A 110,622-nucleotide genomic window follows, 5' to 3' on the forward strand; every position below is an offset into this window, starting at 1 on the left:
AGCTAAAAAAATTTTGAAGCAAAATCCGAAATCTTAGTCTGATTTTTCTGATTTTCCCATATCGGAAATCTGAAAATTTTCTCCTAAAATCTGAAAATGAGGGAAACTTTTTCTGAAAATCGAAAACTCGGGGAAATTTTTTTATGAAAATCAGAAAATCTGAGTAACTATTTTCAAAAAAATTGGAAAAACAACGAAATTTTTTTCAAATATAAAAAATGCCTGAAAAATCAAGCTTTAAAAAAAAGATTTTCAATAAAAATTGGATATTGCGGAACTTATTTCTGCAGTAGATGGTAGATCCCCCCAAAAGCGCCAAAATTAGTTCTTGCAAAAATTAGTTTCACAAAAAATAGTTCCCATCCCGCGATAATTAGCTCCCTAAATGTATCATAAAGCTGGTTGGTTTGGCATTTCATCAATAATTGGTCAAAGTTTGTATGCATGTAAAAAGAAAGATACATAGAAAGACAGAATTCAATAGGTTTTAAACAACAGTAAACAACAAAAGTTGAGCATGATGAATAAAAAAGAAATAAAGGTTTAAAACTAAACTTACCTTCCAAGCATCGTAAACTTTCTTAATCCTTTTGAAAAATAATTCCTTATCCACAGAGACTTTCGCCATTGAGTCGTTTAATTTCTATTCTTAGCTACTGAAAGATTAACTGATTGTTGAGTATCAAATTAAAAGTAATGGCAGTGTAATGGTAACTTCGGTCAAAAGATGGCGGGAAAATGACTGACGGCCATGATGTGAAGTTAAATCGTAGCGCTTTTATCAAAAGCTACTTTTTTTGGTGGCTCATAAGAGGATAATATGGATTGGGTGTGATGTAATGATTTAAGCAGCCAAGTACGATTTAACTCTCTTTTTCCCAATGCTCACAGCAAGCGTATTCATTGAGTCGCCAAGTTGTAGTATTTATGTTCGTCGCTCGACGAAGGCTTATGAACGAGTAATCATCAGGTAACAAAGGAAAACAAAAATTTATTTTACTTTCGTTTTTCGACATGAATATTTTTTGGGAAAGAACTTTTGACTGTTCAGTGCTGAAAGAAGAGACAAAATGACACACCAACAGTATCAAGTTGACCGAAATTATTTATGGAACATTTTTCAAAGGTATATAAGCTCAAAGAACTTCATCCAAGTTTTTTATTCTGTGTGTTTCAATGGACCATTTCATTCAGCCTGGCAAAATCCTTGTAGTACTGTAATCAAGGACGACCCACGGCATGGCCCGAACATATTCGGGCCTGTTCGGACCATGCTCGGGCCACAAAAAAGTATTATTGAATCGGCCCCCGAATATTTTTTTCGGACCATGTTCGGGCCATGTATTTACAATTGATATGGATTTGCTCGGGCCATGTTACCGTGAGTGGTCCTAAATCCGACAGCCCTGCCTAAATCCGACCCCCCAAATGACTGCTATGAAAAAAAATTCTATGTTTACAAACATTCCCTCTCCAAGTTGAACAATAAACTACTGCAAGAACTCTTGAAAAAACATCTAACAATATGACTATAATGTCAAGATCTGAAGATGTCAATTAATGAGATCAAAAACGTGTGAGTTGTAAAAATAATTACCTCTATTATTCTGAATCCGTTGCGCTCCTGTTTAACGTTAACAATTCGGACAATTTTGTATAAAAGCAATTATTGTTATTTGGTTCAAAATCAGTGTATCAAATTTCTCAGTTTAGTTGACACTTTGGTGGTATCTTCGTTGCGTCACAGTTTTTATTTTAGTTTGTATCTTCGATCTTTGAAAGACCCCATCGGATTTAGGCAGGGCTGTCGGATTTAGGACCACTCACGGTACCTTTCCTGGTTTATCATCACCCATTGTTAAATATTTTCATTAGACAAATTCAAAGTTCCAAATTTATACCAGTTTGATTCACAAAGTTGTATAACAGTACAAAAAACGATCCAGAAAAATTCTGCTTCGAATAGGAGAAGACCACGAGAGAAAAGGGAACGGGATAAAGAATAAAAAGAAGACCATATTATGTAAGATTTGAATCATTATTTTTAGTAATTTTCCTAACTTAATTGGAAAATAGATGATTAACTTTTATATTTGAACAATATATATTTAAATAAAGATGAAGATTTTTAAATTTGTTTGCTAAAATAAGGAATTTAAAATATTGGGTCCTGAAATTACACGCGCGATCGTAGCAAGTTTTCGAAAATCTGGCCCGAACATGGTCTGAAACTGCGCGGGCCCGCGCGGGCCATGCGCGGGCCATTTTTAAAAAGTATTAATCAAGAGGCCCAAACATGTTTGGGCCATGCCGTGGGTCGTAATCCAGGCGGTGTCAACCGAACCCTATCGAACCGATTTTCGTTATCGAACCATCGAACTTTTTTGAATAAAATCGAACGATAGCTGTTCGATTACCGAACCCGATCGAACAGCTATCAAACTTTACGAAAATTTCTTGATAAGTTCGATTTAGTTCGATGAGTTTTCTTTGTTCAATGAAGTTCGATTGATGTTCGATGAGTTCAATTTAAGTTCGTTGTGGTTCGATGGTTGTGTCGGATAGATTCTACTTTTCTTTACCTTTCAGAAAATTACGAGGTTGTTTAATCAAAACACAGGCACGGAATGCTTCTTTCTGTAAAGAAAGTAATAAAGATTAAAATCTTTTTTTTTACAAATTAAACGACCAATACACCGCCTGGTGTAATGTGTGTGTTTATTTTTGATCCAGAGTAGGCGGAGAAGTGTAAAAAGAAATACCACCGTCACCTGCTCTAATTTGGGACGATTGGTCAAATCTTGGGATTGTTGATTTCTGGACTGTATTTTCACTTTATACTGTCAACTGCTCAAATCTTTTTGACATCAAGTTTGATTTGATACTTCATTCCAACCATAAAGTTGATCAATCAAACTTTCAACGCCCCACAATCACAACCAAATGTATTTTTAAAGCATTTTAAAAGTATATAATTTGAAGATGTAATTAACAATTTAATCACACGCTATTCACATCTTAATGCCATTTTTTGTGTTGTTTTTTCTCTAGAGACTTTTTTCCAGCGTGTGCGCGCGATATTGATTGACATGTCAAAGTTACAGAGTGTCGATAACAACAGATCACAACACAATTTTCCGCGGAGGAACAGACTTTTTTATATCTGTTTTGGACGCTTGCGTAAATGCGTGCGGGATTGCATTTACGCTTTTCTTGTTGCAAAGATTTGTTTTTTTTGCAGGTTTGAAAGTCTACCTGGTGAGAAGTAGCATATTCACATTATTATATTTGGTATCTATGATTTGTGATTATGTTAATTTTTAATGATTTTGGAGGTTCGGTGAAATGGTGACGGAATGGCTGTCACATGTTTTATTAGATAGTCCCAATTTAGAGTTTGACAGTAGACAGCTTGGGAAATACCGTGCGTACCGAGCTGCGTAGTTGATTTGTTTTGAAATTTTGCTGCTATGATTGGTCAGTCATTTGATGGCTATGCAAGTTTCCCTCTACTGATGCAAGTTACCCGACTTCACTGTACATAGTTGACACGTAATATACATTGACAGAAGTATTACCTATGTAATGTTTATATTTAAATCTGCTATAAAAATGAAAGTGGTCTCTTCTTCTCAGTGGCTTCTGCAAGTCTTTTTAAATTCCAACCAATGAGATTGTCGCGTATGATGAAGGTTGAAGCATTTTTTCTTACCCTTAGTTCTCAAATGAAAGCAGGAATTTGATGCAAGCGTTATTCTTTCAAAGAATACTTTCATTTGATTGAATACTTCTTTTTAAACAATTTTCACACAGCAATTTTTTGATTGGACAAAATAAAGATCTAATATTTTCCAGGGGTGAATTTTTAGCTTTTCTTCATGTTAGCCAATCTGGGGAGTCTTCATATATATACCATTGGAAAGCTATCTTAATCTTGAGTTTGGAATATCCCCAAGATTGGTGAACAATCATTTTTTGTCACTTACTACTTTTTTCTTTGATCTTTTACTGTTTTCTTTTGTTGCATCATCTATTTATCCTATATACTTTTTGATTTGATATTTATTTCATTTAATGAATGCTGTTTTGCTGTTGCAACTGGTTACAATCATAGTTTGATTTTCTTGATCTGACTTGATGAATTATGTTCTGTCTTTATAGAATTGACCGCAATGGGGATCAGAGCATTGACTGCAACGAATTACAAACAGCTCTCAAAAATGGTTTGTTTTTTACACCCCTCAAATTTCTTTTTCTTTGTACATTTTTAATTTTCAAAGGGTCCTGTATTTACTGAATGAAGAATCTAGTTATATTTTGTATCACTTTTTGAAGGCTGCAATTAGTTCTTTACAATTAGAATTAGTGGTGAGGTGGATGTAGAAAGATTGAAAGAGCAAAACATTGGTTAACAGAAGCTGCTTTTTGCTTATTTTGGACGTTTTGGCCTCAACAGAGTACCATCATCATCACTATCATCAGTAAAGAACATTTTCATTTTCATTCGAAACGTCTAAACAAAATTTCAAAATGAACCAAAAGCAGCTTCTGTTATTCAACCTATTGCTTAAGATGTATGGAAGGATTCATTTATTTAAAACATTGGTTACAAATACTGCACAAATTCAAATGATGATATTTTTTTATCTAGGCTCATGGGCGCCATTCAATTTAGAAACAACAAGACTTATGATAGGTAACATGATCATTTTTCAACTGTGTAATCATTTTTTAGTTCATTTTCAAAAGTACCTAGATTGGTCCTTACAATGGGAACCCAATTGTACAAAAGAGTGGTGAAAAATATATATAAAAAGAAGTCACTGAGGTATTACCGACTTTAACTTTCATTTCTTAGGTATGTTTGACTTTAACAACAATGGAACGATCGATTTCAATGAGTTTTGTTCTCTGTGGCAATACGTTACAGATTGGACGCGAACTTTCAAAGGGTATGACCTGGATGGGAACGGAACAATCGACCACAAAGAACTTTCACAAGGTTTCACTTATTAATACCGAAGCGCGATTTATTTCAGAAAGAAAAAGTAAATTTGATTAACTAAGGAGCAAATAACTTCGTGATTATTTCTTGAATAATTCAAGAACTTCTTTGAAGTCTTTTTCAACTTTCTCTGTGTAATCGAAAAATACCATTTTTCATAAGAGAGGTTATATGAGAATTTAACGTTAATGGTAGATTATTATACATCTCGTTTTTCTTTTTCAGCTATGCATGGATTTGGTAAGTGAATCTTTCATCACAATTTCAATGCAGCCATAAGTTCTTTAGATGTCCAGACTAAATTCCCTTTCGATGCGATCCTCAAAAAAATATGAAAATAATACAATGCTTTTGAAAATAATTTGGTAATTATCTATAAGTTTGACTAGGAAAAACCTAGTCTGAATTTTGAACCTCTTTTGGACCTTTTGAAATATTTATCTAATTGACTTGAAATTTTGTGCACCAAACATGAATTGGAAACATTGAAGAAAATTTCAGCATCATTGACGTCGTGATTTTTTGAAAATACCGAAAATAGGACCCCCTATCTAACTTTTTTTCACTTTAATTTGTTTGCTCAAAATTTTGTGAGGCAACTCCACGCGACATTCATTTTTGGGGCATAGGATCAATTTTTAGCCACATGTTGGTATTGTGTATTTTACAGACACCGGCCTAAAATTGCCCTTTTTGCCTAAATCAACCCTAGGTTACAATGTAAAAATACAAACTTGCAGACAAAATTTCAGCAAAATCGGACGAGCAGTTATGCTGAAAGTGAGCATTTTCACTTACGTTATTAATTTTGCGCACTGACTTAAATGGTCAATATCTATCACTGGTGAAAATTTCAAGTCAAAAGCTCCAGTAGTTCCTGAGTTCCGACAGGTTGTCAATGTGTATTTAAAAAAACGGTCTTCAAAGTACTAAATATTCATGGGAAGAAAATCTTTCTGTTACTAGCTTCTTTAATTTGACAAATCAGCCTTCAGGAAGAAATTTCAGTCAAATCGAACGAGTCGATCAGTAAATACATTCTGGTCTGTAAAATACCAACCAGACAGGTGGCCGAACCAAATTTTTGTCAATCATCTTTGATTAACCATATTTACCACTGGTCAAACGTTTAAGGTCATAGCACTTGTCAATCCTGAGATTTTAAGGGGGCCTCGAGTCCCTCCCCCAAAGATGCTTCCCCTAGTAAAGAAAATAGAAAGATGCTCGAAGTGTTGTGATAATTGAATATTTTTTCTTAGGTTTTCGCGTTTCTGAAAGAATTATCAGCATATTGATTCGTAGATTTGATCGGACGGGTCAGGGACAAGTTCGTTTTGATGATTTCATTCAATTGTGCATTATCGTGAGGGTGAGTTATTTCTTTTTCTATTTCTTTGTTTATCGATTCAGTTCCAACAAAACTAGTGTCTTGTTGATACGAATTTTAATATACGTACGTACGTTCGTTAAAAATTCAATACATTTCAATCTACTAATCTAATTTGCTTTTGCTACATGTTTTTTATAAGCAAGTGTATGCCCCTTGGTCAGGCTCGTGTATGCTTAAGTTCTCAAAGCATCCAGGCGTAGCTTATGCTTATTATATGCTTATGAATCATGCTTATGATTCACCTCGAGCCAAGTTTTTAGTGAAATTTCAGAAATTTTTGTAAAAATTTGTTCAGATTTTGGGAGCAGTGAAATGTAGGAAACCGTGGAAAGTCCTTTTTTTACTTGACTCTCCTACCAAACCTTTTTAAACAGATAAACAGTGTTCAAAGTTTTTCCGTCTCTGACGGATTTCCGTCTCAGCGAGGTACAAAAAGAGGTTTTCCCGTCTCCAGATTCAACAAAATTTCCGTAAAACATGAAGAAACTGGCCAGATTTGTTGTTTGAAGTCTATTTCCGTCTGTGATGAAAACTTTGCTTTGACCACTGGATAAAAATGACAACTGGAAAAATATTGCAGACTGACGTATATGCTTATGTTCTGTTTAGGAATTCTGCAAATCTGAGCCTTCATATGCTTAAAAGCGTTATGCTTATAAAATCCATTAAAACTGAGAGAGGATTAGTTAGCGTTTTCAAGTTAAAATAAATTTCTTTGCGAGGAGGTTACATCATGACAAATAGGCTCGTGGGTCAAACTTGATTGTCAGGATGTTTTTTCATCTAGAGGTTAATATTTTTCGCCCGGGGAGTCAAAGTTCCTTGTCTGAGGAGTCTAAATTCTTTTCTTGAGAAGTCTTAACTACTGGAAAATGTCGCACCCCCTATGTAGTTTTTTTTCTATTTTCAGATGCTGACGAATTCGTTCCAACGTTTCGACTATCAACGTAACGGAAATATTCAAGTTTCTTACGAACAGTTCTTAACAATGGTCTTCCAAACTAAAGCCGCTACTTCTAAGTAAACATTTCATGTCAAATTTTTTTAGGGATTTCAACTTGTAAAAGGGATAAGAAAGATAGTTTCTAATTCGAAGCTCTATTATTCGAATCTTTCTGTAATTCGAATTAAAATACCTCTACGTCCTCTACTGAAAGGTGGTTTAAATACTCTCTGTAACTCGAATCCTTCTCTAATTCGAAGAAAAATTTTGGCCCCTTGAAGATCGAATTCGGGAGGGAAGTGATTTCATAGATGTAAGCGATGATATAAGGGGTGGTGATATTTTAGATTCTGAAAAAGAATAGAAAATCGAATTTTCAATTTAGATTTTGTGAAATAAGCTCAGAGCGTAATTGTAATAAGGGTGTCTATTGCGGAAAATACCTTAGGATTAAAAGTTAGATTTTCATTATTTATCCCAAAGTTGTCAGACAGTACTTTAGGCGTACAAACTTTCGCGAAATTTACGGTATTTACTTTCGCGAAATCTTTTTCGCGAGTATCAACACGAATCAAGACAGGAAATGAAAGAGCTGAACATTTCACATGAAAAAAATGCTTAGAGGGAAAAATACTTCTTGAATTGGATTGAAACTTTTTTAACTACTTTTGAGGTTTTAACAGGCTAAAGTGTCATAAATCTTACATTTAACCTTAAGTTAGAAGTTTTACAGATTTTCTATTTTGTCAAGAATTTTTCGCGAGCATAAACTTTCATGAATGGCCCCTTCAAGAATCTCTAAAGACATTTACTTTCGCGAGAAGGGCTAAAATTCGTGAAAATCGCAAAGGTTTTTGCTCGCAAAAGTTTGTACGCCTAAAGTAGTCGAAAAAATATTTTAGAACTCGATAACTCCCATAACTGGAATGCCTTCACACCTTGTAGAAGTTTTCTGGTCCATTCGGGTATCAAAACCTTATAAACAAATCTCTATAACTCGAATGTTCCAAATTCTTGTTCGAGTTATGGAGACTTCACCGTACTTTTAACGATAGTAACCGAGTTTCATTTATTTCATGGGAGTTTCAGATTTTTTTACATCTTATTTTTGTATACAATTTTTTGTAAATATCTTTAAATCTTTACTGCATTATACAATATTAAAATAGAATACATTACATTACATTTAGCAGTCAAAATGCCTCGCCCATTATATTTTAAACCATAAAACTACCAAGTTTTTATCGCAAAAAGTTTTCAGGAACTCCTTCTATACATCTATTGGTCACTCTCAGTGAAAGGTGATGTTGTGTGCAGGGTTGCCATGGCGATCGGCGCATTTTGACAAACAATAATCGTGATCCTTTCTATCAAAATGGCCGTCAGCGAACCAATGAACGCCTTCATAATAAACTTTCGCAGCAGTGTGGCATTGTCCTTGTTGACTTGCAATCTCCCGCCACCAGTCAGTCATTACCTGAAGAAGGGAGCGCTTGATACGCCCTCTTTGTAACACGTGGTCGCATGTCAAAACCATGTTTTTATAGAAGGCTTCATCACATTGTTGACGTGTCCAGTTGTAATGATATCCCTATTAGATTAGATAAGTTTCAAATTTACAAAGTTGATTCTGTTATTATTGAGATGGCAAGATTCATTTACTTCTTTGAGCATAGGGGAGCACTTTAATAATTTGTGTGTTTCAAAATTTTCAGGAAAATACTCTTTTTACCAAATATTATGTCTTTGATTGTACTCTTTTCTGCTTTATTGTAGTAAGTAGGGGATTCTACTTTTGGGTGCAAGTTTTTCGAGAAAATGAAATATAATATTTTATAATCAGCCCGTCTATTTTATGAAAATTTCGTTAAAAAGTGAACAATTTCAATTTCCTAGGGGTTTACTATCTCATCAAGAACCAGTGCCTTTTTTTAGAAAAAGTAACAAAATTGTTTTATTACTGGTTAACGACCAACCAAATCAAATAAGAGCTTGTAAAAACTCCAGCTTGTCGTCCCTAAAAAGTGTAAACAATTTCAATTTTCTAGGGGTTTACTATCTCATCAAGAACAAGGGCTTTTTTTTCGAAAGTAATTCTAAGAAAACAAACTCAACTTACACATCCGTAACAGATGTCATGCCGGTTGCAAGCCGAAGTGAATTCTCTTTTAAAAGGTGCCGGGATCATGGACGGAACCGAACAACCGTCCGCATACTTGTCCGCCGCGCATGAAAGCGGCCGTCCGTGGATGCAACGAAGTGAGACGATGAGTTGAAAGAAAAGTATTTCTGTACGCATGTAATAATGTCCAAAACATTTGACTCAATGGTGATTTAAATTTCCAAACATATTTTTTTAATTATATTCTGTAAAAAAGAAACAAAGAAAAATCTCGAGAATTTTGACGAGAGGGAAAGATCGTAAAAAATATTAAATCTGGTGAGGACTTATTTTAACGAAATAAAATACGTAAATATCTTAATTTGAGTCTTGACAAGAACTAATTTTGGCGAATTGCAGGTTAAATCGGTTCCTTTTTATCTAAAAATGAATTTTCTCGCAAAATATAATAGTTAAGAAAGGAAAAAAAGTAAAAAAGAATTTCAAAATTCTTCAACAAAATTTACTCAAATTTGACCAAATTTTCTCAGCATTGTAAGGGTCCATATTTGAGACCTTAATTTTTGTCCGCACATACAGTAGATTGCAAATTTTCCAAAGTTAGAAGTAAATAGCCCTAAAATGTATCAATTCATTAATATATCTGAAAATCATCGTTATACCATTTTCAAAATATTATTCAATATGTCCGATAAAAATTCCAACAGGCCCCTAAAATATCTCACAGAATCTATACAGCATGCCCAGCTGACACACAACGTTGTTTCGACGTTCATCTAACGTTATATGGACGTTATGAACATCAGATAAACGTGGAAACAACGTTGTGTGCCAGCTGGATGGTTTCCATCTTTTCAAGCTCGCGAACAAATTGATCCCAACCCAACATTTATCAGGGAGAGCTTCCGAAAGAAAAAGATCAGAATGAGTAGTTTATTGTTTCGATAAATCGAACAAAGCAAACGTTTGTTCGTGAAATACTCACATTCAGTACAATAGGGCCTATTTTATATTTCAGAAAGAAACAAGTTCTTGAATTCCCAAGTCAATTGAATGATTACAAAAAAAGCTTTTCAACGTCTCTCATAGCCTAAGAACCTCCTGGCTATGACTATTTTTGTTCTACTGTTTGTTGGTGTGAGAGCCACACCTTTGCGTAGAAACCTTTGGATGGGAAATAAAGCTACTTAATTTCCCATCTAGAACGCCCGCGCGTGGTTTTCACACAAACGCCGGATTGAAATTTAAATCTATCGTTAGATTTCAAAAAATGCAGTTTTCAAAAATTAAGAAACCACTAGATATAATCCGTCGTCATGATTACGGTGCTTTTTCTTACCAGGGAAAGGTTAGAGATTCTACTCTAGCCTTTTGAGCTTTAAACTCAATGACCTACACCCCTTATTCTTATAAGCATTGAGTTTAAATCGCCGAATGGGCTTAGATAGTTGAAATTTTATGATGTGAAATGAAGCCACTTATATCCTAATTAAAACGCGTGACCCACGTGGTTTTTACACAAACACCAGATATTCAAAGTAAGTATTATCCATCGCTAGATTTAGGAAAAATATGCCGCATGAAAACAAAGAAAGTGTTAGATTCAATCCGGCATTATAAAAGTGGCACAAAGCTTAAGTTTTCAGGCTGAATATTCCTCTCTAGCCCTTCGGGCTTACTGGATGCCCATAACGTTTATAGGGTGCGACACAATTGTATTTTTTTTGTAGAAAAATAGGTTCGTCTTTTCATAACTGAAACCCCCTTTGTCTTTTGACGTGATATAGAGAATTCCCAAAAGTAAACAATTGCTTTGTCGAGATTTCTAAACCAATCAAAATACGAATACAGAAAATTGTGCTTGGTCTACCCTACCCTTGCGATCGAGCCCGTTATCTAGCACCAGATGTGGAAATACACCTTTTTCCGGTTAGCCGTTTCGTATAAAAAAGTCACCAACCCCAAACAAATAAACCCTGTTCTTCAGGGTATATTCAAGGGGCTTGAGCAAAAAAATGCTAAACCAGTGTTATTTTCAATTCATCATGAATATTCTCAACTTTTTGAGGAAAATCATCCTGAAACATTCTTACGGCATTCTTAGGTTTTGAATCCAAAACCAGCCGAAATTTAGCATGTAATACTCATACCTCAAGAAAAAAGTTGAAATTTTTGCTGAACCTTTTCAAGCATTGCTTGATATAGACTTGTAAACAAGTCGGTTATTTATAATTCCCGGGTACTGGCTAATGGTAAAATCAGGAAAACGTTCACACGGGAAATTGCGTGTAGAGAGTGAGGAAAATAACCGACTTGACGCTTGTTCCGAAGCAATTTTTGAAATTTGGAAACTCCCATCACAAAACAGTTTCCCCGATTTTACCTTCAATCGATATTTTTCCGCGATATAGATAATGTTTATGCTATATCTTTTCAACGACATAGTTCACTAGTCTATGCTTGATAATAATTGGCAATATAACGGTAAAATGCTCTAAAAATGGCATTCTTAGGGTTCAATTGCCAATTTCCATGATGGTGGTATTCTTACCAAATTCTTAATTTTGTGGTTAATTTCATCATGAATATTCTTACAAAGTATATCCTTATTCATAAAAACCTTACACCAGGCGTAAACGTCACAATTTCTATTCATTTAATGAAAATATTAATTGACGTCAAATAAAAAAAACGTCAAAAATCATTAACGAAGGACGGTTGCATTTCAACACAATTTCAATTTGTTGGAAATATTTCACTAAAGCAGAAGCGCACGTAATTCATGATGTGGGAGGATCCGAAAAAGTTCCTGAAAAAGAAGAACCCGCAACAAGGTGTTCGTCGTTATCGACGAGCGAGTGAAAATCCAATGGAAGCACTTCAGATTGTGCTCAAACAATACCGAAACAGTCCTCCACAGTCAGAAGCAGATGGACATAACCTATCCAATAATGAGCAGTCACCAGAATCATCACCCCAACGCCAAGCAAGTAACAATGGCTCAAATCTTGATCAAAGCGATGCACCACAGCAAAATATGCCGAATCCTAACCAGCTAGCCAAGTGTCTCCAAGATTTGACCAACGAGTCTGCAGGTATTCACTCCAATGATGAATGCCAAATGATTGAAGTGTTGCCGTCAGGTCAGCCCAGATTAACCATCTTAGAGGACGTCTCTTCAATTAGGACACGACACAACATGGGGCTGGGTCCGCTTATGCTTATTGAGCAGATGAGAAACACTTGTAAGGCATCTACCGATATTGTACGACCAAGCCTGCGACGTTCACGATTAAAGGCGACAGATAAGTCGTTTTTAAGGCCATTAGAGGAGGGAGCAGAAAAGGGGAAACCACTCCGTCACAAGAAGGGAGATGTCCCATGGGGCGTCCGAATGAGGCGTTGGCGCCCTTGCGATGATGGCGTCAGCCAAGATGAACGATCGATGGAATTACTTGAACACGTTGAGGAAGACAAATTTTATAAGATGACAGGATCATCTAAAAGTGTTGAAAACACTAACTCTCATACCCATTCAGTCTTTCAAACAGATGAAGACACTTTTTCAATGCCACCTAAAGACCAAAAAATAGAAGATTCTCCATCTCCACCACGGGGAGAGCAAACACCATCTATGGTGCTGGACACTGAAGGTGTTCATCAAACAGTTAGCGAACAAGAACTATGTATTGGAGATTCCCTGCTTGGGGCTGTAGGTTACGATCGACCAAAGCTCGATACTTCGTCACAGGCAATTGAGGGAAGAAGTGAGCTCTTTAAAGGTGATTCACCATCAGCTAACATCAAAGTTGCTTCTTTTGGCGATATAAACACATCACCAGAAGTACACACACAAAGATTCTCAGCTCCGGTTCTAAACACCGTTCGTTATGACGATATCTTGAGTCCTGAAGTATTTGAAAAGCACAACAAAGATGTTAAATTAAAACGAAAACAGAGCAAGACCAAAGCTACGAGAGCCAATATGTCAGCAAGCAAAGAATCGTTCAAGAAAAAGTTACCATCAGATATGTTTATTGCTCACAAAGATGAAACAGAATCTGCAGTATCATTGACGTGGCATTCCGGTAGAAGTTCATCCGGCAACTTGACTTTGTCCAATAAGTCATTAAAGATTTCCGCAATTGAAGCCGAAAAACAATCCATCTTTGAAGGAATAAAATCAAGAGGTTTATACGCCGCTTACCAAGCATGCATGTCAGAATTCGAATTTGAGATGGATAAAGAAGTTGATCAAGGACAAGCGAACGGCACCGAGGAGCCTGAAACCGAGAGAGAAAGAGGTCCAGTGATTACATATGACCTCGAAAACGAAGTAGAAGAAGAAGAAGGAGAGTATGTTGTGTCTCGTTGGGTTAGGAGCGAAGACGCCGTGACCGAACAATTGATTATCCCAGACACTCATTGGGTTAGGAACGAAGATTGCACCGAGACCCAAACATCTGAGGTTCCAGTTGTTAATGAAGTGGAAGATATCCAAATCGTCAATCAAGAACAAGAAAGAAGCATCGATGAATCAAAACGTGAAAGTTGTTCTATTGCACTATACAATGAGCGGTTGACAAAGGTATCATAAATTCTTCATCAAAAACGTAAAATAACATTCACGTACAATTATAATGACAAGTTTCTTTTTGTACAGAAGTCTAGTTTTGTATTTTAATATTAAGGAATTTCAGGATGTTTTGTCATCGATGACGATTTATCTCTAGTGATTTTCGAGAAAAGGCTTACCCAGAAATTTTACGGTATCCTCGGTCAATCTAGGGTATTTCATTTTCAAATTTTAGATCATGAAGGCCATTACGAAAGTTCATCAAGAGCAGTGCGGTCATTTCACTGAATTAGATTGCGAACATCGTGTTGGCATGTCTCCCATCAATGACGTCATCAACGAAAATAGAAGGAGCACAGTTATGAGTAGAGGTAGGATATTTTAATTCAATTCTTGGACTATCCAACAAGATTACTAATGTTCAGAATTAAAAAAAAGGCAATAAAGTATGTTATAAATATCTTTGGTAAAAATGGGATATTGGAAGTACTAAAAGACATGAAAATATTTCCTGGAAAGCTTCTTGGAACAAAAATTCCTGGAAAAAAGTTTCAAGCACTGGTACTATAGGCTTGATAGATAACATGACTGTTAATTTTCAAATCGATTTTTCTTACAGTTTCAGCTTTTATTCAACGACGAACAAAGCTTCGAAGAATGCGAAACAGAGTAAAGAGAGTGTGGAAAGCAATAAAGAAACCTGCTGTATGGTGCATTGGTGGTAGAAAAACCAATACCAACCACAATGTTGCAGCCCAAGTATTCCAAGTTGAATTTGTTGATGATGACCAAATGTAAAAAATGTTTGTTTGATAATTATTTTGAGTGCCAAAATCCTACTTCCATTATAATCAAATATAAACCATCCTCTCATCTAATCTGAGAAAGGCAGCTTTGGAAATTGTTGGTAGAAAAAAAAAAGTATTGAGAAGTTCGGTAAAAGTGTGGTGATTGACTTTACGATCGGGTACCTTTCGCTGGTTGGTTGGATTATTATTTTTGACACTCCAGTGTTTTTTATTATTTTATAAATCTTTATATTATTTTCTAATAATTTTTATCTAAATTTTCCATATATTTTACATAGTTTTTAATATTTTTATGAAAGAAATGAACATAATTTAAAAAATCAAAGCAAACTGTTTGTTTATTTTACCCGGGGCACGTTTTTCAAAAGAGGATCGGCCGAAGCTTACACGTGGAGCGAAAAAAGTGCTCATTTACATTTTGATAGCCAATGTCGGTTAGCGCTCATTATTGCAAATCAAGAAAAACAAAATTCTTACTGAACTAAAATACAAGCTCTAAGTAAACTTAATGTTAGGAAAATTTCATGTTACTAACGCGTTTGCTCCACTCAGGCACGGATTTTTCACTTATATCCTTAGGATCCTTAGGGTCCTCAGGCTTTTAGAGGATATCCTCAGGATCCTCTCTTTTGCCTTGGATACGGCTTGATAAAACATCAGTATTTTAATTTCCCAAGGATCCTTAGCTAACTCAGGAGTTTTTTATCTCTTCTTCTCAAAATATGAACCTTAGGATCCTTAGGGTCCTCAGGATATTGCGAGGATATCCTCAGGATCCTCAAAAATTTATTTTACGTCAATTATTTTTCAGTAAAGAAAGTGGTCCTTAGGATCCTTAGGCTTTCCCAAGGATATCCTCAGGATCCTCAAAAAAGTTTTTGACGTCAATTATTTCCCAACTCAATATTTGGAAGTCGTGCTAATGTAACAAAACTTTCTATAGAATCATTTTTTCATTATAAAAAGATATTATAAAAATGAGGATCAATCTAGATCTTTTTATCATAATTTGTGACATCTTCAAAAGCGTCCCGTATAATACTCCGAAGAGACTTGAAATCATCAAAGGTTTGGTTGCTGAGTCATAAAAATGTAACGCGCGCTCAAAATAAAAGTTGAACACATTTCAACTTTTTTCAACCGTTACGTCAGATAGCGCAAATGGAATTGCTTCATTTTTCTTTTGACCAATAGCGTGGAAGCTTTACTCGAAAAAGTGCGATCAAAGCGCGCGCAAGTGGAGATCGGCCTTAAGGATCCTAATGTTCATATTTTGAGAAAAAAATAAAAAAAGTGAGGATCCTCAGGATATCCTCGCAAAAGCCTGAGGACCCTAAGGATCCTAAGGTTCATATTGTAAGAAAAAAAGAAATAAAACGAGGATCCTCAGGATATCCTCGCAAATGCCTGAGGACCCTAAGGATCCTAAGGTTCATATTGTAAGAAAAAAAGAAATAAAAACGAGGATCCTCAGGATATCCTCGCAAATGCCTGAGGACCCTAAGGATCCTAAGGTTCATATTTTGAGAAAAAAAGAAATAAAAACGAGGATCCTCAGGATATCCTCGCAAATGCCTAAGGACCCTAAGGATCCTATAAGGTTCATATTTTGAGAAAAAAAGAAAAAAAAGTGAGGATCCTCAGGATATCCTCGCAAATGCCTGAGGACCCTAAGGATCCTGAGGTTCATATTGTAAGAAAAAAAGAAATAAAAACGAGGATCCTCAGGATATCCTCGCAAATGCCTGAGGACCCTAAGGATCCTAAGGTTCATATTTTGAGAAAAAAAGAAATAAAAACGAGGATCCTCAGGATATCCTCGCAAATGCCTGAGGACCCTAAGGATCCTAAGGTTCATATTTTGAGAAAAAAAGAAATAAAAACGAGGATCCTCAGGATATCCTCACAAAAGCCTGAGGACCCTAAGGATCCTAAGGTTCATATTTTGAGAAAAAAAGAAATAAAAACGAGGATCCTCAGGATATCCTCGCAAATTTTTTTCTGGCTGGTTGTGCTCGTCGAAATGCATCAAAATGGCGAAAACTAAAGAAATACCAAAAAACATCGAAATTCAACAAAATAATGGATTCTGCACCCCTGACAACTGCTTCATGAACGAGATTGTGAAGGACAATGATGTGCTACAATGTAGAAGATGCGAAAGGTTTGTCCATTATGCATGCACGGAGCTACCTGCCTACCAGATACAGCTGTGTCTCCAATACAAAAGCCGGCGCTTCGAATGTGCCAAATGTGTTATAGTCACGCCAATTCTTCTGGAAAAGATCAAAACAAGTACAGAAAGGGTGCGTAAGGACAAGGCAACAAATACTGATAAGGTTAATAATGGAGAGCAACAAGGAGATAAATCTACAAACGCTCGATTGGACAGGCTGGAGAAGAAAATCGAGAAACTTTTAGATAAGGAAGATGTCGCTAAAGATAAAAAACAAAGGACATACGCAGAAACTACCAAAGAAGAACTGAAGAAGCAAGAGGTAACAATGAAACAACAGACATATGCTAGCATTACAGAGTTAAAGAAACAAGAGGTAACGATCAAGAACTTCATCAAAGAAGAGAAAGAAGAAGTACGATGGCTGAACCTGACAAAGTGCAATATCATTGTTCACAACATTGGTGAACTCAAACATGAAACCCTTGAAGAACAGCGAACAAGTGATAAAGATTACGTCGAAGAATTTGTGAGCAACCAAATGGGACTAAAGGTAAACATCGTCAGCGCAGAAAGAATAGGAGCTCGAAAGAACGAGATGTTCAGGACGAAACGTTGGCGACCCTTAAAAGTTGTGTTAAGGAATGAAGAAGGAAAACGTCAAATTCTAGCATCAGTCCACAAGCTAAAGAAAATTATAACTGATTTACGAGTAACCGATGATTTTTCTAAAAAAGAACGCGAAACCATCAAAGAATGGCATAGGAACGCAAAAGAGAAGACAAAGTTACAAAAGGATGGCAGTCAAATAAAGGTTAGAGGAAGTCCTCGGACTAGACTCTATTTCAAGAAGATCTGCTGTGACTTACGCGTTACTGAAAATGAAATATTGTAAAGACGACTGATTTAGAGGCCAACTGTGCGCCTACAAAATGTTAAATAAATATGATTATTTCATAGAGGTCGATAGACCTGCGAAATATATTACTATAAATAAAAAAAAAATGCCTGAGGACCCTAAGGATCCTAAGGTTCATATTTTGAGAAAAAAAGAAATAAAAACGAGGATCCTCAGGATATCCTCACAAAAGCCTGAGGACCCTAAGGATCCTAAGGTTCATATTGTCATAGCTCGTTTGCTTGAGTTCATTTAAGGAAATATAAAATACAAGAGCAACCAATTCAATCTCAATACAAGAGTCGAGAAAAATTCACTGATCTACAAACCTATCAGCATAGGCGGTTTTAGACCATGTCGAACTTATCAGAGGAAGAGATTCGTAATCGTGATTACCGACGTACTTGTTCTATTGTCTTGAATCCGCCAGTGATCAGGCCACAATAATTTTTCTCCTCGTTTAAATAGTAAACTGTTCATGAGCTGAAGGTTTTCTTGTCCAATCATGGAAGACCTTGAAGAAAAGCTCTCTTTGTTTCTCGTAACCAATTGAAGAATGTTTGAAATGGTGGTATGTTCTTCCCAAACCTCCATCAACGCTGAGAAAATGAAGAAATGAAAAACATTTATTTTTGGACCATGCTTAGGAGAAAATATACTTAAAATAGAACTATTCATAAATTATTTTGAGTGCAACGACTGCCTTGATTTAAAACCTTCATCAAGGTGATTAAAACCCTTCAGTTTTACTTTTTGAAAAGTGCAAACTCCCCTGGGAATCAATTACCATATCAATATTTTGAAAACGAGGTAAGCGATTCTCGTTGGTTTTACCGTTTGGTCCGAGGATTGTGGATTCATTAGTAACGATCTGTAATTGACTTAGCTTCATGATTAAAGACGTTACTGGGCGACAGTAGGAATAGTTTTATAAGAAACAGGGACGTGACTTAAAGGGCCTCAAGTTTCAAATCTCAAGAAATAAAGCTAACAGGGTTAACTTCGATCAATTTTAGCATTTTTTTCACCTGACAGAATTCAAAAATAAAGTCAATATTGTAGATACCGGGTGTGTCAAAAAAACGCGCCTATTTTTCGATTTTTGGCGTACAAATTTCTATTGAACAAAGACAAATGATGGTAGATATTCGCGGTGTACGGACTTAAAGATTTTAATAAAGTATTTTCCGATGTCTCAAAATTTCAGATGACTCACCTTTTCTCAAGTAACGGAGAATGGTTTAAAGTTTCATGGAAATCATTGAAGAGTTTCAATTTGCAAATCGGCGTGCTGAAAAAATAAGAATATGAATTTATAATCTCCCAGCAGATTCTGATTACACTACGCATGACGCGTATTCACTTTAAAAGCTCCGTAAGAGGATCTGTATAGTTGGTGGACCGTTTTGATTTTTTTTCATCCGGTTTTTTGGATTGATATCAAATATATTTTTGAACAAAGTGATTGGCTGAAGCAAAACAATCGCACCAAAGCAAACGTCAACCGTAAAAATAAACATTAGAACCCAGTCGCTTTTGGTTTCGGTTTTTTGGCACTTACCAAAGAATAGAACACATATTAAAAACCAAAAGTCCACAAATAGGGACAAATAAATCAAATTGGCGCGATACCGCTGTACATCCGATGAAATTCTAAAACCACCGGGGAGGCTGTCAAAATTTAAAATTTCACCTGGTTTGAATTTGACATCTCAAAAACTCAACGGGGGATTTTTAACGCAATTTTCACCGGGGTAGAAAAAATTCGATTTCAAGCATTCCCGTGTCTGGTTTTCTAAGAATGTGTTGGAATGTAATTTTTTCCGATTTTGACCGGGTTGACCTAATCCACACTTCTAGAGAAGCATTGTCGGCCTCGTTTTCAAATCAAATAGTTACTTCAAAAAAAGACTGTTTTCAATTTTTATACAAAACCGCAAACAATCACAACTTTCATTATGTCTGACGAAGTTGAAGTATCGTAGCACCAAGTCTTTGAGGAGTAATACAACAAACTTCCCAGTTTTAATAGGGGCAGAAAGTGTCAATTAATTTTAACTGGGTTTACTCGTTATCCTAACGGGGCTTAAAATTTGGCCATTTTTGGCAATTTTTTTTCATTGGGTTATCCACCAGGGCAAATCTGATTATGTCACTGACACAGGGCTGTCCCTTTTGTGTATACAAAACATTATTGGAATTACAATTTTGCTAAAGGAAGTTAGGGAAGTCTTAGAGTTTGCTATCACTACAGAAAGTTGGGATATTCGTGAGGTAGGGCAAACAAGAAAATACCTAGACTATGCTATAGTCTAAGACGAATCACTATCTAAGAAAAAAGCCCAAAGCCGAAGAAAATTCGCAAACGGATCTTTTTGCCGAAAAGAGTTGCTAGTCTTCGAAACTCTCTCGCCGATTTTTTTCCGTATACCGCCCGATTACGCCATACCGCCATTTTTCCCGCCTCTACTATCACTGTAACGGACGATAACATCGTCTAGAAAAAACCTGGAATTTCGAACGTTCGAATTACATAATTCAACAAAACTTGAACAACCTCTTTATCATGTAAAGAAAGAGTATTTACCATGCAATGTCGCTATTGAAATGTTTCTTGATGATGCCATGCTTACGACCATTGGATGAAAAACTATGGATGGCACATACACCACACCATAAGATCGCTACATATAAAGAAAATTTGATGTTTGTTAGAAAAGGATAAAACTTGCAGACATCATTATTGTATTATCTACATGTAATCATTAGGTTGCAAATGTCAAATAGCCTACTGGTAAATTTTGTTGGGTCTTTGGCACCCTTTGTAAGTGCGGGGTGTAAGTAATTGTGAGTAATGTAAGTAATTGATTGTAAGTGATTCAGACCTCACTTTTAATGCCGTCAATCTGCCTTTGAAAACAATCTAATTAAGAATCCAACTTTCAATAAACTTAAAAAAAAACAACGTGGAAACAAGAGTCAAATCTCTAATGCCGGCAAATGCCATCATTGACAAATAAATAGAAAGTGTCCATATCGGCAAATGCAGACAACAGCAGTCAAAGGCTTTCGTTTATCAATCTAATCTAATGGATAAGTATGAGAAAGGGACAAAATTTAGATTGAACTCGATATTCATATTAAACTAGCTGTCCATAGCTTCAGCCAGGTTTCTAGCTCCCCCCAACAAAGTAAGGTCCCCCCAAAAATTTAGCTCCCCCCAAAAAATTGCCTTGTGCTAGGTCCCCTAATACTTAGTCAGCAAGATAAGCTAAAACAAAAACATTGTTCTCCCACCCCCGTATAGAGAAATCAATAAAAAATATATGCAGGTACAGTACTGATAAATGAAAACTAAATTTTACTTGTATAAATATTTATGTTTACAAATCTTTTGCTTTTTATATTTGATCTAATAGTAAGATAAGAGATCTTTTGAAATTAGCTAAACAGCCCCCAGAGTCTCAGTCAGATCATCAACTCCCCCCCAATAATCTAGGTCCCCCCAAATATTTTGGTAATTTTAGCCCCCAGGCTCTTTTAAGGCCAAAATATTTCTTAGCCCCCCCCCCCAAAAGTAAGGGGGGGCTGAAGCTATGCTGTCCCGGCGTCGTCCGAGACGACTCTTTACCATGATAATTAAGATCGCTTCGCTCGCTGTCATTATTGAAAATTAAATGTATTTAATATGTTTCAAGAAAATTGTCTAAAGCAATTTTTTGCTACTTTCACCAAGCTAATTTTGCAAGAAAGGTAAAAAATGGAGTTATTTTGAAAGCTAATCGTTTAGCTAGTAGTAGTTTGGCTGGTAGTTTAGCCATCGTGGCTAGCCATCGGTAAACATTCGAGAGTGACTTTGAAAGACTTTCAATAGCTTAATAAAAAAGAAAAAGAAAAATAGAATGAGTAATCAGATTTCAAAGCGCTCTTAAAAATGTTCAAAAAATAAGATTATAAAAAGGAAGGGTTTGTTAGTGCCATGTACAAAACAGATATACCTTATTGGTATTATATTTCGCGTGTTACAAAATTTTCCAGGTTTTGCCTGGAAAGGCCTATGATGACGTCATCACAAAACTTTCAACCTTCATAACTTTTGATAGGAAGATTTTCAAGGCATGTTTTATACCTCGATTTTCATCAGCATTTCATTTTCTTTCCGCTGGAACAATCAGATTTTGAATATTTTCAAAAAAATAAATTTTTGCCCAGTCACCTGATGACGTCATCTGGCAGGTGGCCAGGTGGCAAAATTTGGTGTTACTGTTTAAAATTAAGTTTTAGACCCTCTAAGGATCATCTGTGCCAAATTTCATGCTTTTATCACCATCTGGAGTATTTTTGTGCTAACAGACCTCACTAGCTAACTCGACTCAGCTAGCGAAGCACTAACTCGACTTGACTTAGTGTACTAACTCGACTTACCGGGGAGACGACAAAATTGGACCCCGCCAAATTGGACCCCTAGAATAGACCATCAAATGGATCGAAAATACGGATGTTTCTGGCTGTAAAACTCTGTTGATGGGTGTTCTGGTGATTTTGATTGTGGTGATGATGTACCTGGTGATTCTGAAAGTGGAATCAATGGTGTTGATGAATCTGATGGTTAATCTGTTGATCACCCCTAATTTCTTCATCACATTCCAGCACGATTGCTCCCATCATCACATTCATATTTTTAAGCACCATTTATTCAATCGTCAGATTCACCAGCATCATTGATTCACCATCAAATTTATCAGCATTGATTCCAACATCAGATTCATCAACAAAACTGATTCAGTTTTCAGACCACCAGTTCCATCATCACCACCATCAGAATCACCAGAGCCATCATCATAGCCACCAGAAAAATCACCACCAGATCCATCATCACTATCATCAGATTTACCAGATCCATCACAACAATCATACCTCCACCAGAATCACCAAAGCCTTCGTCACCATCACCAGATCGATATTAGAGTTTTACAGCCAGAAACATGGTTGTTACTAATACAACAATGACCGGTTAGTGAGGGCTGTACTGAGAAATATTGCCCGAGGTCAAGTAACGACCGAGCTTGCGAGGTTGTTGCGTCGACCGAGGAAAAATAAAAGCGAAAAGAGATAAAAATTTGTTAAAATTTCTGACGTCAGAAATAAAAAATGAGGGCTGTTACTATAACGAGGAACAAGAATTAACAAGAAGTAACGAGAAGTAACGAGAAGTAACAAGAAGTAACGAGAAGTAACGAGAAGTAACGAGAAGTAACAAGAAGTAACAAGAAGTAACGAGAAGTAACGAGTAGGTAACGAGAGGTAACGAGAAGCAACGAGTAGTAACGAGAAGTAACGAGTAGGTAACGAGAAATAACGAAAAGTAACGAGTTCTCAAATGGAAGTAACGAGTACTTTAGTCAAGAAAATGACGCTCCATTGTCTTGCTTTTGTCACCGGTTAATTGTTTTAAGATTGATGACGTCATTTCTAGATTTTTTTTCAGGCACCTATATCTCGTGATTGGCTTGTCCGTTTCCTTTCAAATTTGGCATGTTACACCTTGACAATATTGCCTTGAAATTAACCTAATTAGATTTTGTCAATTCTGGTGATGACGTCATCATTTGGGCCCTTATTGGTACTGGAATCCGGACACCTATATCTCGTGATTGACTTGTCCGTTTCTTTTCAAATTTGGCATGTGACACCTTGACAATAATGCCCTGAAATTAAAATAGTTAGATTTTGTCAATTTTGGTGATGACGTCATCATTTGGGCCCTTTTTGGTACTGGAATCCGGACACCTTTATCTCGTGTTTGGCTTGTCCGTTCCCTTTCAAATTTGGAATGTTACACCTTAACAATAATGCCCTGAAATTAACCTAATCAGATTTTGTTGATTTTGGTGATGACATCATCATTTGGGCCCTTTTTGGTACTGGAATCACTCAGGCACGGATTTTTCACTTATATCCTTAGGATCCTGAGCATCCTCAGGCTTTTAGAGAATATCCTCAGGATCCTCTGTTTTGCCTTGGATACGGCTTGATAAAACATCAATATTTTAATTTCCCAAGGATCCTTAGCTAACTCAGGATCCTCATTTTTTATCTCTTCTTCTCAAAATATGAACCTTAGGATCCTTAGGGTCCTCAGGATATTGTGAGGATATCCTCAGGATCCTCAAAAATTTATTTTACGTCAATTATTTTTCATTAAAGAAAGTGAATCTTAGGATTCTTAGGATCCTCAGGCTTTCCCAAGAATATCCTCAGGATCCTCAAAAAAAATTTTGACGTCAATTATTTCCCAACTCAATATTTGGAAGTCGTGCTAATGTAACATAACTTTCTAACGATATTCTTAATGTAGAATCATTTTTTCATTGATTATTATAAAAATGAGGATCAATCTAGATCTTTTTATCATAATTTGTGACATCTTCAAAAGCGTCCCGTATAGGACTCCGAAGAGACTTGAAATCATCAAAGGTTTGGTTGCTGAGCTTATCGAAGAATTCAACGGAGAATGCCAGTATTCGACGGAAAGCATAATAGTTGACATTTACCAAGATGAAAAACAATTGAATAACTCATTTCACATCCACGACATTGGGAGCATGGCAGAACATATGCATCGTTTTACAAATAAGGATCCTAGGTTCATATTTTGAGAAAAATTGAGGATCCTCAGGTTATCCTCGCAAAATCCTGAGGACCCTAAGGATCCTAAGGTTCATATTTTAAGAAAAAAAGAAAAAATTGAGGATCCTCAGGTTATGCTCGCAAAAGCCTGAGGACCCTAAGGATCCTAAGGTTCATATTTTGAGAAAATACAAAAAAAGGTGAGGATATCCTCAGGATCCGGAGGATAAATGTGAAAAATCCGTGCTTAGCTCACTGGAATCTGGACACGTTTATTTCGCTTTTTAATTCTTTGTCAAATTTTTCTTAAAATCTCACGAGGGGATACTTTGACAAAACGTGTGACGGGTTTGTGTGGGCCATAAGACCAAAATCACGAAAATGAAAAATCTTTCTCTCAGCTTCGACCAAAATATGGGGAAAATCGACAGTTCCTGTAGAGTTTGTAAAATTCACAAAATATTTCCTATTTTTTCTCATTTTAATCCTTTTGCATACCGCTCCGTTGGACTCTTGTCCCCTTCTTAGCTTCATAAAGCGTCATTATCATCATGAAGAAGAGCCAATGTACTCAAGGTTTTTTACTGATCTATTTTTTTTAGCAACGAAATGTCTGTTGTGATATTCTTGTCAGAGAATATGCATAAATAGGTGTAAAATAACAATTACAATCTCTTGTGTCAATTTTACTTAGCTTTTATGTTAATCTAAATTTTGTTCGTTCTATTTCTCTTACAAAGTGCTTTTAGTCAAAACAGAACTCAAAACTAAGAGTTAATAGGAATATTTATGTAACATATATACTATTTCATCTAGTCAATTTCAAGCTGTTTTAACCAGAATAAGCAAATTCTTTGACCAAAAGAAAATTTTGAACCCTTTTAGAGAAAAACTTATGGCTATGTACCCCTTTAAAAGACTTAAGATACCCTTTACGATCTTAGTACCCTTATGGGTCACATATACCAATCACACGTTTTGTCACCGTGAGATTTAAGACGAATTTGACAAAGAATAAAAGAAACAAAATAAACGTGTGTAGATTTGGGTACCAAAAAAGGCCCAAATTAGGTTGATTTCAAGGCATTATTGTCAAGGTGTCACATGCCAAATTTGAAAGGAAACGGACAAGCTAATCACGAGATATAGGTGCCTGAAAAAAAATCTAGAAATTTCGTCATCAATTAACTGTTGACAAAAGCAAGACAATGGAGCGTCATTTTCTTGACTAAAGTACTCGTTACTTAGGTTTGGTACTCGTTACTTCCATTTAAGCACTTGTTACTTCTCGTTACTTCTTGTTACTTCTCGTTACCTACTCGTTACTTCTCGTTACTTCTTGTTCCTCGTTATAGCAACAACCCAGAAACATCCGTATTTTTCAATCCATTTGATGGTTCATTTTAGGGGTCCATTTTGGGGGTCCAATTTTTGTCGTCTCCCGGTAAGTCGAGTTAGCACGCTAATAATTAATTAATTGGGTTTTTGACCCAGTTAGTTAGCTAATACACCTTTTCGACCGTAGCCACCAATTGCCGCGCGGGCATTTTTTTGTCCGCTTTATGCTACTAAAACCATCCCAGTCTTTTTTTCAATAGAAAAATGCGTCAAAAAAGGATTGGGACGGTTTTAGTGGGATAAAGCGGACAAAAAAATGCCCGCGCGACTAAGGTCGAAAAGGTGTATTAAATCTGTTTTGTACATGGCCATAACAAACCAACGTAGGAATACATGTCTTCACGGTTTTCATTTTAAGGCTGAAAATTGACCAATTGAAAGATCAATACAGAAAAGGCGCTAAAAAGAATTGCCGTGTGCTTCAAAATTGCTAGCGAAAAAACCTCATGAAAGAAATAGAGAGTTCGGATTTAAGGGTATTATAATATAGATACTCAGAATTCCATGTATGATAAAAGATTCGAAAGTAGGAAGTGTAAACATTCCTTATAGGAAGGTACAAGATAACAATGTAAAAGCAATCAGAAAAGCGATTTACATCGAATAGTGCTTTATATTTAAATATGAAAACTGCTTATTAATTAACGAATTAAAAAAAAATCTACTATATTCGTCAGAAAGATCAAGAGCAGGTTATATTTTAACAAAATACAAGCGTATAAAGAGTAAAATTTTCGTTTTCAAGCGTAAAGATGTATACCATCTCAAAGTATTTTTCGGTCGTTTCCTGGTATACAATTTATATCTTTGCCTTTGGTCTAGGTGGCGTTATATATGGATTCATTTTGTATCCGTTACAAACTGGCATAGTTCATGCTGTTTATGTGGCTTTCCATTTGTGTGATGTCATGCTTGTTTATTTATTTCACAAAGTATTCGAAAAAACAATATATCGTTTAAGATTCTTAAGTGCTGGTAAGTCAATTTTGTGATTTTAAGACTTCTCCATCAACACTTAATCAGCATAAGTCGATATACGTAGAAAAACCGTATTATAATTTTTAGTATTCCCAGCTCTGATATCCAGGTTGTTTGTCGATAAGAGTTCGGTTAATTTTTCAATTTAAATCTTTCAAATTAAACGAGACTTTCTTATTTGTTTTAGAATTTTGTGTAAGTTTACTTGTTGCATCGTTACAAACATCTGTTGTTGCTACTACATGGTTCACAACATGGGCTGTCTTGTCATTCGTTCACTGTTTTATCTTTATTGTGATCTTGTTGTCCTCTGACGAAAATAATGTTTATTGGAGAACCTTAGTCAACCGTCAAATATCGACTAGACCGGAAATCATTACATATTGTGAGGTCATCGAGCCTAAAGCTTACTTTTGGTCATCAAAAGAAGTCATTTGGAGGGAAGAAAAAGTATTTGAATATGACTACTGGATAGATTTAACAGACAGTTCAAAGATTGGGAAATTCCAAGCTGCGTGGATGGTGAGGGTGGACTTTGATATACAGTTTGACGATGAAGAAACAGAGAATTTATACCAAGAGCATGTGAAAACAATGTTACACGAGTTACCAGAATATTGCAAAAATGCAACAAAGGTTACCAAGACTATAATGAAGATAGAAGGGAAAAGCGTAGATGAAATTCAACTTTATTATAACTGGCCAAAGATTTTACAAGTATTGATATTCCATATTGGTCGCCTCGTCAAATTATACAGCTGGATTTTCAAGAAACTCTGTGCAAATCTTTTTACAACGAGAATCGTCATCACAAAAGTCATCTCAAACAAGAACATTGAAGTCATATGTTGATTAAAATCACTTTCCCCAGAATAACATTTTCAGTTTAGATGTAAAGCCTATGTTACATTATTACTTAAAATCATTCATATACGCCAATTTATTATGATCATTATAATCATTATTCAGGATTTTTGATTTCTTTTTAATAGGCTGGCGAATAGAAAATTAATCCCGACGCATTCTAGATTCTGGGCAAGCAAACTCCTTGAAAGCCCGGTGTCATTAGCGTGAATATACTTGAGGTGGCAAACGGAAATATTAGACCAGCGAACTTTGCCCGCCATTTGCCGGGCCTAGATAAGACTCGTGATTATTCATCATTTTCAGAGCAAATACAAATTTTATAAGAGCAAACTATATAAGAACACAAGGCTTCGATGGCCAAAATATTAAGAGCAAGTTGAGAACATTTTGTGGGCTTTGTGGACTCACCCAATTTCTTAGGAAAATACACAAAAATACTCAAAATTGGTGAAAACAAGAACATTTTTAAGAACATTTTAAGTTAATATATACTCAAAATTAAGAACATCCTAAAGCTTCAAAAATTTAGGACGTAAAAAGGACGTATATTTATGTGGAACAAAGGAAATCTTTTTTGAGAGAGGACAATTTCTTTAAAATCTCCCTCTTAGTTTAAAATTTAAAAACAGTCAAGCAATATATTTATGTGGTATCACCATTCTCAAGCTTATGAAAATACAAATGTTCTATCAGATTACAAAAATTTCTATCTACATCTACATCTACATCAAAAAAATGAATCTAATTGGAAATTCATCAAAATTACTGCTTTTTAGAAATGGAGTCACGTAGATATCTTATGCAATTTTTGTTTTTTAGAATGTTTTTAATCAATTTTAATTACTCTCGAAAAAAATGAATTTTTTAGATGTAGATAGAAATTTGTGTAATCTGATAGAACACTTGTATTTTTATAAGCTTGAGAATGGTGATACCACCGAAATATATTGCTTGACCGTGTTTAAATTTCAAACTTTGAAAAATGGCTTCAAATTATAACATTTCCCTCTTACATTTCCGGGAGATGGAGATCGATGTTCAGGAGAATCATATAATACAATTATACTAATTACTTAAGATAATAATAAGGAGAGTAAGAGGAGTAATCTCCCCCTTGTCAAAGCTCATTAAAAAATATGATCTATTGAATTGATCTAAGATAAAAGCAACTAAACTGAACAATTGGTTTGACTCATCGGCCGTTCTTTAAAAATACTCTCCCATTGATGAAAAGTATTTAAGAACACTCTCCCATTGATGAAAAGTATTTAAAAAATGTCGAGGTAAAAACCTCGGAACTCATCAGTCGTAGTATGAGATGGTTCAAGTAGATAATGAGATATGAGGAAAGGAAAAAATTGACTTACCAACACCAGATGATGTAATCTTTTCATTGAGACATCTTTGTTGAACACGTTCTTTTCCATCAGCAAAAGGTCGTTCATCAACATGCAAAACATCCACTTTTCTCATCACTAACGATTCAAACGAGTCTCTTCCACGAAACGATAAAGCTCTTGAAAAAGCTGACTCATCAAAATTTGGTGACGTCAAAATAATAGATGACAAGAAAATACCATCGTGAATAAAATTCGATAACAACCCCCCTTGAATACCCAAAGTACACCATTTTAAAATTTTGTCCGAACACGACATTGACATTGTCCGAAAACCACGCCCTGGTTTGATACGTAACGCCCCTGTGGTGTGATATTGTCCACCTTCTCCTAAAGGGTCTTGCCGTCCGCTAGGTACACATTTAGCCCCTGTCCGGAAAATATCTGCATCTTGCAAAATTTTACTTTTGCTTTCCTCGTTTTTCGATGTTAGAGAAGAGTTTGTTGTGTTAGCGCAATTACTAACATTACAAGCTTTATACCCTGACCCTGCGTTTTCATGGTTTTGTTTTAAATCTAGTTGTCCAATGTCATTATCCGGATCGCATTGTTTTTGTTGATCAAAAGATTGTGTTGTTTTTGAATCTACCCAGAGTGGTTTCTGAAGATGAAGTTTCTCATCGTATATACATTTCTCCATTACTTGTTGGTTGTCCAATGTTCTTCCTTTTGGATCGATACGTTGACGTTTATTAGTATCGGGTTGCCGGCACAATTCATCGGTGTGTTCCCTCTTGCTATCGGTATTATTGGATGGTTTATGGGACACTACAACACTGGTCTTCGGGAATATTGATGCATCTCCACCTAAGGAAAAATATCAGTGTTTTTTTTTCAAATTCAGCGCTTTAGAGAATGTTATTGAGGATTTTGTATTTAAGTCCTGAAATTCACAATTTTTAAGTATTTCCAATCGACATTGGGTTTAGTTTCTTTTTGATACCCCCATTTCCCGCACCACTTTTTCCAAAAACTTTCACGTGACTTCTGCGACAAGGGGTGCTTTAATATTCTTTGAAGGTATTTTCAAAGATGCTCAACTTTAAGTTCTCTTTTAAATTTTTTTTTCCCGAAAGCGGAGCATGGGAAAGGGTCTCTTAACTTAATTTATTATTCTTGAAGAATTTTAGTTTAATTTTTTAATCTTCATAAAATACCAGTTTTTCAAACGATATTTGTAGGTTAAAATAAGGTTAGCTGTAGATTTTATACACTCGCTCACGATTGAAATTTTATTTATGTCAAGATAAAGTATATCCATACTAATTCATTGTTAAATCTTTTACCGCACTACTTTTTGTTTTTCATAAAAGTGTTCCGACTTATCACATTACGCATATCACATTACGTAGACATCATTGAAAATGAATTTCAGGAATCATAAATAAAGTAAGTAATAACAATAGAAATGTCCGAATCGTTCGTCCGAAATATACCAAATTTATAAAAGAAAGTATAAAAGTGAAGTTAAACTTACAGGGAATTTCTGTCGTCAATAAATGGAATTGTATGTCTTCTTTCAAACGAACTTTATTGCCATCAAGAACGAAGATACTGTTTGTGTTATGACAATCTAAAGCCATCCTAATTTCCTTGTAAAGATACCTAGTAAAAACAGAGAGATGAAAATTATTTGATTGGTTGTTTTAAAACCCTCCTATAACTCGGGAATAGAAAATGTAATAAATTTTGATCGTTCATTTATTTTCATTTTATATAACTGACTTTTGCAAAAAAAACAGACTTTTTTAATGATTCCTTATCATCAGTGATTCAATTTTCAAGCATAAAAGACAAACGAGATGTTGCGGGCTTGAAAATCACTAACGATTGTGGTTGAAGCAAGAATAGAATTAACCCGGGGTCCATCAAAACTTTTTGATAGACTAAATTGTGAGCTTTAGCACAGGTGGACAACATAACAGACCGTAAGGTTTTAGCTGTGTTTGCAGAATATTATAGGCAACGTTTTTATTTGAAAATAAGGCATCGCTAATCTGTTATTGATGTTTTTCTCATTCTTTTTTAAACTCCGGTTAAGGAGTTTCTTAAAATCAGTGTTTTTCATTTGTAATTGTGAGTAAATCCAATCAATCGCGATAGTCAGGTTCGATTTCCCGATCTTTCCGGTTTGATTTCCCGATTTGGTTTGCGTTTGCACTCGCACTTAAATTTTATGTTAGATATATTAACAAAGGCTGACCCATGACAATTATCAGAGTTTGCAGCCGTTATTACGGCTGTTTTATTATATTTTTAAACTCCAAGTACTTTCGTCAAATACTCTTAATCTAATTCACTGAACTCGGCTTCATCCAAAATTATCAGTAAAAGAAAAGTTCAGTCAGAAGTAGACTCTAGTCTAGAATAGAATTGGTGCTGCAGACTTAAAAATCGCTAATGATTGTGCTTGAAGCAAGAATTTGTTGGAGAGTAGATTTCGGAAACAGTCAATTATAATATACCTTATCATAATTCATGAAATGCACCACTGCAGTGTCTTCTAACATTACATCATAGACCCAATAGCTCGTTGGTCGTAAGTGACGTAAAATCAGACAATACGTCACTTTCAACCAATCAGCTGTTAGGCCCTTGGAAGACATTGCAATGGTGCATATCATGAATTGAGTGGAAGTGGAGTATAACCTTTACTTACTTCATGAATAATCTTCTGGCAAGAACTTCTGCATGGCTGTCGTTCAGTAGTCGTCCTGGATGGAAAGAAGGTCACGTGTCATTAACACTGGGTTAAATAGGGGTCAATGACACCATGTGCAGAAATTATTTTTACATAATAGCATTGTGTTTATTCTTTTTCATGATACGGAAAGGAGGTGCACCTTTTATGCTGACAAAGCAGAACAGAACAAAGAATTTCTCAAAATTTGCGTTCGCACGGCGAGAAAGTTTGTTTGAAAATGTGGTAAGAGATTCGTTAACAACTTCGTTAAATGGTGTCCTTTAAGTCACAACAGCTCTTTTATACCATTTGTATGCATTTTTTTTACCAGAAATCAAAATCAAACTCCGCCGTTTTAAAGATCTGTTTAGGTAAAAATACAAAGGGAACAAAGAAGATCTCTTTAATTTGGCTTTTAATTGTAATTTTGAATTCAATAAACACATTTCGAAAACCTGTTTGGACACGATGACATTCTCCAATACATTTGGTACCCGTTGCTAAAGATATAACTTCAATATCTAAAGAAAAAATACACGTTGAAAAGAGATATTTGACTTCTCAAACTTTACATCTCAATATAAAGGACACAATGAATTAGATAGAAGTTGCTGTCGTGAAATTCTTCGATCAAACTGTAATAATAGTGAAGTTAAGTAAATCGGTAAAATCACGACGACGAACGAAAATTTAACAGGCTAGTGAGTTTCAACCAATCAAATTTCGTATTTTCACTAGCCTATTACATTTTTCGTCCGTCGTCGTGATTATCCTGGTATGCTTAACCTCAGTAATGACCAACTTACAAGAGTAAATAGCTAAGGGTGTAAAATGAAAATAGGATGCTTAAGAAAATAAACAATACCTTGGCCAACTTGACCCATGGTTTTCACAACACAAGCCATATTTGTCCATTCGTTCTTCGAAAGCACCTTCTTTTTCTGCTTACAAACTTTTGAATACAATTCATAACACTCGTCAACAATTCGGTCAACAATTCGTTCATCAAGTTCACTCCTGTTTTTCATTTTGACTGTGTTTCTGACTTTTTTATATCTAAATAATAAGGTAACCAATTTTCATGAGCTTGTTTAGAAAAGAAGGAAAATAACTGAAGTTCCATGGAAATGATAAAATGTTTACTTCAACAAGTGATACTTTTTGGACCTACCTGGTTATGCATTTAACACATAATTAATATCTACGTGAGCGTGACCATTAAACAATCATTCAGAACACAAACAGTGACGATCTATTAAAATTAGTCGTTTGTTTCTTATAAAAAAATCAGTTTTATTGACAATCGAATCATGATTGATGGTGGGAATTGCTATCAATGATGTTTTTTTTTTAAGAAAAAACAAAGAAATGTTAGGAAAAAGCCCAATGAAAATCTGCAAAAACGGTGATTTCCGGCATTTTCGCCCGGAAAAAAATTTTTCTCAAAAAATCGAACTCGGTCGTGTTTTGAGCATTGCGAATACGCATCTTTCTGCAAAAAATCAGAAAAAACTAAAGATGAAAATTCGAGAAAATGTCAATAAACCGGTTTTTCCGGCATATTTCCGGCATTTTCGGCCGGAAAAAAATGTTTTTCGAAAATCGGGCTCCGTCACATTTTAGGTATTGTCATTTTGCATCAGTGTGCAAAATTTCATAAAAAAATATAAAGTACAGCTTGAGAAATTGAAGAAATACTGTCTTTCCGGCGAAAGTAGGTTGTTCCGGAGATTTTTTAATAGTTCCGGCTTCAAAAATCAATTTTATTGAAAATTGAAACATGCTTGATGGTGGGCATTGCTATTAATAATGTTTTTGAATGAAAAAACAACCAATTATAAGGAAAAAGCCTAAAGAAAATCCAGAAAAACGGCGATTTCCGGCATATTTCCGGCATTTTCGTCCGGAAAATTTTTTTTCGAAAATCAGGCTCCGTCACATTTTGGGCATTGCCATTTTGCATCTTTGTGCCAAAAATCAGAAAAAACTAATGAGCCAATCTCGAGAAAAGCTGGTAACAGACGGACGGACGGACGGACGGACGAACAAAGGTTAATTTATGGGACCTCCAGGTAGGTCCAAAAAGTTACCTTCTAATTAATAGACAAATAGTGTAATCTTTATAATATCCCAAAATTCAGACAGAGTTAGGTACTGAAAAAGTCCTGACAATGAAATTATGTTCTCTCTTATTTTACTGTTAAGTAGCTGTATCAGTAAAATAAGAGAGAACATAATTTCATTGTCAGGACTTTTTCTTTTTTCACCGAGCAAAAATTCTGGTAAATTAAAATCTGGTAGAAAATTCTTATTATATCCTTATATATCCTTGATAAACCGATAAAAAGTAATGATAAGGTCAATTCAATATTGCGGATTCGAGTTGACTTGTGTTGATTTTGTATTTAAGTATACATATATAACTTGTGATGTAAATGAACAAATCGATAATAAAAAGGAAAACATGTGACTTCTACAAAATAATTCCTATAAAAAAGATACTAAAAAACTGAAAATACTGTACACAATAACAAACATCCTATTGGCTCCTGTAACTCTATCATAATAGTACAATGAAATGATGGCAACAATCAAAGCACTTTTCAATCTACTTTCTTTAATTTGGAGACACGAGTGATGAGTTTCCAGCCTCTTTTTCATGATCTTTTACGCCTATTTCAAATCCATCAAGATCTTGTTTTGTTAATTGTACAGGTTTATCAAAGTCAATAGTGAACCCATCGATTTGTTTTCGAGGTATTGTTTGATCCAACTTCAAAATGTCTTGCAACCTCGATTCGAATTGCTCCCATAGATTATCCCAAAGTTTGCTGAAAATAAAGAAATCCAAGAGTTCAGGCTCAACAGAGAAATCATTATTCATGATATGCCCCATTGCAATAACTTCACCAGAACATTTGGGAACGTTTCTAACGACAATTTGAGTACCAAGGTTAATAATCAACTCAATTCAACATTCATAATTGCTCACAAACAAACACTAGATGTTCCTGGATGTTCTAAGATGCTCCTAAACTAGTAAATAAAGGATACTATCAAGAGCGTTCGATTTTCGATATCCTTTTATTTTTAATGAAAGTCGCTTTTATTTCCTATAAAAAATTGAACGAGATTAACTTACTGTCTATCATCGGTGAGAGAGACTTTATTGAAAAGTAGACTGTTGATATCGTACATGAACGTCTTATAATTGCAATGTTTCAATGATTCTTCAAAAAAGGTGTCCATTCCTTCGCAGAGAGTTTGAACATTCATATTGTATTGTTCTGGTTGCAGTTGTTCCGTTTTATCGTTAATCATCATCTTTGCACAAACTATTTCTAGGATTATGAAAGCAAGACTTGCAGAGAAGGTTGAATATGCAGGTTTAAAAAATATCTTGGTTATTCTTTCCGGATTATTAAGCCGTAAGAAATCTATTTCCGATCTTAGTAGTCAAAATATTCCAATTATTCAGTTTTTAACATTATTTCAAAACATAATTCTCACATTGATTGTAATTTCTTACTTGTCAAAACACGTTTTTGAGCAGAAGGGTTGCCAGTAAGTGTAGCAGGCAAGTCAACGCCAATTTCCTGTATGATGTTTCTAATCTTTGCAAGACGATCATTCTCTGCTTTCAAACCTATAAAACACGAAACAGTATGTATGTATGAACATGAAATCTTTGGGCTGTAAATTTATTTTAATGAAATGAGAAAAAAAAACCCAAATCCAAATCGTTTTACTAAAATCTCTTCGAAGTCCAGATATTCAAGTTACAAGTTATGCACTTTTGCAAGTATTAAAAAAAATCCTAACATATTGCAAGCACCGTTTTATATTGTATTTCAACCTTGGAAAACACTTGGACCAAAAAATTGGAGGTTTTACTCAGGACCATGAAATGACTTCACAAGCCAAGAATCTCAAACCATCTGATTACGAAATGACATATCAACTTCACAACCTGACTCTTTTCTATCTTCTTGCTGTAAAGAGAAAAAGTGGTGAAAACAGTTTAATTAAAAATCATAGAATTCCCACCAGATCTATTGTACCAGATACTTTCTTCATTAGACCATTCCCATGCTTGAGTGATCGGGTATCTCAACACTGCACCATTATCTGCAGAACCATTTGTTGATTTTGGGGGCGGTTCAACATGTTTACGAGGTATCCAAGGCTTCTTGATGACAGGTATCTTATCACGTTGGAATATCTTGCACTGTTCACACAGCGACACCTCGTTCATTATAGAGTCCTCTGGTATACCAAACTCATACTTTCCAACAGTAAATTTCGTCCTTAACTGAATGGAGAGAAACAGAAGACTAATAAAAACCCAATTATAAACTACCTATAAATTTATTATTTTGCATTTTCAATGGCCTTGGGCATTGAGCAAATTTCTCTCTCTCGTATCTATTACAACAGGCTATGTGCTGCTTTTTCATAGAAGCTCATAAACCCCATTTGCTACAAATAATGGCGTTGAGAAATTAAGTGATTTGTCCAGAGAAACTTAAAAAAATTAAAATCTCACCAGTTTCTTTGTAGTTTTAGCATCATTATGCCTATAATTACGATGTTTGTCACGGCTGTACATTCCTTTGAATGTCTTTATACCTCTGTGTGCTTCATAAATGTATTGTTTGTGACTTTCTAATGGTAAAATCTCTTTATCTGTCCTCTTGAATAAAAACTTGAAGTTGATTTTCTCAGGATCTGGATTGCCCGCCCATTGGTGCTTAAATTCTCTCAAATAGAGCAAATCTAACCATTTATATATAGGTTGAACTATACCATGTACTTTGTACAATTTCGGAAAGTCACTTTCATCCAATTTTTCACTCAATTTACGGTAAATTTCTATCAATGAACTCATATTTGTGTTTGCATTTTGGAAGAGTGATTTTAGAATCTTGAAGTGTTGTTCAGTGAGAGTTGATGGTGTGCAATAATATCTCTCATCTTCGTCATCAATTGATGTTGAAGCAGCTCTTTTCATTTTTCTTTTCTTCTATTATTCTCTTGATTGGTTTAAAAAAAAGTGCTTTGAATAGATAAATACAATAAAAAAATTCTGAGAAAGAAAACCAGAGATAAGAACTGAACTGTATTGTTTTTAATGTGGAATGCATGTTATACTGTAATAAACTTAAAGATTATAACCAAAAAAAATCCTATACTGTTTTCAACACTTGAACATAAATTCCAATAGCTCCATAAAGTTTTTCACGTTCTGCATAATTTGGAAATCCATGATAAATTTGAACTCCTTCTTCGTAAGAGGTTATACCAGGTAAACAGTTCGATAGTCCACATAATTTCAACATGTCTTCAATGGTATCAAAAAATTCAACTTTCAAAATCTTACACATCAAAATCTCTGATGTTTCTTCTTCACCAGATATTACAAATTTGATCTCATCATCTTGTTTATAAACAGATTGTGATTCTTTGTAATTCTCATTGATTCCTTTTGATGTGTCAACTTTACCAACACGACCTTCAACCTTTTTTGTCCCATCTTTTATTGTGTCAAAATATCTTTTTTGTACACTCAATGCATGAACTGCCATTTCAGAATTCGGTGCTAATAATATAATAACAGCAGAGAAAGCTGGCTATGTAGAAGGAACCTTTTGAATTAAACAACTTTCTGAATAGATCGATATTAACAAACATATATACGAAAGGTAACCATGTAAGTGATTTCATGTATTTCAAAAAGAAAATCAGGCCAAAAAAAGTAGTCTTGTTTCCGGAAATGCGGCCGACGAAAAAAAAACTCACCCAGGCGACTGCAAAATATTTTTTTTGCATTTTTAGATTTTTCTTACACTCTTTATTTTTTTCTCTTTCTTTTTCAATTGTATAAAAATGTCTGCGATCAAACGCACGTGGAATAAAGAAAAGCATTATTAGAACAAACAACAAATGAAAATAAAAGAGAAAGGGGAAATCATTTACGATTAACGTCCAAATATTATACAATACAAATATTTAAGAACGTTCGTTTGTCTTTGCTGTATATTTTTTACTCTGTTACAAAACTGGGAGTTTCTAAACATTGACCAGAAATGGCTACCACGACTGGCGACCATGACCGGCGACCACGACCGGCGACCACGACTGGCGACCACGACTGGCGACCACGACCAGATAAATTTGGGTTATTGAGTTTATCTGCTCTCTCCACCGTAGAGAATGTCTAAATCAAGTCCTCAGAATACTAAAAAGTGACCTTTGAAGTAACCAGTCATTTTCTTGACAAAGGGACACGGTTTGACAAAAATATTGACAGGGCCATTAAGTATGATGTCTCTAAGTTTTGTTACACCGAATATTTTATTCATGCTGAATGAATAGTATGAATAGATAGAACTTGTCAGTAGGAAAAAATTGGGAAGGCCTGTTTTAGAGATATCAGATATGAGATATGAGATATGAATCAATTATTCTATTGTCTTTATGCTGACAAAATGACTAATTTCGACAGAAATAACAATCTGATGATGAAATACAAAGCTTCTCAAACCAATTTCAAAAAAATTAATGCCACTAATTATTTTGATGCTGATAATACAAAAGGATAGAAATTGACACCATAATCAAGCTCCAAGAGCGTCGAAATGGCTGTTTTACGTATTTGGCACGTGGCTTTAAATAGATGAGACAGGGGTTAGCTTACTCTTCAATATGATATATTCAAATGATAAGGAGAACCACTCTACGTTGGTGAAAGAGAAAAAACTCGATAACCCAAATTTATCTGGTCGCTGGTCGTGGTCGCTGGTCGCTGGTCGTGGTCGCTGGTCGTGGTCGCTGGTCGTGGTCGCCGGTCGTGGTCGCCATTTCTGGTCGATGTTTAGAAACTCCCTACAAAACTTTTGTGTTTTCTTGAGAAAACGTTTTGCTTTTTGAGCTTAGATGTCTGAAATATTCAGTTTGAAAACAAAAATTTTTGCGGCCAGGTGACTTTCAAAAATAAGTTCACCCGGCCGATTTCCGGAAACAAAACATTTTTTTTTTTTGGCCTCACTAAAAATCAAAATAATGTGTCCTTGTATTTTAATAAAAACAAGTCATTAAATCTTTATTTTCTTGAGAGTTAGAAAAAATCAAGAGGCAAAGGGGAGTTTACTAACTTTGTTTACAATATGGATAAAAAGGATCTTGCTTTATGTGACCGCAGTCAAGTACGCCTTCACAACATCCTGCCACCGAAGTCCTGGTCTTTTTCTGCTTTAAAAGTGGCAAATGAATCTTAGTGGGGCAATGAGTATCTTATACAAAACACACACATTTTTAACCCTTTAAGTGCCACGGTTATTTTTTTCTAAGTTTTTTAAAAAACATCGCTAGTTCAAACTTTAAAGGCTTATATCTCCGAATCTAGAAGGAGTTAGAAGCTCGTTTCTTAAAATCTCGCTGAAAAGACTCACTTTTGATTGTTTTTTTGCTTGGCCATGAAGCCCAATCCGATTCGTACGAGTTAGACCAAAAATGACGATTTCTAACTCAAACTGGGCATTACAGGAGGGCTTCGCCCTCCTACATAGCCCATGCCTGATATATACGACATTGGCACTTAAAGGGTTAAGGTAGCAAAAGTTCTATGGAGAATATCGCAAGTTGGTCTAATGAACAATTAAAAAGAAACACCAATTACTCCAAATTTGAGTTGGAGAGCTGAAGCCATTGTTCTTTCAGGTAAAAATAGAAAAAATACCAGAAACAAAGAAGAAACAAAATAAAAATAATACAAAAACGGGTAAAGGCTACTATGCCCGGAAAGCTTTTTGCTTTAATGTAGCCCTACCCACTGAGTAATATTTATTTAGTGGCTGTAATTTTTGTTTGGTCAACTCTGGTGATATCAACATCTTCTCACTACTGGATGGCACAAATCAATCTCAGTTCTGGCTATTAAAGACTGAATACCACAACAAGCTTTTACACACCAGGTTAGCTCTGGACGATTGAGGTATAATATTATTTCATTACTTCCCTATCAAGCCAACGTTTCAGTCATTACCATATATCCCAAGGGTCCTGTGGCTGGTCACCCAGGCATTTTGCTAAATCCTGAGCAGCAGCTGCACATGACAGTGAATTTGGGTTCCCATGTGCAGCTGATCAGGTATCTATTATCCTGTTGTTTTCCTTGTGAACCACTTGAAACCAACTTTTAATACATTCGAGCGTCTCAAGTTAAGTTTTTTCAATCAGGGGGGGGTCTTGCAGTTACTCCTTGACACTATGTGGATTAACTGCAATTTTGGACATTTTCTACAGACACCACCACCCTTGCAGTTATTCCATAGTGTACTAACTGATTTTACCCTCAAAATTGGTGTATACCACCCCCAAAAATGCCAAATTTGGCAATTTTTTCACTGAATTCCTCATTTTTGATACCATTTTACTGGGTACGTCTTATTAACGAGCGTTCAAGAGTTAAATATCTCAATCATTTTCCAAGTTTGTTAAAATATCTTTCCTTGATTGACCTAAAATTTTAAGTAAAAAAATTGAAAAATGTGCTCACTTAGTACACCATATCCTACCAAAATCGACAATTTTTGGCTTAGGCACCACCCATGTTGCAGTTAGTCCACTGGTGGAGTAACTGTTTTCCCAAATTTTGGTTTGTATACCACCACGGTAGTAATTGTCATAGTGTTTATATAATAACTGCATGACCCCCCCCTGTTTCAATCTCTGATTTGTACATAATCATGTCACTGAATCAACATTCCGGCGCTGCACCAAGTAGTGATGTTTCAGAAAATGTGATTGAAACCTTGAAGAGAGCTCTTGCTGGTCTTGTGGAGAATGCTCCTACTGACGTTATCAAAAATTGCTTACGGATGTACAACACTGAACTTCCGACCAAAGACAACATCAAAGCACTTAAATCATGCCGCAAATCTCCAATCATTAAAACCCTTAACTATCTCACAACCTCTTCATCATCATTGCCATCTAACAACCTTAACAAGGATGATGCAATCCACCTATTATGTTTGAAGATCAAAAAAATTTTCCTAGATGTATGCCAGATTTGTCAAGAATCATATTCATGCAAACTCAATGACAAACCACTCATTAGCTGTGGTGCGTGTGGTCAAGAAGTGCACCGGCCATGCTATCTTAAACTTCTGATAAGCATGAATCTTTTGAATAAACATGAGAAATTATGTAATCTCATCTTTAAAATCCCTGGATTTTGCTATCTATGCCCGACATGTCAAGACGAAAACATAAATTTTACTCACAAAAATGAAACAGATGAAGTACATCAAGCTCAAATAACGAATTCACTTACGCAGATCACTGAAGCTGTTGAAGCCACTGAATCTTTCTTAAATGGAACCTAACCCACTCCAAGAAGGACACTCCTTCACATTCCAATCACCCCAGATATTATTATCGACAGACCCTCGAATAAGATTGTTGATGAAATATACCTGGGTAGGACTAATTTCCTAAAATCTAAATTTTAACGCAATTTACAAAACAACGCAACCTTATCTTCGGATAATACTACAACCAAGGACAAAGTCTCTGATGAAACTCCAGTTTGTAACTTTTACAAGAAAGGAAAATGTAAATATGGCATCACAGGCAAAGATTGCCGATTCAAGCATCCAAAAATCTGTACCAAGTTACTGAGACATGGTAATAAATCCCCAAAAGGCTGTAATGCTGGCACAAAATACAACACGTTTCATCCACGTATGTGTTCTTCATCGATCAGAAAAGGTGAATGTTTTAACACAAATTGCACTTTTACTCATGTCAAGGGGACTAAAAGGGACCCAGTACTAAAGAACCATACAAACACAGAACAATCATTGGATTTTCTGAAAATCTTAGACAATTTTCGGACAGAAATGATATCAATGATCACTACCAATCTGAATGTACGAAATATTCAGCAACCGTCCTGAACTTTACATCAGAAATACCCACACCAATTTCACCCCCGTCTTCAGGAATATTCACTCAACCAAAGCAATTTTCACCACAACAAACAAGGGATACCACATCAATGAATACTTTTTCTTTTATGAATATTCATGTCCCCAGACCACTCAATCATCAGTTCCTCTACTGGCATCAATTCTTCATTCTGAGAACCACATTTTTATAGGCCTAACTGAGACATGGCTATCATCTTTGCACAAGAAAGCAGAGCTTGAAATTGAGGGATATGAGCTTTTTCGTAAGGATAGAAATTGCATCAAATCCAAATATGGAAGACATAGCGCATTTTATCTTCGAAGCGACGTATCTCCAATGTTTGAGCCAATACTTGAATTTTCAAATGGTGTCAATGAAGCTCTACTACTTCATTCAAAAAACCTTAACTTTATTCTTGGTGTCATTTAGAGACAGCCAACAAATATTCTGCACAAATCAGCAGCTCCGGAATTCTTGGACCTTATCTCAGCAATGCAGGACATCATCGAAACAATCGAACGAAATACCCCAGATATTTATCTATGTGGTGATTCTAATATACCCCACACCATAAAAAATGACTCTTACATACCATCAATTAGTTGCAACAAACAACTTCTAGATGTTTTAAACAATTTTACTTCAATTTTAAACTTGAACCAGATGATCCATAAACCTACTCATTCTAATGGCAATATATTAGACTTCTTACTGACTAATAACTCTGATTTAATCTTCAACTACCTATGCACACCAACTGCTCTCTCAGATCACTTTATCATTGATGTTACAAGCCATCTGAACTTTTTTATGACTGAAAACAACTATAATAATAACAATAATAAAAATTTAATCAGTGCTTTTGATAGTTTTAACTTCTATTATGATCAAATTAATTGGGCTAGCATCAATGAAAATTTCAAAGTCACTGACTGGCACAAAATTTTGAATCCACTTGATTTAGACCCTGACGCCCAATATGATGCTTTTATCAAACAATGCATATTCATTATATCTTCAAATAATGTACCTCCAAAAATATTTTCATCCAAGAAGAAACGCAAGCCAAGAGACAGGCGGATTTTAATGCGAAAAAGAAAGAAACTGAGAAAAAGATTTCAAAATCTTAAAACTACAGAAAAACTTGTTGAAATTGAAGTGCTACTTCAAAAATCCTCAAGCAACCTCTAAAATCAAATCCAACCCAAAATTCTTTTACTCGTACGCTAATCGCTTCTCGAAATCTAAACCAAAAATTGGACCCTTAATCAATCCAAACACTAACAAATTGACTAATGATCCCCTTTTGATGGCCCATATCCTACAAAACTAATACAAGTCTTCTTTATCATCTACAAGATGATCTAGACACTGTCTATAAGTGGACAGAAGACAACAACATGCAACTGAATGGTCTTAAATTTGAGCCCCTTGCAGTTACATCAAAATGCCTCGAAAATGTCAATATGAAAATTGCGTAATCAGAGAACGTATGTCTCGCTCATTATAAAAAGGCCGAGACAAACTTTCAATAATTGGATTGTAACATCGAGTTAAGTCTCTTTTGTTAAGTCACCAGGGGGTAAATAAAACAGACCTTGATACATTTATCGTTCGTTTCAACTTGACCATTTGTTTAAAACTCAGCCTCCTAAATATTTGGGGTAGGTAAAATATGTACAAAGAAATTCATACTTTTCCAACCCGGCCAATCTTTAAAAAAGAACCGAACAATAAAATGTAATTACCCTTTCCAAATAAACCTCTTCGGTGGCGAGCGTAGTCTACTCTGACGTAATTGTAAAATTTATGTAATAGGAGTTTGACATAGTAATGTAATGTTGTTTGGGGAATTATGAAGTTCTCTGGGATTTCGATTGCATTTATTCAGGTTGATTTTTTATGACTTCTAATGGTACTTTTTCTAATGAGTTTGATTACTCTGTTCTCACACTTGTGTCTTTTTTTTTCGCGTCCTTTTCCGTGATTACTTTTATTTAAATTTTTAAAGACAGGTAAGAAGGCATATTGATGTAACTGCCTTGCCTACGGGAAAAACGACGTTCTGAAGCAAAGTTAAAGACCTTGGAGTCACCCTACACACTCAGTTGACTTATGAGAAGCATATCCAAGAACAAATCAAAAAAGTAAAAAATATAAGTGCATGGATATACCGCACATTCAAATCAAGGAAAATTGAAACCATGTTAACTTTATGGAAAGCACTAGCCATCCCTCATTTGGACTACTGTTCTCAACTCTGGTCTCCCTGGAAGCGTGGTCTTGTCCAGCAACTGGAAGAAGTTCAGAAATCATTCTTACATGGAATTCCATCCCTCAGACATCTTAATTATAGGGAAAAACTCAAATCAGTAAAACTGTATAGCCTTGAAAGACGGAGAGAGCGGTATCAAATAATTTATACCTGGAACGTCATTGAAGGCAACGTCCCAAATTTTGATTATGACGAAAGTAAAGGAGGCATTTCCTGCTATATAAATCAGAGATTGGGGAGAATTTGCAATCTAAAAGCTGTCAATATGAAACACAAAAATATCTGGAGGGGAAGTCTTTCCCAAGAAAGCCCTCGATTATTCAACAACCTTCTCAGACCAATAAGAGATTTGACAAACTGCCCCAAAGAAGTATTCAAAAAACACTTAGACACCTTCCTCACAACTGTTCCGGATGAACCTCTGCTTGCCCACTATTTTAACCTTAGGCAAGCTGACTCCAACAGCCTCAAGGAAATGTCGAAGCATTGGACTCAACGAGTTGAGCTGTTCAAGCAGAAGCCAAAAGGTAGGTATGTCTCTATTTCTATTTCTATTTGGTTGAGTTGCAGGAAGCTTAGACGCCCATTTTCGCAACTATAGACACTTTCAATTAGCACCCCGTCAGCACCTTGAACTGCCTCACATGGCATGGGTTGACCCGGGCGAAGGTTCATTCACTTGCCAAGCAAACCGATGCAAGTGGGAATTGAACCTCAGTCACCTGTGCAGCAACTAAGGTCAATGACCACTATACCACAGCGCCATGTCGACATCCCTCTTATATTCTGACACCCTTCTTTAGGGATAGGAATGATAGGAAGGTCGGAATCACTGATAAACAAAAGAAGTTTTCTTCTCTGATTGCCAAGCAAAGAAATATAGTTTCCATCAGATAATTCCGACCATCCTATAATTCCCAACAGAAGAAGAGAAGAAGAAATTAGATGAGGGATGTCGACATTAGACCAAAACTTAGGTATGGTAAGGCCACAATACAAATAACTAGTGTTCGCGTTGCCTAAACAGCTGATAATTTTTCTTAATTTTCTGATTATTTTGAGTCTGAAAGTCTCACAATTGTCAGAATTTTTTCGAATTCCATCCTTCGCTTCACCCGCCAGAGGATTTTTCATATGCGAGTTACGAGTTACAAGTTACGAGTTACGAGTTGCATTTAGAACCACGAGTTACGAGTTACTTTTTACGAGTTACGAGTTACGAGTTGCATTTTAACAAAATAAAATCGCGAGTTGCGAGTTACGAGTTGCATCTTAACACACAAAATTCGCGAGTTGCAAATTAAAAGTGCGAGTTGCAAATTGAAGGTGCGAGTTCCATATTAAGTGCGAGTTGCATATTAAAAGTGCGAGCTGCAAATTAAAAGTTCGAGTTGCAAATTAAAATCAAGTCTGAGATTGTTAAATAATAACAGCACAAAAAAAGCTAAACCCAAAGCAAAGCATGGAAAGTTCAGCCAAACTGTATACGTTTTGTGATTAAAGTTGTGAAACCACTCAAATCACACATTTTTTCGCTCATTTTTGTATAAAAACAAAACAGAGCATTCATAACTTTAAGTTTTGAAAGGAAATGCGCGTGTTTCTTCCTATCGAGAAACATCTTTAATGCTACTTTTAATAACGTGGACGTTACCTGTCATTTTCAAGACAAAGTGACACTTTTTGACAAAATTATTGACAGGCTACTTAAGTGTGATACCTGCAAGCTTTATTACACCAAATATTTTAATTGTACAGAATGGTGTATTTCCCTTTTTTCTCAAATATTATGACCTTGATTGTACCATTTTTGGATACTACTAATTCAGGGCTATCCAGCCGTGGGAATGATTTTTTCTGAAAATGCCTCTAGGAAAATGCTGACGTCATCGGAAAACGCCCAAAACGTCGATTTTTAGCCTTAAAAATGCCGTTTCTCGGCACCAGGTGGTCGAAACTTAAAAAATAACCCCATTTTCTTCATCTACTTTTCAAGCTGAATCAGTTGGTAGCATCAGATATTTGATTTTCAGACTTCGAAAAAACCGTTAGTAAAGGGGGGACCCTTGATAAGTTCTATCGATTAACTAAAAAACGATTCACTCGAAAACTGCAGGAGATTCGAAGGGCAAATTTTTTTTGTCAATTCTACACCCTATTAGGAGCATAATATCAAAAATTTGCCCTGATCTAAGAGGTGCCCTACGAAAACCATTTTTAAGGCCTTTTCTGAACCTTGGACGCTGGCCTACTATATTCTGAGCCGTACGCGTATTGGACCATTTTTGAACTTTTGGATCCTCAGATCCTAAAGTCTTAAATCTAGCGTTAAAACTCAGAGTTAAAACTCTATCCTTCCAACCTAACTTAGAGCACTTCCAAATTGTTTTTAGTTTTGAAAATTCGTGGGAATTTCCCTTTTTTCTAAAATATTACGACCATGATTGTACACGTTTTGCATGTGATCTTATAATTACTGTAGGTGAAACAACCCCTTAGAGCCATCATTCTCAGTCTGTTACCTTGTTACCCCCTATTACCCCGTGTTACCTCATGTTACCCTTTTTAGTAACAACGCATCCAAACCTATTACCCCCGCCCGGGAGCACTTTTCTCTACAGTTCTTTACACTCATGCAATGTAAATACTTTTTGTACATTTTTTTTCTTTCTCCACCAAATATTTGCTCTTCTTATGTATAATAGTGAGCAGCAATAATAATTTAATCATTTAAAAAATATCTTTCCTTTTATCAATAGAAATTTTCACTCTTACTGACTTTTCGATTTGTAACACACACTTTTAATTTGCAACTCGCACTTTTAATATGCAACTCGCACTTTTAATATGCAACTCGCACTTTTAATATGCAACTCGCACTTTTAATATGCAACTCGCACTTTTAATTTGCAACTCGCACTTTTAATATGCAACTCGCACTTTTAATTTGCAACTCGCACTTTTAATTTGCAAGTCGCACTTTTAATTTGCAACTCGCACTTTTAATTTGCAACTCGCACTTTTAATTTGCAACTCGCACTTTCAATTTGCAACTCGCGAATTTTGTGAGTTAAAATGCAACTCGTAACTCGTAACTCGCGATTTTATTTTGTTAAAATGCAACTCGTAACTCGTAACTCGTAAAAAGTAACTCGCAACTCGTGGTTCTAAATGCAACTCGTAACTCGTAACTCGTAACTCGCAACTCGTATATTATCATATCACACCCGCCATCTTAACTTCAATCACATGTTACATTCTTTTACGGAAGAATTCATTTTCAAAATATAATATACACAATTTTTCTTTCGCACCAAGTAGGCATTTAAATCGAAATATGAAAAAAAACCGTAGTGGAAAACACGCGAATGTCTGGAGACCAAATTAGTGGCAAAACGATGGAGCATTTGACGTCAAATTCGTCACTCGGTAAATTACACATTCGTTATTTGTTAATCCCCATTGGGCGTTCTCTAATTCTCAAATCGGCATCTGAATGATCATTTTGAATGAAAACAAAAAAGTTAAAAAGGGCGCGCTATCAGTTAAAGTTATCGGGACATGTAAAGGGCCATTCCAGAAAATTTTTGTTACCCACGTCAGACGACGTGCATTTTTTAATTTTTTCTAGCATCGGAAATATATTTTTTTCCAGTGCTGGTTGGAAATTCTGATGAAAATCCATGTACAGTATATTCGCAAAATGAGTCTGCTAAATGATGCGCCTTACGCGCCCATGCACCCTCATATTTTTAACGCGCCTTCGCGCCTTACGCGCCTTGAAAATGTGACGCGCCCTATGATTTCGACGCGCCTTCAAAATTTGACGCGCCCTATGATTTCGACGCGCCTTCAAAATTTGATGCGCCCTAGAATTTCGACGCGCCTTGAAAATTTGACGCGCCCTATGATTTCGACGCGCCCTAGAATTTCGACGCGCCTTGAAAATTTGACGCGCTCTAAGAACGTGTTGTGTATAGTGCGATTATATGGCAAATGGATTTATAACAGCCTCGCATGATTTTCTCTCTTTTTCATTTTCATCTATTTCTGTATACTTTCCTTTTGTTCGAAAGTTCACTTCGATGATTCGATGTAACGTGCTAGCAGGTGGCGATATTATCTCCAATATTCAACGAAAGTAAATTCAGAATTGAGTGTTTTTTATAAGAATTACATCATTTATATACACGAAAAATAAGATACACAGGATGGCTATATATCTCTCATGTTTCTATTTATGATATAATTATTGTTTTCTTAAAAACGCGTGTTTTAGAAAAGCAGCAAAGTCTGCTCTTTTGTCAATTTTAGTGTTGTTTTTTTCACCCTTAAGCTTCGGCGCCACGTGAATCATTTTTCATCAAATAGAATCATTTGAAAACTGAAACACGCAAAAAGTTTCACTTTGATGAAAGAAATGCTAGTGGCCCCGCCTCGCTCAAAAGATGAAAAGAAAAACAAATCAATTTCTGAAACAAAAAATGAATCAAAAATTCATAAACAGTTTCTGTCTAGACAGAATCAGTTGAAGAAAACTCTTGAATCATTTTATTGTAGTTACGTAACAACGATAAAAATTGTTTCTTTAATTTTGTTTCAAAGATGGGGTGGGCCACTTGAAACAAAGTTTATCAATTAAACTGCAACTTTTTTATGATTCTATTTGATGAAAAATGATTCACGTGGCCCCGAAGCTTTACCATTCTAAGCGTTTTTTATGCGTAAGCAAGACTCTCACCCGACGTTTGAATATGGAGGATAAATCAATAAAGTCGAAGTAATTGTTCTCATTACTGTCAGTTACTTAGGTCGTGTCAAATTATCAGGGCGCGTCGATTTTTTAGGGCGCGTCGATTTTTTAGGGCGCGTCGATATTTTAGGGCGTGTCAATTTTTTAGGGCGCGTCAAATTATCTGGGCGCGTCAAATTATCAGGGCGCGTCGATATTTTAAGGCGCGTCAAATTTTTAGGGCGCGTCAAATTATCAGGGCGCGTCAAATTTTTAGGGCGCTCCAAATTTTTAGGGCGCGTCAAATTACTACGGCGCGTAGGCGCGTGGGCGCGTAACATTTTAGGGCGCGTGGGCGCGTAAGGCGCGAAGGCGCGTTAAAAATATGAGGGCGCGTGGGCGCGTAAGGCGCGTCATTTAGCAGACTCTCGCAAAATGCATTGAAAATAGACCTTTTTTTAAAGAGGCAGCCATGTTGAATAATTATGTACTCCAGCATAAAAACAATGATACAGCCATGCATAATTTTTTTAAATATGCATGATACAGTAATTATGCATGGCTGTATCATTGTTTTTATGCTGGAGTACATAATTATTCAACATGGCTGCCTCTTTAAAAAAAGATCTATGCATCGAAATTGCCTTGGAAATTCATATATTTTCTTCTCTTGCCTTGGTTTGGAAATTTCAAATTCTGGTGAAAACTTTTGCCCTCGTTGAAAATCCTGTGTCGTCCGCCCCCCCCCCTGTTACAGACAAATTCTGGAATGGCCGATTGACAGAAAGTATGATTGATAAACTTGGTGGATTTATCAAAACAAATTTCTTGTCAAAGAGATTTAACAGTAAGTGAAAATAAAGCACAGGCCAGATATCAACAGTCACATGTTTCGACCAATCGTCCCGGTACCGTGATGCATATAGCCCTCAAATGAAGGACCAGTAGACCTTTTTTTAAAGAGGCAGCCATGTTGAATAATTATGTACTCCAGCTTAAAAACAATGATACAGCCCTGCATAATTTTTAGAATATGCATGATACAGTAATTATGCATGGCTGTATCATTGTTTTTATGCTGGAGTACATAATTATTCAACATGGCTGCCTCTTTAAAAAAAGGTCTATACAAAGTTAAATCAAAACAAAAATGGTAGAGTAGAGCTGCGACCGGAGCTGCGTAGTTCATTTGTTTTGAAATTTTGCTGGTTTGATTGGTCAGTAATTTGAGGGCTATGCATGTTAGCCTCCACTGACAGACTGGATGGAGATGGCATGGAAGTTACCGTAACTTGGTCTAATCCAGGGGATGTAAATCGAACGTTCGATTGCCAATCGAACCAATCGAATTAATTGAATTTACTCGAATCCAATCGAATGATTGATTTTCGATTAGCCGAATTGATCGAACGCCAATCGAATTCTAATCGAAACCGAAAAATATGTGAAATTCGATTGGTTTCGATGGAGTTCGACGAGCTTCGATTAACGTTCGATCAACTTCGATTAACTTCGATCAACTTCGATCAACTTCAATTTTACTTTAAAAAGTTTAAATTTTGCGGGGCTAAATTAGGAAGATTTTTTGTAACACCACCATGAAATTCCCTTCCCGCCAAAAGAAGTTAGCGGAAGAATGTTTGCTTAATTCCTCGGGGGGTATGTGATGGGTATGTGCGGACGGTACCGTAGGACGGGGTGAATCGGATACCCGGGGTGGATCGGATAATTTGTTTAATCGCCTCTCATACTTCACTGTAGACTGGAGTCGTTTATAATGCGTGTAATACAGTAGTATAGGCGTTATATGATAATACGATAATTGTTACGGGATAATATTAGTTTGTATAAACTAAAATTGTTCCCTCCATTACTTTTTGTTTTATTTCTACTATATCTGAATTAGTCGTCTAGCTTGCTAGACTAACTTCACTGACGATGTCTTTTTCCATTCTGTTTTCAGATCCCGTTCACTGATCGATGAAGCTATCAGAAAAATATGGCTTCGAAGATTTGGAACATGTTCTTCGGAAATTGAAGAAGAAAACCTTCTGATTTTCGGACCCTTTTTGAAATGCCGAATAAGAAATAATGAAGCGACCGTGATTGGAGATTCCTTTGGCATTGTGTTCTACGAAAGCCAGTTGTATACAATCTTTGGTTCACTAAACGAAAAACAATGTCTATTCTTCGTATTTTCATTCTAAAGTTAGGGCGGAAAAGTGTTCGCGTTAAAACGCGAATCGCCCATTTGCGCCCCAAGTTGAAGGCGTTGTTAAGTGATACGGTGTAGCGGATTATTTTAACTCCCTGTAAATGTTGACCCTTCCAGTTAAAATAAACTAGGAAATAATGACTCCCCTAGAGTAGAAATTTCCTAGGAAATATTGACTCACTTAGTAAATAATGACTCCCCGTAAAAAAGCTGAGCGGAGTCAAGATAAACTAGTTTATCATGACCCCTCCCCAAAGTAGTCAAGAACTGAAGTCATTGCAGTGCTGTTCGATCGAATGTTTGGAATGATTCGAACGGGAATCAAAACATGTTTTTGCTCACTTTTTTCAAAATGGCCGAACGAAATGTTCACTGTATTATATTTCTTCTAAAAGATCATTGTGACAAGCGCATTCTCTCGTTGATTTCTATTGTCCCCTGTTTTTCAGATTTTAAACCTCTCTCTTGCAATTGCTTTGAGATGCTAAAATTTGCTAATTCGTTACTTTTCTCGTTCAAGGCCGTTCAAGGCTATGAAGTAAGAATTTTTTGCAGAGCTGATTTTCGTCGTTGACACCCACCTTTTGCCGAAATTCTTTCATTTTTCAAGGGACTTTTAAGAATTTTAAAATGTATGGTATTCCGCTGAACAAATTTTCACGTAATTTTCGGTAGACACAGTTTAAACGTTTATTCCTCATCCGGCTTCTCGTCAGTATTTTCGATATTTTGTAACATGATCTTTTACAAAGAGGGATGTATACATATACAGCAGGTCTTAAGTATATAAATTTTAAGCTATATTAAAAATCTTTGAAGGAAATGTTGCCCTTAGATGGAGTATTTATATTACAGGGGTCTGTAGAGTTAGCCCTGGATAGACAAATGAATTTTCAAATAATTTTTTCATAGATAATAGAGGGGAGTCATTTTAAACCAAAGGGGGTCAAGATTTCCTAGGAAATAGCAACTCTAGGGAGTGTTCATTTACTAGTTTATTTTGAGGTGGGGAGTCACTATTTACTAGTTTATTATGACCGGGGAGTCATTATTTTGGAGAGTTAAATTTTTTTGTGACAACGGAAAGGAGTTAATTATTGAATAATTAAAAAATATCAAATGTCGTCATCTTGTCATTTTTAATTACTGCCACACTATCCCAAGAGGCTTGTTGGTGTTCAGAGTAGCTAGGAATAAATGTTCAAATGTTAATAGTCACAATGTTCAATGTTAATGTTCATGTGAATACAATGTCTTTGTATATTTTGTATAGTGATAATTTAGGAGTTTATTATATGTTATGTATTATTTTCCATAAGAAAATAGTGGGACGGGTAAGGCTACAAACACTTTACAACAAGATAAGAACATTTATTAAAGTAACGGACGCCGCGGTTTCTCGTCCTTCCTAAGAAATGTCTTTGACGAAAGGGATTATTTCTAAAGGCTTGATAATGAGACAGGGTACAGTATGAAGCAAGACTTAATTTCCCGTTCGCTCATATGCTGTTCCTTCTCTCGGAGGTCTCGCATCCCATGGCTTAAATCATCTCTGAGACAGGGGTGCAAATATTTCTGCAAGCGGAAATTGGAAAAAGGGGCAAGAAAGTATGACACGGTGGAGCCCCTTCCTAGTGGAACAATTGCCAAATAAGAGCTTAAAAAGTTTGCTGCCAACTACGAGTATACTATGCATCTGAGCATTGAATACCATATAGAATTAATACTGTCTCCTGTCTTTGTGTTCATGGCGAGTCCACGCTGGTTCTGAATTCTTTAAGTGCCACCATAATACCCATGTCTCAGTAACTCAGTAAAATTTGAAATCGACCATCGGAGAAGTTATGAAACAAGTTAAACTTCACACACACCGAGTCCGTATTTGTAATCTCTTAATTCTCGCCGGAGTACGGGAAAATTCACTTTTATTAAGCATTATTCCTAGAATTCATTAATTTTTTTCTTTCAATTTTGACTGGGTTGACCTAGTTGTAGTATAGGTGTCAAAATACCGACAGTACTCTAAAGGGCCATAACCTATAAAGCAAATACTTTTTTTGCTTCGTTTTTGCATTTTTGGAATCTTCCTCAAATTCTGCGTCGATCGGTAGTCAATTTGTAGGCACTTAAAGCAGAACGAAGGTCGCCGGAGCCTTTGAAAGTCAAACTTTCGATGAAATTCAATGAGGTCAAAATTCTTAAAGTGGCTTGGCAGTGAACGTGTCAGTGTTAGGTAATTTTTTGTATTTTTTCACCGGTTTTTATCGGGACGGATCCTTGACCGGGTCATTGAAACAGGGGTGTATCGTACGTTTTCTTATCATTTTGTCAACAAATCTTAGAGCCAACCAGAGCGTTATTGATAATCTTCTCCCGTCTCTGAAGTATCTGAGATTGTTAAGTACCTGAAATAAGGAGAAAACAAAAATATACGATGATCAGATTAATTTTTCTATTTTTTTTATCGACTCAGCTATCACACCCAGTATCACTGCGAAAGTAGAAAAAGTTAGCTTTTCAGGGGGCATTTGTAGCGGTCGAATGATACTTGAGACAGGGGTATTCAATGGACGCTAAACGTCAAACAGTGTTCATTTAAAATGTCCGTAAACAACGGGATATGAACACTGGTTTTTTTTTTCGAGCGCAATTTCTATTAACCTAACATGGCCTGTGAAACAGGGGTATGGGTGTGGGTGTGCTAGACTCTACTGAGGTAAAAAAGAAATACGCACCTGCTGGGTGTGATAATTTTCTGCTTTTAGATTCAATGCTATCTATCGTAACCGCGGAAAATAACAACCATATAACATATATTTGATGACTCTATCGATCGATGCTTCGCGATGAAAATTTGATATTTTCGTAACGTAAGTGCTCTTCTTTTTTAATCATTTATTTACTTCTTCCTTTTCATTTTCTCTGGAACGAAACGCAAGTGTTAGATAAAAAAACAAACTTGGATTTAGCTAATGTAGTCAGACCTTTCAGAGACGTTTCATTTTCTTACATTGCACTTTCTGTTGTGCATTCAATGAACACTTTTCATAGCGCACACTAATCAAAATTTTATTATCAATGATACTAAACGTACAGTGGAACTTCTAATTAGCGGACACCATCGGGGAAAGGGGTTATTGTCCGCTAATTAGAAGTGTCCGCCTTTTAGAAACTTTTGATCTCGGAGCTCCAAATTTGAAATTAAGCCATCCCAGGGTGTCGAAATTACAAAATTGGGTTCTAAAGTACCTTACCTGCAGACACTAGCATTGAGTTTCAAGCCCGAAGGGCTAGAGGTCAATCTCTAACCTTTCTCAGGCAAGAAAAATTGAAGCCTTAAAATATGCACCGTATTTTTGATGACGGATTGAATCTAGCAATTCCTTTGTTTTCGAGTGATATATTTTTCAAAATGAAGCGGTAAATTTTAGTTTCAATCTGTTATTTGTGTAAAAACCAGGCGGGTCGCTCAAGGCCGCGCAACTTTGGTAGGATTTGTTGGCTTCAAATCCTACCAAGGAGATTGACCTCTAGCCCTTCGGGCTTGAAACTCAATGGACACTAGGCCATAGAAGAACAAGAGAAAGGTTATTAAAACGCAACAATTTATTTTTTAACAAATAAAAGAAAATCAGTGATTTATGATTTCTTTGGTCCACCTAAATTCGTTGAATGGGCCAAGGAAAACTGGAAATTTGTAGAAATAATTTGAATAATAAGACTAATAAGTGCTTGAAATAGAAATATCTAAAAAAAAATTTTTCGATTTTGGACGTCTGTGACCCGTTTGATATTCAATGTCCGCTAATTGGAGAGCGAAAATAGGGGTTTTGGCCATTTCGAGCGAAAAAATTTGTCCGCTGATCAGAGGGTCCGCTAATTGAGTGTCCGCCTTTTAGAAACTTTTTTATGAGGATTTGACTAGGAAACGGCTGGGGAAAATGAAATTGTCCGCTAATCAGAGGTGTCCGCCTTTTAGAGTGTCCGTTAATTAGAGGTTTTACTGTACTACCCAAATATATATCCCTTAGGTATTACATTTTTATGACGCTCCATCTAGTGAATAATTACTTTGTGAGAATTGCATGAATTCAAATTTGATAACTTCGGCAAAATGTGATTTTTGAAAAATGGTATTGCTCCACCACAAAATATAGAGAGTGTTTGTTTATGTTCCGAATGGTGCCCCGTCAAATTCTACCGACTTCACCCTGAAACGAGTGACTCGATTTTCTTGTATTCGATTGAAGATTTTTCCTCGTAGAAGAAACTTTTGAAAATGAAATTTTCTAAACTCGCGAATTAGTCTCATTTAGACCCCACTCGTCAAGCTCTGCGGTATAATTAGGTGGTAGATCTCGTCGGGAAGAGGCAATTTGCCCAAAACCTTCCAATTCTATCCGATTCACCTCGTCCTACGGCGGTAAGGGTCGTTTGTTTTCACCTTTCAAAGTCTCTCTAAGAGGGTAGCAAAAATCACAAAAATTCATATCAGTCTCTCTATACCCTGAGTATCAGAGGTCAAGTTTTCAAAGAGAAAATATTAACCTCTGAGGACGAGGTTGGCTTTTCCAATCGGAAGGCGCTGCATTGCAAAACGTTCGAAAATAGTCAATCGAATTTTGTTTTTAAAACGCAGAACACAATTACGTCACGAAAGAAAGAAAAATAACACAGAAATCGAATCAAAACAAAAGAATTTCGAGTGAAAAAAATAAAGTGAGATAGGGACGTGATGATCAAACTGATTAAAAAAGTTTTTTTGTTATATATCTATCCTGGCTGATCCGAAATATGGGATCTATCAATAGAAGAATAGCTACTGTAAATCTATTTTTTTCTCGAGTGCAGTCAGTTGCTGAAGTTCTGCTGTGCTGCTAGTGCTAGACAAAAATATTTAGCTGGATATGTTGTTGTGGATTGGAGAATAAATTAAGGTAAAGACTTTGAGAAAGTCTAAATCTTTTGGGAGGTAGAATACTTCTAATGACACCCATAGCCCTGATGCAAATGTTTCACTCGATCCAAATACTCAAAATTTGCTTTGGACCTGGAGGAGTTGGAGAGGAAATGTTTTAGATTCGATTCCAAACTTATTACACTTGACACTACAGTACAGTTTGCGATAAAGAAGTTAGAATATTTACTTCCAGTAATAGTGATCCATTCTTGGCTTGTTTGCTGTGTGTGTCAGGAACGATGAAGTCTTGCAAAAAAGGGTAAGTCGTTTAATATTTTAGAATTACAGCTGGCATGAATGAATAAAATCGCCCAGCTTTTTTTATCACAAATGGAATGAAACTTTTCTCCGTTTGAAGAATTTCTATGGGCCCTATTCCTAGGGAATAAAACACTCAATTTGTGTGCCATAATAGGGTATTTTCTTTTCTGAAGTTAAGAAAAACTACCAGAGAGTTTGTTTTGCGATAGTTGTTTCAATTTGACTCATCTATTAAGACAAGGTGAAGCGTGACGCTGCAGATCAAATCTGTGTTTTGACTGAACTCACCAACCTTTTAAAGGTACAGTCTGTTTATCGCAACAACTCGTGCTAAATTTAAAATCCAATGAGTGTGCTCCATCTTGCTTCATAATAAAATTGTTTCTTTAAACTTATGCTGTTCATTTTTAAAAATGAAAAATAGGGACGGTTCACTCTTCATCCTTGAAAGATAATCTGGAGATATTTTTTATGAAGAGAAGGAGTATAAAACGATAAAAAGGTTTTCTCGTTTGTGGTTTAAAAGAGCCTGGTATCTCGGGGTCTTTTGTCTTTATCATAAAGTATGAAAATGTTATCAAAAGGGACTGAAAAATTGCCCTCACTGATCTGACCCGTACGTCAGTTAGGTACAGTTGCAAGGAAAATCTTGTTGAGTTAGCAAGCTATCGCAAAGTTCCCTACTGACATAATCGTTCCGCCTTTCATTTCTCACAATTTTTCTGAAAAAGCAAATCAGACATGTTCCGCAACCTCCTCTAAGCCAAACGAATCCAAAATGTGAAATATATCTACTTTGCGAGCGTTTTTCTACAAGATCTTGTATTAAAAAAAAACTTTGTCTTCACAGCGCGCTCTAAGGGTCGGAAAATTCAAGATTTCTAGGAAACTTTTTTGAACCACGAAAATCGAAATTACAAAAAAACCGGAACAAAATTTGATCGAATGCCAATCGAACACAAATGGAATCAATCGAATGCCAATCGAACATAAATCGAATTAATCGAATGCCAATCGAACGTTAATCGAAGTTGATCGAACGGTGATCGAAATTAATCGAACGTCAATCGAACACCAATCGAACGGTAATCGAATCCAATCAAAAAAAAGATGTGAAATTCGATTGGCGTTCGATCAATTCGGCTAATCGAAAATCAATCATTCGATTGGCTTCGATTAAGTTCGATTGATTCGGTAATCGAATTTTTCGATTGACATCCCCTGGTCTAATGTCGACATCCCTCCTCTAAAAATCCGACACCCTTTTCTAGAGCTGAAAAATTAAGAAAAGGTGGAAGTTATTTTATTTGCTTAGTGGTAAGGGAGGATAAATCTTTTTTCAATCACCATTTCCAACTTTTAAATTATTCCTATCTCTAAAAATAAAGAAGGGTGTCGAGATTTAGACCAACTTACGGTACCACCCGACACCGACTTCTTCACGGTACCTATTTGTGTGTTTCCCGTCTTTTACAATTGAATTATTGATGAAAAAATGCACTTATGAATGTATATACCTATAATTTATACAAAAGACTTGTGCATACATTCATATCCACACCCTGGGGACCAGTACCAGAGTAACTTCTCTTCTGTGTTTTTCCTTCTGCCTTCTTTCAAGAGATCGAAAGTGGTTTAGAAGTATATCTAAGAGTAGCCCGCATTAAACGGGCGTTGCTATTGGCGGAAAAATGTATGAAGCCCGCAAAAATTCTGATTAGCGATTGGCTCGAATAAATTTGAAAAAAAACTTTCTTTCACGTGGGTTGTCGTGAACTGTGAACTGATGTCGCCGAGCCCCGAGCCAGTCTTGCCAGTCTGCCAGTCAGGGGGCAGTCAGGCAGGATCTCGACTCTTCAACAAACATCAAACTGAACTCAAAAATATTTCCATGATAAGGATGTCCCAGTTAAACCAAATAATGTAAAGGTTACTCCTAGTAAGCATTTTCTGTTTTTTTTTTGTTAGAAATTTAATAGATTTTTAAGATTTCAATATCCTGCTGAAAGATACAAGCAGTACAAGCCCTAAGACCAGTAAGACCCAAATGTCTTCAGCCTCACACTGAAATTTGGCCAAATGATCTTTATCATACAAGAAAATAAGACCCTGAAAATTTCACCTTGATTTCTCAAGCAATTTTTATGATGTAGTCTAAGTCAAAGTTTTGCACCCTCCGAGACATGTCCAAAATTTTTTCAAACCCCCCCTAAGAAAAAATCTTAGATACCCCCTCTCCCCCTCATGCAATCCTTGCCTTGTTCATAAGTTAGATGGAAGTTGCTGAAATATGAAATTGGATTTCAAACATCGCTTCCTTAACTTTACAATCTCATTTATATATCCTTGAACTTTTGTGCGTTCTTTTTGGGAAATTTTATCGATGTGAGAGTTATATATTCATGATATGCACCATTGCAATGTCTTCTGTTCCACCCAATAGCTGATTGGTTGAAAGTGACGTATTGACTGTTTTTACATCAATTCCCACCAATGAGCTATTGGTTCCGTGATGTAATGTCAGAAGACATTGCAGTGGTGCATATCATGAATAACTGAGGCGCAACTGGTTTGTGCAGACAGAAAACATTTTAAATTTTTAACCCTCTCATTTAGCTAAAACCTGTAAATTTATGTTCTCACAATGATTTAAAAAAGACTTCATTTTTGAATCATTCTAATGGGGATGTCAAGCCCCCCTGCCCTTTGGATGGCAAAAAAATTTCGAATCCCCCCTCCTTAAATCTACTGCCCCCTCTAGTAGATACTTTATAACTACTCCCTAATCTTAAACTCCTATATCAATATTAGAAACTAGGCATTATTTTATTTTTATGTACAGAATGACTGTTAGCCAATCTTGGGGATTTGTGTTTGTGAAACTCAAAATTGATTTAGCAGGTTTCATGGGCTCTTAAAATTGAAAACACTAAAGGCTCGTTTCCATTCACATAGCGGGCAGTGCGCTGCGACCAAAATTTCCTGAAATAGCTCAATGACGTCAGAAAATGTAAATATTTGTACACAAAGTTAGAGCTCTTTCGAGCTCTGCTGTGCAATTTTGTGCAATTTTGGTAGCTGAAAAATTTCAACTTCCAAAAGCGCGCGTGCGAGCTCATTCAGTAATCAAATAGTTTTAGCCAATCAGAAGAGAGTAAACATGTAAAAAATTTAAAAATGTATACAGTAAAACCTCTAATTAACGGACACTCTAAAAGGCGGACACCTCTGATTAGCGGACAATTTCATTTTCCCCGGCTGTTTCCTAGTCAAATCCTCATAAAAAAGTTTCTAAAAGGCGGACACTCAATAAGCGGACCCTCTGATTAGCGGACAAATTTTTTCGCACGAAATGGCTAAAACCTATTTTAGCTCTCCAATTAGCGGACATTGAATATCAAACGGGTCACAGACGTCCAAAATCGAAATAAAAATTTTTAGATATCTTTATTTCAAGCACTTACTAGTCTTATTATTCAAATTATTTCTACAAATTTCCAGTTTTCCCTTGACCCATTCAACGAATTTAGGTGGGCCAAAGAAATCATAAATCACTGATTTTCTTTTATTTGTTAAAAACTAAATTGTTGCGTTTTAATAAACCTTTCTCTTGTTCTTTTATGGCCTAGTGTCTGCAGATAAGTACTTTAGACCCCAATTTTGTATTTTCGACACCCTGGGATGGCCTAATTTCAAAATTGGAGCTCCAAGATGAAAAGTTTCTAAAAGGCGGACACTTCTAATTAGCGGACACTAACCCTTTTCCCGCTAATTAGAGGTTCCACTGTACATATTGTGATTAACTCTTTTGAATATTTCGAGCACTTCTTTTAAATCTCAAGATTAATGGAAATCAATCACTGGTCGCTAGTCCGTTGCGACCACTTTTATATTTAGAATTCTGGTCGCAGCGCACTGCCGCTAGGTGAATGGAAACAAGCCTTAAATTAAACTGACAATATGATGGGGGATAAACGTTTTTTGATACACCCCTAAAATAGGGCCAAAAATCATCTCTAGTGTAATCGCGGTGGAGGAGTTCTGATAACCTTGAAATTAAAATGCTGTGAAATGAGTTTTCAAAGGAGTTACCACTCCAATAAGGTATTCACTAGTCAATATGGATGATATCAGGATAGAATATAAGGCTATAAAAAAATTGCTTGAATATCAAATTTAGGATTGAAATCTTAAAAATTAAATACAATAGAAGGCTTGAGCCAACTTATGTGTTTTTTAAAAAATGTGTACTTTCTCCGGACATTTAAAGTTTGTATAAAAATTTTTTTTCTAGCCATACTAACACGGTTCACTGGAAATCCGACACCAACAACGAATACTATGAGCAAAAGGGTAAATTAAATTTCTAATTACATTTAATGTATTCTAGATCCTACCCTGTATCTAGCACAGATTGCCGCATATCAAAAGGATGAACATTTTTAACGGAAAAGGTCAAAATTCTGTACACGTCTAAATAGTTGATATATCTTGTTGATAGTTTAGAAAGTTCACGCTCAAAATATTTCTTTTTTGTTATCGTCTGAAACATTTTGTCAATCAATACTCTCTTTTTTCAGTTTTCATGATAAATTATCATTTGTAGTTTGGTTGGCTTTTCCAGGCTCGCCCACCATTGCTCCCACCCCATCGTCACCTACCTTATCCTCCACCACCACTTCGTCACTTAGCTTCTCCTCTACCACCATTAACTCATATTAACTCATACACCTTTGTAAATAATTATAATAATATAGGCATTTTAATTTCAAATACCACTTTTGATAATTTTTGAAAAAAGAAAGTATTATCTAACTTCTGAACGAATATTTACCGACTCCAGTTTATCAATCAATTGATAAATCAAACACCCTTGACTATAGGCCTTATCTGACCAGCAAACGCTATTGATACTCCCGTCGACACTTCTGATGGATGCGTGGCTGGATATAAGTAATTTCCTCGATTTCCCAGAGACCCAATCTACAGCGCGGTTCATTTGGGCCCTTAAGTCGAGTAGGTATGTCAAATAACCCAGTTAATCACGTCGTAGACATTTGGACTTTGATTTTCGGTATAACTGAAAGCAAAGGTAAAAACAAGGAGAAACGTTTCTTTAGTATTTTTTTACTGACCCTTGAATTCGAAATTACTATTTTTATCACCCCGACCGACAGACCCATATTCATTTGACCATCTGCTCGTTGAACCATAGATTAAATTCGCCTTAAGGGAAATATTTATTTTGAAAATAAAGAGAAAATGACCTTGTTAACAAAATAATCCGGAGTTAACAATCTAAATTGCTTTGGCCCAATTTTTGACTTAAGCTCAAAAGCAAAAAAAATTGACATTGGATAACGATGCTTTTTAGGCCTATTAATTTAGGACGATGGAAATTATTAGAATACCATTTGATTACCCCTTTTTATAAGAAAAAGTCAACTTGAGTTGAGCCTCAAATTGTTCTTATTCTGTTCCTACTTTTTGATGGGCAAACAGGGGCAAAAATATTTTTTAAGCTATAAATTTTCTAACTAAAGATAACTATATTAGCCTATTTCATAGGACTCGTGCATTATATTGCTACATGCTTTATTTCTATTCAATTCTGGTGAAATTTCCCTAACTCGACTGGAAATTAAAAACTGCTCTCCATTGTTACATCTCTGTCTCTGGGGTGACTCTTTGAAATTCTTTATTTTTCAACTGGGGTGGGAGAGAATATCCGATTTTCTGCTGGGGTGACAATTTTCTCCACTGGAGAAAAAACGGGCCTTTTTGAAAAATGTTTCCACAGGGGTGATCAGTGAGGTGGATCTCATAAGTGGTGTAAAAAAATCTAAACCTTTCTTACCAAGCTATACGCTACACTTTACAAAAGTGTTACAAAATGCTAATAATACAGGGGGGGGGGTCAGGATCCAGATACCAAACCCAGGGCCGGGGGGTGGTGTCAATTTTTTTCTTCCAAATTTCAAAAAGTCAAGTTGGTATCGATACCAAAATGAGGGGGTGGGTCCCCCTTTTTCAGAAAAATAGGGATTTTTAAGTTTGTATCGATACCAATTTAGGGGGGTGGGTCCCCCCTTTTTTAGAGAATTGGGATTTTCAAGTTGGTATTGATACCAATTTAGGGGGTGGTGGTGTCTAATACTTTCAAATCTCGAAAAGTCAGGTTTTTGGGCCCTGGGTTGGTATCCTGGACCCTGACCCCCCCTGAATAATATGGCAATATTTTTGTTCTGCTGTGCAATGCTGACGAAAGGTCCGTAGACTTTTAGAAATAAGTTCTTTCATTCTTCAAAGTTGACGTAAATAAGGTCAGCTATTGCTACCATACCATTCGCTTTAACTCTATTCTCTTTATAAGAAATGAAAAGAGATATCATCCAAGCCGTAACCTTTTTTGCTTGATGTTTAATATTTCACCTATGCCTGTTTCATATAATAGATGACGTTTTGTTTAAAGGGAAAATGACACGCAAATTATTCTCCCGTTTCAATTGACAAAGTAATTACAAAAAACGAGAGGGTCACTTTAAATCGAACATTACTGATAATTATCTCCCGTTTCCATGACTAAACAATTAAAGGGAAGTAGCTCGAAAGAGGAAAAAATATATATGTGGCGGTAGCTTCATTGTTACATCTCTGTCTCTGGGGTGACTCTTTGAAATTCTTTATTTTTCAACTGGGGTGGGAGAGAATATCCGATTTTCTGCTGGGGTGACAATTTTCTCCACTGGAGAAAAAACGGGCCTTTTTGAAAAATGTTTCCACAGGGGTGATCAGTGAGGTGGATCTCATAAGTGGTGTAAAAAAATCTAAACCTTTCTTACCAAGCTATACGCTACACTTTACAAAAGTGTTACAAAATGCTAATAATACAGGGGGGGGGGGTCAGGATCCAGATACCAAACCCAGGGCCGGGGGGTGGTGTCAATTTTTTTCTTCCAAATTTCAAAAAGTCAAGTTGGTATCGATACCAAAATGAGGGGGTGGGTCCCCCTTTTTCAGAAAAATAGGGATTTTTAAGTTTGTATCGATACCAATTTAGGGGGGTGGGTCCCCCCTTTTTTAGAGAATTGGGATTTTCAAGTTGGTATTGATACCAATTTAGGGGGTGGTGGTGTCTAATACTTTCAAATCTCGAAAAGTCAGGTTTTTGGGCCCTGGGTTGGTATCCTGGACCCTGACCCCCCCTGAATAATATGGCAATATTTTTGTTCTGCTGTGCAATGCTGGACGAAAGGTCCGTAGACTTTTAGAAATAAGTTCTTTCATTCTTCAAAGTTGACGTAAATAAGGTCAGCTATTGCTACCATACCATTCGCTTTAACTCTATTCTCTTTATAAGAAATGAAAAGAGATATCATCCAAGCCGTAACCTTTTTTGCTTGATGTTTAATATTTCACCTATGCCTGTTTCATATAATAGATGACGTTTGTTTAAAGGGAAAATGACACGCAAATTATCTCCCGTTTCAATTGACAAAGTAATTACAAAAAACGAGAGGGTCACTTTAAATCGAACATTACTGATAATTATCTCCCGTTTCCATGACTAAACAATTAAAGGGAAGTAGCTCGAAAGAGGAAAAAATATATATGTGGCGGTAGCTTCATTGTTACATCTCTGTCTCTGGGGTGACTCTTTGAAATTCTTTATTTTTCAACTGGGGTGGGAGAGAATATCCGATTTTCTGCTGGGGTGACAATTTTCTCCACTGGAGAAAAAACGGGCCTTTTTGAAAAATGTTTCCACAGGGGTGATCAGTGAGGTGGATCTCATAAGTGGTGTAAAAAAATCTAAACCTTTCTTACCAAGCTATACGCTACACTTTACAAAAGTGTTACAAAATGCTAATAATACAGGGGGGGGGGGGTCAGGATCCAGATACCAAACCCAGGGCCGGGGGGTGGTGTCAATTTTTTTCTTCCAAATTTCAAAAAGTCAAGTTGGTATCGATACCAAAATGAGGGGGTGGGTCCCCCTTTTTCAGAAAAATAGGGATTTTTAAGTTTGTATCGATACCAATTTAGGGGGGTGGGTCCCCCCTTTTTTAGAGAATTGGGATTTTCAAGTTGGTATTGATACCAATTTAGGGGGTGGTGGTGTCTAATACTTTCAAATCTCGAAAAGTCAGGTTTTTGGGCCTGGGTTGGTATCCTGGACCCTGACCCCCCCTGAATAATATGGCAATATTTTTGTTCTGCTGTGCAATGCTGGACGAAAGGTCCGTAGACTTTTAGAAATAAGTTCTTTCATTCTTCAAAGTTGACGTAAATAAGGTCAGCTATTGCTACCATACCATTCGCTTTAACTCTATTCTCTTTATAAGAAATGAAAAGAGATATCATCCAAGCCGTAACCTTTTTTGCTTGATGTTTAATATTTCACCTATGCCTGTTTCATATAATAGATGACGTTTGTTTAAAGGGAAAATGACACGCAAATTATCTCCCGTTTCAATTGACAAAGTAATTACAAAAAACGAGAGGGTCACTTTAAATCGAACATTACTGATAATTATCTCCCGTTTCCATGACTAAACAATTAAAGGGAAGTAGCTCGAAAGAGGAAAAAATATATGTGGCGGTAGCTTCATTGTTACATCTCTGTCTCTGGGGTGACTCTTTGAAATTCTTTATTTTTCAACTGGGGTGGGAGAGAATATCCGATTTTCTGCTGGGGTGACAATTTTCTCCACTGGAGAAAAAACGGGCCTTTTTGAAAAATGTTTCCACAGGGGTGATCAGTGAGGTGGATCTCATAAGTGGTGTAAAAAAAATCTAAACCTTTCTTACCAAGCTATACGCTACACTTTACAAAAGTGTTACAAAATGCTAATAATACAGGGGGGGGGTCAGGATCCAGATACCAAACCCAGGGCCGGGGGGTGGTGTCAATTTTTTTCTTCCAAATTTCAAAAAGTCAAGTTGGTATCGATACCAAAATGAGGGGGTGGGTCCCCCTTTTTCAGAAAAATAGGGATTTTTAAGTTTGTATCGATACCAATTTAGGGGGGTGGGTCCCCCCTTTTTTAGAGAATTGGGATTTCAAGTTGGTATTGATACCAATTTAGGGGGTGGTGGTGTCTAATACTTTCAAATCTCGAAAAGTCAGGTTTTTGGGCCCTGGGTTGGTATCCTGGACCCTGACCCCCCCTGAATAATATGGCAATATTTTTGTTCTGCTGTGCAATGCTGGACGAAAGGTCCGTAGACTTTTAGAAATAAGTTCTTTCATTCTTCAAAGTTGACGTAAATAAGGTCAGCTATTGCTACCATACCATTCGCTTTAACTCTATTCTCTTTATAAGAAATGAAAAGAGATATCATCCAAGCCGTAACCTTTTTTGCTTGATGTTTAATATTTCAATTTTTTTTCAGGAAAAAGAAATCAAATTAAAGGAAATATTGCAGAGTAACCAGAGTAACCATAGAGCCTTGAATAACTGACATGGAACAACAATTTATGAGGAACAAACTAATGGATTATCAATCACTAATGGAGATGATGGAGAGCTAACTACTCATTTAAAAATCTTTCCTTTGTTTTAATGGATTAGATAAATTTCTCATTATCAGCATGTGCCAGTACTAAGGTAAGACTGTAAAGAGGTTTTCAATAACTAAAAATAATGACTTAGGATATATAAGTTTCAGTTTAATAATGAAGTTTCAGCCCTATCTGAACCCTAGCCTTTTATAGACTCATGCATAGATACTAACAAGTTAATAAAAATTATACCCAGTTCTAATATCATAAAATTTCCAACTACATTGGGAATTGTTATTTTCATTTTAAATTCATCCAATTTTGGATGGTTGATTCATTTAATCTGATTTAATGAAGCCCAACTTTCTTTCCCGCGGTTTCCTCTATACAGTACATTGGTTGATGTTTTGATTTTTATCTTTTTTTTAATTTTTATTAAGTCATGGATACAAAGCGCATTAAAAATGAGACAGTCACAAAAGCAGAATGCATAATGAAGATTGACATCACAAATTGATCAATGACTTTGACTGTTTTATCGTGTATGCTTATTTTATGAGTAAAATTTTGGTGAGTGCCTTTAATCCCCCTTCAATTAAATCAGCTTTTGTGAATACTAATTATTTCATGATTGATTGCAACTTTATCAATGTACAAGGCGTAATGGTGTAATCTTCATTGCCTTTTTTGCAGGATATATGAAATTTTGTATTAACTGTGTAAAATTTCCTTTCTCCTTTTGAGCAGACTGGCAGTTACATTGATTGGTTGATGATGCGTTTTCAAATCATAGAATTTTGTACCTTGTTTTGGTTGCTGCATCTCTGTTAATATTTGATTAAAGAAACTGTTGTTGGACAAAATGAACAGTTTATGAAAAATGTTTTATACTGTCTGGTAATCTGGTACCTGAACCATAATATGTTGATGGAAATAATTCATTCTAAAGAAGCATGAACAAATAACTTAAATGGCTATTAGCTATCGGACATTGTAAGTGTTTTTTATTTATTTTTTATTTGATTATTGGTATTTGTGAACTTTGGAGGGTAACTCATTCCTATTTGGAAAATAGTTAAAGCTTAACTGGTCAAAATATGGTCAACGTAACAAGGTTGACTGAGTGTTTATGCTGAGAGGACAACTCATTGCGCAATATCTGCTGCCATGCAAGATCTGCTAATCATTCTCAAATTATTTCATGGGGCATTGTCGACTCTACAAAATACTGAAACAGCATAGTGACTTAAATATTGATTGAAACTTTGTAAAGTAAATATCCCTAATTCGAACCCAAACTTCTAAGAACTATTTTTTACTTTGTTGATAAGGTTAACAACCATTTTAAGAAGATCAAATGTTAACTATTCAAAATTTAATTGTACGTAACACAATATAGTCCTAGAATCTGGAATTTCCAATGTGGCTTGTGATCACTGGTTTATATTTCTGACACCCATTACAAAATCAATGCTACGCTACTTTATTTATTACACCAGGTCGGATTGGAATGCTCTGACATTCATAGTGGGGTCGTATAGCATAATTTACGGGAAAACAATAAGATCTAGCTGAAAATTTCTCCATACCTTCTCTATAGGATGGTTATGCCTCAGGAAAAATTCCCCTAAAATCCCACTGGGTGGAACATCCCTTTTTTGGGACATTTCTTTTTTCCCCAGGCAAAACCCTAAGGGCGAAATTTTTTGAAAATTTCAAACTCATTTTCAGACATTATCAAGTATACCATTCGAAAGCTCTCGAAAAACTATATAAAAGACTTTTAAACGGGTATAGCCGATTTCATTACCTAACTCGAGATAATTCACGCAGAAGATGCTATTTATGGTCAATTTTGACCAAAGTGTGGCGAAAAGTGGAACTTGCACATAAAATATCTCGAGTTAGGTAAGGAAATCAGCTATAACCGTTTAAAAGTCTTCTATATAGTTTTTCGAGAGCTTTCGAATGGTATACATGATATTGTCTGGAAATAAGTTTGAAATTTTCAAAAAATTTCGCCCTTAAGATTTTGCCTGGGGAAAATAGAACTGTCCCAAAAAAGGGATGTTCCACCAGTGGGATTTTAGGGGAATTTTTCCTGAGGTATAAGCATCCTATAGAGAAGGTCTGGAGAAAGTTTCAGCTAGATCTTATTTTTTTCCTACAAACAGCTTGAGACATTGACATGGTGAAAAAGGATTTGAGTTGGGTTGGTTTTATGGATTTCTGCTTCATGGATTTCTGCTTCATCTGGAAAAAGCCATTTCTGTCCCTTTTTGTCCCTTCCTTTCATATATGAAACAAAAACATCACCATCCTTTGTACAATCAACAACTCCCATATACCAACTTAAACAATTTTCCTCATCGTCATGCCAGGCACAAAGCTAAATGTTCACCAAACGAAAAAGCAGACAGTGTTTCAGTGCTTTGGGGCATATCAACATTTTCATTTCCTAAATCACCACAAGTACCACTTAATCCAGTTAATACATTATGTAAATCTCCTAACGTGAGACTCGAGATGTTTCTCGATTGGTCCAAATATGAACATAGATCATCTTTGCTCTCAAGGGTACTTTCCATATATGTTTTAACTGCTTCGGTTGTTGTAAAGGGGCCAGGTACACTTTGTTCCTTCAAGAAGTCAAGGTCTTCCAGTTTTTGCTTTTCCACGTTGGTTGCTGCTAATTCTTTCTGAGAGAAGCCCTTCTTTTCAAGGACTTTCATCTCATCATTCCACTGCTGCTTAAGCTCCTTGATTTCCTTCGCTGCACTTCGGTACTTTCTGAAACTGGCTTGACTCTCAGCTATCAAGTCGCTAGATTTGTTTAAAATCATTTTTCGAGAAACTGCCTCTAGATTCTGCTTACCACGGATGTCTTGTTCATAATTGACAAATCCAACACTACGCTCTTCACTCAAGTTGTGGATTTCTACATGATCAAGTTGTTTTAATTCGAGCAAATTTCGGTACAACTTTAAAATATAGAGCTTTTTCGATAAATCCAATACTCGATGCGATCTTGTGCAGTTTGAACGATAACTTGCACAATTTGTCTACTTTGGTGGCAATCCTCCTTGGTTGTTTGCTCAATTTTAATACAGTTCCTGTACTATCATCTTTTTTGTCTCCGAAGCCAAAAATTGCTCCTTTTTGGTATTCAAAGCACTGGGCAAATTTCTTTAGTAGAAAATCAATTAGCTGTATCACTTCCCGAGAGTACTCTTTAGCAATAATGTCAAGAAGGTTACTCAGAAGGACTGGTTTTGGTAGACATGCATCAAAATGATCTGGTTTTGCGAATTGGAAGACTTGGTTTTGTGTCAGTAAAGAATCCGATTCAATCGATGTCAATTCTTCATGTAGCTTTGGAAAAGATCCAAACAGTGTAGTATAGGTTGTCTCTTTCTCAAGAATGAGATTATGGAAAGGTTTCAAAATGTGGATGCCAACAAGCGATATGGCATCATAAATGGGTTTAAGCACTTCCATTTCAAGAAAACTATTATCAAAAATAGTAATACCATTGATGATATTGGAAAACTGATCAAGATAACTGGTGATATCCTCCATATGGTATAAAACAGCAAGTGCGCAGTCATTCAAGCGATTAAATCGATGGTCCTTCAACGAGAGAGAATGATTTCGATTTCTACAAGTAGAATTTGTTTTGTTCGTAGAAAAATTTTTATCCACATCTGATGATCGCCTTGTGCGTGAAACACAGTGTAATGTTTGTTTTTAATATTTGAAGAGAAATATATGAAATGATTTAGCTCTACTTGTTATTGAGCACTATCTTCTTCACCGTTCTTCATGATTTGAAATCGTAATAAATATCAAATTTTCGGCATATTATTATCCTTTAATGGCAAAGAACAACCGTCTTTAGCGGATTTAAGGAACATTTTTCACTTTTAAGGGGATTTTATTCGAAAATTCTCATTTTTATCTTACGATTCGCGAAAGTTTATGCTCGCGAAAAACATTTTTTCCTCAAATTCGCGAAAGTAAATGTTGTGAATTTCGCGATTTTTCGACCTCGCGAAAGTTTCTGCTCGCGAAAGTTTGTACGCCTAAAGTAATCACGATTGATAAAATTTGATAGACACTTTTGTGACTTTATAACAAAAGATTCGTTCCGGAACTTTGAGATTATGTGAAGTGCTATCAGCCATTACAAAGTTGACCCTACTAAGTATGTCCTTTTCTGAGTATTTATTACGTTGGCAAAGCTCTGTGCTCCCCATTAGTAGTCAGTGACTGAACAACATACGATACTACCCGCTTATTGATGAGCCATCATTTGCATATACGGTGGCAACAGTATCCTCTTTCATGATTTCTTCGACTATAGCACAGGAAAAAATTTTCGATTTCCAAGTTTTCTTAGTTGGAAAAAAGATAAAATCCAATGGAAAATCCAACCTGAAAATGTGGGACATTGTCCAAGGTTGGAAATGTTGCATTTTCCATGGCTTGGAAAAAAGCCAAAATCCAAGCTTAAACAAGGTTGGAATTTTTAAAAAATTCAGTTGGAAAAAAGCCAAAATCCAAGCTTAAACAAGGTTGGAACTTTCCAAAATCGAGGTTGAAAAAAGCCAAAATTCTAACTTAAACAAGGTTGGAATTTTCGAAAATCGCGGTTGAAAAAAGCGAAAATCCAAACTTTAACAAGGTTGGAATTTTTTAAAATTCGGTTGGAAAACAAGGTTGGAATTTTCGAAAATCTAGGTTGAAAAAAGCCAAAATCCAAATAACAAGGTTGGAATTTTTTTAAATTCAGTTGGAAAAAAGCCAAAATCCAAATTTAACAAGGTTGGAATTTTCGAAAATCTAGGTTGAAAAAAGCCAAAATCCAAAAAGTGATGGCAGAGATGTGGAAAAGAGATCTTAAGCAAGGTTTTTGTGAACATTCACTCGCTAGCCTAGGCTCGATGGCTCCCGGTCAATCTCTCGTTATTGTTCGCACAGATACGTGGTTGATCTTAGATCACTCACACAGCTCAGCAGGGCGCTATTTGAAACTATGACACAAGTACCCTATGTGCTTCACTGTGCGAACTCACTGCGATTGACCGAGGCCGCTCCGAAGCGACGCCTCACCTGACGGAAACTTACAGCTTGACTGCTCACATTATAGTCCAATATCCAGGTTTGCTATACATCAAAACAGTTTTGAGCGAAAAATCGCTTGTGGTTTTCTCAAAGGAGCATGCGCAGAAAATGGTTAGAAAAACGTAATTTCCACATGGATTTTTAACGTTTTCCAAACTGTTTGGAGAAACACAAATTTCCAACCCAAAAAGTCTAGTTTTCCAATCGAAAGGGTTTCAATTTCATAAAAATGTAATTTCCACATGGATTTTTAACGTTTTCCAAACTGTTTGGAGAAACACAAATTTCCAACCCAAAAAGTCTAGTTTTCCAATCGAAAGAGTTTCAATTTCATAAAAATGTAATTTCCACATGGATTTTTAACGTTTTCCTAACTGTTTGGAGAAACACAAATTTCCAACCCAAAAAGTCTAGTTTTCCAAGAAAGGGTCTCAATCTTAGAAAAATGTAATTTCCACATGGATTTTTAACGTTTTCCAAACTGTTCGGAGAAACAAAAATTTCCAACCCAAAAAGCCTAGTTTTCCAATCGAAAGAGTTTCAATTTCATAAAAATGTAATTTCCACATGGATTTTTAACGTTTTCCAAACTGTTTGGAGAAACACAAATTTCCAACCCAAAAAGTCTAGTTTTCCAAGAAAGGGTCTCAATCTTAGAAAAATGTAATTTCCACATGGATTTTTAACGTTTTCCAAACTGTTTGGGAGAAACACAAATTTCCGACCCAAAAAGTCTAGTTTTTCAACCTGAGGTATCAAATTTACAAAAATATGTATTTTCACATCCATTTTTGACCTTTTTTTTCAATTTCCAAACTGTTTGGAAAATAAAAATTTCCCACCCAAAAAGTCATGTTTTCCAACCAGCCTTGGAAAATTGTCATTTCTACATTGTTTTTTTTTCACTTGATTTTTCAAGCGCATTGGTTTATTCTACAAAACCTATGGGTAATTTACGTTTTCCAAATCACTTTAAAGTAATCGCTCAAATTTCCAACCTTCAATTATAAAACCAAAATTTCCAACCCAAAAATATCGAATTTCCAACCTTGGAAATCGAACATTTTTTCCTGTGTAGCATGTAAAGCCTTTGATTCAAAGAATGGTTCGATTTGTTGGTAATTTTTCATACATGGTAGAGTATCAAGGTCTGGGGTTTTATCTTTCGCTACATCATAAGGTTTCCATTCTCGATCAAACAATTCATTAGCAACAATTATTATGGAGCCTTCTATCTGGCGTTTTGACATGTGAAGCTCTGAAGAAAGCTTTGACATTACTCTTAATTTGCCTTGAAGCATTATCAAAATAAGGGAAATAGCACATTTGTTTAAAAGGTAAATAAAATGGAGGAGATTTGGTTATCAATTCAGTCATTTTTTACAAATAGGATTTTTTATAAAATACAAAATGTTCCACCACTTTTTCATATTCACAAACTTCAATAAAATCATCTTCACAACGCACCAGTCTATGAATAATATGTACTGGGCTGTCCTTTGTTATTATAGGAGTCTTTGGCACCTTTTTGTGTTTCTGTTCTTTGAAGTATCTTAATTCTATCAGATCTTCTCCATTTTTACTGGCCTTTGGGAAGTCATGATTTTGAAAAATTACTTGTTAACAATTTACAATGTAGTGTATAGGCATTAATCTGCATAGAAGAAAGCTTTAGTCTGAACTTGTAAAAAATGCACATTCCATTAGAAATATCTTAACATTTTTGTGAGCCGATTTTCGACGGACCAAAAACCCCTTCAAAAAGACCGTCTTTAAAAGAAAATTAAGTAGTCTGCTCCATCCAAAACTAAAAGATTAAGTGTGATATATGTCATTTAAAAGCTTCCTTAATTACCTATAGAGCCTGAGGTGACCCAAAGAGACCTTGAAGCCAGCTTTGATTCTTGATGATCATTCGTTTGCAAATGCATAGGTTTCTGCATGTTTAATTTCGGGAACAGAATTCGCCGTACTTATTCAATAGCATGACTCAAAAAATCACTGTAAAATCACAAACTGCTGTTTGGAGGTCATAAAAGTTACCCCTTATTTATGACGGCGTAGCACAAGTGTAAAAGTATGAAGAGTTTTTAAAGGCACGGCTACAGCTATCATCAACTTGAGTATTTTTCTTTGTGGTGGCGGGTTTTCAAATATCCGACGTTCTTTTGACATTTCAGCAGAAAAAAACTAAACCTCAATCCTTTTTCTAAAAATCTTCATCAAACAAATAGATTTTCAAGTGCACACAGTTAATGTGTTCTTGTTTTCCATTTGAGTTTGTCCGTCCTGTTAACATTTTCTTGCATGTACAACCCAAATTTTGGCCAGTGATGATTTTCCCAAGTCTTTCTATATCCTTTTTCTGAAAATCTTCATCAAACAAATAGATTTTCAAGTGCACAAAGTTAATGTGTTCTTGTTTTCCATTTGAGTTTGTCCGTCCTGTCAACATTTTCTTGCATGTACAACCCAAAATTTGGCCAGTAATGATTTTCCCAAGTCTTTCTCTATCCTTTTTCTGAAAATCTTCATCAAACAAATCGATTTTCAAGTGCACACAGTTAATGTGTGTTGGTTTTCCATTCGAGTTTGTCCGTCCAGTCAACATTTTCTTTCCTGTACAACCCAAATTTTGGCCAGTGATGATTTCCCCAAGTCTTTTCACCTCAGAGTCCGTCAACTTTTGTGTGAAAGTCTAGCAACGTTTGTTGGAATCGGAAGACGAGACCGGAGTCCCATAGATTTGGCTCTCGGAAACATGTCATCATAACTTTCTTCGTCAGCAAGGCCAAAAACTTCACGGGTTGAGACGAGTAGTTCTGTAATTTTCACCACACTGTTGTTAAAGGGCATATATACATACAACCATATGAAAAGGGCTGGCCGATTGGTCTAAAGGTGATACGGGTTTCGGTTTCTTTAAAGTAACTTTTGGTATCGGGGCTTTACCCTTTTTTGTAGACTTTGATTTTAGAGATTTTGATTTGGATTTGGAAAATTATTAGACTAACGAAGGAACACTTTCAAAAAAGTGAGGAAAGAAAAGGTTGTTATGGATTTGAACAATCACCTTCTTTTGAATTCACCAATCTCTCATTAAAACTGTGTAGCTCCTCTGCCACCATGGCTGAATTGAAAGCTTTCCTTTTGCACTCTTTGTGCCATCGATTTTTCCTAACTTTCATATGATTTTCCCATAAGCAATCTTCGCAGCACTCCACTTCGGAGTCCATCAAGCGCCATGATGTTTTTTCACATTTCTCACAATCAAAAACCCGATCTTCGAAAAGAAAACTTTTGGCCCAAAGTGCCTATTAGATGTTCATTACGATGGAGCAATTTTCTCCATCAACAAATTCATTTGCAAATGCATTGGTTTCTGCATGTTTAATTTCGGGTAACAGAATTCGCCGTACTTATTCAATAGCATGACTCAAAAAATCACTGTAAAATCACAAACTGCTGTTTGGAGGTGATAAAAGTTACCCCTCATTTATGACGGTAGCACAAGTGTAAAAAGCATGAAGAGTTTTTAAAGGCACAGCAACAGCTATCACCAGCTTGAGGATTTTTCTTTGTGGTGGCGGGTTTTCAATATATCAAACTTCATTTGCAACTTGTTCTTTTTACATTTCTGCAGAAAAAACCCTACCTCTATACATTTTCTGAAAATCTTCATCAAACAAATCGATTTTCAAGTGCACACAGTTAATGTGTTCTTGTTTTCCATTTGAGTTTGTCCGTCCTGTTAACATTTTCTTGCATGTACAACCCAAATTTTGGCCAGTGATGATTTTTTCAAGTCTTTCTCTATCCTTTTTGAAAATCTTCATCAAACAAATCGATTTTCAAGTGCACACAGTTAATGTGTTCTGGTTTTCCATTTGAGTTTGTCCGTCCTGTCAACATTTTCTTCCCTGTACAACCCAAATTTTGGCCAGTGATGATTTTCCCAAGTCTTTTCACCTCAGAGTCTGTCAACTTTTGTGTGAAAGTCTAGCAACGTTCGTTAGACTGATTACAAGGCAACTTGTTTTGCAAACTATATTGGCCGAGTGTCTGCAATCTTTTAAGTAGTTGGCGCACTAAATTGTACAAGGGTCTAGCTTCAAAATTGACGGATTTCTAAAAAACTATGCCTCTATCCTTTTTTGAAAACCTTCAACAAACAAATCGATTTTCAGCCTGCATATTTTTGAAAATATTTTGTATGTTCAATAAACGTGTCTGCTTTCACACGCGGAGGGGGGGGGTGCTACTATTAAATCAAAAATAGAAGGGTCGGAGGCGGTCGAATTTTTGTCTATATCAGTATTTACGTGCTTTCGTACAGCGTCGGATAACGACCTTTGATTTTTATCGAAAACAGGATTTTATGGAAGGGGCATCGAATAGAGAAGAACAACGCATTAAATATTGTCAACTATAAAACCCTATTACATGGCACCATTAGAAAGTGTTAAAAAGCCGATAATATGCTTGTTACCAGGTTGGGACAAATCACAAAAGAGGCAAAAATTTGTTCTATTACCGTATTGATTTGAATAAACGCCCCCTTTAGGAGGCTGTCTTTATTTGATTCAAGTAGTTCAACCAAAGAACGAAACTAAAAGCAACTAAATAGTAAATAAAGAACCGAGGAAAATTAAAAAAAGGTCTCTTGTGGCCCTTGTGGCTATGAAATAATAATTTTAAAACACAAACTTTAAATAAACCCCCTCTCCAAACCAATCTCTGCAACCTTAAACCAATCACGGTAAGAGAGTTATTAGGTGTCCAAACTTAATTTGTCTCGAAGCATTATCAAAATAAGGGAAATAGCAGATTTTTGTTTAAAAGGTGAATAAGATAGAGGAGATTAGGTTATCAATTCTGTCATTTTTTACAAATAGGATTTTTTATAAAATACAAAATGTTCCACCACTTTTTCATATCCACAAACTTCAATAAAATCATCTTCACAACGCACCAGTCTATGAATAATATGTACTGGGCTGTCCTTTGTTATTATAGGAGTCTTTGGCACCTTTTTGTGTTTCTGTTCTTTGAAGTATCTTAATTCTATCAGATCTTCTCCATTTTTACTGGCCTTTGGGAAGTCATGATTTTGAAAAATTACTTGTTAACAATTTACAATGTAGTGTATAGGCATTAATCTGCATAGAAGAAAGCTTTAGTCTGAACTTGTAAAAAATGCACATTCCATTAGAAATATCTTAACATTTTTGTGAGCCGATTTTCGACCGACCAAAAACCCCTTCAAAAAGACCGTCTTTAAAAGAAAATTAAGTAGTCTGCTCCATCCAAAACTAAAAGATTAAGTGTGATATATGTAATTTAAAAGCTTCCTTAATTACCTATAGAGCCTGAGGTGACCCAAAGAGACCTTGAAGCCAGCTTTGATTCTTGATGATCATTCATTTGTAAATGCATAGGTTTCTGCATGTTTAATTTCGGGAACAGAATTCGCCGTACTTATTCAATAGCATGACTCAAAAAATCACTGTAAAATCACAAACTGCTGCTTGGAGGTGATAAAAGTTACCCCTTATTTATGACGGCGTAGCACAGGTGTAAAAATATGAAGAGTTTTTATAGGCACAGCTACAGCTATCATCAACTTGAGTATTTTTCTTTGTGGTGGCGGGTTTTCAAATATCCAACGTTCTTTTGACATTTCAGCAGAAAAAAACTATACCTCAATCTTTTTTCTAAAAATCTTCATCAAACAAATGGATTTTCAAGTGCACAAAGTTAATGTGTTCTTGTTTTCCATTTGAGTTTGTCCGTCCTGTCAACATTTTCTTGCATGTACAACCCAAAATTTGGCCAGTAATGATTTTCCCAAGTCTTTCTCTATCCTTTTTCTGAAAATTTTCATCAAGCAAATCGATTTTCAAATGCACACAGTTAATGTGTTCTGGTTTTCCATTTGAGTTTGTCCGTCCTGTCAACATTTTCTTTCCTGTACAACCCAAATTTTGGCCAGTGATGATTTTCTTAAGTCTTTTCACCTCAGAGTCCGTCAACTTTTGTGTGAAAGTCTAGCAACGTTTGTTGGAATCGGAAGACGAGACCGGAGTCCCATAGATTTGGCTCTCGGAAACATGTCATCATAACTTTCTTCGTCAACAAGGCCAAAAACTTCACGGGTTGAGACGAGTAGTTCTGTAAGTTTCACCACGCTGTTGTTAAAGGGCATATATACATACAACCGTATGAAAAGGGCTGGCCGATTGGTCTAAAGGTGATACGGGTTTCGGTTTCTTTAAAGTAACTTTTGGTATCAGGGCTTTACCCTTTTTTGTAGACTTTGATTTTACAGATTTGGATTTGGATTTGGAAAATTATTAGACTAACGAAGGAACACTTTCAAAAAAGTGAGGAAAGAAAAGGTTGTTATGGATTTGAACAATCACCTTCTTTTGAATTCACCAATCTCTCATTAAAACTCTGTAGCTCCTCTGCCACCATGGCTGAATTGAAAGCTTTCCTTTTGCACTCTTTGTGCCATCGATTTTTCCTAACTTTCATATGATTTTCCCATAAGCAATCTTCGCAGCACTCCACTTCGGAGTCCATCAAGTGCCATGATGTTTTTTCACATTTCTCAGAATCAAAAACCCGATCTTCGAAAAGAAAACTTTTGGCCCAAAGTGCCTATTAGATGTTCATTACGATGGAGCAATTTTCTCCATCAACAAATTCATTTGCAAATGCATTGGTTTCTGCATGTTTAATTTCGGGTAACAGAATTCGCCGTACTTATTCAATAGCATGACTCAAAAAATCACTGTAAAATCACAAACTGCTGTTTGGAGGTGATAAAAGTTACCCCTCATTTATGACGGTAGCACAAGTGTAAAAAGCATGAAGAGTTTTTAAAGGCACAGCAACAGCTATCACTAACTTGAGGATTTTTCTTTGTGGTGGCGGGTTTTCAATATATCAAACTTCATTTGCAACTTGTTCTTTTTACATTTCTGCAGAAAAAACCCTACCTCTAAACATTTTCTGAAAATCTTCGTCAAACAAATCGATTTTCAAGTGCACAAAGTTAATGTGTTCTTGTTTTCCATTTAAGTTTGTCCGTCCTGTTAACATTTTCTTGCATGTACAACCCAAATTTTGGCCAGTGATGATTTTCTCAAGTCTTTCTCTATCCTTTTTTGAAAATCTTCATCAAACAAATCGATTTTCAAGTGCACACAGTTAATGTGTTCTGGTTTTCCATTTGAGTTTGTCCGTCCTGTCAACATTTTCTTCCCTGTACAACCCAAATTTTGGCCAGTGATGATTTTCCCAAGTCTTTTCACCTCAGAGTCTGTCAAGTTTTGTGTGAAAGTCTAGCAACGTTCGTTAGACTGATTACAAGGCAACTTGTTTTGCAAACTATATTGGCCGAGTGTCTGCAATCTTTTAAGTAGTTGGCGCACTAAATTGTACAAGGGTCTAGCTTCAAAATTGACAGATTTCTAAAAAACTATGCCTCTATCCTTTTTTGAAAATCTTCAACAAACAAATCGATTTTCAGCCAGCATATTTTTGAAAATATTTTGCATGTTCAATAAACGTGTCTGCTTTCACACGCAAAAATAGAAGTGTCGGAAGGCGGTCGAATTTTTGTCTATATCAGTATTTACGTGCGTTCGTACAGCGTCGAATAACGACCTTTGATTTTTATCGAAAACAGGATTTTATGGAAGGGGCATCGAATAGAAGAACAACGCATAAAATATTGTCAACTATAAAACCCTATTACATGGCACCATTAGAAAGTGTTAAAAAGCCGATAATATGCTTGTTACCAGGTTGCGACAAATCACAAAAGAGGCAAAAATTTGTTCTATTACCGTATTGATTTGAATAAACGCCCCCTTTAGGAGGCTGTCTTTATTTGATTCAAGTAGTTCAACCAAAGATCGAAACTAAAAGCAACTAAATAGTAAATAAAGAACCAAGGAAAATTAAAAAAAGGTCTCTTGTGGCCCTTGTGGCTATGAAATAATAATTTTAAAACACAAACTTTAAATAAACCCCCTCTCCAAACCAATCTCTGCAACCTTAAACCAATCACGGTAAGAGAGTTATTAGGTGTTCAAACTTAATTTGCCTCGAAGCATTATCAAAATAAGGGAAATAGCACATTTGTTTAAAAGGTGAATAAGATAGAGGAGATTAGGTTATCAATTCAGTCATTTTTTACAAATAGGATTTTTTACAAAATACAAAATGTTCCACCACTTTTTCATATTCACAAACTTCAATAAAATCATCTTCACAACGCACCAGTCTATGAATAATATGTACTGGGCTGTCCTTTGTTATTATAGGAGTCTTTGGCACCTTTTTGTGTTTCTGTTCTTTGAAGTATCTTAATTCTATCAGATCTTCTCCATTTTTACTGGCCTTTGGGAAGTCATGATTTTGAAAAATTACTTTTTAACAATTTTCATTGTAGAGTATAGGCATTAATCTGTATAGAAAATAAATTAAATAAAAATTAATAAATTAAATAAATTTAAAGAAAATAAATAGTCTTTCTTTTCCATCCAAAACTAAAAGATTAAGTGTGATAATATGTCATTTCAAAGCTTCCTTAATTACCTATAGAGCCTGAGGTGACCCAAAGAGGCCTTGAAGCCAGCTTTGATTCTAGATGATCTCAGAGTTTCATTTTCAAACAGTACAAAAGATGCAGTCCAAAGTTTATCAATGATTGACTTCAAAAATCATCAAAAAACAACAAAAAAAGAGCCCTTTAAGTCAACCAGGGCAAAGTTTTAAGCTGTATTTTTTGATTGAATGAATATTTTTTGGACCTACCACGGAGGTATTAACTGATGTTCGTCCGTTCGTCTGTTCGTTTGTTACCAGCTTTTCTCGGGATTGGCCCATTATTCTTTTCTGATTTTTTGCACAGTGATGCAATGGTGATTCCCAAAAAGTGACTGAGCCCGATTTTCAAAGAATATTTTTTTTGGGCAAATTTGGGCCAAAATGTCACTAAAAATTGTTTTTTTTTTAATTTTGTGTGAAATTGCTTCATTAGTTTTTTATAATATTTTGGTCAAAGATAGAAGGCAAGTTTCTCTGAAAAGTGGCTCAAAAATTTTTTTGGTCGGAAAAATCGGATTTTCTTATTTATGGAAATTCCCTTTTGTTATAAGGGAAAATAAGCATTTTTTGAGATTGGCCTAAAATTAACAACGCGGCAGAAGTGTTTTTTGGTGTGTTTTTTGTGGGTTTTTGGACCTACCCCGGTGGAGGTCCTATAAATTAACCTTTGTCCGTCTGTCCGTCCGTCCGTTAGTTACCAGCTTTTCTCGAGATTGGCTCATTAGTTTTTTCTGATTTTTTGCACAATGATGCAAAATGACAATGCCCAAAATGTGACGGAGCCCGATTTTCGAAAAAAAAATTTTTGGGGCAAATTTGGGCCAAAAAACGGCGAAAAAACGGGTTTTTTGGACTTTGTGAAAAATTGGATCATTAATTTTTTCTGATTTTTTGCACGAAAGTAGGGTACCATCATAGGTATAAGACGGCTCAAGCAGATTTTTGCAAAAAAATTTTGTTGGCTCAAAAAACGCATGTTTATCTATAAGAATCACTATTAATAAGCATACATCGATGTTCTTAGTCAAATTACTAAATTTTTTTATGTGATAGATGTTTTTTCTGCTCAAGAGGGCTTACTTTTGAAGAATATGTGTGTTTAGACAGGAAATTTGGGTTGCTTGGCGTTTTTTCATAGAAAAACTGGCCAAATTCGATATTTTTTTATAAGCACATTATCAATTACTTAGGTATTGGCTTTTCTCGAGATTGGCTCTTTCATTCTTAATGATTTTTACACAAAGATGCATAACTATAAACCCTTGAAAGTGACAGAACCCGATTTTCGAAAAAAAATGTTTTTGGGCAAATTTGGGCCAAAAAACGGCTAAAAAACGGGTTTTTTGGACTTTGTGAAAAATTGGATCATTAATTTTTTCTGATTTTTTTCACGAAAGTAGGGTACCATCATAGGTATAAGATGGCTAAAGCAGATTTTTGCAAAAAAATTTTGTTGGCTCAAAAAACGCACGTTTATCTATAAGAATCACTATTAATAAGCATACATCAATGTTCTTAGTCAAATTACTCAATTTTTTTATGAGATAGATGTTTTTTCTGCTCAAGAGGGCTTACTTTTGAAGAATATGTGTGTTTAGACAGGAAATTTGGGTTGCTTGGCGTTTTTTATAGAAAAACTGGCCAAATTCGATATTTTTTTATAAGCACATTATCAATTACTTAGGTATTGGCTTTTCTCGAGATTGGCTCTTTCATTCTTTATGATTTTTTACACAAAGATGCATAACTATAAACCCTTGAATGTGACAGAACCCGATTTTCGAAAAAAAATGTTTTTGGGCAAATTTGGGCCAAAAAACGGCTAAAAACCAGGTTTTTTGGACTTTGTGAAAAATTGGATCATTAATTTTTTCTAATTTTCTGCATAAAAGTAGGGTACCATCATAGGTAAAAAATGGCTTAAGCAGATTTTTGCAAAAAAAATTTGTTGGCTCAAAAAACGCATGTTTATCTATAAGAATCACTATTAATAAGCATACATCAATGTTCTTAGTCAAATTACTCAATTTTTTTATGAGATAGATGTTTTTCTTTTCTCACGAGTGTTTAGACAGGAAATTTTGGTTGTTTGGCATGTTTTTATAGAAAAACTGGCCAAATTCGATATTTTTTTATAAGCACATTATCAATTACTTAGGTATTAGATTGATTGGCTCTTTCATTTTTTACGATTTTTTGCATAAAGATGCATAATTATAAACCCTCAAATGTGACGGAGCCCGATTTTAAGAGAAAAAAATTTTGGGGTATATTTCAGCTAAAAAAACGGCCATAAAAGGGTTTTTTGGACTTAGTGAAATATTGGACCATTGTTTTTTTCTGATTTTTTGTATGAAAGTAGATGGCTCAAGCAGACTTTTGTAAAAAATGAATTTTTCAGCTCAAAAAAAGCATCTTTATCAATAAGAATCACTATTAATAAACATCAATGTTCTTAGCCAAATTACTCAATTTTTTGGAGATGTTTTTTTGCTCACGAAGTCTTGAGAGCATGAAATTTTGGTTTCTAAACGTTTTTTATAAGAAACAAACGACTAATTTTAATAGATCGTCACTATTTGTGTTCTGAATGATTGTTTGATGGTCACGTCACGTAGATATCAATTATAAACGTGTTAAATGCATAATCCAGGTAGGTCCATCAAAGTATCACTTGTTTTTTTTTAGATGATAACATCATGAATATATACATTATTTACAAGTTTTATATTTTGGTTGTTTATTCCCACTGTTCTGTGGAGGGGAAACAATGACAGTTGGGGAATTTTGTGTTTGAAGCAACGTTTACGACGACATTCATTTGATCTTTGAATGTCACGTTGTTTGCAATGAAGACGGTACGTAGATTATGTTTGTTGTTCATCTTATTCCGTACGTCTTGTGTGACAAATATTTGTTTTTTGCTCTTCATTATGAATGGCCTGTCGATGTTCTTTTTGTTAATCTGCTCTCCCTCGGCGTTGTCAAGTTCTTTGTTGGCAACGTTATCAAGTTTTTCTTTCCTTTGATCTTTGACAACAGCCTCGGGAGTGAGAAAAGGATGGTTCGATACATCGCCGATCGTTGGACGTGAGTTCGGGCTTTCATTAAGAAGCTTTTGCAATAGATCACGGCATTCTGAAGAGAAAGTACAAGCTTTGATCCAGGTTTTGTGTGGATATTTCCCTGTCAATAATTTGTAGAGAATCACGCCTCCGAATATGTAAAGATAATGATTGAAATTATGATTTATAGTAATAAAATGCAAACTTAAACCAATGTGTGAAGATAACGCCAGATAAAACATAGTGATATCTTTAGTAATCATCTAACAAAGTACTTTGTGTTTCTATTTGAGTTTTAATCAACATTTCCATCAACAAGATTTCCATCAACATTTCCATCTTCGACGTTACCATCAACATTTCCATCAGCGACATTGCCATCAACATTTCCATCAGCGACATTGCCATTAACATTTCCATCAACGACATTACCTTCAACATTTCCATCAACGACATTACCTTCAACATTTCCATCTTCGACATTGTAAGAGTATTTATACCACAGGGTCATCAGCAGCTTTGGAAAGTAAAAAGCTCAATATCATCAATTGATACTGTTGGCAAGTCATCTTTTGACAGCAGTTCTAATTTGTGGTTTACAATTGCTTTCAAAAAGAAGTCGTCCAATACTTCAGAAATAGATTTTTTTTTCACTATGGCTAAAATTTTGATTTTCTATTTACAAGCTATATAATATTCAGACGAAAATTTTGGGTAACAAAGTTTAAAAACTTACTGAGCCTCCGGAAATACTAAAAAATCTATAAAATGGTAGTTAATTGTTCGCTTTTCTATCAATGCAACATTTGGAAACTTTCGCATCCCTCGGCTTACCTCCTAAAAGTACCTTGATGAGGAATCATATTTTTTGTCATATTTTTTTTTTGAAAACTAACAAACACAAATCCAAACAATGAAAAAGTCATACATTTTAAGGAGTTTTTAATAATTTTTATTCGGTTTTTAAAAAATGTAATCGAAAAATATATACCTAAAATAAAATAAAAAAGAACTATTTACAATATAAATTATGAAATATACAATTTTTTTTGGCAAAGGAATTTAAAAATTGGAGAATTTCATTGTAATCCACCTTCTGGTCGTTGTCATATCTGAAAAGAAATTTGAGTAATACTGACTATATCTGAATTGTATTTTCAAACGTAAAAGATCAGTGTGCTTTAAAAATTCTTCATGGATTTTCAGAATGTTGGTATACTGATATCGTTTAAAGTTCTTCAATTGCTTTCAAAAAGAAGTCGTCCAATACTTCAGAAATAGATTTTTTTTTCACTATGGCTAAAATTTTGATTTTCTATTTACAAGCTATATAATATTCAGACGAAAATTTTGGGTAACAAAGTTTAAAAACTTACTGAGCCTCCGGAAATACTAAAAAATCTATAAAATGGTAGTTAATTGTTCGCTTTTCTATCAATGCAACATTTGGAAACTTTCGCATCCCTCGGCTTACCTCCTAAAAGTACCTTGATGAGGAATCATATTTTTTGTCATATTTTTTTTTGAAAACTAACAAACACAAATCCAAACAATGAAAAAGTCATACATTTTAAGGAGTTTTTAATAATTTTTATTCGGTTTTTAAAAAATGTAATCGAAAAATATATACCTAAAATAAAATAAAAAAGAACTATTTACAATATAAATTATGAAATATCCAATTTTTTTTGGCAAAGTAATTTAAAAATTGGAGAATTTCATTGTAATCCACCTTCTGGTCGTTGTCATATCTGAAAAGAAATTTGAGTAATACTGACTATATCTGAATTGTATTTTCAAACGTAAAAGATCAGTGTGCTTTAAAAATTCTTCATGGATTTTCAGAATGTCGGTATACTGATTTCGTTTAAAGTTCTTCAAATGCTTTAAAGAGTAAAATAAAATAAAATAACTGTCCCATATGACAGCTCAGTTATTTCATCATATGAAGCTAGTAAGAAACAAAACTTACTCGAAGTCTGCCCAGTCAACACTGTCAATTTTAGGTTTAGTCACAGGAGTGGGCAATGCAGGGGTGGGCAATCAATTGGCTTTCGTAAGAAGTATCGACAAGGCGCATCTGAAAAGAATAATGAAGATAAGATATTTTTTATTGTGAAGGAAGAGTTGATTTCTTTTGCCAAGATAAGAGAGTAGAATAGTCGAATAGGAAATTATATCCATGAAGAATATTATGACTTTCTTAAAATGAACTTACCTTTCTTCGTTAAGGGTTAATAACCACTGTATTGATTTTTGCCTGCGATTTAGTAGGGGGTCAAGCCTGGGGTCCCGTGACATCTTTTTTACGACCTAGCCATTTTTAGTCTATTCCAAAGAACAGTATATTACAAGATATTTTTGAGAGGGAGGACGCGGATTAGGCCCGGGAAAACTTTTTATGGCCAAAATAGTAACGCCATAGGCAAAACTGCAAGGGAAAATAAGGGGTAGGAAAATAGCTGATTTTCAAAAGTCAAAATCAACGAAAATAACTGGTACCATCAAAAAGGCAGCCTTTCATTTGTAAGGGGTTTCTAAAAATAATATTAAAGTATCGTTGAAAGTAGATAGCAACAATTAGATATTCAAAATATGTATCCATGTATGTTATCTTACTTGACATTACGTCAATTTTAAAACAGCTGATTCGTTCCCAGTGACACTTAGATAGAAAAAAAAAAGCTCTTGTAGTGGTGCAAACCTGTCTTTAGAAAACTTATAAATTCAGGGCGTTTCCAGCTTTGAAAACTTATTTTCAACTCGAACAGCGAAATATTTGAGTCAATAATAAGTCTGGAAAATACATAAATCAAATTTCAAAAAAGGAAACTTATGTCAGTGAAAATTTGATTCTACTCACGAACATCAATTTTCAAAGTATTTAAGAATCCTTACGGTGAAGGTTATTTGACGATTGGCTTGGGGGTTTTCTCAGTGATGTGTTGATGGCTCTAAAAAGAAATGATGAGATTACATGTTGGTTAAATAAGCTAGTTTCTTTGCATTTCCAAAATATAAAGAAAATGGATTTACAAATGCCAAATTATAATGAGAATAACCAGCCACAAAATATGGATCAAACTTGAAAGAATTTTGTTCATTACGCACGGAGCGAGCGTAAGCGAGCGGAGTGCGACTCTTTTGGCAAACGCATGCGCGTAAGCAAAATTTACAAAATTTCAATGATATGCGGGCCCTAAAAATGGAAATTCACCTTTTTTTTCGTCTAGCCGCTATTCCACCATGTTTAGCCTCTGGAATGTTTAAAGTTTGAAAATTTCGTGAAAATTAGCGTTTTTTAAGAAGAAGTCGTTGCAGTGTGAATCTTTCGCAAATTTAAAAACCCACTTTCCCTTGGAAAAAATTGACGTTTTTTGGCTTTTTGGGACCCTTGGGGCACAAGTTACCTGTTGACCGCAAAAATTCCAAAATTCGCGAATTGTCCGTTGATAACATTAGGGGTAAAGGGACCCAATGACGTCACGGGTTTGGGAAAAACTTTAAAATACGATATCTCGAGTTTGAAGAGGAGTTGGGAGGTCGTTGACCCCTCATTCCATCGGGAATTTTATGGGAAATGAGATGGGAGGGTTTATAAGGCTTAGGTAGGACTTTCAAATTTGGCTGAATTTTTAGCCATTTTCAGCTGATGACGTCATCAAAATAGAAAACATGCGATATCTCGAGTTTGAAGAAGAGTTAAGAGGTCGTTGACCCCTCATTAGATCGAGAACTTATGGGGAATAAGATGGGAAGATTTATAAGGCTTGAGTAGGATTTTAAAATTTGGCTGAATTTTTAGCCATTTTCAGCTGATGACGTCATCAAAACAAAAAAATGCGATAACTCGAGATTGGAAAGGAATTGGGAGGTCGTTGACCCCTCATTCTATCGGGGATTTTATGGTGAATAAGATGGGAGGGTTTATAAGGCTTGAGTACGATTTTCAAATTTGGCTGAATCTTTAGCCATTTTCAGTTGATGACTTCATCAAAACAAAAAAATGCGATAACTCGAGATTGGAAAGGAGTTTGGAAATGGCTAACCCCTCTTTGGATCGGAAAATTTATCAAGAATGCAATGAGAGAGGGGTGTTATGAGGCCTTAGGACGACTTTAAATAAAAATTGGTTAACATTTGGGTAAGCAGCGTGAGAAAATCAAAACAAAACAGCCGAAAAGAACTGAACTCTCGGAATAAATAATGGAAAAACGTAAAAAAACTATTTTTTGATGAGCTCTTACTCCATTCTTTCCAAAAAGTCAGTGAAATTAAAACTGATGAAATATATAGAAATTATTACAAAACTACTCGACACACACGTGACACGATCCAAAGCAAATAAATTCAGCTTTCGGCACTTTCGTTCGTTTCGTGAAAACCAAACAGTTCTTTTTATCAATGTATGCCATAAAAACTTGAAATTCTTTAATACTTGTCAAGAATATTTTCCTTAACAAAACAAGGGAATTTCAATGTCTTTGATTAAACCAGGTAACCAACGAGGGATTTTTGTAAAAAATCTCTTGTGTCTCTCTCAATCCTCCACAAAACTGTGTCTTTGACTTTTCAGCATCAATTCTTCAACAATCAACACTTCCTTACTTCGAAAATTCGACACGTTTACAGCTTGACGGTAGTTGAAAGTCGAAAAGTTCGCCCCAATTAGTTTTTGTTGCAAAAATGTCTTCAGACTATTCATGGCTTAAACCAGTATCCATTTTCTCATCTATGCATCGAAACAAAAACATCGAAAAGTGTTATCAATCTGATAGAGAAACGCAATAATGAAGAATTTCTTCTCAATCGAAAAAATACAATACATCTTCTTTTTCTGTGTATAGTAATGTATAATCATTTCACATCTCTGAAAAAGCTGCTGCATTTATTTTGAAGCTTCTGGATGACAAAGTTTTTCTTTATTTTGATGTGCATAATTATTTCGGCGGGAACTTCAGTCGAATGTTTTTGTTCGAATCTTAAATTCGAATCTAACAAGATTTTCGAACAAAGACATTCGAAATTATCTAGAGACCCGGAAGTTATTTTTCATTTTTTAACTTTGGAATTTTTGCTTTCTTTAGCTTTCCGAGTTATTTTTGATTTTCTAACTCGGGAAATTGTGCTTCCTTTAACTATCCGAGTTATTTTTCTTTTTTCAACTTTCTGTAAATAGACTAAATCTATTAAATTTTACGTTTAATAAAAAGGCTCGCCTCGCTCGTAAAATATTTCTCGTATTGTACTCAAAGTTTATTACTTATAGAGTCTTCATTGGATCGGTAATCATCGATAGAATCTATCGGATCAATTAGAAATCGATTTTATTTCAGTAAAGTTAAAAATTTATTACCCTTTCGGTGACGACATTTAGGGCCAAAATGACGTCCTCATCACAAGATTCACAGTATTTTGAGTTTTGATCCGTTTTAAGTTGTAATTTTTAGATTTATGGAATTTTGGATTTTCGGAATTTCTTTGGGGTTTGGGATTTTCGGAAAAAGAGTACGTACGATATTCTTTTGAGCAGCGCATTGATAGCCTTCACCTCTTCTTACATAACTAGTGTGGGCTTGAGGCGTCTGTAGAATCCTTTCGCTTTGCGAACACGAGACTCGTTCTCCGTGCGTAACCCCTTTTACGATTGATTCCTAACATTGAATCATGGAAGGCTATTATTGTGGCTAAAGAATAAACAGAATAAAGAACTTACCTTTCCTTTGCAAGTTGAACGTGTAAATCCACGTTTTCATTTTTGTAAGGGAGAATCTTTAATTCTTTAGCCAACCAATCATTGTTGGCGATTTTACATTTAATTTTCAAAATTTCTACTTCCTTTGAGAGGCGAGCAATATTTTGATTCGACTTTTGCAACTCAATATTGGCTAACGCCACAGCATCCATTTCTTAAGAATATATTCTTATAAGAACTGAACAAAACGCGACTGATAACCAACTAACTAAATTTCAAACTGTTTCTTTTCCACAGCTTTTGTTGCGTGAATTTAAATCAACTTTGACCCAGCTGAAAAACCGGAACGTTTGTCTTTACCAAGGAAAATACAAAACTGCTCCATACTCAAACCACTAAATACTGATATATTTGAACAACTCTTCATTTAATTTACTCATCTAAAAACAGCCTCTGTAAATCAGGTGATACCCATTCACAATCTACTTCTTTTGATAGGATTGTTTACTAAAGAAAATAAACATAATGATCTTATCAGTCACTACTCTAAGTTTGAGGTCATAGCATAACTCAAAAAATCACTATAAAATCGTAAAATGCTGTTTGGAGGTGATAAAAGTTACCCTCATTTATGACAGCATTTATGACAGTAGCACAAGTGTAAAAGCATGAAGATTTTTTTAAAGCACAGCGACTGCTATCGTCAACTTGAGGATTTTTCTTTGTGTTGGCGGGTTTTCAAATATCAAACTTTCTTAAAATGAACTTTATACCTTTCTTCGTTGGGTTAATAACCACTGTATTGATTTTTGCCTGCGATTGGGAACTGATGGCAAGACAACTTGCTTTGCAAACTATATTGGTCGAGTGCCTGCAATCGTTTAAGTAGTTGGCGCACTAAATTGTAATAAAAAATGAATCGTTTTTAAAGCTAGCACTGAAGCTCCGCTTCCAAACTTAGACTTGTGTTCTTTGTAAGTTGAGAGTAACGATCTTTTTTCGAAATCTTTCCAGTTATATGTTCTTTAGAGTAACTTTTTGTATCGGGGATTATCCTTTTTTGTAGTCTTTGATTTTTGAGATTTGGTTTGGATTTTTTGTTTTTTTTGCTTCCTGCCACTGCTTGTCGAATCTAGAAAAAAATACATTTTGAGGTTTTATTTTGATTAAATCAAAAAAACTGACATTATCCAAAGCCTTATTCATAAGGTTCTGGACGTCTTTCATTTTAAAGGAGACATTTTTTCGAGCAACTTCTGATTTTACTTGAGTCCGAATAATGACTGATAATAATGACTGATAGGAAGGCGTAAAATATGTTTTCCCTTTTGATTACAATATTTCTCAGTTATATCTTAGAGAAAAATAATTAACGATTAAATAAAAATAAAATAAATAGATACAATAGAATATGTTTATACCTAATATTTGAAAAGGGATAGTTGTTCACTTCATTTACTATACATAAAATAGGTATTTGGGGGTTCAATCTGCAGGCCGTCCTTCGAAAGTTTGCTCTGCAGCTTTCTCGTCATCATTATGTCTAACGCTTTCCGGACGGCGTCCCGTGTACATTTTCCACCAGCTTGCTGAATGACCATCCGCTAAGAGATAAAATATATGGGTTTTTATTTGTTTTAATTATCCTTATTTTTAATTTCCCAATTATAGGACGTCCTACACTGACAATTTCACAATTTTCGAAGTCGGTATTCTCCCACTTTAAATATAGTCAGATTAAACTTTACTTGTTTTTCCTTTAAGACTAGTGTATTAAATTCACTCAACTGCCAATTTAGCGACAGCATAGACAACAACGAGATAGCGATTACATACCTTTGCTTTTCTCTTTCCGGCGGATCCCTCCAGTTCCTCCTCTTTCATGAATTCTTCCATTGTATTCAATGGTTCTGGAACCTCAGTACCAAAATCCGTTTCATCACTCGTTAAATTCTGATCCTCCAGGAATTGCAGGATCCGGTCTTGGTTTTTACGAATCGTTTGCATCTCCATCATAACAGAGTATTGGGATTCTGAAGGGGGGTAAAAGAAAGAACTGTGATAAGTAAATGCCTAGTGTATCAATACAGTTTGAAAAAAAAACAAAAAATTACATGTATTTTTAAAAACTTGAGCACTTCATATAAGAGGATCCAGTATTTATTTTTTACTCTAAAAAAATTAAATGATGCGCATTCCTGTGATCTTATGGACTGAATTGATCATATATCTTGTATAAGGCAAGACTAAACTAATTTATTGTTCTACGGGCTCGACTGACCCTGAATATTGGTTTGCTTTTGACAAACCCGTACACATAAAGAAAGGTTTTAGAACATCGTGGCTCTCACTATTTCTTGCTTTGTCATTATATCTGTTTTTCAAGATTCTGAATTAATGTTTTTATCCTTAATACTGGAGGAAGCGTCATCTTTTTCATCTGAAATTGCTCAATTCCTCATTGCTCTAAATCCAAACGCTGATAATTTTTTGTAATTTTTTTGCAAATACCTTGAAATTCAAGGTATGAATGAAAAAACCTAATAATGAAAAACCTGGGGGTCGGCATTAGAGCATCTAACAGTAGGTAATACAAAGTTAGAATTATTTTTTTTTCTACAATCTTTACAAGCCCAAAATAGTTCGGACAGTGTTTTCCTCCCAACACATTTGGGGTGGAAATATAAAATGCATTTTCCACATTTTAGCATGTCCCCTTCTTTTGAATTACACTTCCCACAAGTTCTCATTTCATCAGTCAGCACGGCCTCGGTTGCATAAGCAGCATCTTCTTTTTCAATTGTACGTGATAAAAAATCTTTGAGGATCACCTAACCCCAATAATTACTGCATGTTATGACAAGATTATCAATAAAATCATTGTCACGAGGGACACGAAAAATCAAGTGTAAATTAAAAGTCCAAACAATGAAGTCACAGTAGGTCGTTCCTGTGCAATACATTTCTAATTGGACTTGGTAGAAATATTCGCGATCATTACATAAATATTATCATACACAGTATGGGAGTTACTCATGAGTTTCTATAAACCTTTGACTATCAGACATAGAGTTATTTATCACAAAAGCCTTGGAAAAGACTTGACTAGGAGGTAGTAATACTATGATGTAAATAAATAAAAGCTAAACAAGACTTACTTGGTGTTTTGATTAAATAATGATAGAGGTATGGATACGTGAGGTCAGGCCACTGAGAAAGATCTTCCAGCCATTTGTTTTCCAGTTCCTCATATGGACACTTATCAGCCCCAATAAGATTTAGTTTTGATTTGTAGCGTTTCCTGGCTTCATTTTGAAGACCGTCTATGTAGGTTTCTGATTTTTCTACTTTACTTTCAACTTTAGAACACGTTTGATCACCATTAGAAGCCATTTTTTACTGTTTAACATGAGAATGCTGCGATTTGTTTTCAACCAATTCAAGATGGTAGACTTTTTTGGCGGGAATTACATAATCTTATGAAGTCACGCCGAGGTAAAGAATTACTTAGATGAAAGGGCATCATAAAATGATTGAATTTTCGCAAAAAAAAAAGAGTTGCAAGAAGTTTAATAAACGCAAAAAAGCTTACAGATGTAAGAAAAAAAGCTACTTGTTTAAAATATTCTGTTTGAAGGACTCGATATCATTGAAAAACTTGTATTCTTTAGACTTTAAGCGTGCAACACAGTTGCAGTTTATGTCTGCGAACACAAAATCCACTGGCCCATCGTCAATGATTAATGCCTTAGCTCTGTCTAAAAAGTCACAAGCCTTGCTTTGGTGATGTCAAGACGTATTTTGATGTTTTGGTCTAAAGTATTACTTTTTCTAGATTCAGACAAGGCTGTGTGTTTCCCAAACGAATGAAATTTGAAATTTCAAGCAAATGTTCTTCTAATATGGAGGAGTGTTTCAAACTAAAAAAAAAATCGGACAGACTTCTCAAAAAAGTGTGACGTCATTTTTAAAAATGGTAGAAAATGCAGGAAAATTAAGAACTTGCTTGAGTCATGGAGCAGTCAATTAAGTCTCTATGACAATTCTTTTAGTCCAGAACACTCCTCTCGGTGAGCTGAACAAACTGTGAAACTTTCAAGTCAAAGGCTTAAGCGGTTCTTAAGTTATGACAGACGGGGTACCAAAAAACATCAAATTGAGAAAAACGCGTTAACAGTTTAAAGAGTACTCCGTTTTTGAAAAATTCTTAGAAACACGAGCAAATGAACATGTTCTTTCTGGCAACTCCTTCGTTGTGAATTAAATGCAGAGCCTCGCGTAGATCCTTTATGATTCGTTTGCCCGATTTAGGTGTTTCTAATTCATATACATAGTGTCCTTTCTTCATTACTTTTCTCGTTAAAAATCTCTCGTTTTTACCGCTATCCACTCGTTCAACTCGCTGTTCTTTCTGCTGCTCACTTGACTTTCTGCTCTTCTGTTCGGTTCTGAATAACGATATCTTTTCCGAAACCCCACTTCCCAACCCAGCTTTAGTTGGGTTTTCCACAGGCTCCGGAGTAGTCGCCTTTTGGGTGACTTTCCCAGGCAGAGATTGGACTACGGTTTCCCCTCCCTCCCCGAGAACAGAGCTGATAGACTTCTCGCAATAGAAGTATTTTGCAGGGTCCGAAAATTTCAAAGAGATTATGTGATCATCAAGATCGATAAAGTTTGGTGACATGGTGCCATTTGTAATTGAGAATCTTGCAAGGAGGTTCGGGCCGTTGAACTCTCCTTGTTCTAAAGAATGGATTTTGCTTCGTGTGACGTGTTTAGTTGTCCGAATTTTGTTAGGAATTCCAATAGCTCTTTCTCATTTCCAGTATAATTCCCTGGGACTTGTAGCAGGCTGATAGTCCATGAAGGACTCTTCAGGTCGCTTTTTCTGAGGGTGTATGCCGCCTGCCTTGTGCCCTTGGCGTTGATAGGGGCGTTCAAAGAAATCTCTTACCCAAAGTTCATTCGACCGCAAGGTGTTATGTGCAGAGTCACTCTTAAGTTACGTGAAACATGTAATGAAAGAATATCTTCTTGACGTATCTTGCCCTCTAGCCTGTAATATACTATGGATTCAAAAAAGCCTTCATCCTTGTGTTTGTAGGTATTTTTTGGCAATGTTCCCTCGTACTGGAGCATTTCAATTTCATTGTGACGTTTAGTTCTTATTAATGTCATTGTTTATATGTTAATTCACTCACCGAGGTTCGTCTGTTTCTTCACCGCGAACCATAAGTGATTTACCTCACGGAAAATCAGCTCGGGCCAGTCTGACAGTCCCAGTGGACCGCTGGCCGCACCAAGGGCCTTGATATAAAAGTAGAGCACTTGTGGTGTGACCTCCGGTCCAACCGGTGCAGGTTTCTTCTTTCTTTACTTCGCTTTTCCCGGCTCTCCAGCCGGGTTTTTAATTTCTGCACGATGCAGAACAACCGGGTTTCGGACAGTCTCAATTGCTTAATGGTATTACTATCGAGAAGTCAGTATAAACAGCCAAACAGTCAGAACATTATAAGACCCTATAAGCTATATAAAGTTATGGAAAATATCCTGCTTCATAAACAGTCCTTTCTTTTTCTTCAGCAGTGTCCTGAGCTGAATTTTTCAGCCCACGAATGACTTTACGCCTCTTCTTGGCTGCGTCCTGTGACTTATAGTTTGCGAAGTAAAGCCGCTTACGATTAATGTTTGCACAGTGCTTAGTGGTACAACGGCCAGGAATTATACTAAGTTTCTCATATATCAAGCAAGAACTATTTTATTGAAACGAGCAATAGCATCATATGTGGCCAATTTCAAAGAAGGTAATGTGACATAAGTTGATTTTGGTAATCGTTCCCAAATGAGACTATTGAACGTCTCGTTTTGATTTTGCGTTTTCCCGTGTAAACATTTTTGAAGCAGCTCATCTTTACTTAAATCGTTAAAACTAGCTTTAACATGCTTAATTACTTCTAGAGTTAAGCCAGATCCTGATTTGTAAGTTTTAAGACCTGTAGCCTTTTTACTCTTATAGCGACGCATATTATCTTCCCTTCGGACAATGAATATGCCAGTTGTTGCCCGCGGAAGATGCGACGTGAAATAGTGTGGCATGGATGGATTTCTTCATTTGTGGCAAGTGGTTTGAATTTGTTCTTACTGCAATACCATAGTAATTTTGTAATTTGTCAATAGATTTATTGGTCAATTTACCTCTACCACCCAGATTTTTGACTTTCTTTTTCAGAGCTCTCAATCTTGAACCTACTAGTTTTTGTACGTGGCCGACGCATTCTAATTTCTTGACTTCCAAACCAGGATAAAGGTTTTTCACTTCATCATAAGCTTAACTATCTCCATCACCCAATGTTCAAAGTTCTTCCGTCTCAGAGGGATTTTCGTCTCACAGAAGTTTAAAAAAGCGAATTTCGTCTCAAGTTATGTAAAAACTAGTTAAATTTGAACAATCTGGCCGAGGTTTGAGTGTTATTAAACCGTATTTTATAACCCGAGTTATGTTTACATTAAATGTAAAAAGATTACAAGATTTTTCGGAAATTTTTGGTTTTAATTTAAATTGTTTGTTTATTTTTCATGTGTCGACTTCTACCATTCACCATCATCTTTTGGTAATGGAGCCTCTTGTGCTTCCTTCATGAGCTTTTTAAGGGCTCTGACCATAGTGAATTTTTCATAATTACCGTGTTTAAAATGTGTTTTCTGACTGATGTAACCAACAAAACTATGGCATGTTATACATTTTCTGTTAGACAAACTATTCCTGAATCTGAAAATTCAAAAATTGCATTGAAAAAATTTGATGAAGAAGAAAATGAAGACTTTTGCGAGGAAGAGTATTTCAACTTTGAAGAGTTTAGTTTCGGCGAAGAAAAAACATTTTGAAAAAATTTTCGCAGTAGATGGTGTATCTTTTACCGAAAATAAAATTTTTGCGGAAAATTTTGTAAATGCTTCTTTGTCTCGAAATCTTCAAAATAGTGGTTTTTCATCAATTTTTCATCTGGATTTTGCTTAAAAAAACAGTCATAACTTTTGACTTATCTTTTTAGAAAAATTTTCCGCAAAATTTAAAATAGTTCAATTCTTTGCGGACAGTGTAAAGAAATTTTGAAACAAAAAGGTTAATTACCCATTAAAACTTAGCACTTTTTATAAAAGAAGGTGATGCAACATATTATTAACGTCTTTTTAAAGTTCATAACGTCATTTCTGCAATTAAATTCTTAATTACTCTGAAGGGATTTGATTAAAGAGCAATTTATAAAGGTAATTCTTTGTTGAAAGTGTTAAAGAACCTAAAACATAACTTTTATGTTCAAATACTAAAATCAATTTTCCGACTATGGTCAGAGCCCTTAAGCTCTTTTGAAATGATCCAAAAGTCGTCACCTTTTGCTAGTTCGAGGAGGGCTTGAACAGATTTTGCGTCTTCGTTCTTGTTTTCTTCTTGTTGCTTCAGCTCGAAGTATCCCTCAGCGATTGAGTTTTACGAGGATGAAATGGCGTTGGGCGGAAGTAAACCACCCTCTTTCAATTGATTAAATTTCTTAGAAGTGACGGTTACTTCTGCACCATTTTTATCCACGCGTTGGGCGGAAGTAGTCCAGATGTATAAGAAAATTTACACGGGGCTCTTCATTCCGCATTTCTTAAAAAGTTTAAACAAAACGTTTAAAATTTAAAAATGGTCAAGCAATATATTTTGGTGGTATCACCATTCTCAAGCTTATAAAAATACAAGTGTTCTATCAGATTACACAAATTTCCATCTACATCTAAAAAATTCAGTTTTTTCGAGAGTAATTAAAATTGATTAAAACATTCTTAAAACAAAAGAAAGTGCATAAAATATCTACGTGACTCCATTTCTAAAAAGCAGTAATTTTGATGAATCTAATTGGTCATTAAGTCCAGGTTTCTTGAGAGCAATAAAAGATGCTTCAAGATTTTTAATAAGAGTTCTCCAATTCTTTGGGGCATTGAGGACAATTTTCCATTTGAATTTGTGATTTGGGTAGGAATTTAAATGTTTTGCAGGCTCTGATTTTAAAGTGACATTTTCGTTTTTGACATTTTTAAACAAAACCTTTCATTATTCACGAGAAAAACATACAATCAAGATTCAGGTGACAAAAAATGGTCTTGTACCCCAAAGCTATTTGCCATACGTCCCAACTTTAGAGCAAAACAGTTGATAACTAAATGAAAAATTGTTTGGTGTCACATTTCTCCAAGAAAATACCAATTCTCATTTGGTTTACAAAACTTGCTAAATTTTCAAGTCCATTTGATGAATATTTCAAAAGCTATCAAAATATATCGTTTGAGTCATTTAAAGCCCCAACCAAGATGCACGAATGGTTAAATCTAAGAAAAGTTTGAAAATCTCTCATCTCTCAAACATAGGTCTGCTCTACAAAGATTCCTGCGTCGAACATTTGCTCAGTGTTCAAAGTTCTTCCGTCAGACGGATTTCCGTCTAAAGTTATGTAACAACCAGCCAAATTTGAAGAATCTGGCTGAGGTTGGAGTGTTATTAAGCCCCAGTTCCGTCTGACAGGAGAATCTCTGCTTTGACCACTGATCACCAAGGTATGCTACGTAACGTAATCCACGATTCTTTATGCTGCGTGAAAAGATCCTTTTTGCGCCGGTGGTTTCCATTGCGCCAGCAGAGCCGCCATGATTCATTTTACAGCTTGGGAAGATGCTTTGTTTGACTTCTTTAAGGATTCCTTCAATTTGCAGGATTTGCAGTTCCTACTCATTATCTCACAGTCAAGAACTTTATCATTTTCTAAAGATAAAGTTGTAAAAGTTCCATTCAACGAGGAGTGTCCACGCCGCTGCCAGGAGCCATCTCCGGAAATTTCTACGTCAACAACGTCATTATCAGAATCATGTTTAAGTTCAACAGCGGCTTCTTGAATGGTTTCCTCAGCTACTTCAGTAGTTGCTTTCAATAGAGTTTGAACAGATTTGTCATAGCTGTTTGAAGTCATTGGCGTCGGTAAGTTGCAAACTTCTCAATGACAGAATAGCCTCGTCCAATAGATCGCATAGCATAAATCATGCGAGAGTTTATGTCATAAGTCTGTTTACTTGAGTAAGTTTTTGATGTATTGAATTCCTTTTCATAGTCACATACTTCACACTTCATATATAACGCAGAAGAAACCCCTTTTTCTGCAAATCTCTCGTGCAGCATAAAATGCTCACATTTGCATTCCGGGCAACTGAGCGCCTTCAGTGTTTGCGATAGTATCTCAACATCAATGAGTCTGTAACCAGTTATGTCAGGGTCACTTTGTCTTGGTGTGTCAGTTGCAATAGGTAAGATCTTTGAGTAGGAAACATTGTTTGGTTTCATTGGTGTATTTTGATTATCAGCTTCCTTAATTTCTGGCGTACGTAAGTTATCTGGGTTGTCTTCATTGTCTTCATTGGACGGTGACGCGGTCGCTGTGGTGGTGGTGGGGGGGGAGTCTCTACGATATCTGGACTTTCCTCAGGAGGGGTTACATCTTCTTGTGGAGTGGTTTCAGGTTGTGGACAAGTAAAACGATTGCCATGGAATCTTCTTTTTTTAGGTGCTTTTGTCCTGGCTCTATCTACTCTATCTAATTAATTTACCCATGAAGTTTTTAGCTGAACTACATTCGGTTCAGTGAGCTTCCATGATGTTTGATTGCTTTTAAGATCTCTCCAATGTCCCACATTTCCTTACCTGGCGGGTCTACAAAAAATCGCGATGATAAGCAACGCGCTGGTGAAAATGAGTTGTCCTCTCTCGGCCACCGTACTTTTCAGTATCAAAGGAATCCTTTTAATTGATTTGGCATTTCCTGGATTTTCATTTCTTTTACTGCATTTTTTAAACACTTTACTGAGTTTTTTGACTGCCCCCGGTCCAGCTTTAAAACCTAAACGGAGTATGTGCTTTTTCATCGTTCAGATCTCATCGTTCGGGTCTATTACCGATAGCTCTAAAGATTATTTTATATTTTCCTTTGTCATTTGTATATTATATTATATGTTGATTGCAGTTATTATAATTTTACCGAATTTAAATTAATTTTTTTCTTTGTATGTATAAATACAACATTGTCAAAGTGTATACTATTACTCGATTATGTTATACAAAATCATATTTTGTTGTTTGTAAAACATTTCGTAGCAATAGTTTCATTGATAAAAAAACGAACGAAATTTAAATGAGAATTGAAATTAGCGATTGTAATTTAGCTGGAAGAATAAACAATTTCTTTGACCACTTTTTACCTTTTTTACCTTTTTTACCGTCGCCACTTGAGATTCCACTATTCGGACCTCGTTTTTGTTGTTGTTGTTTCTTTCGGCTATGAAAATATAGTAGAAGGCTGAATCCAGTGTCACAGAGAATAACTCAAAGCTAACTTCTCAAGTTCATTCTTCAACAGTCTGGTCTTCTGGTCTTGAGAGTAGAACCTTAGTTCGGGAAGTGGAATCTCAGGAGAGTAGATGGTATTAAACTAAATATTTGTTGCCAGACACAAAAAAAAACATTAGAATATACACTCTTTTCTTTTTTATAACAACATCCAAATATTTGAAGCCTTCGGATGTTCTCAACTTTCTTTGTTTTAAGCCTTAAAATGTTTTTAGAATATTCCTATTTTTACAATTTTGTGACCATTGTTACCAATTTTCCTAAGAAATCGAGTGTTTTCGAGTCTGGGAATGTTCTTAACTTGTTCTTAACATTTTGGCCATCGAAGCTTTGTTCTTATATAGTTTGTTCTTATAAAAAAACATCAGATATGCTAACTTCAAAGTACCGAATGGGCAATTTTTGTAAATTTTCTTTTTTCGTTTCAGACAGTCATAAAACAATAATGAAGTAATAAAAATTGAAATAACTTAAATTGTGGATTGGCCAATCGTACTTGTATGTAAACATGATGATTTGTTGGATGGGGATGGTCAAGGTGGTTTTGAGTGGATGCTGGAAAAGATCTCTGAAAAATCAATCTATACCTCGTGAGTGAACCATAGATTTATAAAGCCCGAATGGCTAGATGTCGTGCTTTCTTTGGCTGAAAAGTGTGCTGAGGTTAGGTAGGAAATCCTATCTACAATCGAGGACACAAAAGAATGAAACAGCCCCTAAAAAATGTATTTATCCTATGCCCCCTAGTACAATGTTGACTAAAACAGCTTGTCAGCAACATGAACTTCTTCCCCAGCTTTGTATAAGGCGGGAGGGGGTTTACAATCATGTGTTTCTATATTTGTCTTGACCAATAAGAAGCTTTTTTTTCGAAGCGGGTTTTCGAAAAGAGCAGCAATATATTTTGCGATATTCAATTGTTTTGCTTTTGACAAATATTAACCTTAATTTTCAGGTTGCTGTATTTCTAACTCGTTGTTTCGGCTATTTATTCAAAACTGTCTACTTTTCGCTCCACCGACATTCTATATATTTACTACACGCAATCAATTTCGCAATCGGATGAATGCTGTAAAAGAAGAAAAATTACCCTCAACTCACAGGTAGGACCAGAACTTTTTAACCAAAAGAAAAAATCTTTATCTCCATTTTCCTTTTTTAATTTTTCTATTTTTTAAATCTTCAATCTTTTCTAGTATTCTCCTCTAAAATATCTTTCCAATGTTGTATGACCTTTTACTAAAGCGAAAAAATTGGCTGAGAAATCAAAAAGTAAAATGTCCACATACTTTTGGAACAGACAGTCATACGATAGTGTTCTTATAAAAAAGTGAATCGAATTTCGGCAAAGAGTTTCGCTGATTAGGGAAATGGAGAATTGCCCAGCTCAATTAACGTCATACGGATCAATATAATTGCAGAAATATTTTTGCCACTTTGCAAACAAATGAAAATAATTTCCCTTATTCCCTAATGTGATAATTATGCAATTATGAGTCAAAGTTGTAAAATTATCATTCAATGAAGAGTGGATCTTTGCGAAAGAAGGACACGTTGGTTGGAAAATTGACAGCATTTGGTAAGAATCTTTTTCATTTACAATGCTATTAGGGGTCTTATACTAAAGGTTTTTCTAGCACTGCTTCTGGCTTTTGGTCTTGCCTCTCTTGAACTTGCCTTTCTTGAACTTGCCTTTTTATGTTGTCCTTTCTTAAAGGAAGCATTTTTAATTGATTTGATACTTCAAGGAATCGGATTTGTAGCTTTTGCAATTTGTTACTCAACTTTCCAAAGGTAATATACCGTAAAATAACCCTTACCTCTCACTATGATGTCGGGCTGAGTCCCCTTTTTTTGACTGTCTTACAGAATTTACAGAGTTCAGATAGCATATTCCAATCGTTTTTGCGTGACAAACAACCTTTTTTATTGGAGTACACGTTTTTTTTTTTTATAAGGAACTCGAGGCTGAAAATGGTTCAAAAAATAAGGAATTGTTAAGGAACTGCTCAGGCTGAGAATAAGTGGATTTGAAAATAATGTACCTTATTGGGACTAATTTGACCAAATTTTGATCTTTCAAGGGGCAAAAAGTTCAAAATTTCCTATGTAGTAAGGAACTCAATAAGGAACTCGGAGACTGAAATTCTCTGTAAAAATAAGGAACTCCAGGCTCAGAGCAAAGTTAAGGTTCCTTATAAAAAAAAAACGTGTATTCAAAATGAAATTGACAAAAAATTAAGAATATGCTGCTAAGAATACTACCTGAGAATATCGTAGGGATATTTTAGAATGATTTCCTCCAAAAAGTCAAGTCAGTGTCTCTGCCTCGCCCTCAAAATGAATTCATCCTAGTTCATCATTTTTCGCTACAAATATATTGAAGATTATCTCATATTCCCAATGGAGAATTCCGGTTTCCTTCTAGCTAGTATTCAGTAATTCTGGGATATGGTCTCCTTTATTTACTTCAATAAAAAAGAAAGATTTAAAATTAGCATCCATTTCTATAAGAATTCCGTCCAGTGATACATTAGAAATGAAACAAGAAATTGTGGGGTAATATCTAAATATATTTGGTTCATGGGATACTCTTCATGTTTCCTCTCATTTTCTCTTCTATCCTTTATTTTGTTTTTCTTCTTCGGTTGTTTTTCATGAAATGAATATTATTAACACTTTTTCTTTATTGCTTGCTTTACTTTTTCGTTTTCTCATGCTAAGCACTACGCTTTTCAAGGAATTACTTTTTCTGATGATAAGTTTGTTTTGATGTTACTCGTATCCATCGTCTTGTGCTCGTGCTGTAAGTGATTAAGGCGACTTTCTAATAAATCGGCATATATCATTGTATCTAGAGAGAGGAAAGTCATTTGGACACAAACAGCGTGACAGCCTTTAAAATTTGGGTTTTAAGCCTGAAATAGCTTTTTAAGGTTTTAATTTTACTACATTTCAGTATCTTTTAAACTTTCCAAAGCAATTGCATGTTTAGAATCTGCAGTTATTATAAAATCATGTGATTGAAAAGTCGTTCCAGCGTTTTTATTGGCCGATATTCGTTAACGGCCAAAATTCAAATCTCTAAGCGTTTACAGTCACCATACAAATGTTTCACTTTTCTAGTTGATCGTCTCACAATGTCTTTACATGTCAACGGTATACAAGCTATGGAAGGTCTAAATAAAACTAAAAAAACCCTAAAATATACATTAACACGATCTACCATAAACAGACAGGTTTATTCTAACAAATATACGCTAATCGACAACTTCTTAAGTCGATGTTTCGCCTATACCATACAGCGAGAAAAACATGTGTTTATATAGCATTGCCTTCTAACATGAAAATTTCTTAAATCTTGAATTTCTTTTTCTTAGGTGTTTGGTTTGTTAAGAAGTTGTAAGATTTGAAAGCTGTTCGCTTGCTTAATGTGAAAAAAGATGGCTTTGGCAAGGAAAGCAAGAAGTAAAACTTCAGCCAGGTAATTTCCCTTTTAATTGTATAATTTCGCAAATCAGCAATTTGAAGAATTTTGTTTGGATTTGATTTCGCGAATCAGTAAAAAATTGTTGAAAGTGGCTCTTGTTAAGGGCAAGAATAGCATTTTTGCAGAGTTTACGCTGAAAATCTCATTGTGAGAATTTAATTTCGCGAGTTACCGTTCTTACGCGTTTCGGTAGTTTTGATATAGCGGGAATAGCAAAAATTTGCGAATTTAAACCTGGCAAAAATTAACCGCTTTTCTCACCGACATTTTTCCATTCACATTACCAGTGTGGACGATTTGTTGTCAGTGATGGAAGAAAGCAACAACAACAACAACCTTAATGTTCCTGGTGATTTGACGAAGAATGGAAAATGGAAAAGTCCAGCTAAAGAAACCGTATCTTCAAGACAACGAAGAGAAATGAACGCTGGCAAAGGGGTAAGCTACAAACATTTTTTCTTCAATCAGAGGACATTCTTAAAGTAGTTGTATATTAAAATATTTTGAAAAGGTTGATACTCCTTTATTGATGAGTCCGCTACCATCTTGCATATTTACTCGTATTTATTTCTGCTGGAGCACGCTATTTAAGCTATGTGTCACATACCCGGTAGAAAATTTGGCCAAAATTTTTTTAAAGGTGGGAAATTGGCTTTGATTACATCCTAATTGGAAATTTAATGGAAAGAGTTGCACTCCAAAACCATCCATTCTTGATTTGAGCTGGTTACAATTAGAACTTAAATGTTCCACCGGGGCACTGTGATTGGGAAATAGCGAGAGCGGTCCCTATGGCCAGTGCTTTTTACTTTGCCGCACCAATTTCGATTATAATTGAAATATTGGATAGGAACCATTGGAGTGGACATTCATAAAATTTCACATGTATGATTTTGCCGAGCGACGCCTTTCGCAGGTATATTATGGAGAGTCATATTGAAGACAAGACGTCAGTAAAATGTTTGATTTAACCATTTTCACTGGACCGCATACTTTGATATGTAGCCTTATTGATAAATTGAAAGTGTTTTTGATTTGATAATTTTACACACTTAAAAATTCCCAGTCTTACATATAGAACACTTTAGATCTCAAAAAGGTCGGGCGGATGATGTAATTTATAGCTTTTTGGAGTTTACCACTAGGTCTAGAAAAGTTACATTAGAATAATTTTACTCCATGAAATCTATGTTTCCCTCTAAAAAAACGTCAATATTTAATGCCGATGGGAAAGTTTGTCAATCACACAATGAATAGATTATTCAGAATCTTTTACCACACTTTGACATACAAAAATGTTTTTTCTTTACAATTGGAAAACCGGGCGTAACTTTTGTTAGATTTCAAATTTAGTTGAAATTTCTATAAAAGTGGAACCGCAGGCCTTCAAATATTATTGAACTTAGTCCAGCCCTTGCAACCAAAGTTTGACCAAAATTCGCAAAACTTTTATTCGTACATTGTAATTTTTGATTGCTATTACAGCTTTCAGTTAGCTTTTCCAGGGTTTATATTACCTTACGTTCTGATCCTTTTGATTTTAGGCCTTCACTGTAAAGTTCTTTTATTATCATATAATTTTTTTTATTCTCGAGAGCTTTACGTTATGCAATTTCACCAATTAAGCAAATTAAAAAATTTCGAAAGTTTTCAATTGGTATTGACTGATTTCACCGAAAATTTAGCCAAAATGAAAAAAAAGGAAATTAGAAAAAGGATCCAGTCTCTTAAACCATTGACTTTGTTGGCTTTTCCTGCTATGGTTTTCTTCTTTGATATTTTTCCTTTGAATGGAAGCATCCTGCAGTGTGAGGAGCGGGAATTTCTCAGATATCATTATCCCCAAGGGAAGAAGGTCACGCTCAAAACTAAGAGAAAGAAAAAGTATTTCTTTTAATCAAGAGACATATGGCAACGTCTTAGTAACGGTATTTCAGACCCACGAAAATGTTTCATTGAACTTGAATGAAATTTCCTTCCACCAAAAATAGAGTTTTTTTGCGGTTTCAATTCTGTTCATCATAGTTGTTTTTGATTATTATTTTGCATCATAATAATGTATTGATAACAGTTATTCTTCTTTCAAATGTAACAGAGAAGAAAATGTATGAAACTTAAGATAAATGTTGGTGTTTAAAACCTCTAATAGCTTAACTCGAACTCTCATATTGTGAACTACTTTTGCGGGTATCATGGCTGAGGTTCTACTATCACTTTTCTTGGTACGTAAACTTGATGATATTGTACTGCTTTCAATCGCAGGAATTTTTTTTTTTGGAAAAATAGTAGAAATGTAAAATGCATACCTCAGATTCACACTGTCGTTCGGTTAAGAGAAAGAATGAAGACATTTGATCTATTTATTCGGAAAGAGCATTTGTCACGCTGGTCTGGAAGCTTATTTATTGTTTTAACTTTTTGCTAGCTTTTTCCTTTGTTATTATCAAAAGATGAAAATGGATTTGCTCAGTTTTTGACCATGTTACCGAGTATTCCTCTTGGGATTGGTTTAAGATATGATCACGTGATCAAGAAGTGAGCAAAGCAAATTAATTTCTCAAACGCAGGTTCAAGTAAGAAACAATGGAAAGAAACAAAAGACTTCCAGATCGGTATTTTTTATACGAACTATGGAAAGAGAGACAAACTTAATCCAACGCAAGCTAAGATCAATAAAAGAATTACCATACATCATTTTAAACCTATTTCGCTTTCCATAACATCAAAATATTTCAATTTCAGATACGCATGCGTAGTCGCACAGTGTCAGCAGATGACGATACACCAGGAGCAAGTTCGTGGGCCAAAGAGAAATTGATGGAACAAAAACGTCTCATTAAACAACATGAAGATGAAATGGAAGAATTGAAAAAGAAGAATAAAGAACAACAGGTTTGTGTTCTATTTCTATTTAGTTATTTTGTGTTCTACCATCGATTTGTTTATTTACCCTTTAATTAGTCCTTAGTCCTTTTCCATCTGTTTATTGTCAAATGCTAGTTTGAGAACTTTTTGTACAGGGTTCTGGCCAGAACTTTCTTTTATAAAGAATCAATAAATTTTCTCTTGAGCCTTGGCTGTTTTACTTTCTTTGGCAACTTCATAGGACGAAGTGAGTTACTTTAGGCTTTGTACCCGTTTCTTATCACTTTAACCCTTGAATTGGTTATGATTTTGACATTCATTCCAATCTTAGAATTTGTTCTTAAATCGTTCTTACTTTTTGACGATTTTCTTATAAAATTATTTTTATAAAAAAAGATTGTAGAGCAGTATTTTGATTCGCAAACATTTATAGATATATTTCCTATGTTAAATATACAAAAGGTTTTTGTTAGGAGATGAGCAGAAGCCTATAGAGAAGATAACCTCAACGAACAAGGCTTAACTGTATATCCTCTAACGAGAAAGTTCCTCATGATGATATAGGAAGTATATCCATAGAGGTCCGCGAATCAGACTACGACGAACTAAATCTCGAAAATGCACGGTGCGTGCAAGGGCACAACTCAAATATTAGCTTCGGTTTTCAATAATATTCTTCTGAAATTCTCTTCAGAACCCTTATATTGTTCAATTTTCCTTCATTGCAACCTTCCAAAGACGTTATTTGTTCCAAATTGAAAAATATAGATTGTTTATCTTTGTAGGACAAGCTGGAGAAGAGTTACGAAAAGATCAATGAACTGATACAAATCAACACTGAGAAAAGCGACAAAATTGAAACGTGTGAAAACGAGAAGACACAGATCATTCATGAAAGTGAAGACCTAAAAACTCAAATCATCCAACTTCGCCAAAAGATAAGAACCATGCAAACTACCTTGGAGAATAAGGACAACACACTTAACATGTGTCAGAAGATCTCTGAGGAAAAGGATGTGGCGATGGTTGATTTAAATCATATGTTTGAGAAAGAGCAAAAAGAGAAGATCGCCTTGGCTAGCCAGTATTCTTCTAAGCTAACTGATCAACAAGAGCTGAACAAGACTTTGCAACGTGAAATTGAGTTATTAAAACAGGAGCTCGACCGACAGTTAGAGACTTCAACAAACGTGAAAAATGAGCTAGAACTAGAATTAAAAGCGGCTCAAGACAAATCACAAACATTGTTTGACGAGAGAAGTCAGTACGAAGAAGCATGTCAGAAATACGAATCGGAGATTTCGGAACGTATTCGAGAGAATCTCCATATAATGGAGGACTATGATAAATCGAAAGTTGTTGAACACAAACAATTAAGCTTTATCAACGAACTTACAAAATCGAATCAAGATTTAACGACAACTTTACGGAAAATACAAACCGAGTTTGAAGAGATAAAGATCCAACTACAATTAACGAAATCAGAAGTTGTGGAAGCCAGGGAACATCAACAAAGTGCTTTTCAACAACTCGAAGATGAGAAGAAAACAAACAGGGACCTGGAATCGAATCTACAAAATGGCGCGAAAACAATCAACGAACAGGACCAACTAGCCAAGAAATTACAAAACGAGATTGACCGCTTGAAAGCGGAACTTGCTGAAACCACAGAGAATCTGCAAGAGATTACCAATAACCATCGAGAAGTTGAGGAGAGATTCACCAATCTTGAGAGTGAGACAACGTCAAAGAGTTCTAAAGCGCAGGAAGAGCTAGATGATTTCGTGCGGCGTGATCACGAACAAACAAACATGCTGAATAAACTTGTCAACGACCTTGAAGATACTAAGCATGACAATGAACTTAAAACCGAGTTAGCTAAAAATCTTCAATCGGAGCTACAAGAGATTCAAGAGAGATCTCGATTCGATAATGAAAACCAACTGAGAACCATACGTGATTTGGAAAAACAAGTTTTTGATTTCACCAATTCTGCCGAACAGCAAGCTGGCAAGATGAATAAATTGGAGATTGAGAACCAGGACTTGAGCACTAAAATGATCCAATGCATCGAAAACATTGGATCTTTGAAAATCGAGAATGGCAAATTGCAAAGTAACGTTACACAATTATCTGATGCAAATGAATTGCTTCAATCCCGTCTCGATGACCTAACTGTATCATTTGAAGAGAAGGAGAACGAGTGTCAGGATTATCAAGACAAAATTGAACTTTTGGAAGAATCTGGTTTGACACAGGATAATATTGTTGCTGACGTCACCGATCAAAATGAATTTATGAACGCTCAAATACAGGATCTCGAGCAAGAGGTTAGTCAACTTAAAATCAAGATCGGCACATGCGTAGAAAAACATTCGTCCGAACTTACGCAGCTGCAAGACAACCACAAGCAAAACGTCAGCAAGCTGACCGAGGAGCTGAACACCAATCGCCATAAATCACAAAGTGAAATCAACGAGCTGTTAAATAACTTTAATGAGGTTGAAAATGAGTTGAGCTTTTGTCAAGACGAGCTGGTTAACAAGACAAAGGAGTTAAATGACACACGTGACCAGCTTACGGAAATGTCTAACGCAGCGATCGCCAAAGAACAAAAACTATTAACAGATCTTGAGACACTCAACGAACAAAATGAAAACATTCTACAAACTGAAATCCGTAAATTCAAAAAAGAATGCGACGACAAAGTCATGATTCTGCAAAGTAACTATAATGCGGAGATGATTAAATTGCAGAACGAATTTCAAGGGAACATGTCAGCCATGAAACAAAAACACGAGGCGGAAGTGAAGGAACATCAGGAACAAATGAGAAGCAAGCTTGAGAATGAAGGTATGGTAGCTTCAGCTGAGAAAGAGAAACTACAAGAAAAATACACCAAGAAGTCTGCTGATTATGATCGAGTACGCACCGAGTTGGACACCAAAATGAAAAGCAAAGATGTCGAGTTAACCTCCAAATCACGAATTGTCAACCAACTTGGACGTCGTATCGAAACACAACAAAAACTCATCGATTATATGATGAAATCTTTGGAAGCTGAACGTACCAAAAACCATTCCTCTAACAACGATGTCATGTTTATGTTAGCAAATTTGCAGTCCTCCCTTGATGACAAGTTACAACAAAACCCCCTTGCAGGAGAGATCTACCAATACCGGCAGTCACTCTCCTCCGCTTCGTCTTTTCAAGATTTGAACCATTCATATCCACAACCTCTCACGAATTCTTCACCTAGGAGGGAGATGCACCACTCCACCACAGAGCCTGTCTATTCACCGATACCTTCACCTACACCCTCACCCATGGTCGAAAAATCACCCCACGATGATTTCAACCTCTATCTAAGAAGACAAGAGCACCCATCAACAAAACCGCACAACCAAACTTTCCCTTCATCTAAAACACAAGATCACCCTTTAAATACATCCTCTGAAGAATCAAAGCTCTCAAAATCTCTACCTGCTGAGAATGTGTTTGTCGACCATGGTTACGTTTCACCGACCCTCCATAACAACAGCACCAAAACGGTGTATTTTGGTGAACAAATCCAAACCATTATGAAGACATTCGAGAAATTAGAATCAATCAGTGAAACAGCTTCTCCAAACAAGGAACTGAACATGGAAATTTGGAAACAGAAAATCCATTTCCGTTTGAAAGTCTTGGAAGACCAAATGGATGAGATCGATGATCAATCTGTCACTTCATCCAATAGCAATGCTTCAGATTCAGCTTTTGATAAACCCAATCCATTACACGACCAACCTGAAGTTGTGTTCCATCCGTCCACGCGAGAGATTCGTGAACTGATTGAGAATGTAAACAGACGTTATAAGAGACTGGGACGGAAATACTTGAACAGTACCGCTGATGAACTTTAAAAAACTTTCAAAAATGGATTTTCTATATATAGCTATTTATAGTGTATCTAACCAAAATTTATAATAGAATTATTTGAAGTCATTAAGGTCATCTTAAAGGAATCACAAATCTCTGATGATTACAGCTAAGAGATATTTTAGTCGTCTTAAGTCGAATTGAGTATATTTATCCTAGGTAAAATTTTTCCTGAAAGTGATTTTTTTCGTCTTTCGAATGACCGTATTTCTTCGTGTCGTTTCCAAATTTTCTTTTTTAACCAATTTCTACGGGTGCAATACAATATCTAGTGTTTTATACTAATGTAAATGAATGAATATTGTAAACTAATTATTTTTTAAGGATTTTATCTCAGAAATATTTAATGATAAGAAAACCTTTCGATTCTTGTTCAAAACACTTTCCTGGCTTTCATTTTAGCAATCAACAAGCTAGGGATGTCCTATGTTAGATTTTCAGCCACCTCGAAGTTGTCATATCAGGGGAGGGTATGAGAGAACCGAATACACCATCAGGTGTCAAAGTAAATTGATTTTTATAAATTCACGATCTTCCCAAAATACCGTCACCAATATTTGGATTTTGTATAAATGATTAAGTGGTATGAATTTGAATCATTTTACACAAGGCAATACTAAGTAAACAAATCACTTCAAAATATTGTGGTCAATCTCTCTCAAGTGTTTGTTTTGGGTAATCTCAACAACTCAGTTATTTTGATGAAAAGTATCACTTACTGTAAGATATACCTAGGAGTAAAATAATTTCTTTATCAAAAATGCCCACTTTACAAACTTAAATACACTCCGCCTACAGACCCCTTTCGTCCCTTTGCACCCCCTTCTCCTATCGTCCAAAAAATCGGCCCGAAGAGAAAATCCTCACCACCCCTTCTTTTTATAAGAATATACTTTAAGAATATTCATGATGAAATTGGTCAATAATTAAGAATTTCACCATCATGGAATTTGGCAATAGAACCTGAGTGCCACTTTCAGAACATTTTTAACTGTAAATAGCCAAGTATCTCCCCAATAAGGTTCAAAACATTTAAAAATGCCATTTCTTGCGTCAGGTACGTATTACCTGTTGAATCCAGTTTGGATTTGAAATACAATATGAATAATTTAGAACTATTTTCCGCAAAAAGTTAAAATTAATACACGTTTTTTTTTTTTTATAAGGAACCTTAACTTTGCTCTGAGCCTGGAGTTCCTTATTTTTACAGAGAATTTCAGTCTCAAAGTTCCTTATCGAGTTCCTTACTACATAGGAAATTTTGAACTTTTTGCCCCTTGAAAGATCAAAATTTGGTCAAATTAGTCCCAATAAGGTACATTATTTTCAAATCCACTTATTCTCAGCCTGAGCAGTTCCTTAACAATTCCTTATTTTTTGAACCATTTTCAGCCTCGAGTTCCTTATAAACGTGTTCCTTATAAAAAAAAAACGTGTATCAATGAAATGAAAAAATACCATTCTAATGAAAAAGCGTGTATGCGCTCACTGGTGAAATGCAAAGTCATCAAGTGCAAGAGATTTTCGTTCCCCATTTGCATTTATAATTACACGTTTTTATTTTATAAAGGAACCTTAACTTTGCTCTGAGCCTGGAGTTCCTTATTTTTACA

The 110,622-nt window shown here is 35.5% G+C and overlaps 6 protein-coding genes and 2 long non-coding RNA genes across 10 annotated transcripts; 4 read left to right on the top strand and 4 right to left on the bottom strand.

The window, feature by feature from the left end:
- Positions 1-999: 999 nt before the first annotated feature.
- LOC136808412 (programmed cell death protein 6-like) lies at positions 1,000-8,527 on the top strand. Its single transcript, XM_067064952.1, has 7 exons — positions 1,000-1,126; positions 4,162-4,223; positions 4,652-4,696; positions 4,859-5,002; positions 5,231-5,245; positions 6,265-6,374; positions 7,306-8,527. Exons 1-7 carry the CDS (start codon positions 1,071-1,073, stop codon positions 7,417-7,419), a joined length of 546 nt encoding a protein of 181 aa, XP_066921053.1. The 5' UTR covers positions 1,000-1,070; the 3' UTR covers positions 7,420-8,527.
- On the bottom strand, positions 8,457-9,701 carry LOC136808413 (uncharacterized). Its single transcript, XR_010846882.1, has 2 exons — positions 9,458-9,701; positions 8,457-8,929 (listed from the first exon to the last, which is right to left on the bottom strand). It is a non-coding gene; the product is annotated as an uncharacterized lncRNA (long non-coding RNA).
- A 2,544-nt stretch (positions 9,702-12,245) lies between these two features.
- LOC136808445 (uncharacterized) lies at positions 12,246-15,113 on the top strand. The gene is made up of 3 exons (XM_067064980.1): positions 12,246-14,048; positions 14,272-14,407; positions 14,656-15,113. The coding sequence occupies exons 1-3, from the start codon at positions 12,246-12,248 to the stop codon at positions 14,832-14,834; spliced, it is 2,118 nt and encodes a 705-aa protein (XP_066921081.1). The 3' UTR covers positions 14,835-15,113.
- A 2,575-nt stretch (positions 15,114-17,688) lies between these two features.
- Positions 17,689-32,924, bottom strand: LOC136808414 (tRNA-specific adenosine deaminase 1-like). 2 transcript variants are annotated; one of them, XM_067064953.1, is made up of 8 exons: positions 32,738-32,924; positions 32,328-32,393; positions 31,849-31,903; positions 30,667-30,794; positions 29,160-29,996; positions 20,507-20,603; positions 19,136-19,210; positions 17,689-18,518 (listed from the first exon to the last, which is right to left on the bottom strand). In XM_067064953.1, the coding sequence occupies exons 1-8, from the start codon at positions 32,898-32,900 to the stop codon at positions 18,380-18,382; spliced, it is 1,560 nt and encodes a 519-aa protein (XP_066921054.1). In that variant the 5' UTR covers positions 32,901-32,924; the 3' UTR covers positions 17,689-18,379. The 2 variants fall into 2 exon arrangements, 1 of the variants encoding a protein (XP_066921054.1); XR_010846883.1 differs by lacking the exons at positions 17,689-18,518; positions 19,136-19,210 and adding an exon at positions 19,914-20,248 and having other exon boundaries at positions 20,390-20,603.
- Positions 32,925-34,231: 1,307 nt separating this feature from the next.
- LOC136808415 (uncharacterized) lies at positions 34,232-57,888 on the bottom strand. 2 transcript variants are annotated; one of them, XM_067064955.1, is made up of 6 exons: positions 57,808-57,888; positions 36,419-37,471; positions 35,920-36,184; positions 35,402-35,518; positions 35,015-35,213; positions 34,232-34,703 (listed from the first exon to the last, which is right to left on the bottom strand). In XM_067064955.1, exons 2-6 carry the CDS (start codon positions 36,881-36,883, stop codon positions 34,490-34,492), a joined length of 1,260 nt encoding a protein of 419 aa, XP_066921056.1. In that variant the 5' UTR covers positions 36,884-37,471; positions 57,808-57,888; the 3' UTR covers positions 34,232-34,489. The 2 variants fall into 2 exon arrangements, with proteins under 2 accessions (XP_066921056.1, XP_066921055.1); XM_067064954.1 differs by lacking the exon at positions 57,808-57,888 and adding an exon at positions 37,672-37,763.
- Positions 37,059-37,457, bottom strand: LOC136808449 (uncharacterized). The gene has a single exon (XM_067064981.1). It carries the CDS (start codon positions 37,455-37,457, stop codon positions 37,059-37,061), a length of 399 nt encoding a protein of 132 aa, XP_066921082.1.
- Positions 57,889-58,072: 184 nt separating the features above from the next.
- Positions 58,073-61,117, top strand: LOC136808416 (uncharacterized). Its single transcript, XR_010846884.1, has 3 exons — positions 58,073-58,229; positions 60,585-60,643; positions 60,871-61,117. It is a non-coding gene; the product is annotated as an uncharacterized lncRNA (long non-coding RNA).
- A 38,802-nt stretch (positions 61,118-99,919) lies between these two features.
- Positions 99,920-108,993, top strand: LOC136808450 (putative leucine-rich repeat-containing protein DDB_G0290503). The gene is made up of 5 exons (XM_067064983.1): positions 99,920-100,312; positions 102,114-102,217; positions 102,511-102,661; positions 104,966-105,115; positions 105,874-108,993. The coding sequence occupies exons 2-5, from the start codon at positions 102,177-102,179 to the stop codon at positions 108,991-108,993; spliced, it is 3,462 nt and encodes a 1,153-aa protein (XP_066921084.1). The 5' UTR covers positions 99,920-100,312; positions 102,114-102,176.
- The last annotated feature ends 1,629 nt before the right edge of the window (positions 108,994-110,622 follow it).

The sequence above is a fragment of the Clytia hemisphaerica genome, unplaced genomic scaffold (assembly GCF_902728285.1).
Source record: "Clytia hemisphaerica strain Z4C2 unplaced genomic scaffold, Clytia hemisphaerica genome assembly, whole genome shotgun sequence".
NCBI lineage: Eukaryota > Metazoa > Cnidaria > Hydrozoa > Leptothecata > Clytiidae > Clytia > Clytia hemisphaerica.

Bases quoted from the DNA above. Each gene is read 5' to 3' on its own strand.
- LOC136808445 (XM_067064980.1), top strand. From the start codon at position 12,246: ATGTGGGAGGATCCGAAAAAGTTCCTGAAAAAGAAGAACCCGCAACAA. The intron at 14,049-14,271 runs GTATCATAAATT...TTCAAATTTTAG, and splicing joins ACAATGAGCGGTTGACAAAG to ATCATGAAGGCCATTACGAA. The intron at 14,408-14,655 runs GTAGGATATTTT...TTTTTCTTACAG, and splicing joins GAGCACAGTTATGAGTAGAG to TTTCAGCTTTTATTCAACGA.
- LOC136808412 (XM_067064952.1), top strand. From the start codon at position 1,071: ATGACACACCAACAGTATCAAGTTGACCGAAATTATTTATGGAACATT. The intron at 4,224-4,651 runs GTTTGTTTTTTA...TTTTTTATCTAG, and splicing joins ACAAACAGCTCTCAAAAATG to GCTCATGGGCGCCATTCAAT. The intron at 4,697-4,858 runs GTAACATGATCA...TTCATTTCTTAG, and splicing joins AACAACAAGACTTATGATAG to GTATGTTTGACTTTAACAAC.
- LOC136808414 (XM_067064953.1), bottom strand. From the start codon at position 32,900: ATGAAAAACAGGAGTGAACTTGATGAACGAATTGTTGACCGAATTGTT. The intron at 30,795-31,848 runs GTAAGTAAAGGT...TGTTTTTACTAG, and splicing joins GCCAGAAGATTATTCATGAA to GTATCTTTACAAGGAAATTA. The intron at 18,519-19,135 runs GTGAGTCATCTG...TCATTTTCTCAG, and splicing joins TCTCCGTTACTTGAGAAAAG to CGTTGATGGAGGTTTGGGAA.
- LOC136808450 (XM_067064983.1), top strand. From the start codon at position 102,177: ATGGCTTTGGCAAGGAAAGCAAGAAGTAAAACTTCAGCCAG. The intron at 102,218-102,510 runs GTAATTTCCCTT...TCACATTACCAG, and splicing joins AGAAGTAAAACTTCAGCCAG to TGTGGACGATTTGTTGTCAG. The intron at 105,116-105,873 runs GTTTGTGTTCTA...TTATCTTTGTAG, and splicing joins AGAAGAATAAAGAACAACAG to GACAAGCTGGAGAAGAGTTA.
- LOC136808415 (XM_067064955.1), bottom strand. From the start codon at position 36,883: ATGAAAAGAGCTGCTTCAACATCAATTGATGACGAAGATGAGAGATAT. The intron at 36,185-36,418 runs GTGAGATTTTAA...CTCTCCATTCAG, and splicing joins CTAAAACTACAAAGAAACTG to TTAAGGACGAAATTTACTGT. The intron at 35,214-35,401 runs GTAAGAAATTAC...TCATAATCCTAG, and splicing joins TCAAAAACGTGTTTTGACAA to AAATAGTTTGTGCAAAGATG.
- LOC136808449 (XM_067064981.1), bottom strand. From the start codon at position 37,457: ATGGCAGTTCATGCATTGAGTGTACAAAAAAGATATTTTGACACAATA.